This window comes from Caretta caretta, chromosome 5 (genome assembly GCF_965140235.1).
Source record: "Caretta caretta isolate rCarCar2 chromosome 5, rCarCar1.hap1, whole genome shotgun sequence".
Classification (NCBI taxonomy): Eukaryota; Metazoa; Chordata; order Testudines; family Cheloniidae; genus Caretta; species Caretta caretta.
The window spans coordinates 127,262,277-127,406,455 of NC_134210.1; the positions used below are offsets into that span (position 1 = coordinate 127,262,277).

The 144,179-nt window shown below is 45.2% G+C and overlaps 1 protein-coding gene and 1 non-coding gene across 2 annotated transcripts; both read right to left on the reverse strand.

The window, feature by feature from the left end:
• Positions 1-50,421: 50,421 nt before the first annotated feature.
• Positions 50,422-50,527, reverse strand: LOC125637477 (U6 spliceosomal RNA). The gene has a single exon (XR_007356957.1). It is a non-coding gene; the product is annotated as a U6 spliceosomal RNA (small nuclear RNA).
• Positions 50,528-56,921: 6,394 nt separating this feature from the next.
• LOC125636610 (cysteine-rich protein 1) lies at positions 56,922-112,147 on the reverse strand. Its single transcript, XM_048850005.2, has 4 exons — positions 111,205-112,147; positions 81,217-81,311; positions 62,927-62,981; positions 56,922-58,238 (listed from the first exon to the last, which is right to left on the reverse strand). Exons 1-4 carry the CDS (start codon positions 111,245-111,247, stop codon positions 58,156-58,158), a joined length of 276 nt encoding a protein of 91 aa, XP_048705962.1. The 5' UTR covers positions 111,248-112,147; the 3' UTR covers positions 56,922-58,155.
• Positions 112,148-144,179: the final 32,032 nt, after the last annotated feature.

The window sequence follows — 144,179 nt, forward strand, 5'->3', positions numbered from 1 at the left end:
TAATCCCCAGAGAGGCCAGGAGGAGGTGCCAGGCTAGAGGTGAGTGGTGTGCCCCCCATGACAGAGTGGAAAAAGGAAAAGCAAGTATAATGAAAAAGTAGGGGGGAGGGTTGAATAACTATCATTCTATTGCATTTTGGGTGGAGGGGAGGAAAACACTGAACTTTTGAAAATATCAAAAATTTTTGAAATATATTTTCTGAAAAACATTAAAAAGCAAAAACCTTTGCTCCATTTCAAGCCCTGGGAAATGGAAACAATTGCAACCTTTGGAAGTTTTTCATAGAATAGTTTTTCCCTATTCCAGCCATCTCCACTCACACAAGGACGATAAACTCTGAAGGTCTTTCCTACAAGCAGTTGTGTTAAATCCATACAAATGACCTTTCACTCACATTCCCAGCAAACTACTACCACTTTTCCTCTTTAACAGCACACCTTTTGTGCCATGCGTCGATCCTCATTGATCCTACATGCCCAAGGGAGGAGCAGCTGGATCAGCCACGATATCAATGTCTATAGGGATAAATGAAGATGATGGTGCAGAAGGATTCTTTTCACGTTAGCCAGACTAAGGACAAAATCCCTGCACAGAGTAGACCTTTATCTCTAGTGAGTGGCCCTCTAATGAGACATGCTGAGTTCCTTCCATGCACAGAGCTTCCGCTGATAATAGCGAGAAGGCCGTGCATGTAGAGAAAGCAAAATATCTGCGAGCAAGCAGGTTGCGGCATGGGGCAGTCTAGCATCTACTAGCCAATGACAGCTCTCTCTTCTTGGATGCCATTGGTCACTCCTGGATTCTGTAAGAGGCGCCGGGATTGGTGGGCAGCCTGTAGAAGCCACCCATAAAAGTGATGGACCTCTGTAAGAGGGTGGTCTTCCCCTTTAAGGGTGAAGAGGGCTTAGGCCATTCAGTTCAGTTAGCCGTGCGCCACATAGCAGAGCAGAAGATGCTTCGATAGTGTTTAATTTTGTTTGTTGTTTGGAGCTCTCCTGAGGGGCCCCAGGGAGAAGCCCTGGGACCTGCTAGTCTGTGAAGGAAGAGAACTTGCCCAAATCCCACTTTCTGAGTTGGAAGGATTTTGCTGTTGGCCCAGGATTGCTGGGCAACGGGACTTTGTAGAGGCTAGCTGGTAGAAGCCATCTTGGGGCCTGACCAGTTACAGCAGGGCTTGAATATGCCAGAAGGGGTGGAACTCACTAACATGGGATGGCCAGAGGGCCAAGTTGCTTCTATACAAAGAATTGACTGAAGATCATAAAAAAGGGAAATTGAGGCAGAGTGCCACAGGGGACACTATGGGATGGGGTGTAGTGTGACTGCCTCTGTCAGTCTGAGCTTTTCTAGCTGAGCTCCTATATGCCACTGGAGTGGGTCTGTGCAGCTTTCCATAAATTATGTAACATCTTTTTGGTGGGTTTTTTCCAGACCCACCCACCCCTTGTGACACTGAAACAAACACACCCACCTGCCCCCAAGACAATACATAATTTCTGGACAGCCCTGGAGAGGCGATGGCAGCCTGCTTCGACACGAGCCCAGCACATGCAGAACTGTCCAGGCAGTAGGGCTCAGTGGCACTCGAAAGGTGTCGTATTGGTGAAGCAGTCAGCAAGTCTACTGCGCGGATTTCCCTGCCTCAGAGAGACCCTGCAGGTCCCTGATTTAGGAGTATGGGAAATGAGATCAGTGGCCTGGAGAGCCTCTTTTCGCTGACAGTGGCCAGGACCAGCTTCTTCAAGGAAGAACAATCTTATCCATTTCACGTTTCCCCCTGGCTCTTCACATTCCCTTACATGCATTTACACAGCAATGGGTGAGTGTAAGCAGGTCTAAGGGAGTGTAATGGGCCAGAGCATGGCCCCTTCCATGAGTTTTGTTCCTTTCCAGCAGCACAAAGCAGTCAGAAAACCAGCTAACCTTCTTGTGTGGTGATTCCCCAACTGGTGTAGAGCTGCCAGAGCTATGCCCCACAAGTCCCAAAACAGGGACATGTCGGGGATCTGGACAGGAAGGAGGTGTGGCTGGAATGTCGCTGCTTTCTGGCAATCTCTAGCTGCCAGAACAGCCCACTGGAATTGTTGGCAGCTGGGAACACACTAGAGCAGCCCTGAAGCTACTCTAAGTTGTGCCAGAGTCTAAACATCCACTTGGCTGGCCCCAAAAACAGATAAAAGTGGTGTAAAGCCACCTTTACCCTCCCTGTGGATCCTGCACCCTCCCCAAGGATTGGGCTCACTGAGTGTAATTTACATCACTTTACAGATGAACTCTGAATTTGGCCCACAGTCTGAAGTATGAGACTGAACAGGAAAAAAGAAACACCATGGTATGGAAAAGTCAGAGCTGGAAGGAGAGAAAATTAATGGGTTAAAGTGATGGAGGAAGATACAAACCATGAAAGATAACTTTTAGGTTACCAACTTTTATCTAATTTATGCTCCTGTATTTCAGAGCAGTTCCCTGGCACTCAGCCTATAGCTAACAGATGTCCTGTATCAGCCTATATCCCTGGCAGCCTGTATAAGTTTGGAGATGAGGGATGGGATGGTTATTTTGAGCATTTGTGTTAATATTGCTGACAGCCCTGGATTCTATAGTTAAATAACTGCCCTTATGGAAAAGAGGACTTCATAGGGATGGAATTGGTAGAATGCTTGTGAAATTTAACAGGGTTTCTATAGAAGTTGCTCTAAAAACCTCTACAATCTTAATACAAAATGGAAACATTTTTCCAGGTGTTTTGACTCATGCCATGGGATTCTAAAACAGGGATGTGATTTTTTTTTTTTAAATCTGTTTTCTATATGATAGTTCAAAAACCTTAAGCAAGGTAGCTTTTAATGATAGAAAGTCAGAAAAGTTCCAACTGGAAATAAGGCACAAATTTTTACCAGCAAGGGCTGTTACCCAGTGGAACGGATTGATGTGGCGGGGATCAACTGGAGTCTTTGTTTCCTTCCAGACTTCATTTACTCTAGTTCAACCGCAAGTTGTTGGGCTAGCTGGCGGAATTACTGGGTGAGCGTCTCCGGCCTGCGTTGCACAGGTCAGACAAGATCAGAGGTAGTCGATTATTTTTTGTCAAGGTCCAGATTTCTTGGTCAAGGTCCGGACTCCAGAGAAACATTTTTTGCATGACAAGTGCCACCTGGTCAATGAACACATACAATGGTTTGTAATATACCCAGAGCCTATTGCAGGGGTAGTCAATAAGTGGATTGTCAGCCAAATCCAGACTGCCAGAGGCTTTTGACCAGACCACGAAACTCTGGGGGTCCGTGGGCAATTAGTGTGGGTGGAGCTAGTGCGGGCAGAGGAATGACTGGCTGCGTGCTGGCGGGCTTGGGGGAGCTGGTGCCTGGGCTGAAAAGTAACTCTGAGGGGGAGAGAGGTACCTCCCGACCCTCCCGAAATGGAGCCCCAACCCTGTGGGGCTGACAGTAGGAGCCCCGGCAGATGCCCTGGCACGCCTCCCACGGGGCTGAAATCCCAAGTCCCGGCATGCTTCCCGTGGTCTGCTGAAAAGCCTCTCATGGTCCGGATTTGGACTGTGGGCCGCCTATTGACTACTCCTGGCTAAGATGGTCTTACTGGTCCATACTAGTCTTACAGTCTATGAATCTGTTACCATCAAGCTTTTCTATCAAGCTCTCTAAAACCTTTCCGTCAGGGTGGGAAATAAGACCAGCACATGCAGTCTTTGGGTGTCTCTAAAGCCCTGAGTTAGTTGGAAATTTCTCTGGCAAAAATACTCCATGGTTGGCAACTCTCCCCAAGCCCCCCAAACGGCTGGGCTGCACTTTCCCTGCAGCAGAGAAGCCTGCCCCAAATGAGTCAGTTGGGTTTTTAGAGAGGCCAGGGACAATCTGGCTAGCTTGCCACAAACCTGTGGGGCCAGCTCTGAGCAAAGGAGGGGCAGAGGTCACAGGAGAGTCAGGATATCTCTACACTATAGTCAATATGGTGCTGCTGCTATAGTACCGTAGTGTAGACCCTTCCTACGTTGCCGAAAGAGGTTTTTCTTTCAGTGTAGTCAATTCACCTCTCCGAGAGGCAATAGCTAGGTCTACAGAAGTACCCCCCCATCAGCTTAGCTGTGTGGGGGTTAGAGGTTGACCGAACTACATTTCTCAGAGCACAACATTCTTCCCAGCCGATGTAGCCAGGTCATTCTGATTCTTACACATAGACCAGGCCTCTGCAAGTGTGTGTGTGGGAGGGGGCAGGGGGAAGAGGGTAGCAGCCAGCAAGGGAAGGCACACAAACAAAGGCATGAAACTGCACGGCTGAGTCACTCCCCCGCTCCTGTGCAGGCTGCCGAGCCCCTGTTGAAAGCTGCTGCCTGTAGGGGCCGCTCTGCTCCCATGCTGAGTAGGCAGAAGGTCTCTGGCTGCCTTCAATACTGTCCTCCTGGTCCTTCAGTAAAAGGCATAAACCTGCAAACCCTGACTCCCACAAACAGTGTGACTTCAGTGGCAGTGAGGGCTGCCCACACCAGACGGAAGCTGATAATTCATCCTACAGCAGAAGCACCCTTGCTTAGACTATGCCTGTTTAGACCAGATCAGCCCCTATGGAAAAATCCTATGCTAATGAATAGGGAATGATAACTGCTCTGTAGAATTCTTAAAATATCCGATGGAAATTAATAGAGAATGCTATCTCTGCGATAAAATTCTAGTGGGTGGCTTAGCACCTCTTTTAAAAAGATAGCCATGGTCTGTCCAGTGGAACAGGTTTGTAAAGTAATTTCCAAAGAATCCTATGTAACTTCTATAGGCAATCGGGGTTTCAACCCTGCTGGATTTTACAGGATTTTTCCTTAAGGATTTTTTTTTTTTTTTGTAATGCACCTAAAAAAAAATCTCCTCCCCCTCTTTTTTAGAGAAACGTAAAACTTCTTGACATTTAATTATTCTGCAGTAAAATTATTGTGACGTGCCAAGAAATATGTGACATTAAAGCTGTCCCCAGCTTTGGCATCATTTTGTGGCATCATTTTAGGCTGAGCGTTATTGATAGAAAAGGTCACGCTTCCTTTGCTCATGTCTCCAGGCTCCAGTGTTTTGCTTTCGTTGCTGAAGCGATGTCAGATAAATAGGTATAACAGTTTGCCAATAGTAAGCCAACCTTTTGCAGTGACTCTTGGGTGCCCAGGAAAATGTTTTCTTCCTTTGACTCCTTGTAAATCTCCTTCCTCTGACTCACTGTAAATCAACAGATAGAGGAATGATGAATCCATCCTGGCTGGTTTAATGGTGCTTGAGAACTGGAAATACCTTGGCATCTTTATCAATAGTGATATCAGTAGCCAAAGGAATACAAGCCTTTCTGTGTGTTATTGACAGAGTTCTGAACTGCATTGGGAATGGTATCCCTAATACCACAGTCAGAGAACGTGGGTGTATTTCAATGCTACTTTGGTATCTGGACCTAGAGCTCTAAACTGTTTCCCAAGATGATGTGCCGCTGCTACAGGGCTCTTACACTTCTCCCTCTCCAAAAAAGTAGTCTGCAAAGGGTGGTGTTGTTCTCCAGATCCCTTCCTTCATTAATCCTCCTGGGGTGGGGGGAATACATATTTAATTACAGCTAGTCAAATGAGGGACAATTTATTAGGAAACTCTAGCCCTGTTTTTGGTTGCAATTCTGCAAATTGCCCAGGAGAGGAAAGACTTTTATCAAGTTGTTTGTTAATTGAAAGTGTTCAACAAATAGTTAATGAAAGTAAATGGTTGCTAATTGCCTGTACCAAATAGCCATTTGGTTAGTCAAAACTTGACATGTGCTGTTGGAGGTGAGTAATTGGCTACGTACGTCCAGTGGTATGATTTTCTCATCTCTAACCTTTCTAACCGGCTTCCACCCACAACGAGTTTGCATTCCATTTTACCACTTGATTGAACAAATCTTGGACAGGCCTAGAATCTGCTTTTGCCAGCATTGGTATAAAGGAAACTTTGCTCATGTGAATCTTCATGGAAAATGTAGGGTGTGCACATGGCAGAATCAAAACCTGACTCAGAATTGATACATATGTGGATGAATTTTCTCTTTGCAATATTCACAACTCTATAATCATATTACTTTATGTGAGAGGTGACCTATAGGTGTGACCATGGGGCGAGGCGCCCACAATTGCTGAGTTCTAATCCTGCCTCTACCTTCACTCGCTGTGTGGCATTCAGAAAGTCATATAAAACCTCAGTCTTCCCATCTGTAAACTGGGTGTGTCCCAGAGTGGACTGGGATCTTTAAGTGGGAACTAGGCCAACACATCTGTGCCTCATTAACAGCCCCTTCATGGGGCCTGTTGGAGGGGGGCCAGTCTCTATAAAGAGCCAGAGGGGAATGGGAAACAGACAGTGGAGGGTATGACACAGTGAAGGTGCACAGAGTTGGAAGTCTCCAGTAGAACTGGGGGAAAAGACTCTTGCAAGGCACGGCTGGGAGTGGCCTGCCAAAAGCCAGGGAGGACTGCAGGCAGGAAGGCTTGGGAGTGGTCCAGAAGAAAGGAGGTGTTGGAGCCTCTCCTGGAGGAAGAAGAGGAGTCCTGGGACTATGTGTTTTTTAATTACAAATAAATTGGATCCAGAAGGGGAATGGTGGAGTTTAAGGAGTCCTTAAGAGGGGAAACAGAGGCAGGGCTATTGCAGAGCGACCCAAGGCCATGGGGGAGGGGGGTGTCAGGAGGCAGTGTACTCGGATACGTGATGTAACAATACTTATTTACCTGATGCACAGGGAATGTTGTTAGTATTCAGAACTATGCCCTAGCTTTGTAATTCATAACTGATTGATTAAAGGATTAGAAATCATGCCTTACAGTGATAGACCCAAGGAGCCCAGTCTGTTTAGCTTAACAAAGAGAAGGTTAAGGGGTGACTTGATTATAGCATGGGAAACAAATACCTAATAACTGTTCTTCAATCTAGCAAAGAAAGCTATAATGTGATCCAATGGCTGAAAGTTGAAGATAGACCAAGTCAGACTGGAAATAAGGTGTACATTTTTAATCACTGGAACGATTTACCAAGGATCATGGTGGATTCTCCATCACTGACCATTTTAAAATCAAGATTGCCTGTTTTCCTACAAGGTCTGCTCTAGGAGTTATTTGGGAGTAGTTCTCTGGCCTGGGTTATACAGGATGTCAGACTAGATGATCACAATGGTCCCGTCTGGCTTTAGAATCTATGAATGATGGGTGCAGCCCCTTGAAAATGTAAATCACCTTGTAGGATCTAAGAACTCTAAAAGAAAACCACTGATGTCTCCACTGCTTAAAATCCTAGTGGAAAGGCTCAGGAACGGACTGCTGACGACAAATTCTGACTTCTGTATTAAATAAACCTACCCAGACAATGTCCTTCCTGTTGCTGTGTAATAGGCATCTCTTGGAGGAAGAACAGACCTTTCTGGGAGCCAGCACTAGACTGAAGGCCTGTACTAACTCCCCACAGAGTTCTTCTACACTTTCTACAGTCTGCATCCGATGAAGTGAACTGTAGCTCACGAAAGCTCATGCTCAAATAAATTGGTTAGTCTCTAAGGTGCCACAAGTCCTCCTTTTCTTTTTCCCCACAGAACAGGTGCCGCTGTGCATGCTTCCTCTCGGGGCCCTGCACACGTGTTTCACCCCTTGCCCAGAGGGAGCAGCACAGAGCAAGAGGATAATTCCTTCTTCACATGCATTAGGAGCCTGATTTCAAACCCTGAGGAGCTAGTGTCCCAGTTACAGGGCTTGCTTCACCTGTGTCCCCTGCCTCGTCTCTCTTTGTACACCCAACTTAGGTCTTGGGCCTCTTGCCCTTACCTGTCTCAGGGTAAGGGAATCGTGCAATTCGTCCACTCTTAGACTAGGATCTGGCTGCAATCCCCTGTGTCTGCCAGCTGCTTAGCTCCCTGCAAGTCCAGCTGGATACCTGTTTCTTCCCATTGGGAGCCCATGACCAGTGATATAGCAACCAAAAGGAGCAGTCTCAAATCAAGCATTGTGACTAGAGTACTGGACTGAACCCCAGGAGACTGGGTTTATGTTCCTGGCCAGTCACTTCCCCTCTCTGTGCCTCAGTTTCACCATCAGTAAAATGGCGATAACAGTAGTGACCTCCATTGAGGTGCTTGCAGATCTGGGGATGGAAAATGCTGTATTAGAGCTAGCTGGTATTATCTGCAGGTGGAACAAAGCATTCAAGAACAAATTACATTAAAACACCAAACCAGCTACACATGTGTCTTACCATCACACAGTAGCAACTTAGGCCTAGCTTCTCCAGACCTCTCCAGTGAGGCCCTGTAGCTGGTTCCATTCTGCCTGTTCCTGCCCTCCACAAAAGACTTTCCTTTTAAATCAGCAATCTTTGTTACTCAGCTGAGAGGTGACCATTTTGAGCCATCTCTTTCTCCCGGCCTGATCAACCCCTGGGGACAAATACTAAACAAAAATACGGAAAACTTCATCCCAATAACCAGGCCAACATACAGTAGTAACATATCCAATGAAGTGAGCTGTAGCTCACAAAAGCTTATGCTCAAATAAATTTGTTCGTCTCTAAGGTGCCACAAGTCCTCCTTTTCTTTTTGCGGATACAGACTAACACAGCTGCTACTCTGAACCCCATTTTATTACAGGACTCTCCATATGTCTCATAGATTGTCAATGTGGGTAGATCTCTCTGCGAAAATTCTCTGAAAAATTAGAGCCTCAGCTTAACCTCTGGTCTTGTGAAAACAAAAATTGTGACCCCAAATAATTGTACCTGCCAAGAATTGAGGGTAACTCACTGCCATCCACTTGTAATGGGTTATACCATTGCTGTCCCATGTGGCACAAGGCTGCCAACTACCTATACAATTTGTTGTGGGAAGCAATGTTTGTTGTAGGTTGTGATGTGGTGTAAATCTCACACTGGAATGGAAAGGGTTAAGAGGAGCTGGCAAGCTCAATTGGTGCACCCAGATGTACCTGGAAGATGGGCCGGGAACAATTTAGGATGAGACCCAGCTGGGGCGGAGCTGGGTGAGTGTTATAAAGGATAGGTGTGATGGGTGTACTAGGCTCACAGGCCCCTTGCTGGGGGCTTCAGAGTCCTACCACGTCTCACCCCAGCAAAGTGCACATGAGGTGAGTCCTCCAGGCTGCCTAGAGTGGCTGAAGAGCAGCAGCCAATCAGAGAGGCTGCAGGGAGCAGCCAATCAGGGTCCAGCAGGCTCCTGTAAAAGGAGCTGCAAAGGTTCAGTTGCTGGCTGGAGCTGGGGCAGGCCTGCAGGTGAGGTGGCTAAAGCCTTGAGAGAGGGAGTTTAAGAAGGCCCAGGGAAGGGGCCACGTTCATGGAACTTTGATACCCTGGAAGCAGAATGAACTGAGCTAAAGGACTGACTCAGCTGGAGCAGTTGGTGAAGGGTCTCTAGGGAGAAAGCTCCATTCCAGGGCATGGACAGTGGCAAAGCTAGCCCAGAAATGAGGGCTGAGAATTGAGCCCAGGGAGAGCTACAGAAGAGGATGCACTATAAGGTGGGTAGAAAGTTGGCTAGATTGTCGGGCTCAACGGGTAGTGATCAATGGCTCCATGTCTAGTTGGCAACCAGTGTCAAGTGGAGTGCCCCAGGGGTCGGTCCTGGGGCTGGTTTTGTTCAATATCTTCATAAATGATCTGGAGGATGGTGTGGATTGCACTCTCAGCAAATTTGCGGATGATACTAAACTGGGAGGAGTGGTAGAAATGCTGGAGGGCAGGGATAGGATACAGAGGGACCTAGACAAATTGGAGGATTGGGCCAAAAGAAATCTGATGAGGTTCAATAAGGATAAGTGCAGGGTCCTGCACTTAGGACGGAAGAACCCAATGCACAGCTACAGACTAGGGACCGAATGGCTAGGCAGCAGTTCTGCGGAAAAGGACCTAGGGGTGACAGTGGACAAGAAGCTGGATATGAGTCCGCAGTGTGCCCTTGTTGCCAAGAAGGCCAATGGCATTTTGGGATGTATAAGTAGGGGCATAGCGAGCAGATCGAGGGACGTGATCGTCCCCCTCTATTTGACATTGGTGAGGCCTCATCTGGAGTACTGTGTCCAGTTTTGGGTCCCACACTACAAGAAGGATGTGGATAAATTGGAGAGAGTCCAGCAAAGGGCAACAAAAATGATTAGGGGTCTGGAACACATGCCTTATGAGGAGAGGCTGAGGGAACTGGGATTGTTTAGTCTGCAGAAGAGAAGAATGAGGGGGGATTTGATAGCTGCTTTCAACTACCTGAGAGGTGGTTCCAGAGAGGATGGTTCTAGACTATTCTCAGTGGTAGAAGAGGACAGGACAAGGAGTAATGGTCTCAAGTTGCAGTGGGGGAGGTTTAGGTTGGATATTAGGAAAAACTTTTTCACTAGGAGGGTGGTGAAACACTGGAATGCGCTACCTAGGGAGGTGGTAGAATCTCCTTCCTTAGAAGTTTTTAAGGTCAGGCTTGACAAAGCCCTGGCTGGGATGGTTTAGTTGGGGATTGGTCCTGCTTTGAGCAGGGGGTTGGACTAGATGACCTCCTGAGGTCCCTTCCAACCCTGAGATTCTATGATTCTATACCAACAAGGGCAGCACTGGCATAGGCCCTGTTGGACTTGTACCCTGGAAGGGGTTTGTGGTGTTTCACATGCAGACTCTGTGTGACTTGGCCAGAGGGCTGAGTCACTGAAGACCTACTGCAAATTGAGAAGAATGCAACCCGTGCACACTCGACCACGGGTCACTCATGAGAGGTGAGTAGACCTCCTTACACAGGGCTTCTGAGCAGATTGAGGCCCTGAATCCTTTCCTCAGAAGTAGCTCTGGTGGAAGGTCAGGAGAGACAAACATGGAACAGTCACCAGGATGCAGCAAGCTCCAGTGTGGAGACCTGCCAAAAGGGCAGGGCTTGGATTTGTAAGGAGTGAGCCCTGGGAGGGTGCAACTGACGAATGGAGCAGGTGAAACTGAAGAGGGATGTAAGATCAAACCTGAGGAGAGCAGAAATTGATTTTTTTTCAGTAGATATTTATTGGGGACTTCTAGGAGAGAGCCCTGTGGACCCTAGCTCTGAAAGAAGGGTGAAGACAGAGGGGCCTGGGAAGATAGAGGGGTCCTGGAGCCTGAGAAGAATGCAGATACATAGTGGATCTAGGAAGGAGCTGTGGAAGAGATCTGCTGACAGGCTGAGGTAGGAAGAAGCCCAAGGAGATAGCAGGCTGTGCATCTGAATAAACAGAACTTGCCTCCTCATTGCCCAGTCCATGGGCTAGAACCCAGAGGAGAGGGAGGGCCTGGACACCCCTACTAGTCATGGGGGCAGGGACGTGACATGAAATCCCCTGGCATAAATGGATAAGGACTCTTGAAAGCCCTGGGATGAGAAGGTGCAAGGACCACAGTGCCCAGAGTTGGAGCTAAAAATGTGATGTAACAACATTGGACTTATGTGTGTTGGACTCTCTGCTGCCCCAAAAGGAGGCCCTATAAGTAGCCAGGCTGGAAGTTCAAGTCATGAGAAGAAGCAGGCTACTGCAGGGCTAGAGCAGCTGTGGGCACGGGGTGCCAGCAGAAGAGAGCCTACTATGCCGCAGCCAACCATGCACCAGCATTGAGTCTGCTCTCCTCCATGGGTATTTGCATGAGGTGTGAAACTGCCCACAAAGTGAGGAACCAGGTGTAGGCCTCTGTGAAAATCGTGCCTTTGGGATGTTGACGTGCCGCGAATTGCTCTTGCGATCACAGGGACAGGTAAATGTCGAGTTTTTAAGAGATGGTCTCTAATTCTGTAGACATTTCTCATCCTCAGGCTCTCAAGACCTTTTGATATATTTCCCTCAATTATATATACCTGGGTATTATAACTGTGGGGAGGGATAGCTCAGTGGTTTGAGCATTGGCCTGCTAAAGCCAGGGTTGTGAGTTCAATCCTTGAGGGGGCCATTTAGGGATCTGGGGCAAAAATTGGGGATTGGCCCAGCTTTGAGCAGTGGGGTTGGACTAGATGACTTCCTGAGATCCCTTCCAACCTTGATATTCTATGAACTGGAAAAAAAACCCAAAAGGTAAACATCAATAGATAGACAAGCTTTTGTCCTGTTGCATTTTACACAAATCATGTAATCAGAGATTCTATGTCTGAGACAAAACTGAGCTTAATGGAACGATGGGGCAGAGTTAAGGCTGCTTTGGTGCTAGGCGCTGTGAATTCCTCTCTTTACTGGTTGCTGACTGAGCTGGGGGTAAGTTTGGTGTCAGAACTGGCTCAGCTTGTGATTTCCATGTGGGTGCATTTACCCATTTGAATAATGGCACATCATCTCCTCTAGCACCCTGCCCTGTAATGAAAAAAGTGCAGGTCTCTGTCTTTCTCTCCGGTGGGTGGGTGACATAAGATGTTTGAGTCTGCTACTACTCCCAGCTTATGGGCTTTTTCTGTCAGCTCAGGTGACCGAGGTTCCTGCTTTAGCTTTGTAGGTCCAAGGTTCAACTTCCATAGGCAACCCACCAGAGTTTAGGTTTCCTCTTGGACCTATGTGGGAGTAGCAGAGAGGAGGCTAAAGCTATGCATATGCTGAATACCACAAGGGAGCAAGGAAGGAGAACACAGGAACTAGCAGCTCATAATCATGGGTGAAAACTCGATGACTACTCAAACCAGAGTCTCCCCTCAGTGGGGAGAGACTGTTGTCATCCACCACTGTTGGGGGGGATGGTGGTGAGAAAACATCTGTGCACCAATGCTTAGGGCACATCACAGTGTTAGTGTTGATTGTTGAATGTCTTACGTTCATAAATCCTCATGATTGCCAAAGAAGGGGCTCTAGGAACTCCCAGACATGGAGCTGCTCTCTGAGAGCTGGGGCCAGGATTTATTGAGCACAGCTGAGACTAGGGTTGCAGTGGTCCTATTTGCAGCTTCCTCTTCCTGGGGCTGATTCTGTGCTAGCCCTGGAGTACTTTGGAGCAGCCCTGGTGTAATGGCCTACAGGCCATTCCACCCTTTGGGGATTGCTAGAGTGCAGTAGTACTCCTGTCCCATCCCGCTCTAGCCTTCTGGTGACATGCTCTCTGTACTGGGAGCTGCAGGGGCAGATGGCGCAGAAGTTGGCTACTCTGTGCTTGGGACGACTCAGCTGGGGAGAGGCATCTGCTTTCTGGCAGTTTTGGTCTGTCTGGGTGGGGCAAAGGGGCTGGACTCGAGCAGGGGAGCTAGGCCCAAGCAGTTGGGCACTGGTACAGGGAACTTTGTAACATGCAGTGTTACGTTTCAACAACTGAGAAGGCTTTTAAAATATCACCATGTCCCAGAGACGCGTTCCCGGATGCCAGCAAGCCAGGCTGAGGGCGGTGCAGTCCCTCAGGCACTGCCATGCAGTTGCTCACCCTGGGAGCCTCACTTGTGGCTTAGCAACATCTCGCAAGCAGCAGCAGGTTGTGCACGTGACCTCACGTAGGGACTGCTTTGGCGCTCTTGCGAAGTACAGCTAGATGCTGTCTAAGAAATGAAACAAAAACTAATGATGGCGGGCACCTAACGTCTCAGGAGTTCCAGCAACATACTCCAAAAACCACACCACCCACGTGCTCTCAGGATGTGGCCGTTTCCTAAGGGCAGGGTTTGCAGAAGTACTCCAGACTGCCTGGCAATGCTCCCATTGAAATCAACAGCAAATTCCCATGGACTTCAATGGGAGCAGTTCGGGCAATGCTGAGAGATTCTAAAAAGCCCACCCTAAGTGTCCTCTGGTCTTGGGTGGAGGTTCAGCAGCTCATCAGGCTTGTCAGCAGAGACTAAAATTAGAATCTAACTCCACAGAACTATGTGATGGTGGAGACCTAGTGGACAGAGAACTAGACTGTGACTCAGACCAAGGTTCTAGGCCCAGCTCTGCTGCTTTGCCAGGTGACCTTGGGCAAGTACTTCTTTCTTTGTGCCTCATCTGTAAAATGGGCATAATGACGGCGATCTCCTTTGTGAAGCGTTTTGAAGTCTATGGAAGAAAAGTGCTATATAACAGCTAGGTGTTATCAGTACAGGATATGCTTCAACTGCTGGGAGTATTATGGAGCTGAGTATGTTGTTCTTCACTTCCTGTCCTAAACTATTAAGTGCTTGACTTTTCTTCCCTAATAACACTCATTTAATTGACCAGATTTTGAATGTAATATCACACTATATAACAAGCGAAAATATACTAGCTTATAAATATAACACATTAAGAGAATGTTAAGTTTGCATGTGCAATCTTAACTCTGCCCTCTAGTGAGTATATGGTACAATACAGGATTTAGTTACATGATCCTTGTTGTTTTTGTGGATACAGACTAACACGGCTACCCCCGATACTTAATAATTAAGGGCCCAGTCCTTCAAAGGGATACGCCGGGATAGACTCATACACTTGTATGGCTCCTTTGCAGGATCAGGAAGTGTGGCCCTGATCCTGTAGTTGGCTCCATAGATCTGTCTTCACTTAGTTAACCCAGACTTTTATGCCAGTGTTGCCCCAACCTCACTTCTGTCCACACGCACAACCTTCTCACCCATGTGTGGTCGTGTTTTACACCCAGGCTAGCTGGACTGTCTGGGACTGTAGGGTAAAGCAGAGTGAGGCTGTCATGTGGCGGGTAACTCGCTCACTTTGTTGTGAGGATGCAGGCGAAATCACTTCAGTGCTGCTAGTCTTCCAATGCCTTCCCACAATTCCCCTCCCCCCCCCCATTTGCCCAGAAAGACCGACAATTCACTGGGGCAGAATCCTAGAGTAGCACAAAGAACTATGGGATATGCCCCAGAAATCCTATTGACACACACAGGCAGTGAGGCCATGTTAACTGAGATAGAGCTTTCCAGTGTGGCTGCTCACACTCAAGCTAGGCTAAGGCCTGGGTTAATCAGTCACACCAGTTTACTCTGCAGTGAAGACATACCCCATGTGGCCAAATCCTTGCTCCTGTGGGTATCTCCACTGAGGTCAAGGGGTTTCCACACAGTCAGGGATCTCCCTGGCATTGCAGGATTGGGGCCTTAGTTAGCAGCCATGTACTGTGTAATTTAAGTGCAGTTAAGGGGATGGGTAGTTAACTAAGCTTCCTTAGGTGCCATTCAGAGGCTGACTTGTTAACTACAAACTGTCCTAGATGCACACTCAGGTGGTATACATGCCAGCAAATTTCCATTATCACTCTGTTTCTTTACTTAATCTGTAGCATGTTGTGCAAGAACTGTTTAATTCGCGTTTAAAATGTCATTAAGCGTATTGTCTGGCATTCACATACACACTTCTGCAAGACATATCTGTGTATAGAGACACAATCCGATTCTACTATCTGAAAAATAGTTTGTGATCATGAAATTACAGATCCTTTTGTAATACGTATGCACAAGAGGGCTCAGCTAAAGGGTGAATCCACCTTTCCAGAAAAATTCAACCTAAGGCATAAATTGACAATGGCAAATTTCAGCCTGACAATGTTATAAGGATTATAATGGAAAGTGTTAGGCAACCTCAATACTAGGCATTACTATGCACTTGGGATGGGATTTCAAAAGCGCACAAGAGCATCAGGCACCCAGTTCCCAATGAAAGTTTGGGTGGCTAACTCCCCTAGGCAATTTAAAAATCCCACCTTCTACCCATAATAGGGATTTTCGTGGCTGTCTTTAGAAACACCTTTCCTTTTAGTTATGTCCCACAGCTCTGAATGATGCCTGAACTACCAATTTACTGATACTTCCCAGCAGGAGGCCCAGTGATGCAGATGGAGATGCAGGGAAAGCAGCTCCTATTCTGGAATGCTAAACCATCTTGTACAGTTCCACCACTGCATGTAAAATACCTTCTTTATGCTGCCCTTAGCATATCTGCGAGATCTTATAGTGAACGCATCTAGTGTGTATCTTGCTCAGAGGGAAGGTCTGTAGCTAGTCCATCTCTGGTACAGGAGCATGGTATGGTGTCGGAAGTAAAGTAGTGCCGGAGGAAAACAAACAGAAGGAACAAAGCAACAAAGGTTGCAGGATCTCATCAACACGCCACCCTTCAATGCCTCAGAAAACTTTGCACTGACAAACCTTCACAGTGAACAGACTGGAAGCAATATTTTCCAAGATTTCACTTGGCAAACAAGCTCCACAAGGAAACTGGAGATATACAGGTGTCCTCTTTAATTTATGCTATGGGGAAGCAGGCAGAGCATATCTTTAAAACGTTTGACTTGACTGAAGACTGGCACAAAGATGACTAGGAAAGGGTTCTGGCTATGTTGGATGCATACTTTAAACCGCATTTCTCTGATATATGAAAGAGCACGTTTTCACCAGAGAATTTAAGAACCAATGGGGAAGAGTTGAATGTTTTATAAGAGCTCTTTATACATTGGCTGAAAACTGTTTATTTTTGGGGGGAGGGGAGTAATGCAGAACATGAAAACATCAGAGACAGGCTGGTTACTGGGTTAACAGGCAGCTACAACTAAATACAGACTTAAGCCTAGCCGCAGCTATATAGCAATGCAGTCTGAACTCGTCAAACAGCAGAACAAAAAACAGGAGCAACTTGAAAAACCTGAAATTAGCTTAAAAGCTATAAACAGACACTTCGGTGTTAAAGGTCATTATCATAAAACCTCTGAAGCAAGGAGAGAGAACTTCCAGCCTGTATACAGAAGGTGTGGAAAAAGTCTCATCCCAAGAGACGATGCATGTCTAGCCAGAGGTGCAAGGTGTAAAAATGCACAAAACACAATCATTTTGTAGCTGTTTGCTACACCAAAGCAGTCAGGGAGTTGATTCATATTACAGACAATCAAGAGTCATTGTTTCTGGGATCTGTCACTTGTGATGAAACAGAACCTGCGTGGAGAGTGAAGTTGAATATTTATGGCAAGACTACTGACTTTAAAATTGACTCAGGAGCAGACATTGCAGTCATTTCAGAAGGAACTTACAATCCCCTTCAAACCCTCCAAGAGCTGAAGTCCCGTGACACAGTTCTGTCTAGCCCTGGAGGTATTCTGAACTGCATGGGCCAGTTCACTACAGAAACAGCGTACACTCTGAAACATAGCTTTTGTCTTTCTATGTAATCAAAGGACCACAGACCAATAGCCTTCTCAGCTGCAGCATAGCAGCCATCATGAGCCTAATGAGAGAGGTGGAAGAACTCAATGGAATATTTGGTGGTAGTGGACTTTTGAAAGGAGATCCAGTACAAATAACCTTGAGAGAATGCTGAGCCAGACAGTGTACATACACCTTGCAAAATTCCTATTGCATTACTCCATAAAGTGAAAACTGAGTTAAAGGGAATGGAATAGATTGGCATGGAATCTCTGCGACAACAGCATCGTGTGCCCCAGGGGTACCAGGTATAAAGAAAAATGGAAAAGCATGAATCTCTGTGGATCTTAAGACTTCATGAAGCAGTTGAGAGGAAAATCTATCCTCCCAATGCTGGATGACTTCTATCCCAAAGTGGAAAGAGCCATGAACAGGCCACCCAGATCTTGCTGCTGTCTGGCCACCACCCTGACATAAAGAATAAAGTATCTGCATGTGAACAGTGCAGAACTAATAGACCAACACAAAGAACCTTTATCACCTCTACCAGACAGACCTTGGAAGAGACTAGCTGCAGATTTATGTAAATTCAGAGGGTGTCATTACCTGGTCATAGTGGACTATTTTTCCAGGTTTATAGAAATAATGTACTTGAAAGACACAACATAGTATTGTGACATCAAGAAACTGAAGTGCACGTTTGCTGATTTTGGAATTCTGGAAGAACTAGTGACAGACAATGGACCACAATTCACTGCTGCAGAATTTGTCATTCTGAAGGAAATATGATTTTGATCATATTACTAGCAGCTGACATTACCCACAAACAAAGGGAGAGGCTGAGAGCTGTACAGACAGCCAAGAAAATCCTACAGCAGAAAGCTCTTCTGAGCTACAGATCAACATCAATAGCAGCTTCTGGATATTGTCTAGTACAACTCCAAGTGGGAAGACAACTCAGATTCTTTTCCAAATTTGGAATAGTAGTTCCATCTCTAAAGTAGCCAGACATGAAGAGTTGTCAAGTCTGATTAAAAGGCAAAAGGAGCTTATGAACACCCTTTTTTTTAAATAGCTGACACTCCAAGAACTGCTAAGTCTAGAACCAGGTGACTGTCTGTGTCAAATTGGATGGAGAAGGGTGGATCAGATCATATGTGATTGAGACCAATAGTAGAGAGGTCAACAGATGATTGACCTCTACAATTTGTTCCTCAGACAGGGAAAAATCAACAGAACAAGCTCTCCAGATGGCAGATTCAGAACAAGAAGAAGAAGAAAACTTAAGGATTCCAGACCGACCACAGCAAGTCATTGGAACTAATTGACAGCCAGATGATCAAGTTGTTATGCATTCGGGACATGTGATTAGAAAACCCGTATGATTCAGATGCACTCAACAAACTGAGTGTAAATTTTGTAAATTGTAAGAATGTAGAAACTAAAGGGGAGATGTAATTGAATGTTAAACTGTACTATGCTGTTCCGCCACTATGTGGTGCTGTGTATAAAATACCTTATTTAATCTTAGCCATACCTGGGAGAGCATTAAAGGATCTTATCGTGAACACGTCCAGCGTGTATCTCACTTAAAAAGAAGCTCTGTAGCCAGTCCATATCTGGTACAGGAGCATGACAGCTCCCTTGAATTCATGATAAAGCATAAGACATTCAAAGCAGCTGTAAGGCCAGTTATTCTAGTAAGTACTCTTCACGTAGGTTAACTTAACCATGAGCCATACTCAGGACCAACAGGCTGTGGAGATGGCAGCTTCCAGGTCAATCTGGTCCCTTTTTTTTTTTTTTTTTAAATATTATGTTTGAGTCCTTTTAACCAAAATCCCAAAGATGAATGACTCTTCCAGCTATTTAGATGTTGTGTTTAGAATTCTGGTCGCCCAGCACTGCACTGTGCCCTCATGGCTGCATTATGCCCAGAGCCACAGTGCTGAGCAAGGGGCAGTGCCAACTGCCCCCCCCCCGCCCCAGGAGTAGCCCAAAGAAGCCGTGTGACTGACATCCCCTGCTTCCTGCAGTGATTTACTGCTCTACCACGGCAATAGATGACTACACTCTCCCCTAGTTGAGGTGGAGCCAAGGCACAGTCACTTGTCCACTCCCCTCTTTCAGGGAGGTTATGGGGCTGCAAGGAGGTTTTAGACTCACTCTCACCCCCTGCCTTGCAAGGGGGACATAGACCAAGTCACAGTCTAGCCCCTAATGTTTTCAGAATTGTTTGATTCTTCTTGTATCCACTGTGATTCCTTCCAAAGGGAGAAAAAAGTTTGGGAATGTATATTTTGGGCTAGCTACTGAATAAAATACTTTTTTTTCTCCCTTTCAGCGTCATGATTCCTAATGTAAGCCTCCTACCTTCTAAAGCAAGGTCAATCATTTCTTTTAAGATGCTGAGATCCATGACTTAGTGAAAAAAATTTCTGCCTAAAGGGCTGGAAAGATGACAGACACCCAGATGTTGGCCTGTGGGCTTTTCAAATGCAAATTCACTATGTGCTAAGAGAATAACTTCAAACAAAAGTGAGGTACAAGTCAGGGTTGTCTACTGAGAATACATATGTTTCTTGCGAAAGAGCTGAGAAAGCAACATTAGCTAGAACTGATTGTGTCTTGACTGGTTAATTGAAGTTCAAGTTGAACATAATAGATCCCAGAAGCATCTGTTCTGGGGGCAAGACACACACGTACTCTCGGTATTGGCCTAAAATTACAAATCTCCTGCAGGCCATTTCCAAGGTTCGTTGTAGGCCTGAAAAGAATCAGGATTGTTTTTGTTTTTTTTCCCCCCATTTGGAGAGGGATTCCCTAAACGAGCCAGGTTTCTAACTCTGTCAGAAATTTGGGACTGCAGAGCAGTGCTCTGACCATGAACATAAATAGAGGGTTTTTTGTTTTTTGTTTTTTTATGGCTCCTTGGGATTGGAATTTCTGTAGTACTGCACTTTCAACTAACAGCTGTAACATTAGTATTTTTAAAAAGACCGGACATTGCTAAAGCTCTTTGTTTAAACAAACTGCATGGGTGGGTAAACTGCAGGCTTCAGTGCACCACAGAACCTCAGCCCTGACCGGGGCAGACGATACTCTCTGGGGAAAACAAAGTAATAAAGACTTGGTGCTCATTCAGGACTCTGGAGTTCAAATCAGAAATATATATTGTGACAGAGTTGGGCCAGATGGCTACAGGAGAGTGATAGAAGGCAAATATATTAGCCCCAGGTTAAGTAGGTCCCTTTTCCCTGGGTAAGGTGACAGGGAAGGTTCCAGAACAATCAGGAACTTTCTGGAAATAATTAAGGCAGACAGGCTGATTAGAACACCTGCAGCCAATCAAGAAGCTGCTAGAATCAATTAGGACAGGCTAATCAGGGCACCTGGGTTTAAAAACGAGCTCGCTTCAGTTTGTGATGCACGTTCAAGGAGCTGGGAGCAAGAGGGGCAAGAAACTGAGAGGGAGAAGGCGTACTACTGGAAGACTGAGAAGTACAAGCATTATCAGACATCAGGAGGAAGGTCCTGTGGTGAGAATAAAGGTGTTGGGAGGAGGCCATGGGGAAGTAGCCTAGGGAATTGTAGCTGTCACACAGCTGTTATGGAGCCACTGTAGACAGCTGCAATCCACAGGGCCCCGGGCTGGAACCCGGAGTAGAGGGTGGGCCTGGGTTCCCCCACATCCAGGGACCAAAGCCCTGAGGTAAGTGGGAAAGTGGGATACCGGGAGGAAGCACAGGCAGGAGTGTCTGTGAGGGGAGGGCTCCTGCCTCATACTGAGAATGAGGGGCGATCAGCAGGTTATCTCAAGTGCTTATATACGAAGGCACAAAGCCTTGGAAACAAGCAGGGAGAACTGGAGGTCCTGGTGATGTCAAGGAATTATGACGTGATTGGAATAACAGAGACTTGGTGGGATAACTCACATGACTGGAGTACTGTCATGGATGGTTATAAACTGTTCAGGAAGGACAGGCAGGGCAGAAAAGGTGGGGGAGTAGCACTGTATGTAAGGGAGCAGTATGATTGCTCAGAGCTCCGGTACGAAACTGCAGAAAAACCTGAGTGTCTCTGGATTAAGTTTAGAAGTGTGAGCAACAAGAGTGATGTAGTGGTGAGAGTCTGCTATAGACCACCGGACCAGGGCTATGAGGTGGATGAGGCTTTCTTCTGGCAGCTCGCAGAAGCTACTAGATCGCATGCCCTGGTTCTCATGGGTGACTTTAATTTTCCTGATATCTGCTGGGAGAGCAGTACAGCGGTGCATAGACAATCCAGGAAGTTTTTGGAAAGCGTAGGGGACAATTTCCTGGTGCAAGTGCTAGAGGAGCCAACTAGGGGGAGAGCTTTTCTTGACCTGCTGCTCACAAACCGGGAAGAATTAGTAGGGGAAGCAAAAGTGGATGGGAATCTGGGAGGCAGTGACCATGAGTTGGTTGAGTTCAGGATCCTGACACAGGGAAGAAAGGTAAGCAGCAGGATACGGAGCCTGGACTTCAGGAAAGCAGACTTTGACTCCCTCAGGGAATGGATGGGTAGGATCCCCTGGGGGACTAACATGAAGGGGAAAGGAGTCCAGGAGAGCTGGCTGTATTTCAAGGAATCCCTGTTGAGGTTACAGGGACAAACCATCCCGATGTGTCGAAAGAATAGTAAATATGGCAGGCGACCAGCTTGGCTTAACGGTGAAATCCTAGCGGATCTTAAACATAAAAAAGAAGCTTACAAGAAGTGAAAGGTTGGACATATGACCAGGGAAGAGTATAAAAATATTGCTTGGGCATGTAGGAATGAAATCAGGAGGGCCAAATCACACCTGGAGCTGCAGCTAGCAAGAGATGTCAAGAGTAACAAGAAGGGTTTCTTCAGGTATGTTGGCAACAAGAAGAAAGCCAAGGAAAGTGTGGGCCCCTTACTGAATGAGGGAGGCAACCTAGTGACAGAGGATGTGGAAAAAGCTAATGTACTCAATACTTTTTTTGCCTCTGTCTTCACGAACAAGGTCAGCTCCCAGACTGCTGCGCTGGGCATCACAACATGGGGAATAGATGGCCAGCCCTCTATGGAGAAAGAGGTGGTTAGGGACTATTTAGAAAAGCTGGACGTGCACAAGTCCATGGGGCCGGACGAGTTGCATCTGAGAGTGCTAAAGGAATTGGCGGCTGTGATTGCAGAGCCATTGGCCATTATCTTTGAAAACTCGTGGCGAACGGGGGAAGTCCCGGATGACTGGAAAAAGGCTAATGTAGTGCCAATCTTTAACAAAGGGAAGAAGGAGGATCCTGGGAACTATAGGCCAGTCAGCCTCATCTCAGTCCCCAGAAAAATCATGGAGCAGGTCCTCAAAGAATCAGTCCTGAAGCACTTAGAGGAGAGGAAAGTGATCAGGAACAGTCAGCATGGATTCACTAAGGGAAGGTCATGCCTGACTAATCTAATTGCCTTCTATGATGAGATTACTGGTTCTGTGGATGAAGGGAAAGCAGTGGATGTATTGTTTCTTGACTTTAGGAAAGCTTTTGACACGGTCTCCCACAGTATTCTTGTCAGCAAGTTAAAGAAGTATGGGCTGGATGAATGCACTATAAGGTGGGTAGAAAGTTGGCTAGATTGTCGGGCTCAACGGGTAGTGATCAATGGCTCCATATCTAGTTGGCAGCCGGTGTCAAGTGGAGTGCCCCAGGGGTCGGTCCTGGGGCCGGTTTTGTTCAATATCTTCATAAATGATCTGGAGGATGGTGTGGATTGCACCCTCAGCAAATTTTCGGATGATACTAAACTGGGAGGAGTGGTAGATACGCTGGAAGGCAGGGGTAGGATACAGAGGGACCTAGACAAATTGGAGGATTGGGCCAAAAGCAATCTGATGAGGTTCAATAAGGATAAGTGCAGGGTCCTGCACTTAGGACAGAAGAACCCAATGCACAGCTACAGACTAGGGACCGAATGGCTAGGCAGCAGTTCTGCGGAAAAGGACCTAGGGGTGACAGTGGACGAGAAGCTGGATATGAGTCAGCAGTGTGCCCTTGTTGCCAAGAAGGCCAATGGCATTTTGGGATGTATAAGTAGGGGCATAGCGAGCAGATCGAGGGACGTGATCGTCCCCCTCTATTCGACATTGGTGAGGCCTCATCTGGAGTACTGTGTCCAGTTTTGGGCCCCACACTACAAGAAGGATGTGGATAAATTGGAGAGAGTCCAGCGAAGGGCAACAAAAATGATTAGGGGTCTGGAACACATGACTTATGAGGAGAGGCTGAGGGACCTGGGATTGTTTAGTCTGCAGAAGAGAAGAATGAGGGGGGATTTGATAGCTGCTTTCAACTACCTGAGAGGTGGTTCCAGAGAGGATGGTTCTAGACTATTCTCAGTGGTAGAAGAGGACAGGACAAGGAGTAATGGTCTCAAGTTGCAGTGGGGGAGGTTTAGGTTGGATATTAGGAAAAACTTTTTCACTAGGAAGGTGGTGAAACACTGGAATGCGTTACCTAGGGAGGTGGTAGAATCTCCTTCCTTAGAAGTTTTTAAGGTCAGGCTTGACAAAGCCCTGGCTGGGATGATTTAATTGGGGATTGGTCCTGCTTTGAGCAGGGGGTTGGACTAGATGACCTCCTGAGGTCCCTTCCAACCCTGATATTCTATGATTCTATGATCCCTCCAACTCCCTACTTGATACTGGAGGGGTTGACCCGGACTGTGGGTTCCACCAGAGGGGAAGGTCTCTGGCCTGTTCCCCGATCCACTAGGTGGATCAGCAGAGACTGCGGGGATTGTTCTTCTTCCTTTTCCTCATGCTGGCCAGTGATGAGGCTAATTGAGTGAACGACAGATTTGAGCCACGAAAGTGGCCAAACTGAGGGCTGCCAGGAACCTCTGAAGCGAGCAAATCCGCCAATAAGCGCAGGACCCACCAAGGCAGAGGAGGAACTTTGTCACAATATGTAGTGGCTTCTGTAACACCAAGAGAAAAAGCTACGCCAAGATCAATCGGGCTGCGTGTGACCTTAAGAAAGATCTCATTTTTCAGGGCTGACAAAGCAAGGCTGAAATCTACTTTACAGCCCATGGTGATGCTATTACATGTGCGTGCTTATGTCTCTGCCAAATGCAAGGCAATATACCACTGTATTTTGTATAGCATCTTTCAGACCCACTGCATCCTGAAATGCTATACAGATTTGAATAGTGTAATTGCAAATAATATTTAGAGGCATGAATAAGGGAGAAAAAATGTTTACAGATGACACTTCAAGGTGTGTGTGTGTGAGGGGGCTGCTAAGATGCAAATGGAGGAAGGCTGTTCTAGAGGGCAGGAGTTTTAGGGAGGGCTCTTACACTACCATTGCAAGATTGTGCAAAGAGGCAGAGACGAAGTTGTTGCTGGAATGGCTAAGGGAAGGAGAGCAGAGTGACAGAACCGAGGAGGTAGGCTGGAGAAAGTCTGTCAAAAGTTAGAGGGTGATTTGGAGCAGAAACCAGAAATCAGTGGGGTAGCCCCAGCTGGGGCTACTGAGGCTGAATGGATTAGGTTCATCTCACATTTTCAATCAGAAAAATGTGAATAATTGGGGCTCATTTAAGAACAACTTACTTAAATGCCCCCAAAGCCACAATCCTACAATTTGAGCAAGAAGGCAGCTGTAAAATATTTATATATAACAAATGGAAGAAAGGAGCAGTTGATAGTAACAAATATAAATCAGAAGGTAGGAAAATTGATAAGAGAAGCCAAAGGCCACAAGGAGAACTCTATGGCCATCAAAGTGAATGACAATATAAAGGAGGTTAATAAAAATATATTAGGAACAAAAAGAAGACTGACAATGGTATTGGGTCACTACAAGATGGAAATGGTAGAATTCTCAATGTAGAAAAGGCAGAAGTGTTCAATAAATATTTCTGTTCTGTATTCGGGGGGAAAAACAGATGATATAGTCTCATCATATGGTAATAACTCTTTCTATTTGTTAGTCTCTAAGGTGCCACAAGTACTCCTTTTCTTCTATTCCACTGGTATCTCTGGAGGAGGTTAAACAGAAGCTACTAAAGTAAGACACTTTTAAATCCGGGATAGATAACTTGCATCTAAGAGATGTAAAAGATCTGTGCGATGGGGCACCTGCCACACAGCTCTAAGGCAGTGCTGGACAACCTGCAGGCCACATGCGGCCCATCAGGGTAATCCACTGACGGGCCGTGAGACAGCTTGTTTACGTTGACTGTCAGCAGGCATGGCCGCCCACAGCTCCCAGTGGCCACGGTTCACCGTTCCTGGCCAATGGAAGCTGCGGGAAGCAGTGGCCAGTACGACCCTGCAACCCACACCACTTCCCGCAGCTTCCATTGGCTGGGAACGGCGAACCATGGCCCCTGGGAGCTGTGGGCGGCCATGCCTGCGCCACTTCCCGCAGCTCCCATTGGCTGGGAACGACTAACTGCAGCCACTGGGAGCTGCAAGCGGCCATGCCTACAGATGATCAGTGTAAACAAGCTGTCTTGCAGCCCACCAGCGGATTACCCCGACGGGCCACAGGTTGCCCACCACTGCTTTAAGGAGTTAATAGAGCCGTAGGGAGGCTGTGGAGGAGGCAGCCAATCAGGGCTAGGCAGACCCATATAAGAAGGGCTGCAGGGCAGAGCAGGTTGAGTTGCTCCCTGGAGCTCGAGGAGGGAGGATTGGCTGCCTTGCAGGAGGAAGAACACGAGCACCTTGGGCAGAAGTAGGGGAGTGAGAGCAAGCTCCTGGCTGAATAAGATGGGCAGGCTGAAGCCCTGAGATAAGGGCAGAGAAGGTTCTAGGGCCGCGGAAAAGCGGCCCAGGGAAGTAGACTAAGGAATCGGAGGGGATGCAGCAAATGTCGCAGGGGACAGAGCAACTTCCCTTTCCGTGCCTCAGTTTCCTTATCTCTGAAACAGGGATAATGATACTGACCTCCTCTGCAACCTGCTTTGAGATCTCTGAATAAAATATCTCATGGAGAGATGGTGGTTGGCATGGCCATGTATGTATTTTCATGTCCATTTTGTGTGTGTGAGAGAGAGAGAGTCATTTTAAAGTACCACCTTTAGGGGTGTAGGAAAACAGGGAAGTCGTGAGTCACCCTAATGAAGGACACACAAATTCATACATCTCTCAAAGGATGGTGATTTCTATTTAGTAAAACCGAACAATTATTTTTAGTATTAGTGGCATGGAAACATTTCCTAATACTATTCGTTTGCACGGATGCTCTGTATATGGCTTTTTATGTGGAATGCTATGCAGTGGCATATGCTAACGTGTGACAAAGCAAGCATATGTCCAATATAAATTATACATGGCATCCTGAGAACAGGTATGGCTTGCTGTGAAGGCCGACCCTTTGGGTGTCATCCCTCTGCTCATAAATCTGCGGGGAAATAATAAGCATAGAATGTCTTTGTGCTGTGTGTGTGCTTAATGTAAAGATACTTTAACGCGGTTTGCATCGCAAGGCTGCAAAAGGCAGGTTGTGTATAATAATGAAGGCACCTACAAGGGGAATATGAATGCAAATAGGAATGACCTTTCACTTCAAAGGGATTTGCTCTTGACACACTTAGTCACTAGTGATTCTTAATGCACACTGAAGGGCATTCTGTGGCCCCAATCCTGCAGTAAACTCGGTGCACTTGGACCCCTGCCCCCAGGTGGAGCATATTTCGGGATCAGACCCTTTAGGGTGTGCAGAGTTAACTTGCTGATTGGCACCCACATCTGAGAACCTGGGATGGCCAAGCCCTGGTGTGAGTAGTCCTACTGCAAAGTCCTACTGGAGTTATTGTGTCTTCACTGGTGCTGCCCTCCCCCAGGTCTGTCACTGGGGTTCTCAGGGGCATACCCCATGGCTCTTACGTGCCACAGTAACCTGAGCTGTTCTGTGATTCTTTCTTTGCCAGTGAAGTGTATGAAAATTTGTCTTTCTGGGCACACGGGGGATTGTGGGAAGATATTGGAGAACTATCAGCACTTGAGTGGTTTAGCCTGCATCCTCACTGCAAAGCAGATGGGTTACCAGCCCTAGTGAAAGCAGAAGCTAGGCCTTAGTCTACAGCTCCAGATGGGCCAGCTGGAGCCTGCATTTAAGGCACCACTACACTCAGGTGAGAAGGTTTTATGTGTGGATGGGAGGGGGTTAGGGACAAGAGTCCAGGTTATCTCTGCAGAGAAGACTGACCTAACGTTGCAGGCCACATGCAGTGTCTTTTGGAAGATCTGTCCAACATTTTTCAAACCTGCATTTTTGTTGTCGAAATATTTTCTTTACAAATTTTGCCAAAACTCTCAATTTTTTGAAAATCTTTCATTTTTGGTGACTTTTTTTGGGGAAAATTGCATCAACATTTCTCTAGAGGGTTTTTAAAAAACAAACGTTAATAAGCATTTTGAGAACATGTTCCATTTAATTTTGGGGGGGAGGAGGGGAACCAAAATGCATCCATTTCAAATCCTGCTAAATGAAAACGACTGAGACATTTTAGCTCTGTTCCCTAGTAGTATCATCATTGCAAGGTTGGTCCTTAAAGAGCCAGGCCACATAGAATGTTCTCGTGATAGGATCAGAAATAGCCTCCATGGACCCACTCTGGAATCAGACCCTAAAGTCCACCCCCCATAAGGTGTATCTACACAGAACGCTAAGGCTGGGCTCTGACCCAAGATTGAACCCAAGCCCCCTTTCCATCCACACACAAATCATTCTGACTCAGGTCTGGGGCCCTAGGACCGTGCTAGGCAGGTGGGTCAGAGCCTGAGTCCCACTGAGATTCTGGTCTAAGCCCTGTCATTTTGCAGTAAGGACACCGATCAAGCTGCAGACCAGAGTCAGTATGAACACATTAGCACAGGTGAGACCTGGGTCCAGCAATTGCAAACCCAGGTTTACAATGCAGTGTGGATGTTCAAGCACTGGCTTGGAAATACCAAGTCCATGAGGCTGAGTCCCACAGACCCAGGCTTAGTGTGGGGTGGAGATGTACCCATAGAATGCTCCACAGTGATACGATCGCTGCAGGATTGCTTCTTTTGTCATTGCACAGGGCACATTACAACCACAACATTAGGCTTGTATTCAACAGTCTATGCTCTTTTCTCAAAATCTATTGTTGGAGCACGGGGGAAGCCTGACTCCTGCATGCCCACAATGAAGATCGGCCGTATCTCCTTAGTCATTCAGTTACTCTCTGCTTCTGCATTTCCCTGACCCTTCCCGCAGGAGTGTTACATTTCTGTCTTGCTATATTGATGTGGTGATCTGAACAGTGGTTTCAACAAGGGGAGGAAATTAGTCGGCATATGTGCCAAGAATGACTGAATGTTTCAGGACACAAAACCTGAACCAGCCCAGTGAAATCCAATTTCCACCCTTCCCCCCGCCATCTCTCCCCCTCCATTTGTTCTTGCACAGAACAGTGCTCTTCATCTCACTGTGGCAGTCAGCAGTTGGTATCTCCTAGCCGGCATGGTGCTGCCAAGTTTCTTTCATTTGCATGCAGATGTGGCTGACTAAGAGAATCAAGCCCTGGATCTTGTCTGTCTATGAGGCCTTGCCAGCATGAAGCTAGAAAGGCAGCCCTGATCAAAGAGCAATCTGAGCCTGATGAATTAGTCTCTGGTCTCACTCCATGAATTTGAATACAGACGGTCACTTTTTTTCCCATCAAGGCAAGGAGGTTATTTGCATATTCTTTCCTCATCAGTCTTCTGCTGCTCAGGGAGCAGAGAGCTTCTCTTGATAGAATATAAAAATTCCATGCTGGTTTTTCATATGTAAAACAAATTGTATTTCAGCCATCTTCTCTATGTACCCATAGAATAAAAATATACTAGGCAGCGTCTGAATCTCAGCTGTTTTTCCATGGCCTATTGTTGCATGATTCCTGACAGAGCCCATTGTTAAAGCAGAAATCCATCATGTCTCCTTTATATTTTTCAACACGGGATAGAGTTTTCTTTGAGTGTGATGCTTTCCTGCCAGTCCTCGCATCCCCCAGACAAAGCACAGCATTCAGGAGACATCAAGGCTCTGATGCCAACCCACATAAACAATACACCTCCCATTTTGGGGCTATAACGCTCAGAGGTGAGGTCCTCGCATTCAGTTTCCAGGCCAAAAAAGTGTCATTTTTTGCCACTCAATAGTGAGCCCTCTGGCAAAGTAGGGAGTTAGGATGACTGGGTCTGAAGGGAGTCTGCTCTGTCCTTGACAAGAAAGATGGTGGAAGCAGTGTGTCTAAGGGAAGGGGATATGCAGATTCACTAGGAACTGAGAGTTCACTCTAGGCACAGTCACCCTGATTCATTAGGGCAAAACTCAATCTGTAATAGGGGTTAGGCAGAAACTTGTGCTGAGGGAAAGTTATTCCATAGCTGCCTCTGAAGTAGCTGATATCAATGCATGTCAGACTGGCTACTGGACTAGATGGACCAGTGATCTGGTCCAGTCTGGCATCACCTCTGCCATGGGAATTTGAAAAGCCTTCTTCGAGGGCTTCTCCGTATGTGTATGTGAGAAGAGGATTGGGGGTGGGGAGTAATGGAGGGATCTAAGGACTTTGTAAAGGGTATCTCAAGAGAAAAGAAATTAAACAGTCTTAATGGTTGGAGGGTCATTCACAAAATATCTTATGGGAGCTATTTTAAAAAAAAATCCCATTTTCACACTCTGACTTTGGTGCAGATATGTTTGTTGACATTCCCTCTGCCAACTAATTCCTCTGGTTTGTGTTTGTTTTCTTTGCTCAGTGATGGATTGCAACTCTCATCACTCCATGTAAATTAATCTCATATAGCCAGCAGATTCCCTGTAGGCCCGGTTAATATACACCAACAAAGACAGTTTTTCAAAAGGAGGTCATGGGGGGGAAATAATAAAGATCACTGCCAGTCTCACGGTGTGGGCGAGCCTGTTTGTTTGCCTCTTTGAGCTCTTGGACATTCCTACTACAACTATCGTAAATGGCAATAACTTTAAACTAAAGTATGATGCACTTAGAACTGAATCAGGTGGGATCAACCCAGAAGAGCTTCCTTGTAGGAAACATACATGTTTTCCACTGCGTAACTGCAAAGCAATCACTGATTACTCTTGATACTTTGCCTTACTCTGCAATCACCCCTATTTCTTTCATTTAAGAGGCAATGTTTTGTGCAGTGATTAGGGGCCCCAAACCAGCGAACAGGAGACTTAAGGCTTCTCCACAAGGTGTGGTAACGTGCCCTATCGGGGTGGGATTTCTCAAGCATACCAATGCGTTACGCATAAATTGGTCTGTGTGGACCTGGGTGGTGCACACTGAAGGTTGCCTAATAAAAGCATCTACACAGGCCAGTTAAGGTGCGATATGAGTGCACATGAGATATCACACCCCGGCAGGCACATTACCACATCATATAGCCAAGCCCTTAGCTTCTGTTCTGGACTCTAACAAACTTGATGTGTGACTTGGGCAAACCACTTACACCGTCTGCCTCAAATTCCCCATCTGTTAAATGGGAATAATAATTAGAGTTGGTTTGGCGGGGGGGGGGCAGTTACTATGGAATGCTTTGACTTTTCATCTAAAACTGGAACTTCTCAGCCAAAAAACAAAAATTCTTTGGTTTTCTAAACCAAAAAACCTATTGGAAATTTTGAAGGAAAGCAGACCCTTTTTGCCAACACTTTTCTTTTAGTCAAACCCCCCATTTTCAGTCAAAAAATGTTTTGACAGGAATTTTTCGATCACCCTAAACTTCCCTTCCAAGAATGTCTTCAAGCTTGACATAAAGCTCATGTCATGAAGTGCTTAGAGGTCCTGGAATGAAAGCAAATTATGATTTATTATTAAAAGACTTCTGGCTGAGAACAGCTGAACAGAATCTTCCCCTTTTCCATATGTATTTACATGGAGTACAAACACACACAATGCTTGGAATGCTGCATATTTTCCAAGAATAATTTTCAGAAATCGCCTTCCCCCCCCCACCACATTTCTAACATGCAGTGGAACTGCATCTGGTTTCGTGTACGCTTTCTAGTACACCATCACCATGTGATGATGACACTTCATTGTACGTATGAGACCAGGAGGATTCAAGAAGTAAATGAGCTTCTATACCACACATGGAAATGTTGCCAGAGGGAAACAATTGAATGAGATTGGGTCATAACACCCTGAAGGAGAAGAGCGAAGTATCTGATCTCTGCAGCTCTTACTATTATCATCTAAGACCTATGTGCCAATCTCCGTCTCTAAAGCCAGGGGCAGAAGGACATCAACCTATTTTCTCCCTGCTATGGATGTGGACTGCAGGAGCAACGGTGATTCCAAAACACCATTCCTTCATTCTACTTACCCCCTAGGTCTCACAGTGTGGGAGGGACCCAGGTGGGGCCAGGCGGAGAGCTACTGTCCATGGCCCTGATCCTCCACCATAGAGATCCATGGGACTTTTGCCCTATGGCATTTTGCTTCTCCAATCCAAGGCTTGAATTAGGGGGAAAATAGTGATATTCTCCCAAACTATGCCCACAAACCATGGGTCACCTACTTGAGACACCAAAATAAACACAACTTGCAGTCACTTGAACAGATGTTCAAAATATCTTGTGCTCTGATGGGCTCCTTGGGCACATGTCCCTCTCAGCTGCACCCCAGGGTCCCTTTTGTTTGCTTGTGTCAGCTTTGGGGTACCTCCCAAGCACCGACCACACACAGCACCAAAATAAGATGCCAGTTGCAGTAGATGCTGAAGACCTTCATTATTTGATTCCTTTGCTCAGCGGGGAAATAGCTCCCCATTTCCATGGGAAACTTCAAATTTTCATTGAAAAACTGAACACCCAAAAACTGAAATATTTAAATTCTGAAATGCTGCTGCAGCACCTCATGGGATTTGTAGTCTGACTGGGGATCCCAGCCCATAGAAGAGAATGGGAGCATGAATTACATCTCCCATGACATCCCGAGGCCATGCGATTGCCATGATACACAACCTTCCCTCACCAAGAAGGGAGATCCGGATGCATCATGGGAGATGTAGTCCAACCAAAGGAGTTGGGTCTATAGGGTAGAACCGGGGGTGTGAGATAGTTGAACTACAACTCACATGAGGCACAGCAGCAGCACTTCAGAATAAAAAAATTAGTTTTTAATTTTTTGCTGAAACTTGAAACTTCCCATGGGGGAGAGACGTTTTCTGAATGCCTCTACTGGTTAGCTCCCTTAGGCCCCCTCAACACAGGCTAAATTGCTTGAGAGACCCCTTCACAATTTGGAGCCTCCACCCCCACCCTAAGGGGAAGTTCTGGGACCAGTGGCCAGCAGAGGGCAATTGGGTGTCAATTTGAATGGATGGCCAAAGGCTTCCACAGATTTCCCCTGGATCTATACAGAACTTGGAGAGGAATCTGCTGATTTGGGGATAAAGTTGGAGAGAGAGAACACACTGACTTTGCTGCCCTCTGTGACAGAACAGCTGGTATAAAGGACCAGATGGCCAAAGAACAGTAAGCTGTAGTGTCTTAGTGGATTCATTCCATCGCTTAATGGTTTGGGATTTTTTTTATTGAATGACAACACATTTGTCTGGCTTGACTTTCTCTTCATAACCCATGCTGTGCATAGCCCAGGTTCAATGACAATACATGTACACCTTGCAGGGTGTTACAGAGGGTATGTCTACACTTTGAGCTACTGGGGATGTGAGTGACTGAGCTAGCATGCTAAAAATAGAGTGTAGTCACCGGTGGTGGGAGGGGATAGCTACTCCAAGTATGTATCAGTCTGAGACACTAGGCATAAGCGCTGACTCCCTGGGTGCTCTGGGGCTGGAGCCCCCACGGGGAAAAATTAGTGGGTGCTCTGCACCCACTGGCAGCCAAGCTCCCCTCACCTCACCTCCGCCTCCTCCCCTGAGCGCGCCGCGTCCCCACTCCTCCACCTACCTCCCAGCACTTGCCGCCGCCAAACAGCTGTTTCGGGACCTAACAAGTTCCTGGAGGAAGCGGGGAGGAGCGGGAATGTGGTGTGCTCAGGGGAAGAGGTGGGGAAGAGGCGGGGCCAGGGTGGGGATTTGGGGAAGGAGTCGGGATGGAGCGGAGACTTTGGGGAAGGGGTTGGAATGGGAGCGGGGCGGGAGGGGGTGGGGCAGGGGTGGAGTCGGGGCAGGACTGGGGGCAGAAGGGGGTCGAGCACCCACTGGCGCCCGCAGAAGTCGGTGCCTATGACACTAGGTACATCCTCAGGGCAGCTAGCCCCTCCTACTTCTCATACCACCGTGGCTACACTGTATTTTTAGCCCACTAGCTCAATGAGAGCTAGTGAGGGTATGTCTCCTGGAGCTGGAACTCGCACCTTCCAGCATGAAGTGTAGACATACCCTGTTTATAACACACTTTGCACAGCACTATGTAAGTGCTAACGAGCTGTTGCCGGCGTTTATTACCGTTTCACTAGATTTACCTATCACAACCTACCCAGGGCTGGAGGGAGAGGTTAGGATGAATATTGCTCTTCCAAATGTGGCCAACTCTCCTGCGCAGACAGCGGCTGTTACCTCATCTGCTGTTCTAAGGTTTGTGGTGGAGCTGTGCAAAACTGTTTGACAAGACACCAAAAACACTCCAGTTCTGCTAATTACAAGTTGGTAGAATCTTCAGCAGTTTTTTAAAAATTATATTTATTTAATGCAGAAGGTGGCCTGCTTATTTTTTGATTGTGTGTAGGGGTTGGGGAGGAAAACCAAAGCTGGGCGTGACATTTTTGCACTGCATGGATCCCTGCCAAATTTGTAAGGCAGGCTTTCAACAGTGCTGTGACAACTTTGAGTTTTCGAACTTCTGGGGTTTGAAGCTTGGATCCAGAATTTTAAAGGTATTTAGGCTTTGCTCTGCTCAGTGTTGTATGGCCTAAGGGATTTAGATTCAAAAGTGACTTAGGCACTTGAGCCCAGATTCACAAAGCGATTTAGGTGCCTAACTCCCTTTGAAATTAATGGGAGTTAGGCACTTAATACCATTTTTGAGGATCTGGACCTTACGTGTCGAAATCTGATTGAAAGTCGATGGCTCTTCCCCATCTAAGTCATGTAAGCCTCGCAGTGCTGAGCGGAGCAGTGCCTAAATAAGGTTGTGGTGTTTTTCTGATTTCCTCTCTTCTGCTTCCTCGTCGTCATGAATCGCCTGTTTCTTTGGTAAGTCCTTCCCCAGTGCCCTCCCACCCCAGGCCTTCACTCCCACCCCATTCGTCAGCTAGCATGGTCAGCAGTGAAAGAGTCAATGACTCTGCTCCTCGTCACTGAGCTAGAAAAGAGTTGACCCTCCAATCAGGTGAATAGGGAGAAGGTAGTTCATCTCTCATGTCTCTGCAGACTCTGGCAGACATCGCTGTATCCGTTACATTTGGTAGGGTATTCCTGCAGCTACAAGAGAGAGAAACTGTATTTGTAAAGAAAGCTGAGATTCTACACAAGCTGCTCATGTCTTGTGGGCTGTACAATACAATTTGTGAACTGGTCCTGGCCTGCCTGTTGTGCACAATTGACACCTGTGCACTAAGCAAAGGTACGTGGTTGCAGTGAGGTTAATGCATTAAGTATCATGACCAGATAGCAAGTGTGAAAAATTGGGATGGGAGTGGGGGGTAATAGGTGCCTATATAAGAAAAAGGCCCCAAACTTGGGATTGTCCCTATAAAATGGAGACATCTGGTCACCCTAGCATTAAGCCTCATTAATGAAGGCTATATTGCAGCAGTCAGGCTGAACTGCTGAAAGTTTTACCTTTCAGGAGTGAGAATAAATATGTCCAATGCAATCTGCTCTCACAATGCAATCCGACATCTCCCCTCTCTTTCTTTCTAGCTCCCTAAATTTTTTCCCTTTCGTTTCTAAGTAAAGATCTGCATGAAGCTAGGAGGAAGTACTATGACTGTTCTCAATTTACATCCTCAAAATAAAATACATTCTTTGCTGATTGGCTCTGAACTGCAGTTAAATCATACCCTCCACAGAGGTGATTGCTGGTCATTACAGAATATTTTGAGCTCAATTCTAAATTGTCTGCAACAACTAGTAATGCTGGATCCTGTTGTTTAGAAGCCTATGGCGTTCTGTGCTGAATGAAAATGTGCTGATGCTGGAAGAAGAATTCCTGCCTTGCTGGGTAATAATTATGTCACTTATGTTAATCTTGTATTATTTATGCTTGAAGTGATTGCAGCTTTCTCTTTGACACTAATCTGCTGTTGTATCGTAGGTGCTGCTTTTGAGCATCATAGCAACGCTTTTCCTTTCTGCAACGATGGGCTATTGCAGGGGGAGGGGGGAGACGGAATTCTCACACTTTCTGGCATCGTTTATATCTCATACCCTGCCTAGGCTCCAGCAATGCACTTAAGCACATACTTAACTTTAAACCTGTGAGTAGTCCCATTGAATCCCATTTTAGCCTCAACGCTTCAGTGCTTTGCTGGTCCGTGGCCTAAAATAGCTACTAACCGCACCAAATGAGGTGCTGTACTCTATATCTGCTCAACCCCAAGTTCCAGAATGCTAAAGTCCTGCTCGGTTTATGCATTTGTTTGTGTTTGTAACTCTCTGTGCTGATTCAGTTTGGCAAATTCTGTGTTCCAAGAACACCATGCTGGAGAAATGCACTTGTTACGTACAGTTTGTAATGCAAACTCTTCTCTTTTCATCTAGTGTCTTGAGATGAGCCAGGCAGCCAACTCTGGGGATGCAGATTGTTCTGCTGCAGTAGGTACTGTGACCTTGCACAAACATACCTGACTTCATAAAACAAATGGCAACCACTAAGGAGCTGAGTTTTATTCTTGCAGGAATGGATCAATTTCCATTTGATCAGTGAGTCAGGTCTAGGTCAAAGGCTCCTCTCCCTTCCCAACAAGAGACTTTCTTGTTCATTTCTTTAGCACTGAAGATTTTCTCTTCTCTCCCCCTTCCTAACCTTTTGGCCAGGCAGGTAATAAAGATTTGTATCTACATATCAGACACACAACTCTGATTAAGGTGGCAGCCTAAATCAGATAGGCCTTCAGAAGCTGCTGAGAACAGATGCTTCTGAAAGCTCTGTGTTGAGGCTTGCCTGGTTGGAAGCAGCAAACTGCCTTTCAAGTGAACACTTCACATTCTTATCTGAATTCTCTGATGCTTGCCATGGCGCATGTTTCTTATCTTTTCATAAAAGATCTTTTCATAAATGTAAGGCCTTCTTCTAAGAGATCTAAAGGAAGCTTCATATCATAGTGGCCTCCTCCTTTCCCTAAGTTTGTGCATAATAAAGGCAGAGGAAGCCCTGTGTAATTAAGCAACCAGAGTGAGATTTATATAAATTATTGGCCCAACTGATCCTTCACTGAGGATCTGACCCTGGAATAGGGTGAATGAGGAGAAAGAGATGTGGAAATACCACCAACATCAAATTGAAGAGAGATGGGGAAACAGTGAAGAACCTTAGCTGCGGAAAGCTAATGCTATGGGAGGATCAGTAACTGTCCCTGATGAGATGGTTGGATCTGGAGGTACAGGTGAAATGACTGGTTCTTGGTTGAATGGGAATGGGTAATTACAGGGCATTGGTGGAATAGTGGACAATGTTGCAGCCAAACAGTGGCAGGGAAGGGGTGGGGAATCCACTGGTCTCTTGATGGATTTCTGAGAGGTATGCTTTCATAGAATCATAGAAGATTAGGGTTGGAAAAGACCTCAGGAGGTCATCTAGTCCAACCCCCTGCTCAAAGCAGGACCAACCCTGACTAAAACATCCCAGCCAGGACTTTGTCAAGCCTGGCCTTAAAACCCTCTAAGGATGGAGATTCCACCACCTCCCTAGGTTACCCATTCCAGTGCTTCACCACTCTCCTAGTGAAATAGTTTTCCCTAATATCCAACTTAGACCTCCCCCAGTGCAGCTTGAGACCATTGCTCCTCATTCTGTCATCTGCCACCACTGAGAATAGCCTAGCTCCATCCTCTTTGGAACCCCCCTTCAGGTAGATGAAGGCTGCTATCAAATCCTCCCTCACTCTTCTCTTCTGAAGACTAAATAAGCCCAGTTCCCTCAGCTTCTCCTCATAAGTCATGTGCCCCAGCCCCTTAATCACTTCCGTTGCCCTCTGCTGGACTCTCCAATTTGTCCACATCCTTTCTGTAGTGGGGTGTGGGGGCAAATCTGGATGCAATACTCCAGATGTGGCCTCACCAGTGCCGAATAGACGGGAATAATCACTTCCCTCGATCTGCTGGCAATGCTCCTACTAATGCAGCCCAGAATGCCGTTAGTCTTCTTGGCAACAAGGGAACACTGCTGACTCATATCCAGCTTCTCATCCACTGTAATCCCCAGATTCTTTTCTGCTGAACTCCCGCTTAGCCAGTCAGTCCCCAGCCTGCAGAAGTGCATGGGATTCTTCCATCCTAAGTGCAGGAACTCTGCACTTGTCCTTGTTGAACCTCATCAGATTTCTTTTGGACCAATCCTCCAATTTGTCTGGACCCTATCCTTACCCTCCAGGATATCTACCTCTCCCCTTAGCTTAGTGTCATTGGCAAACTTGCTGAGGGTGCAATCCATCGCATCATCCAGATCATTAATGAAGATGTTTAACAAAAAGAAAAGGAGTACTTGTGGCACCTTAGAGACAAACCAATTTATTTGAGCATAAGCTTTCGGAAGTGAGCTGTAGGTCACGAAAGCTTATGCTCAAATAAATTGGTTAGTCTCTAAGGTGCCACAAGTACCCTTTTCTTTTTGCGAATACAGACTAACACGGCTGCTACTCTGAAACATGTTTAACAAAACCAGCCCCAGGACCAACCCCAGGGGCGCTCCGCTTGATACCGGCTGCCAGCTAGACATCGAGCCGTTGATCACTATCTGTTGAGCCTGACGATCTAGCCAGCTATCTATCCACCTTATAGTCCATTCATCTAATCCATAATTCTTTAACTTGCTGGGAAGAATACTCTGGGAGACCATATCAAAAGCTTTGCTAAAGTCAAGGTATATCACGTCTATCCCTTTCCCCATATCCGCAGAGCCAATTATCTCATCATAGAAGGCAATCAGGTTGGTCAGGCATGACTTGCCCTTGGTGAATCCATGTTGACTGTTCCTGATCACCTTCCTCTCCTCCAAGTGCTTCAAAATGGATTCCTTGAGGACCTGCTCCATGATTTTTCCAGGGACTGATGTGAGACTGACCGGTCTGTATTTCCCCAGATTCTCCTCCTTCCCTTTTTTAAAGATGAGCACTATATTTGCCTTTTTCCAATGGTCTGGGACCTCTCGTGATCCCCATGAGTTTTCAGAGATAATGGCCAATGGCTCTGCAATCACATCAGCCAACTCCCTCAGCACCCTTGGATGCATTGCATCTGGCCCCATGGACTTTTGCATGTCCAGCTTTTCTAAATAGTCCTTAACCTGCTCTTTCACCACTGAGGGCTGCCCACCTCCTCCCCATACTGTGTTGCCCAGGACAGCAGTCTGGGAGCTGACCTTATCTGTGAAGACCAAGACAAAAAAAAAGTATTGAGTACTTCAGCTTTTTCCACATCATCTGTCACTAGGTTGCCTCCCACATTCAGTGAGGGTCCCACACTTTCCCTGACCACCTTCTTGTTGCTAACATACCTGTAGAAATCCTCCTTGTTCCCCTTCACAGCCCTTGCTAGGTGCAACTCCAGTTGTGCTTTGGCCTTCCTGATCGCAAAAACTTTCAAGATTTCAACTTTTGTCTCAATGCCAGATGGGAGATTTTTTTCCAAACTCTCATGTGACAGGAAAACTGCTTCCTGCCCGGTCCTGGTGACAAACAACTTGAACTTTTTCATACAGTGTCCTTCAAACTGCTCAAACCAGCATTTCCGATCTTGGGAGAAATGTTCCATAAGCACATTCTGTCACTGCCAACCCTTTGCCTCAAATAATGTTGTGAAGGAGCTAGACAAAGGAATTCAGCTTGACCACTAATCCCCTCCCAAGACCAGTTTCACCATTTCCCAGGTAGCTCGCTCACCTGTGTCCCAAGTCCAAGCTTCTGAAGATCCTATTGTCTGGCCTCCCTTCCTTGTTCCTAGATGTATACATTTACATTTAGCTGTATTAAAATGCATATTGTTTGCTTGCACCCAGATCAGTCTGTAGGGGTGACCTGTCCTCTTCAGGATTTACCATTCCCTCAATTTTTGTCATCTGCAAACCTTATCAGTGATGATTTTATGATTTCTTCCAGATCACTGGGAAAAAAGTTAAATAGTTTAGGGCCAAGCATCAATCCCTAAGGGACCCCTTGATGGCTTTCTGAGAGGTATGGATTTCGTATGGAAATATAGCTGCTCGCTCATGATTCCCCTGTTTACAGTTACCCCTATCAGTTATCCGCCTATCAGTTAGCCAGTTTTTAATCCATGTAATGTGTGCCATGTCAATTTTATATTAACACTTTGATTAAAAAACTAAATCTAGTGCTAAGTCAAATGCCATACAGAAGTCTAAGCATATTACATCAATACTATTACCTTCATCAACCAAACTTGTAATCGCATTTAAAAAAAATCAAATTAGTTTGACAGGATCTATTTTCCATAAACCCATGTTGATTTACATTAATTACATGACCCTCCTTTAGTTCTTTATTAATCAAGTTCTAAATCAGCCACTCTATTATCTTGCCTGGGATCAATATCAAGCTGACAGGACTGTAGTTTCTCGGGTCATCCCCATTTACCCTTTTTAAATATGTACAATGGTCCCTCGCTCTCCTGTGGGGAGGGAGGCCACTGTGCCTCAGTGTAGGGGCAGTAGTCTTCGGGCTTGGGCCACCCCAGCAGGATCCATCTAACAAGAGCAACCACACAACAAGAGGGCGGGCTTCTGTCCCCACCCTTGGGTGGGTGTGGGGGGTGCGCCGATGCAGTCTTTAGCCCTCAGCCCACTCAGCTGGGGCTGACACCAATTAACAGTGAAGCCCCTGCCCTTGGGCAGGACCGGGCTAGTAGCAGGCTATTGCCTATGTCTCCGGGTCGAGTCAGCCATCAAATACACACAGTTAGCCCTAGCCCTTTGGGCGGGGCAGAGCAGGGAGCAGGCTTTAGCCTAAGCATGGGGCTCAGGCAGCCAGCGAACCCATACAGTCTCGGGGTTCATGTAGGGGTGAGCGCCCACCCAGTCTCGGGGGCTCCAAAAGGGGTTGAGCACCCAGCAGGCAGTCTAGGGTGCTGACAGGCTGTTCAGGGACACAGGCCTCCTGGCCTAAGGGGGGTTTGGTGGGGCAGGGAGACGTGGGCCCACCCTACTCCACCGCGTCCCAGCCCAGGGCCCTAGCAGTGGCAGAGAGTTCCGCCACTGTGTTGGCAGGGATCCAACCGCAACATGCCGACCCAGATGCAGTCAGCCCTATAGCCAGCCAGTCGTCAGCTGCCCCTGGCTACTTCCTACCTCCCCAGGGCTTGGTACCTCCAGTATCCACCAGTCCTCGGGCTCCTCTGGTTAGACAGTCGACAGTAGTCCCAGTAACTCCTCATCCGCTGGGGGCAGGGTGTGGCAGAGTGTAGATTCAGCTCCTGGGCACCGCATCAAAGCAGAGGCATCCATCTCCTCTGCTGGCTACCGCTCACTGAGCTGCAGGGCCCTCCCTTTAAACTTCCTCTCCCACCTCGGTCCTTCTGGAGAGGGGAACGGGATGGGTTTGTCTCTGCCCACCAAGGGGAGCGTAGTGGTCCCTCGCTCTCCAGTCCAAAGGGAGGCCACTCTGCCTCACTACATACTGGAACAATACTAGCTTTCTTCTAGTCTTATGGAACCTCCTCAATGCTTCAAGACTTATTCAAAAATCAGCATTAACTGTTGAGTGAGTTCATCAGCCAACTCTTTTAAAACTCTTAGATGCAAGTTATTTGGACTGCTGATTTAAAAATTCTGACTTCAGTAGCTTCTGTTTAACATCCTCCAGAGAGACAAGTGGAATGGAAAGAGCGTTATCACCATATGAGGAGACTATATCATCTGTTTTCCCCCAAATACAGAACAGAAATATTTATTGAACACTTCTGCCTTTTCTACATTATTGAGAATTCTACCATTTCCATCTAGTAATGAACCAATACCATTGTCAGGATTCTTTTTGTTCCTAATATATTTTTAAAAACTTCCTTTATATTGTCTGTAGCTGTGCAGGCCATAGATTGCTCCTTGTGTCCTCTCAGCTTGTATTATCAGTTTTCTGCAATTACTATCAACTTCCCTGTTTCTTCCCTTTGTGTGTATATGTATATAATATATATAATCTTTTATTTTTTATAGATGCTTTCACTTCCCCTCTAAACCAGGTGGGTTGGTTTGTTTGTTTGTTTTTAACCAGTGCAGCTTCCTTCCTCTCTTGTGAGATTGTGGCTATTTGGGCATCTAGTGAGGTGTTCTTAAATGATTCCCAATTATCATTCACACTTTTCTGATTAAATTGTTTCTCCCAACTGATTTAGCTCATAATTGTTTTCAGCTCTGTAAAACTGGTCCTATTAAAGTACCAAGTATACATAATCATAGAACTGGAAGGGACCTCAAGAGGTCATCTAGTCCAAGGCAGGACTAAATATTATCTAGCCCATCCCTGACAGGTGTTTGTCCATGATATATGTTACTGCTCTGGAGTTTATTCTGCTTGCACATTATAAATGTAATCAAGTCATGATCAGTTGTACCTAATCTACCATGAATTTTTGGTTCTGTGATCAGTTCCTCTTCATCTGTAGGCCAAGATTGAATAAAGAACACGTTTTGAGTTTGGAAATTGTCCTCTACAATGTTTAGAAATTCCAAGGATGTTTTAGCATTGCCAGTGTGAGACCTCCAGCAGATGTCCCTCAAATTGAAGCCCCCAGGATCACGTAGGTTTTTTTCCTATATATCGAAAATAGTCGTGTGAGGAGATGGTCTGTGGCTAACCCCACTAATACCCTATCTCGTGCTTTATCTGTTTGGACATTGATCCATAAGCATTCAAGATCATTTTCTTCCTAGTTATCAGTGACTTGGAAACAGGCAATGACATTTTTGACATTGATTTTAACATTCCAGGCGTGTGAATCATCCCACCAGGTTTCAGTAATACCAACAAGGCTGAATTTATGCTCATGAATGAGCTATTGTAATTCCCCTTGTTTGTTACACAGGCTCCTCAAATTGGTGTCTAGGCAATTTAAAGGACACAAAGAGGAGAAATTCTTGGTTCCTTGATTGTTCTCAACATCTCGGTTTTGTTTTTGAGCTGAATGCTCATCTCTGCCCTCTTTTTACCCTCCCTTTTGCTATTAGCCCTGGTCTACACTAGGACTTTAGGTCGAATTTAGCAGCGTTAAATCGATTTAAACCTGCACCCGTCCACACAATGAAGCCCTTTATTTCGACTTAAAGGGCTCTTAAAATCGATTTCCTTACTCCACCCCTGACAAGTGGATTAGCGCTTAAATCGACGTTGCCGGCTCGAATTTGGGGTACTGTGGACACAATTCGATGGTATTGGCCTCCGGGAGCTATCCCAGAGTGCTCCATTCTGACCGCTCTGGACAGCACTCTCAACTCAGATGCACTGGCCAGGTAGACAGGAAAAGAACCGCGAACTTTTGAATCTCATTTCCTGTTTGGCCAGCGTGGCAAGCTGCAGGTGACCATGCAGAGCTCATCAGCAGAGGTGACCATGATGGAGTCCCAGAATCGCAAAAGAGCTCCAGCATGGACTGAACGGGAGGTACGGGATCTGATCGCTGTTTGGGGAGAGGAATCCGTGCTATCAGAACTCCGTTCCAGTTTTCGAAATGCCAAAACCTTTCTGAAAATCTCCCAGGGCATGAAGGACAGAGGCCATAACAGGGACCCGAAGCAGTGCCGCGTGAAACTGAAGGAGCTGAGGCAAGCCTACCAGAAAACCAGAGAGGCGAACAGCCGCTCTGGGTCAGAGCCCCAAACATGCCGCTTCTATGATGAGCTGCATGCCATTTTAGGGGGTTCAGCCACCACTACCCCAGCCGTGTTGTTTGACTCCTTCAATGGAGATGGAGGCAATACAGAAGTAGGTTTTGGGGACGAAGAAGATGATGATGAGGAGGTTGTAGATAGCTCACAGCAAGCAAGCGGAGAAACCGGTTTTCCCGACAGCCAGGAACTGTTTCTCACCCTAGACCTGGAGCCAGTACCCCCCGAACCCACCCAAGGCTGCCTCCTGGACTCAGCAGGCGGAGAAGGGACCTCTGGTGAGTGTACCTTTTAAAATGCTATACATGGTTTAAAAGCAAGCATGTGAAAGGATTACTTTGCCCTGGCATTTGCGGTTCTGCCTTTGCAAAAGGTTTCTGGGGAGGGCAGCCTTATTTCGTCCTTCATGGTAGGACACTTTACCACTCCAGGCCAGCAACACGTACTGGGGAATCACTGTAGAACAAAGCATTGCAGTGTATGTTTGCTGGCATTCAACCAAAATCACGCGGTGGGAGGAGGCAAAATGCGACCTTGTAACGAAAGCACATGTGCTATGTATGTAATGTTAACAGCAAGGTTTACCCTGAAAGAGTGTAGCCACTGTTTTATAAAATGTGTCTTTTTAAATACCGCTGTCCCTTTTTTTTTCTCCACCAGCTGCATGTGTTTCAATGATCACAGGATCTTCTCCTTCCCAGAGGCTAGTGAAGCTTAGAAAGAAAAAAAAACGCACTCGCGATGAAATGTTCTCCGAGCTCATGCTGTCCTCCCACACTGACAGAGCACAGACGAATGCGTGGAGGCAAATAATGTCAGAGTGCAGGAAAGCACAAAATGACCGGGAGGAGAGGTGGAGGGCTGAAGAGAGTAAGTGGCGGGCTGAAGAGAGTAAGTGGCGGGCTGAAGACAGGGCTGAAGCTCAAAGGTGGCGGCAGCGTGATGAGAGGAGGCAGGATTCAATGCTGAGGCTGCTGCAGGACCAAACCAGTATGCTCCAGTGTATGGTTGAGCTGCAGCAAAGGCAGCTGGAGCACAGACTGCCACTGCAGCCCCTCTGTAACCAACCGCCCTCCTCCCCAAGTTCCATAGCCTCCACACCCAGACGCCCAAGAACGCGGTGGGGAGGCCTCCGGCCAACCAGCCACTCCCCCACAGAGGATTGCCCAAAAAAAAGAAGGCTGTCATTCAATAAATTTTAAAGTTGTAAACTTTTAAAGTGCTGTGCTTAAAGTGCTGTGTGGCATTTTCCTTCCCTCCTCCACCACCCCTCCTGGGATACCTTGGTAGTCATCCCCCTATTTGTGTGATGAATGAATAACGAATGCATGACTGTGAAGCAGCAATGACTTTATTGGCTCTGCAAGCAATGATTAAAGGGAGGAGGGGAGGGTGGTTAGCTTACAGGGAAGTAGAGTGAACCAAGGGGTGGGGGGGTTCATCAAGGAGAAACAAACAGAACTTTCACACCGTAGCCTGGCCAGTCATGAAACTGTTTTTCAAAGCTTCTCTGATGCGTACCGCGCCCTCCTGTGCTCTTCTAACCGCCCTGGTGTCTGGCTGCGCGTAACCAGCAGCCAGGCGATTTGCCTCAACCTCCCACCCCGCCATAAACGTCTCCCCCTTACTCTCACAGATATTGTGGAGCACACAGCAAGCAGTAATAACAGTGGGAATATTGGTTTCGCTGAGGTCTAAGCGAGTCAATAAACTGCGCCAGCGCGCCTTTAAACGTCCAAATGCACATTCTACCACCATTCTGCACTTGCTCAGCCTGTAGTTGAACAGCTCCTGACTACTGTCCAGGCTGCCTGTGTACGGCTTCATGAGCCATGGCATTAAGGGGTAGGCTGGGTCCCCAAGGATACATATAGGCATTTCAACATCCCCAACAGTTATTTTCTGGTCTGGGAATAAAGTCCCTTCCTGCAGCTTTTGAAACAGACCAGAGTTCCTGAAGATGCGAGCATCATGCACCTTTCCCGGCCATCCCACGTTGATGTTGGTGAAATGTCCCTTGTGATCCACCAGAGCTTGCAGCACTATCGAAAAGTACCCCTTGCGGTTTATGTACTCGGCGGCTTGGTGCTCCGGTGCCAAGATAGGGATATGGGTTCCGTCTATAGCCCCACCACAGTTAGGGAATCCCATTGCAGCAAAGCCATCCACTATGACCTGCACATTTCCCAGGGTCACTACCCTTGATATCAGCAGATCTTTGATTGCGTGGGCTACTTGCATCACAGCAGCCCCCACAGTAGATTTGCCCACTCCAAATTGATTCCCAACTGACCGGTAGCTGTCTGGCGTTGCAAGCTTCCACAGGGCTATCGCCACTCGCTTCTCAACTGTGAGGGCTGCTCTCATCTTGGTATTCATGCGCTTCAGGACAGGGGAAAGCAAGTCACAAAGTTCCATGAAAGTGCCCTTACGCATGCGAAAGTTTCGTAGCCACTGGGAATCGTCCCAGACCTGCAACACTATGCGGTCCCACCAGTCTGTGCTTGTTTCCCGAGCCCAGAATCGGCGTTCCACAGCATGAACCTGCCCCATTAGCACCATGATGCATGCATTGGCAGGGCCCATGCTTTCAGAGAAATCTGTGTCCATGTCCTGATCACTCACGGGACCGCGCTGACGTCGCCTCCTCGCCCGGTATCGCGTTGCCATGTTCTGGTGCTGCATATACTGCTGAATAATGCGTGTGGTGGTTAATGTGCTCCTAATTGCCAAAGTGAGCTGAGCGGGCTCCATGCTTGCCGTGGTATGGCGTCCGCACAGAAAAAAGGCGCGGAACGATTGTCTGCCGTTGCTCTGACGGAGGGAGGGGCGACTGACGACACGGCTTACAGGGTTGGCTTCAGGGAGCTAAAATCAACAAAGGGGGTGCCTGTACATCAAGGAGTATTTCAGGCAGGACTGCACGGAGGGTTCCAATAAGAAATGGTGCACCTAAGTTATCCTTGTTATTGGAACAAGGAGGTTAGCCTGGCCTCTGATTGATACATGGCTAGATTTACCTCGCTGCACCTTCTCTGTGAGTGACTGCAGTGTGACCTAGAGGAATGAGTCCCCTAGACAGGGGAGGAGGCAAATGAGTACAAAACAAATCTGGTCTATTTCTTGTTTTGACCCACTCCATCTATCTTTTACATCTTTGGCTGGCAGCAGACGGTGCAGAAGGACTGCATGCCATCCACATCTCATGGCTGCTCGGCAGAAGATGGTACAGTACGCCTGCTAGCCATCCCCATCTCTTGCCTGCCTGGCAGAAGATGGTGCAATACGACTGCTAGCAATCCTCATCTCTTGCCTGCCTGGCAGAAGATGGTACAGTACGACTGCTAGCAGTCCGTATCGCCTGCCTGCTCACCATAAGACGGTTCAATAGGACTGACTGCAGGACTAAAGAGAATGACCTGGTCAAGTCACTCCAAATGTAGTCCCTGCGCCCATGTCTGCCCAGGCGCTCCCAGCCGACGCGGCCAGGAGCACCTCGGACACGATGAGGACGACTACCAGTCGTATTGCACCGTCTGCTGCCAGAAGGCAAGGGGTTGCTGCTACTGTGCAGCAAAGCCGTACCGCGTCTGCCAGCACCCAGGAGACATAGGGTGACGGTTACCTGAGCGGGCTCCATGCTTGCTGTGGTATGGCGTCTGCACAGGTAACTCAGGAAAAAAGGCGCGAAATGATTGTCTGCCCTTGCTTTCACGGGGGGAGGGAGGGAACGGGAGGCTGACGATATGTACCCAGAACCACCCGTGACAATGTTTTAGCCCCATCAGGCATTGGGATCTCAACCCAGAATTCCAATGGGCAGCGGAGACTGCGGGAACTGTGGGATAGCTACCCACAGTGCAACACTCCGGAAGTCGACTCTTGCCTCGGTACTGTGGAAGCGCTCCGCCGAGTTAATGCACTTAATGCACTTAGAGCATTTTCTGTGGGGACACACACACTCGAATTTATAAAACCGATTTCTAAAAAACCGACTTCTATAAATTCGACCTTATTCCGTAGTGTAGACATACCCTTAGTGTAACACCTTCTGCACTACTTTAGGCAACCCCAAGGAGATGGTCCCCCTTCTATTAAGGTGGAGGATATACAGTTCTCTTTCCCCACTGAAGAAGGATCAATGTTCCACGAAACCAAAACCCTCCACATCTTCCCTAGCCAGTGATTCACTTGCAAAATCTTCTGCCCTCTTGCTGTTGCTGGCATTGCCATTGAGCCTGTCACTGTAAACACCAATGTGAGAGGGAGGGTGTTGGTCAGCCTTTCCATGCCCATAAAGAAGCTACCTCTTTAAAGGGGCACAGTGCTATCTGCCTCCATGAAGGCAGTGTTGCCTAGAGGTTAGTGCACTAGAGTAGGACTCAGGAGAGCTAGGTTCTGTTCCTGGCTCTGCTGCTAGGTGACCATAGGCAAGTCATTCCCCCCATGCCTCAGTTTCCCCATCTGTCAAATGTGGCTAATGCTACTGACCTACTTTATATGGTGTTTTGGGATCTATGGATAAAAAGCAGATAAGAGCCAGGTATTCTTATTATCTGCCTATGGTGATCCTGCCGCAAGAAGAGTTTAAAGAAATATATGGGTGCGGGGGAAGAGGAGAAAGCAAGATCAGGTCTGTTATCCTGAGTTCTTCCAGTATCCATACCTAATTGCTGGTACAGGGGCACAAGGACAAGTGGCCAGTGGCATCAACACACAATCTGTTCTTAAACCATCTTCAGTAGTTTTGGATTCACTGGAAGCCATAGTACCATGTGAGCCAAACACTGCAGACCAGTAAGGGTTCAACATGAAAGGCCTTTCTACTCCCAAGCAGACCTACTTTAAACAAGAGGGAACTGTTCTCCACCCCACTACTAGCATGACCTACCCCTTTCACCTTGCCACTTGTGACTCTGTTTCCGTTCATAAAAACGGACCATAATTGTTTTATTTCCCTAGAAGTGCAGTCAGCCCAGAACACGCAGGATCTGAACTCAGTTTGTCTGATCAGAGAACTTGGGCCTGGATTGATCTTTACAGCTATCCTAAGCTAGGAGCTGCTTTTCATCAACAGCATTTAAGCTAAACAAGTAAGCAGGCAGACTCACATGCCTGCTGTATCTGAAAGCAGCTTCAATGAGTTCAGCTTAAAGGCAGGCATTAGATTTGCCTTCAGCGCTGTACACACCTTTACCAGCTCAGGTCAGGTGTGGATATTCTTGTCTGGTTTTCTAGCTAACTAGCCAGAGAGGAGCAGTTCCATGGCCTACCAAGCCAGGCTCATTATTCGGACAGGGGATTGTTAAATGAAACAAGCCAAAGTCAGACCAGATGGAGAAGAGAGAGAGGAAAAGAGAAATGAGGGAGAAATAACAGAATAAAAAAAGGAGGGCATAGGAGAAGTGAGGGGGAAGAGAAGGAAGAAGAATTGACCTTTGCTACCCTGTCCAGCTGTTCAGAAATCGCTTCCAAAGCATATCACTCTTTCCAATTAGTTTCCAAAGAGATTTCATCCTATAAAAATATTGACTGTGTAGGAGGAGCAGGGGTGGTTCCTTGGTTCTGATGGCCTCTGAGCTCCTGAGACAAACTGATGAATTTCCCGAATGTGAAAAATAAGCCGCGATCTCACTGCTCTAATCGCATTGGAATGGGCGCCTGCTTTGCACCGCAGAGATGTTGTCACAGTAAAAACTGTCACGTTGCAATGAAACAAGGGTGGCATCATCGTTGCTGATCTTTGCATGCAGCCGTTGCTTTTTCGATCAGGCAGCAGGTGTTATGAGCCGCACTGTGTATTCAGTGATCGGAGGGCAGTGTTTCGCCGCTGACCGTTAGCAGGGCTGTCTGTGTAGCCGACACTTTTATGCGCCCCATTACTATAGTGCCCGAGCACCTCCCAGTATCCCTGTGTGGTAGGGAGGTGCCATTATCCCTCATTGCCGGTGGGGAACTGAAGCACTGAGAGTTGGCGTAAGTCTGCCCGTCACTAGAGGTGTGTTTGCAACACGCACACTAGTTTCACTCTAGCTAATGCAGCTAAAATATCCATGAAGATGCAGCGGCACAGACGCTGGCATGGGCGAGGAACACATGTACCTGGGGTTCCAGGTGGGCTTATACATCCCATGTTGCTGTGTCTTCACAGCTAGTCTAAGCCATGCTAGCTTGATTAAAGCTAGTGCAGGTCTGTCTATCCGAGCTGTGATTGCATCTTCACACGCAGTGCCAATCTACGTACCCTGGCTTGTCCAAGGTCATAAGAAAAGTCTATGCAAGATCAGGGAACTGAATCAGGGTCTCCAGGGTCCCAGGCTAGCTCCGTAACCACCAGACTGTCCTTCCCATCCAGGCTCCGGAACTTGCACCATGTTGAGGTGTTTTGTCAGCCGGATCCTCCTCTCTTTTACACGCATTGAGAAGTACCTCATTCCACTGTGAGGGTGCTGGTCAGTGTAAAGGAATCAGAATCTGGCCCCAAGATAGCAAACCTCATCACCTCAGGGAATGGCAAAAGACTGAGCATCAAGGAATCTGGAAACCCAAAATGCAGGGTGTAAATAGAAACCTTGCTCTGGATTTTTCCATATCTGTACTGGAACTGCCTAGTGGCCACGGATGTTGTTGAATTCAATAGCCCGCCACTGGAAGTGACCTTCCCCTTCTCCTCTGAGCTCAACCCTGTGGTGCAACAGCCATGATGGCCCTGTCAGTCGCTATTACTGTCGGAGAGAACTGGGTCTTAGCCAGGTAATAATCAACAGCTGGAGCTGTACCAGGAAGTGAACAGGTGGGTGTAGTGCATTCTTGTTGGTCCACCTTTCTAAAAGGTAGGAGTCTGCATGCAGCGCTGATTGCGTGGCTTCAAGGAGGTAAAGGTCTGGGTAACAATGGGAAGGACAAAAAGATAATGGCATCGCCAGTGAGGACATTTCTGTTGTGATACCCCCGTTGAACTGCTCTTGTCTATAGAGAGTTGAAATTTTTCAGAGAGAGAGGGAAGTGGGGGGAGTGCGGTTTTCAAAAAAATTATCATTGTCCAAAACATTTTTCACCCCACAATCTCTGTCTCTGCTTCCCCTCTCACTATCTTTGCCCTTTAAATCTGGATTCAGTGGCTATAAAAAGAATGGACCCCATCAACACCTGATCCTGGGCACTCTCATAGAATCCTAGAATATCAGGGTTGGAAGGGACCTCAGGAGGTCATCTAGTACAACCCCTTGCTCAGAGCAGGACCAATCCCCAATTTTTGCCACAAATCCCTAAATGGCCCCCTCAAGGATTGAACTCACACCCCTGGGTTTAGCAGACCAATGCTCAAACCACTGAGCTATCCCTCCCCCAAATATGGAACACTTCACGAATTTGTGTGTCATCCTTGCACAGGGGCCATGCTAATCTTCTCTGTATCGTTCCAATTTTATGTAGCTGGAATAAATCCTTTCCTCTGTGGGAATGTCTAGAGTAAGGTACATGCTCTTCATGCCTAGAACCTGAATGCAGTGGAGAATCTGGGATGACCCAAGGGCTGGAAGTTGAAGCTAGGCAAATTCAGACTGGAAATAAAGCATTAGTTTTTAACAGAGAGAGTCATTAACCATTGAAACAACTTACCAAAGATTGTGGTGGATTCTCCATCCGTGACCATTTTTAAATCAAGACTGAATGTTTTTCTATTAGATCTGCTCTAGGAATTATTTGAGGGAAGTTCTCTGACCTGTGCCATACAGGAGGTCAGACTAGATGCCCACAATGGTCCCCTCTGGCCATAGAACTGAGGAATCTATTCTACATATCTAATCTTTCATGGGAAAGAATTTCTTGTAAATTCTTCCATTCTGGCTGAAATTATGAGAAAGAAACAGGCTTGAGATGTCTCTAAATTATAGACATTGTGGGCCTGACCTTCTTTGCTATGATTTTTGTTTCTCTTTATCTCTGTTGCTCTTCCGCTCTTCGCTGCCACGTGCACTGAGTTATTCCCTGGAGCATCTTGCACTTGGCTAACCCCAAAATACATTCCACCATAAAATAAATCACAGTAGTTTAATCACTCAAGTAAATTACCCACAGAAAACTATCGTGTCACCTTAATTGCATCTCTTCTGAAGAAGCAGTGTATTAGAAGGATGTTTGGAACTCCCCTCCCACAAGTTATGGTGTGTCATGATCTAGCTATTATGGTTACAGAGGCTATAGCAACGGAGCTGTAATATTTTCTTATTATGCTTGTTCCCTGATAATACTCCCATTTCCCTGAAGGCTCCGCTTTTAAACCTATTACAAGGATTTTGGAAGATGGTACGTTATTTACCTTTCTCAGCCCGTAGCTTACCACGTGCTTTTCTGCCTGTGCACGCATCCCAGGATGTTGTTGCACTACCAAACAAAGCCATGTACTGTAGGTAAAACCATTTACATAGTTTGAGGTCCACATTTTTTTTTTCAGTGAGGGAGAAGTCCTGGCTGAGTGCAGCAGACAGCCCATTGGGAAGGGAGGAGTAGGAGGAGGCTGTGAGGGGTTAGAAAGAAAGCTGGGCTGGGGTCAGAGCTTCAGCACTGTCTGAAGAGAAAAGGGGACAAGAGGTTCATCCTCCCAGATGGGGATGGAGCAATCTACTTCTTCAGGGAGCTCTGCTACAGCCTTCCTGTGTGACTTTGGGCAAGTCACTTCTCCTCTCTGTGACTCAGCTTTCCCTCCCACTCTTTATTGGTATGTCTATACTGCGTTGTAAACCTAGGCTCAGAGTCAGGTTTGAGCCCAACTGTCCCTCTGGTCCACCCAAATCTTTCTGGATCGGGTCAGCAAGCACAGAGGACGGAAGAATCTCATGCACCACTACAGACTAGGGACTGAATGACTCGGCAGCAGTTCTGCAGAAAAGGACCTAGGGGTTACAGTGAACGAGAAGCTGGATATGAGTCAACAGTGTGCCCTTGTTGCCAAGAAGGCCAATGGCATTTTGGGATGTATAAGTAGGGGCATAGCGAGCAGATCGAGGGACGTGATCATTCCCCTCTATTCGACATTGGTGAGGCCTCATCTGGAGTACTGTGTCCAGTTTTGGGCCCCACACTACAAGAAGGATGTGGAAAAATTGGAAAGAGTCCAGCGGAGGGCAACAAAAATGATTAGGGGACTGGAACACATGACTTATGAGGAGAGGCTGAGGGAACTGGGATTGTTTAGCCTGCAGAAGAGAAAAATGAGGGGGGATTTGATAGCTGCTTTCAACTACCGGAAAGGGGGTTCCAAAGAGGATGGATCTAGACTGTTCTCAGTGGCAGCTGATGACAGAACAAGGAGTAATGGTCTCAAGTTGCAGTGGGGGAGGTTTAGGTTGGATATTAGGAAAAACTTTTTCACTAGGAGGGTGGTGAAACACTGGGATGCGTTACCTAGGGAGGTGGTGGAATCTCCTTCCTTAGAGGTTTTTAAGGTCAGGCTTGACAAAGCCCTGGCTGGGATGATTTAATTGGGCATCGGTCCTGCTTTGAGCAGGAGGTTGGACTAGATGACCTCCTGAGGTCCCTTCCAACCCTGATATTCTATGTTTCTATGACCTGGGTTCTAGGAGCCACCTGCAGGCGGGGTCAGAGCTTGAGTCCACTGTTTCTCATGTCCAAGCCCTGTCATTTTGCAGTGTGGACAGTGCTCAAGCTGCAGAGCCGGCTCAGGTCTGCATAGTGCAGTAGGGATGCATTAGCACAGTTGTGAGACCTGGGTCCAGCAATTGTAAGCCCAGGTTTACAATGGAGTGAGGGTGTTCAAGTGCGGGCTTGGAAACACCGAATCCATATCCCACCGGTCTGGGTTTACAATGCAGTGTAGACGTACCCTGTCTATCTTGTGTATTAAGTCTTAGTCAGTATAGTACTTAAGCATGTGATAGAGTTACACTGAATTAAGAATGCTTTCCCGAGTCAGGGCCTTAGATTGTAAGCTGTCTGGGGTAGAGGCCATCTCTAATTCTGTGTTATGCAGTGGCCAGCAAAATGGACTCCTGATCTCACTTGGGTCCTCTCTGTGCTAACGGAACATAAACAACTGATGCTGGTCCAGTGTCCTTGCTAAGTGCCTTATAGAAATGTAGGGCTGGAAGGGACCTCAGAAGGTCATCAAGTCCAGCCTCTTGTGCTGAGGCAGGACCAAGTAACCCTAGGCCATCCCTGAGAGGGGTTTGTCCAACCTGTTCTTAAAAACCTCCAGTGACAGGGATTCCACAACCTCCCTTGGTAACCCGGCCCAGTGCTTAATTATAGCTAACTATGGCCTGGTTCTGAGGGCCTCCTTCATGGACCTCCGTACCGTCAACTCTCCTTTGAGTTGTTGGGAGTTGAATGAGCTTATTCTTTCCCAGGATCTGGCCGTATATTAGCACTTCTACATAGATCAGTTAAAAAAATCATCTGAAGGAGTAAATATCTGTGTTAAAAGGTAACTCCCTTACGCAGGGGGAGGACTGAGAGTGAAGTCTCCTTAAAAGATGATGTAGGATGCCCATAGTTAACATATCAGCCTGGATTTATTTATTTTTATCCTTGATAAAACATTTAATGTTGCTTAATTCTGCCCCAAGCACTAAGCTGGCTTCCCAGAGAAGAGACCTGTCATCTGAGCTTTTGATGGCTAAAGTTCCTCAGACAGCTGTGTTCAAAATCTCACTTCAGAGGACGGTTTTGTTTGTGGTTTTTTTTTCCTTTTTCTTTTTTTTTCCTTTCAATATACTCCACAGACATCTCAGTTCAAAACCTACATAGGAAATTCCCTGGAGGATCTTGCTGTAATTTGTGGAATTCAGATTCCTCCTAGTGATTTTTTTGTATTGCCTTTTAAACACTTGTGATAAATAGTTTTTCATGTTCAGAGGGCTACAGTGTCAAAGCCATCAAGGTAATCTCACTGCCCTGTGCAGGAGCTGGCATACTTTAGCAGCACTTCCTTTCACACAGCTAACTATCCAAACAGCATCTATCGGCTCAAGACGAGCCCGGCAGCCTCATTATAACTTTTATTGTTGTTGTTGTTGTTAACCACTCAGGAGCCATGAGAGATCAGGACTCCGCATCCTATTCCTGGCTCTGCCACCGGTCTGTTGGGTAACCTTGAGTAAGTCGCTGCCCTGCCTTGTGCCTCAGTTTCCCCTCTATAAAAGGGCGATAATGACTGACCTCCTTTGTAAAGTGCTTTGAGATCTACTGACAAAAAGTGCTATGGAAGAGCTAGGTATTCTTGTTAACAGTATTTCCAACCCCAAGCACTCAGAAATCATGTGTCAGGTCCATCCAAAATTATGAGATTAATTTAACAATCATGAGCTGCTTTTAAAAAAAAATACATTTTGAGGTTCTTTTTATTTACTTTCTGGTTTCTGAGCCTTTAGTGGGCACGAAGGTCACATTTTCAAGCTTTCCACTGCAACCATGAGGGCTGGAAACTTACTTTTTCTCTTGCATGAAAACTGAGATTCTCATGGAATCACGTGACTCCAGCTGCTGGGGACTTAAGAAAAACAGCAAATATTGCAATAAAATCCCACTTTACCCTGATCCTGCAATTGGGCCTGTGTGCGTAGGTGCCTTTGCCTGCATGGTGAAATCAATGACGTTCCAGGGAGGAACAAGGGGCCACCTGCTTTGAATCACATTCAACATCAGAGCCATGGAGCATTAAGTAATTGATAGTGCGTTGCTGGACTGTTGAACCTATGCTGAGCCACACTGACTTTAGCAGAGCTCCATGCACATGCTGCGACCTGCCTATATGCTGGGGGCCTTAATGTGTAAATATGAGTGAGTTCTAATCATGTAACTGAAAAAGATACCCTAACTGATCACATGAAGGATTGTTTGGTGGTACTGAAGAGAAGACCTAAGGCTCTGGGTACATGCTAACACAGTTATATTCTATGGAACTGGTATTGCGGTAGAATAACCAAACACGAGACATACATACCCGTGTTGATTTGGCACATCTGTACTTGAAAACAAGATCACAGAAAGGCCTTTAAGTACCATACCAAAGAGAAGTTAAGAGCTTCTGTGTATCAGTCCATAAAGCGAGGTTTATCGTGATAAATCAATGCTACTCATTGCCATTGCTGTGCAGTGTTCGTTTTTCTGAGCAGATCCAAAAGTCAAGTGCATTCTAAAGGGATGTGAAGCTGCGGCTTCTCCAAAATCAATGTTTCAACTATTGCTGTCAAGGGGCAGGCATGTGTCCTAGCACAATGCAAAAGCTGGTGGTGAAGGTGGTCCCTGAAAAGTAGAAATACATCTCAGGTGCAGAGTTAATTAGAAAATGGGGCGGGGTCCTCATGGAAAATTTGTACTGTTTGTCGAAAAACCCTTTTGGCTGAAAAGTTTTGGGGTTTCAGGTTTTTAACAAGAAAGCCACATTTCCCCCAGAAAGCAGATACTTTCTGCCGAAATGTTCATTTTGTCAAAACCCCAATTTTCCATCAAAACCCAGGTTTTGGGGAAAAAAATTAAATAGAAATGTTTTGGTTTTCTGTTTGCTTTTCATAATAATAATTAATAATAGAAACACATTGTGGATAATTTAGGGGGAGAAATAAATTCATTTCCCATGAAAAATAATTGGCATTTTGGATCAGCTGTACAATTTAGCCTTTGGTGCTAGGCGATCACACCCAGAGGCTTTGGTGTCCCAGTGACTTATTTTAGATGTTTTTTCTTGATTTTTGTAAAACACAAAAAATTGGCTACAACCAGTGTACACATCAGCAACGGCTTATCCCAGCGGTTGTGGGTCGGGACCCCAGAGTTGGCTGCAACCCCATTTTAATGGGGTTGCCAGGGCTGGCTTAAACTTGCTGGGGCCTAGGGCCAAAGTCCAAGCCCGAGGGCTTCAGCCCTGGGGGGCGGGAGCAAGATTACAGGCCCCCTGCCTGGGGCTGAAGCCCTTGGGCTTTGGTCCCTCCAGCCTAGGGCAGTGGGGCTTTGGCTTTGGTCCCCCTACCAACCTGGGTGGTGGGGCTTGGGCAGGCTCAGGCTTCGGTTCCCCCCTCCTGGGATCCTGTAGTAATTTTTGTTGTCAGAAGGGGGTTGTGGTGCAATGAAGTTTGAGAACCCTTGGCCTATCCTGTGATGTGATTTGCAGGAGGACATAATGTTATCTAGATTTTTAAATGACCACCCTAGTATCTAAGCACCTCACAACCTTTAATACAGCATCCCTGTGATGTACATGCAGAGAATTGAGGTGCTGAGAGATTAAGGGCTTTGCTCAAGGTTACACAGTAAAGCAGTATCAGAAACAGGAGCTGAGCTGAACTCTTCCTGAATTCTATTACAGTGCCTTAACCACAAGGCCATCCATTGTCCAGGTTGTTTTTGCCTCTTGTATCCTGTACCTAAATGAGGTGCAGTTAACTGCTCTAGTTACTCCTATCTGCACAAAGTAGACTGAAGCCACTTACAAGGAAAAGTTATCTAATTCTGGAACGCAGGTTAATTGCATCAGAGTTGCTAAAAATATCATCCTCTTGGTGTTTACCATTTGCATGTACCAGTAGCTAAGTTCAAAAACGATACCAGGCAACTGCCAACTGGATTGTATGATTTTCAGAGGGAAAAGTTATGTGAACTTGTTGCATAAAATATTAAACTGAAAAAGGTGAGAATGATTCATAATAGTGAAAGAAACTCTGAAAATTTGGAATGCAGATTGAAGCAGAAATGGAGAAGTCCATTTCACATACTGAAATGATACCACCACTTATTCACAGTGACATCTATGGCAAAAATACAGTAATTAGGAGTTTTCAAGCTCACTTTGACTCATTGGAATCCTAAGCACACATTAAAAATCCATCATCTATTTTACAAGGAGTAGAGATTTAATAAGCAAGGCATTCATAGATTTAATAAGCAAGGCATTTCAGTACAAGAACATCACATCACATCTTCCATTCTGCTGGAGTTTCTTTCCATTAATTAATTTTAGTCTGCTTTTGTATAAAAATGCCGATGAATTGGTATTTCTTTGAGTAGGGTGTGGGTGTGTGTATATGATGTGAAATTCCTTCAGGTCTGATCATTCAGTACAATGGAAGAATGTGGAGAAATTGAGGGGGGTGTAAAGACCCACAAAACTCCAGTTATATGAATTAGCAAAATTAATTCAGAAATAGACAAAATTACAAGCTATCTGAACAATACTTGTTGGGGAAAACAAATTATCAGTAATAGAGGAGCCTAGACTCTGACCATGGACATCAATGGCCCTACTCTCGTGCTTAAAGTTTAGGGAACTGAGTCAGGACCCCGGTTGTAATAGGAATTTAGGGTGACCACTGGAGGCATCCGTGATTGGGCAAATGCAGAGACATACATGTGTCTTTACAGGACTTAAATACTATCACTGGGCTACTGTTCCATCCATTCCAACTCACGTACACATGAAGACAAATTGCACCATGATAGAGATGACCATTTCAGTAGAGTAACCAAGGCATGTGCTGACATTCCCAACAGCTGCCAGTCAAAGACAGATTCAGGGAAGAAAGCTGGGGAAATATTGATAGTAATGGGTTCCAAGCTTCCAGCTTTTTGCCCTACTGGAAAAGATGAGGTGGAAAGATTTGTACATCTGAGCTGTCCAACCAGGGAACAATTGGAGACACCTATTGATCATTGCTGAGAAAGTTTCCACCTGGAAGTCCATTATACTGGTAAAGAGATAATTATTTACAGATTTCAGTGTCAATTCAGGTAACAGATGAGTAAACCAACAATTTCTAAGCTGTTAGAAAATCAAGTCGATGCTATGAATATGTCCCCTTCACACAAACATGAATATATCCCATTAAAATTCATTGTAGCTCATTAAAATTCATTTATCACAGCACAATTTTAATCTGCAGTAGGAGGGATTTCAGTTTAGAAGCATGTTCTCTTATGACTTGTCTGGATTATCAGTCATTCTCAGAAGCAACATTCTTCTTCAGGTGCATTTTTCTTAGTCTGTGGGTAAAAATACAATGCCTTCTTGCTACTTTATCACAGTCCAGTAATGAGTCTCCAAGTTTTGAATATTAAACGCAGGGCCATCTAGGAGCTGTTCTGGTTTCCCACTGGAACTTTGGAAGAGGAAGCTGCCCCAAGAGATGAGCGAGACGTTGGCCATCTTGTTCCTTTAAAATAACAAAACAAAAATACCAAGAGGACAAATGAATAAGAAAGACCACAGAGAGGAACAAAAGGAAATGTTAAATTTCAGGGGGGATGGGTAATTAAAAACAGAAACGTATTGTAAAACCTAATCTTGCAGTGTTGTCATCTTTGAAAACCTCATCAAAGATTCCACTTGCTATTAGGAACTGGAGGAAATTATGCCTACTCTCAAAGCACTGTAGAAGCTTTGGCAAGCTGTTCAATTAAAAACTGAACTCTCATGAACTTCTCGGTCTCAGGAGAAACCAAACTAAACATGAGCTCTGATAACATCCTCTTCAACATGGAAGCTCGGTATCTTAATTATTGGGTCCATTTTGGCATAGAACAGCACTGTGGAATACCTCTTATGTAGGGAATTTAGTCTGATGTCATAAACAACTTTTGCAGCGTCAATCAGGAGGAACAGTATCTGTGGTTAAAAAAAAGGAATCCACTAATATTTCTGTGTATAAAAGCACTGGTTTGGGTTAACAGTCATTCCTGATGTCATGTTGTTGCACTAAGGAATGGGTGTTGGTGAAAACATTCACGAATCCTGAAATTTGTGATGAATTTAGCATGAATGATCTTTTTTTCACAACAGAAGTTGACTATTCATTGTTCTCCTGCTTAAAATGGTTCAGTCATCCAACCAGATACCAGAAACATTACCATGTGACTGAGATGAGCCACCACACAACACAAATAATACACAGAGACTGTCCAAAGTGATCAGTTCACAAACAACACGTAGTCTGAAAATGTTTTGTGTAAACTCTTCTATGAATAACCATATAAAGAACGGTTTAAAAGGGGCTTAGGCCTTTTCTACACCTACAAGTTGTACTGTTTTGAATCCGCCAGTATAATTAAAGTAGTACAACCCCCTAGCGGGGATGTCATTGTGCTGTTCTAAATGTGCTTATAGTAGTACAATTAATTCCCATGCAGGAAGCGGAATAAAATATGCTGGTATGAGGCACCTTTGGACCATTATAACAACATCCGCAACAGGGGCTGAAGTGATATTGGTAAAAAAAATAAATAAAAAATCACTCTCTTAACCGGCATAATCATGTTGGTACAAAACCTGTGGGTAGGCCAAGCATAGGCCCATAAAGAACAGTTCAGTGTACACTGTAAGCTCTTCAAGGCAGGGAGCATCTACTGCTCTGTTTGTACAGCACCTAGCACAATGGGACCCCACTCTTGGGTGGCCTTTAGGCACTGCTGTAATAAATGTGGTTATTAATAAGAATAATTGGTTGTACAACCAATGGGTGAATTTGTTTCTCGTGGCAAACAGATCTATCCCAATCTACAAAACTTTGGCTATTCTTGTCCTGTGTCCTTTTTGAGACAGGCCTGGCAGCCATGCAGTAGTTTTGTGATATGTGAAACACCTCCAGATTCATTTTGACTTGAGGCTTCCACTTCTGGACATGAAAGGCTAGTGCACTACCCAGCCTGCCATCGACATTCTCTGAACATAATGCAATTTTACAATTTCTTTTTGGATCAGAGGTCGAATGCAAACCTTGGGCTTGATTCTCATTTCACCAGTCTACATGCACTCGCATGGAAAGGAGGCTCTGTCCTGGGGTTTAGGAAATGTGGATCAGTTCCTGCCTTTATTTCAGATATCCTTTGTGACCTTAGGCAAATCACTCAGTTTCTTGGTGCCTCAACTGGGCTTCCACAAAGTATCCTTTTCTCTCACCCGTTGTCTGTCTTGTCTATTTAGACTGTAAGCTCTTGTCTTTTACTGTGTGTATGTGGAGCACCTCGCACTAGGAGGCTGTGATGTTGGCTAGGGCCTCCATGCCCTGCTGTGAATAATAATAATAAATAACTGACTTCATGGAATTTGCTCCTGGTTTACACTGGTGTAAATGTAATCAGAATCAGAACCTCTGCTGCTTCTTTGCAGGGGAAGGCTGGCCTTGTTGTTAAGCTTGTTGCCTAGGTCCCTTGAGTCCTGGGTTCAGTTTTTGCTCTCCCACAGGCTTCCAGTGTGACCTTAGACAAGTCACTTCATTTCTCTGTGCCTCAGTTCTGCATCTGTGTAATAACAATTCCCTCCCTCACGGAGTGGTGCTGAGATAGTAGCGAGGAGCCCAGACACTCTGTCTAGCAGGGCAATATGGAAAGAGCTGGGAGAAACATTTCGGGCAAATAGAAATTTTGCCAAAAAATGCATTGGGGGCAGGGCGTGTCTCCAAAACTGTTTGCGAACTTGGATCAGCTTTGCCTAATCATTTCCGCCAAAAACACCCAGAAACCATTTTTTCCTAAAAAGAACATTTTGTTTAGACCTTTTTCATTTCAAAATGGCATTTCGTTTTCACATTTGGCCAGTTTAAATAAAAAAGATGAAAACCACCTCAAAAGAGCCACATCGAAACACAACACTAAAAATAAGCATCACCGTCATCATAGTTTCAAATTGACTAAAATGGTGTGGTTGTTTCAAAACAAAATTTTTATTTTTTAGAGGTTTTTCAATTTGATAAAAATTTGAGGGAAAGTGATTTTGTTTCAAATCGAACTGGATTTTGAGGGAGGATTTTCTGGCTTGGCCCCTGAACCAAAAAATCCATTATTCACTTAGCTCTGAACATGAATGCCTATGCTGGAGCTGGATTTCAGAACCTGTCCTATGTCCTGGGTAGGAAACTCTGCTATGATCAGGATCTGACTTTGAGTGCTAGCTGGGAATGGAGCTTTGGCCATGCACAGGTCCACACCTCTGAAAGGCATTCTCCTCTTTTAAATGCAAAACAGTCTGCACAAAATTCATGGTGCTTCATCAGATGGACATCAGGGCGAAAGTAACAGGAAAAGCTCCAATCATTTTTCTTAGATAACTGTCACCTTGTATAATTCTTCCTAGCATGGGAGTGAAGGCCTCACACACCAGTGGGAATGGAAACCCATGTGCATTATAAACTGTTCCTCTGGAGTTGGACTAGACCTCACTGACTGAGGAGCAGGCACGGACATTTTGAGGTAGAATGAGTAGCTCCTTCGGGCTCATCTCTCTCCTCTCTTTCACCGATGCTACATGAGAATGAAAGGAGCTTTGGACTCTATCCAAGTGGATGCAAATCAAGCCAGTCTGCAGTTTCTTGATGAGTTTGTTTGCTTGAGTGTTTGTTTGAGTGTCAGCTACGTCTAGGTTGACCAGATGTCCCAATTTTATAAGGACAGTCCCGATATTTGGGGCTTTTTCCTATATAGGTGCCTATTACCCCACACGCCCCGTCCCGATTTTTCACACTTGCTATCTGGTCACCCTAGCTACATCCCATTGTTTTGTGAATATCCCCGACATCAGCCAGGGAAGACGGAAGTGAGGGTAAAACAGCAATAATAATAATAAGGATGCCCTTAGCATTTATTACATATAATACTTGCCTGATCCTTCTCTTGCTGTAGGTCAGGAGTAACTACACGGCAGCACAATGCAGTTATGACACTGTAAAACTGGTGCGAGACGCAAATCCAGTGCCATGTGTTAGAAATGCAGTTCAATCATTAACTAATTGCAGATTGAGTCCTCCCGACACTGGAATAGGGTTTCTTCAGGTGAGTAAGGGTTTGCAGGACTGGGCCCTCTGTGAGTGAGGGATTATTACCCCCATTATAAAGATGGGGAAACTGAGGCAGAGAGATGAAGTGATTTTTCCCAAGGCCACACATATTTATTATTATGTGTATTATGGTAGCAACTAAAGGCCAGTGCCCTGTTGTCCTAAGTGCCATACAAACATATAACAAGGAGACAGTCTCTAGCTGGAGAGCAAAGATTAAAACTCACAAACGCCTAAGACCTAACTTTCCACTCATTCCTTCAGGCCATGCTACTTCCAACAGCCCCCTCTGTTGTGTTCTTTCTTCATGCCCTAGAAACATTTGCTAAGAATATGTGTCTCAGAAAGGCATAATGAAACTGGAAGATGTCAATGCAACATTAAATATTATTAAGGATACGATTCTGTCATGGAGGTCATGGATTCTGTGACTTTCTGGAACCTCCATGATTTCTTCTGGAGTAGCTTTCAGCCCTGGAGCTGCCAGAGCAGCAGCTGCTGGAGCAGCTGATTGGTGACCAGCCCCAGGGCCGCCAAACAGCTGACTGGCAGCCAGCCCTGGGCCACCGGAGCAGTGGCTGAGGTTGGGTTAGCCCCCTGGAGCTGGAGCAGCTGCAAGCCCCTGGCAGAGCTCTGTTTGTCTTCCCCCCACAGGGTATTTTCAGTCAAAGTCAGGGACAGGTTGCGGGCTAGGGTGAATTTTTGTTTATTGCCCGTGACCTGTCCCTGATTTTGACTAAAAATACTGTGACAGAATCTTAACCTTAAATATTATTGATTGCATTTTCAAAGGGGCTTCAATCCAATATCTAAATTTGCACTTGCAAATTTGCCTGCATAAATTATTTGCACTTCAGCTTGGGATTTCTGTGCACAAATGAGGTTGTTGACTGTCTAACTCTTATTTGCTCCCACAAATGTTATTTATTTGGGAAAATTCATTCTTGTTCCATGCACAAATGACTGTTCCTGGAAAACAGAGGGCACAGATTTAGAGGCTGCTTTTAAAAATCAGTCCGTTGAATTACAGGATTACAGTGAAGGGTGATCTAATGAGTAAGCAAGGATGTTACCTCTTGGTCCAAAGTGCTGCAGGTAGCAGTGATTGCAGTAGGGTTTGTCATCATACTGTGAAAGAAGAACAGCAAGGTTTAGTGACAACTAAGGACTAGTTCTAGGGACTAGGTTTTTCCTACACACTGTAAACCCCTGAAGCACCACTTGTGATAATATCTTGTATATTGTTTCAGAGTCTTCCTTCCAGTTTGTCTCTGAGTATTCACAGTGTAGGTGTGGATTTATAAAGCCCTGCATGGCTTAGCACTTCTGCACTAAGAAACCATCGTTCATTCCTTGTTTTACTTCCTGTCACAGATGTGGTCAGGCTCCCCTATTGGCCGCCCACTAGCTTAAGAACATAAGAACGGTCATACTGGGCCAGACCAATGAACCGTCTAGGCCAGTATCCTGTCTTCCAACGGTGGCTAATGCCAGGTGTCCCAGAGGGAATGAACAGAACAGGCAATCATCAAGTGATCCATCCCGTCACCCATTCCCAGTGTCTGGCAAACAGCTTGCTGTGAGGAATCCAGCTGCTGGAGCCCTGGATGTTTTAAGCTTCCCTGGGCCTCTGTAGGCTGCCATATTGGTTCCTCTCTTGGTCTTTCTCGCAAATTCATTGGATGCTGACTCTGTCTCTTACCTTGTCATGGAAATGGAGCCCCTCAGCCCACCTGCCTTAGACCCCAAGGTCCAGCACTGACCCCTAAGGTACCCCAGTAGCTTAAACACTGCCTCTCCCAGAACTCCCCCCAAAGGTCTGAGCCTGCTGCGTTACAGTTTAACTCCCTCAGGAGGCGTGTGGTAGGTGTTGCACCCAGACACTATGCACAAAATTCCAACACATTATTGCTCTTTAGTTAATCACATAAACACACAGACACATACAAAAATAATAAACTCTACACACATTTCCCTTCTCCGGCTTATTCTTCCTTTGGGAGTCCTGGGGGACCACCTATGTTCTGGTAGGTAAGAAGGCAGGCAGCATTCCCCATTCTCCCCCGCCCACCTCATCCGGGTCCTACTGCAGCTTCTCTCATCTTTACCTCACGGCAAATGGCCAAAGAGAGAGCAAATAGAACAGCTTATGCCCTTTATACTCTCCTTTGTCTCCTCTGTCAGGTGACTCCCTGGTCAGCCTCAACAGGTGACCCCAGAGCCTGTTGTTTAGAGCGATTCCATTTTAATGGCTGAGCACTCAAGTCAACAACCCTCTCGTTATCCCTTGACCACCAGGAATTCTAGTCCAACACGGAGGTAGCAGGACCACCAAGAAGGTAAAGAGCCCCACATCCAAATGGAGCCTGCAGCCTAGCAAAGAGAGTTCATACAGGGAGTTCATAATCCCACACAGAACTCATAAACTGTACAGACCGATTCCCCCACCCGTCACACATCCACACTTGAGATCTACTGGGATGTTCAAGCTTAGAACCCCCACGTTTAATGGTGGGGGAGAGAATGGTGGCAGGATGTTTCCATTTAAGGACTCTCAGCTCTAGAATTCACTTTGCTCTTTGGTGTTGTCAGATGTTGGCTGCGAGTTCCCTCTGTGTGCTGCACCAGATAGCTGAGGCAGCAGACCTCAATCATACTGCCCAAGAAAACCACAGACCCATTTCAATAGCGAAGGCGCCCAGCCAGGTTTATTGCTGACAAAGCACGGTCCTAGCTCCCCAGATCAACGTCTACGTTACACTAGCACATGTGTGCCCGTGACAGTGGACCACCTCAGTCAGTGGCAGGACTTTCCACTGCCCCGCTAGGCTGACTAGATACACTCCCTCTGAGACGCCTCTTTATACACCAGTACAAACAAGTGACATATCGCCCCTCTGATGTGGTTAGCTACTGCCCCCTGACGTGGGTTGTTCCACCCATTACCTTGTACCTGTTGGTTTGATCAAAACATCTCTAATCCATCACACTGTCATCCTGACCTTATCACTAATAGGGGGTCAGTGTATCCTTGTATCATCTTCGGGGAGTGTGTTTGTACCATACTTGGTATCGGAGTGTTCTGCTACCACCTTTCTGGAATGTGTCCTGTGCCCAGCACTTCTCAGGAATGTGTGTGGTTTTTGCAATACCAGCCCTATTCTTGCCAGGTTCTGTGAGCCTGCTCACAGCCTGTCTCTTGCTAACTTTGCTTTATATTAGCAAGGCTTGACCACTACTTTAGTTCAGGCCTCTGATACAAGGCCTCATGTCTCAGGCTCTCTGTCTACTACACTTGGGTCAGAGACCTTTCAGTCATGGTGTAAGAATCAGCTGTTTATCTGGGCCTTCATAGAGGAGGCAGACTGAGCAGGTAAGGCATGATTATTTGTATTTGTGGAAGGGTGTTGATTTGGGCATCTATTTGGGTTATTTATGTCTCTATTGGAATGTAACAGTAAAATATACCTAGAGACTGTGACAGGTGCTTGTGGCAGGGGGCAAGGGGCACTACTTGATCACTTGCAAACAAATTGCAGTTTCTTTTTTCGTCCCTTTCCACAGGTGTTCAGGGGAGGATAAGGAGGCAGGGCTCAAGACTGCAGGCCACTCAGCTATTCCTGTGACATGGTGGGAGGATACATGTAGTGGGAATGTTATCACCTATTTAGGCAGGACAGAGTGGGCAGCAGATACGATTACCTGCTTTAGAGTTGCCATCAGTTCAAAGCACAGGACCTGGAGGGCTTCTGGATCAGTGTTCTCACTGATGAGCCACAAGGTGGGAGATAGGTGGGAGTTTGTTACAGACATTGAGAGCAGGATAAGCAGCTCTTTAAACATCTATTTGCAATGTACAGAAAGAATAAACGTTGTCATTGGGGAGATCAGTCGGGGGGACATATGCAGGAAGTTTGAAGCTGCCACTATTTAAACGTCCTTTGAGTTTCTTAAAACTATAGATGATGATTTCTAAGTGTATTATATCCAAGTAGGAGTACTTCTATATTAGACCTTATTCTGACAGATAAAGAAGAATTGATCATGTAGCTAAGAATTAGTGGTTGCCTGAGAGCAAGTACTCATGACCTAATTACATTTGTTATGTTCAAAGAGGATATAGTCCTGACCATTAATATATATACTTGGCATTTTAACAGGGCAATTTTTCTGATGCTGGAAACAATTACGATCAAAATTGATTGGAAGAAAAAAAATTTAAAAATGGATAACTGGGAGTGTTTAAGAAAGCTTTACTAAATATCTAAATAAACCACAATCCTGCAACCCTAAAAGAAGTCTTATTCACATAAAATATCATCCTGGTTAAGAAAGGAAGTGAAATCAGCTGTAAAAAATAAAGTACAATATATAACAAATTGAAAAAGAGGGAAGTTGTAATGACTATAAATTAGCAGTTATGAAATTCAGACAATTGATAATGGAAGCTAAAGGTATCAGTGAAAAAGGTATGGACATAAATTGAAAACAAAGGAATTTCTAGAAATAACAGAGGTTCTTTACTAGACAGATATGGTAAAATTGTCAATAATTCTGGAGAAAAAGCAGAAGTGTTGAATAATTTTTGTTCTGCATTTGGAAAGAAGCTGTATGATGTAGCCACATGTTAGAGGAATATTGAAATACTTTTTGTTCCAACAATAACTAGGGAAGTTGTTATAAAGTAACTCCTAAAGTTAAACATCTTTAAATCTGCAGGATCAGATAACTGGCACCCGTGAGTTTTAAAAGAATTGGCTGGCAGATGCTCTGAACCATTGATGTTGCTTTTTAAAATATCTTGGAATACTGGGGAAAAAATAATGTTGTGCCAATATTTTAAAAGGATAAACAGGATGACCTATGTAACTATAGGCCAGTTAGCTTGACATTGAATCATGGAATATGGAATCATGGGCAAACTCAGACTGGAAATAAGGCATAATTTTAAGTGAGAGTAATTAGCCATTGTTACAATTTACCAACATTTTTATCAATGATCTGGAAAACAACATAAAATCATGAGTGATAAAGTTTGCAGATGACATCAAAATTGGGGGAATGGTAAATAACGAAGAGGATAGGTCTCTGATACAGAATTGCCTGGGAAGCTGGGCACAAGCAAACAATATGCCTTTTAATATGGCTAAATGTAAATGTATATACATGGGGAAAAAAGAACGTAGGCCATACTTACATGACGGGGGACTCTATCTTGGGGTGCAGTGACTCTGAAAAGATTTGGTGGTCGTGGTGGACAAGCACCTGAATATGAGCTCCTAGTGCAACACTGTGGCCGAAAGAGCTAATATGATTCTTGGCTGCATAAACAAGGGATTCTCAAGTAGGAGCAGAGAAATTATTTTCCCCCTTGTATTTGGCACTCTTGCAATCTCTGCTGGAACATTGTGTCCAGTTCTGGACCTTTGATGACCAGAACCTGGGAGTGGAAGACAGGGGTGGATCACTCCATAATTGCTCTTTTCTTTACATTCCCCCTGACGCTTAGATACAGGCCACCATGGGAGATATAATAATTGGCAAGATGGACCATGATCTGACCTAGTATGGCAGATCTTATGTTCCAGCATGATCCAACGGCTGGAAGTTGAAGCTAGGCAAATAAGGTGTACATTTTTAACAGTCAGGGTAATTAACCACTGGAACAACTTACCAAGGATCATGATGGATTATCCATCACTGGCAATTTTTAAACCAAGATGGGATGTTTTTCTAAAAGATCTGCTCTAGGAATTATTTTGGGGTAGTTTTGTGGCCTGTATTATACAGCAGGTCAGACTAGAGGATCACAGGGTCCCTTCTGGCTTTGAAATCTGTGAATCTATGAAAAAAGACGTTGACAAATTGGAAAGGGTTTGGATAAGAGCTACAAGAATGATTCGAGGTCTGGAAAACCTGCCTTACAATGAGTAACTAAAGAAGTTCAGTCTATTCAATTTATCCTAGACAAGTTTAAGAGCTGGCTTGATGGTGATCTACAAATACTTAAATGGGAAAGGCATTTCTAACTGCAGATGGCTCTAGAGGAAAAAGATTACATAATGTCTGGAAGCTAGAAATAAGGTGCAAATTTTTAACAGTGAGTAGATTTAAGCATGGAAACAGCTCTCCTAAGGTTGTAGTGGATTCTCTATCACTTAAGGTCAGTAAATCAAAATTGGATGTCTTTTTCTGAAACATATGATGTTGTGCAGCCAGCAGTCTTGAGCTTCATGCAGGGATCACAGGCCTGTGCCATGCAGGAGATCAGACTTGATTATCATTAATGGACCCTTTTGGCCTTAAAAGGCATGAATCTTAGAAAGATTGCTATTTCCCTCTCTCTGGATGCCTGCTGAATCTCTCCACCTGCTTACAGAGAGAGTTAACTCAATGTAAATATGTAATTATCTGTATCTTACAGCTTTCATTCAGTTTTGCCAAACAAATTATATGTAGGTAAGTTTCACACTATCCACTGAGGAATTGTAGTCACCTTTGCAATGAGATGTGACAAATGTCTCATGAAAACAGCAACACACAGAACAGTTCAGGACAGAAAGTGAAGACTACCTTATCCAACCAAAACTGCAGAGGGAATCTAAGGAGTTAGACTATAATTACCCATCTTTGAATTTGGACATGACATCAGAATTAATTTCCCTACTCCTGTTTTAAAGTCCCATGGCACCTTTGATGACCATAAGTGGTACCAATCCTTTTTTTTTTTTTTGAGTCTCATCTGAAAGACAGCACCTCATTCAGACCCAAGGGTGCTACCTGCTGTCCCACTGATAACACTTCCTGCAACACTTAGCTGCCCCATCCAAGGCCTGAGCTGGGCCAATGCTACTTAGCTGTCAGAGGTAATGGATTTACAGCACCAGGTTGTATAGCCACAAATATTTCTTCACTGGTCGTGCAATAGATAGCAGGCCAGCTGAGGCAGTCTAGTGGTAATGGGGAAGAAGCTGTGATTTTCACTATTGTGTTAGAAACCTGGATTGGGAGCAGGCACCACTCAGAGTAGGGGAGACATAAAGACTCTCACAAATTACACTTTAACAGGTAGGAGGGATATATTATAATTCACTTAAACAGATACTGTCAGGTTTAAAATCCTTATTAAAGAAAACCCAAAGACTGTTCGTGTGTTACCAATGTTTCTTTGTTATTCAAATGGAAAGAATGTTTTCACCACAGGTGCCAGCTTCCTCCTTGTCTCAGGGGTGCTAAACCCCTGTGCCACCCCAGACCCCACCCACACCCCACCCCTTCCCCCAAGCCCACACCTCTGCTCCTCCTCTTCCTGCCTCTGCTTTGCCCCGCCCCGCCTCTTCCCACCCAGTGCCGCCCCCGCCCCTGAGCATGCCCCATCCCCACTCCTCTCACTCCTCTCCAGCGCCTCCTCCACGGCATGGAACAGCTGATCATGGCGGCCAGAAGGCGCTGGGAGGGAGGGGGAGGAGTTGATCAGCAGGGCCACCGGCAGGCAGGAGGTTCTGTGTGGGGACAAGGAGGAGGAGCTGACTGCCAGTGGATGCTAACCACCCACTAAATTTTTCAGTGGGTGCTCCAGGACTTACGGTTTTCACCATGAATCTCTTTATTTACATTTCTGTGTAACCTGTGAAACTAGACTCTAGAGAGAGACAAGGTGGATGAGGTAATATCTTTTGTTGGTGAGAGAGACAAGCTTTTGAGCCCACACAGAGCTCCTCTTCAGGTCTGGGAAAGGTACGCAGCGTGTCACAGCTAAATACAAGGGAGACCAGGTAGTTAAGCATAAGGAGTTAACACATATTGCGAGAAACAATTCTAAATGAAGTGGGCAATTGCTGCAGTCATAGGAATAATATGCCAACCTCTTCATGGGCCACCTGGAGGAAGAATTTCTAGAAAAATGCTGCATGAAATCAATGATACACCTGAGATACATCAATGTCTCCACAAATGACCAAATCTCCCTCCTAGAGTGCCCCCCCAACTTCAACAACCACCAGCCATCCATCAAACTCTCTCAAGAACATTCCCACACCCGCCTCACCTTCCTGAAAAACACGATCAGCTTCAACAATGGAGCCCTAGAACCAGATATAAGGAAATCCACAAATCATCACACTTACCTCCACAAGTTCAGCATCGACCCCAAATACACCAAGAAATTTGTTATCTCTAGCCAGGCCCTCAGATACCATAGAATATGCTCCGAGGAGAATATTCGGGATACACATCTTAACACACCTAAAACTGCTTTCACCAAAAAAGGACTCTTCACCAGAGAAGTAGATTGCATCATGGAATGGGCCACCCTAATTCCCTGAGATAATCTGCTTCAATACAGAACAAAAAAACACCCCAATGACCCCAAACCCCTAAGTGTCACATACTAACCCACACTGGAAGCCATGCATGGTATCATCAAACCATTACAACCCATACTTGATGGGGACCACATCCTGAAAGAAATCTTTCCCGTCTTCCATCTTCTGGCCTTCCAACCCCCAGCTCCCAAACTTGCCAAACTCCTCATCAGAAGCAAACTCCACACAGACCAGGATACACCAACTGGAAGCGGCACCAGACCCTGCCAGAACAACAGATTCAAAACCTGAAGCCATATCTCCATTGCTATGATGATCAGTAACCCCTACAACACACCTTTCAAGAACCATGGGTCCTACACATGCCTATCACAAACATGGTGTACCTCATCCAGTGCATCAAATGTCCCAACAACCATTATGTGGATGAAATCAGACAGACAATCACTACGCTTTCGAATGAACTCACACAGCAAAATTGTAAAAGACAAAACCATCCAATCACCCATGGGTGAACACTTTTCACAAAGTGATCACTTTATATCTGACCTCTCAGTCTTTGTCCTCAAAGGAAACCTGCATAACACCTTTAAATGATGAGCATAGGACTTACTGCGGTACAACTAAGTCATTCAGGGGTGTGAAAAATCCTCACTCCTGACTAACATACTTATAACAACCCTAACTCCCCTGTATAGACAGTGCTATGTCGGTGGGAGAGCTTCTTCCACCGACATAGCTCCCTCCTCTCACAGAGGTGGAGTTAGTAAGAGCTCTCTCCCATCAGCTTAGAGAGTCTTCATCAGATGTGCTACAGGGATGCAGCTGCATCGGTACAGCTGTGCCAATATACCTTTCTAGTGTAGACCTGCCCTAACTCTCCCTTGTCCTATGACTGCGGATGTGTTAATTTCCTATTCGATTTTGAAAGGTTTCTTGCAACAGGTGTTAACTCCTTATGCTTAACAAATTGTTCCACCTTTTATTGAGCTGTGACACTCTGATTACCCTTCCCAGACCTGAAGAAGAGCTCTGTAGAGCTCAAAAGCTTGTCTCTCTCTCACCAACAGAAGTTATTCCAGTAAAAGATGTTACCTCATCTGCCTTGTCTCTCTGATATCCTGGGACCAACATGATGATAACAACACTGCAAACTAGATCCTAGTCCGTTTCCCTTGCTTTATTGCACTTCTCTTAGGTGCATGACGCTTCAGTGTTCGGATTGCAAACAGTACATGGGAAATTTTTAAATGCAAAAAATGTGTTGCATTGAGTGGTTTTTAAAAAAAAAATATTTAATGAGAACAGGTAGACAATGTTTTTTATAATTTTCAATCAGAATCTAACTGTTGAGCCTAAACTTTCTGCTAATGGAAGATTATTTCAGTTTATGAATTAGACGTATGGAGTTAGTCCTTGCTAACTACTCCACTTTGTAGGAGAGACACTTCTCATTTCCTTTTATTAGAGATTTTTCAGTTTGCTTCCCTGCCTCCCAAAAACTGCACTGAGGCCAAAGCATTTCAGTGCGGGCTGAAGGCATGTATTATTCCTCCCCCAAATGTTCCTGTTAATGGTATTTAAGTGCTGGCATTGATATGGGTGTACTCAGACAGAGTAAAACACAGAGCTGCTACAGGTGAGTTCGGGGTGAAAGCAGATAAACTGACTGAAGGGCTGGGAAGGGGAGTGGCATAGAGGGAACTCAGCAAGAGGGTTGTTTTTGTTATGGTCTGACAAAAAAACGCAAGCAAAGTTTAACATTTAAAATAAAAGCGGCAAAGAGTCCTGTTGCACCTTATAGACTAACAGACGTATTGGAGCATGAGCTTTCGTGAGTGCATGCGACGAAGTGGATATTGACCCACGAAAGCTCATGCTCCAGTACGTCTGTTAGTCTATAAGGTGCCCACAGGACTCTTTGCTGCTTTTACAGATCCAGACTAACACGGCTACCCCTCTGATATTTAAAATAAAGTATCATGAGCATTGCTTTGTGCCATAGATCTCTTTTAGCTTCTCATTTCAGCTCAATATTAGCTGATTGCAGTGGACAGATCTGATGATAGTGCAGGTACCTGCCATCCCGACCTCTGGCAAGCCAGCCCACCTCTAACTTTCCTTTATCAATGTGGCTCTCTACTTTGGGAGATGGAAAAAAATCCCAAACCCCAGAGGAATTAAAGTTGTTGGGACCTTATCTAAAGTGATCGAAGTGGATGGAAAGACTGACTTTGAATCCATCCCTGACTTAAGGCAAAATCCTATTTGTCTCACTTATCCTGTGTGTAATCCCATTGACTGCAATGGGACAAGTGCCATCGGCAAGACGTGGAGCATTAGACCTTGAGAATTCAGCGTTTGGATCCTGTGTCAACATCTTCCTGAGATCCAGCTATCTTTGAGCTGCCCATGTACCCCAGAATTTAATTCCCCACCTCCCATCATTTCCACTTCAATCATTTCAAGGGTACACCTTTGTAATCACCCACCCACATGCAGAACTCCCAAGCGTCAACGGTTGTGTACATTGTCTTCTTCGGTTATTCTTATTTGTAAAACAGGAGCACCCGTGGACATGAGCTGAAATCAGAGCCCTGTAGCGACAGGAGCTGTACACATGCTCAGTCCCTGCCCAAAAACGCTTACATTCTAAACAGGCCAGGCAGACAAAGGAAGTACAGTATCTGCACCCCCATTTTAGAGGTGGGGAGCTCAGGCCCAGGGAGATTGACTGACACCTCTGAGATCACACAAGAGATCTCCAGTAGAACTGGAATTGTTCTATCCTGGGGTACATAAACTCCAGGCTGAAATCTAGGCTGTTAACTAGCACGGGGTACAGGTTATTACTGAGATATAGCAACACAGGGATGCCTGCATAGTGGTGGTACAGCAAACCTGCATTCTGATTGGCTGAGCCAACTCCACTCCTGTAAAACAATAGACAGACATATACTCATAAGAAAAGGATAAGGATTGCCCTCCAACCAGCTAGTCACAGTATGTGTCTCAGCAGCCCATGGAAATGGAACCCAGAGCAGAGAGGGCAAGTCCTGCTTAAAATGGGTTCAGGAATAATGTGTGCGCTCGATTCAAACAAGCAGCATCTAGAGCTTTGCGAGCCATGGCATCTGGATGTGGACAGTGTGCTTTTAAGACCTGGACCATTTTGCATGGAGTTCAAAAGCAGGCTGGCCAGCTGGAAGCAGCTGCAGCTGGAGTTGGTTGGAGACTGCACCTAGGAATGAGTTAGGGTTGGATGGAGCTTGTAACTAATGGTCCTTCTCATTGGGCTGACGTGATCCATTTTCTCATTATGTGCTTCTTATCCGGTTAAAGTCGCGGGGCCAGAGCCTCCGCTGGTGCAAGCTGCTGTGGCTCTGTTGAAGTTACTGGTGCTACACTGATGTACGGGAGCCAAGGGTCTGATTCTAGCCCCTTGTGGTTCGCTTGAATGGCATGCTTGGCTTGTTGGATTTGAGGAGACATAGCAGGCCAGTATTTTTGTTCTGTGTTTGTACAGTGCCTTGCACATTGGGGTCCCGATCCATGGCTGGGGCCTAGATGCTACCACAGCATGGATAATTAATAATAGTATAATATTGTGGGTTGGGCTATACCTCATTTAACCTGTTGGGTGTGGCTGCCACCCCTCATTTCAGATATTTGTAAGAGACAGTTAAGCAGCTCCTGCCTAAAACAAAGGCATATACAAGTCTGCCCAGGAATTAGAACTGTGTGGGCTGAGCATTGTTTGTGGGTGAGGATATGTGTGGGAGGGGAGAATCAGGAGAGAGAAAGACAGCACCACAGAAGCAGAAGGAGCAGGAAGACAGTAAGAGAAGGCTGGTAATGTGGTTCTGAGAGAGAGCTAGTAGAAAGCTTTTTAGGCAGAGTGCTGGCTGGAAAGGAAGGCTTGGAACAGCAAGCAAGGAAACTGGCTCCTGCTATTTGATTCCTGCAGTGTTCAGGCAAACAGGACTTTACACGTAATCTTTGTAAATAAACAGGATTGCATCAAAGACAATACCTGGCTCTGTCACCAGTTTCTCCCCCTAACTGGAACAACCTGTGACACCCCATATTTAGCTAATTGCTCAGGTCAAAGGGAATAACAGGAACAAAACCCAGCTGGCGGGGGGTTAGTTTAAACATCACTACCTAGTATTTCCCTTCAGTTCCTGACAGTGAACTGAAATTAAAACGAATGGCTGGATTTTCTTCTGTTCACCCCATACTGACACCTAGCAAATATGGAGAAAGGAAACACCCAGTGTTTCAGGGAACTTCCTTAGCAAACAAATCCCAAGAGCCTGGGGGGTCTTTATGATCAGTGCTGCTGAGATTTCCCACCTTTAGGAGCATTAGGTCTTGTCATGAGCTCAAAGGATACTGTACAATATTTCTGCCTGGCATTTTCCATTCTTCCCACGCTGTGTGGGGGGCTTTGGGGGCACTCAGAGTATGTCACCGACCAGACATTTTGAATCTCGCTCATTATCTATTGCTGAAAAACCCCTCTAATGCCCCACACACACACACACACTTGTGAACTCCGAGACTCGCCTTTCCCCAGCGCTTTAATTAACTAGTGATAAATAACACCACTGCCGCGAATGCTGCACTACAGCCAGGTGATTAAATGGCTGGGTCTGAAAAAACTCAACTTCTCCTTTTAAGCAAATTCATACTGTATTAGAGGGAGTACGGGGAATGCTGGTTACATGATGAAATCAACTGAGCCAGAGGCCAACATTTGCCAGGAAATACTGACTGTCGGGATAAGCAGTCACTTTAAATCAATCCACTAGTAAAAGGAGCTTCCCACAGACGCTGTGGGGATGGGATGCGCATATTCAGGGAAGCAGCTTCGCTTCCAGAATAGGTGGGTGTCTGCTATTTCTGGTCTAATCCTGGCTATGAGGCTAGCGAGTTAAACAGCCAGTCTCTCCCTCTGGAGACCTGGATTCAAAGCTGATTTACAGCAGATCCATGAGTCAGAGCTTTCGGAAATGAAAAGGGACCTTCTCAGATTGCCTAATTAAAGCCCCTGCTTCCAGGTTAGAGATGTCTAGTGACTGTGCCATAGCAAGCTACCTTATTCGACACTTCGTTTCGCTGGCTGACTGACTTTAACATCAGTTACTTCTGCTATCTCCCTTTATCCTTTTAACTTCAGCACCTTGCTCCTTAGTTTAATCCCAGTGTCCCCTAAGAACAGTTACTTGTGTTCTTCTGTATTGAGCTGCCTTTAGGAATGTGCCGGTACCTCACTGCCTTTTTAAGTATCATAGAATCATAGAATATCAGGGTTGGAAGGGACCTCAGGAGGTCATCTAGTCCAACCCCCTACTCAAAGCAGGACCGATCCCCTATTAAATCATCCCATCCAGAGCTTTGTCAAGCCTGACCTTAAAAACCTCAAAGGAAGGAGATTCCACCACCTCCCTAGGTAACGCATTCCAGTGTTTCACAACCCTCCTAGTGAAAAAGTTTTTCCTAATATCCAACCTAAACCTCCCCCACTGCAACTTGAGACCATTACTCCTTGTTCTGTCATCAGCTCCCACTGAGAACAGTCTAGATCCATCCTCTTTGGAACCCCCTTTCAGGTAGTTGAAAGCAACTATCAAATCCCCCCTCATTCTTCTCTTCCGCAGACTAAACAATCCCAGTTCCCTCAGCCTCTCCTCGTAAGTCATGCGTTCCAGTCCCCTAATCATTTTTGTTGCCCTCCGCTGGACTCTTTCCAATTTTTCCACATCCTTCTTGTAGTGGGGGGCCCAAAACTGGACACAGTACTCCAGATGAGGCCTCACCAATGTCAAATAGAGGGGAACGATCATGTCCCTCGATCTGCTGGCAATGCCCCTACCTATACATCCCAAAATGCCATTGGCCTTCTTGGCAACAAGGGCACACTGTTGACTCATATCTAGCTTCTCGTCCACTGTCACCCCTAGGTCCTTTTCTGCAGAACTGCTGCCTAGCCATTCGATCCCTAGTCTGTAGCGGTGCATGGGATTCTTCCGTCCTAAGTGCAGAACTCTGCACTTGTCCTTGTTGAACCTCATCAGATTTCTTTTGGCCCAATCCTCTAATTTGTCTAGGTCCCTCTGTATCCTATCCCTACCCTCCAGCGTATCTACCTCTCCTCCCAGTTTAGTGTCATCTGCAAACTAGCTGAGGGTGCAATCCACACTATCCTGCAGATCATTTATGAAGATATTGAACAAAACCGGCCCCAGGACCGACCCTTGGGGCACTCCACTTGATACTGGCTGCCAACTAGACATGGAGCCATTGCTCACTACCCGTTGAGCCCGACAATCTAGCCAACTTTCAATCCACCTTATGGTCCATTCATCCAGCCGATACTTCTTTAACTTGCTGGCAAGAATACTGTGGGAGACCGTTTCAAAAGCTTTGCTAAAGTCAAGGAACAACACGTCCACCGCTTTTCCCTCATCCACAGAGCCAGTTATCTCATCATAGAAGGCAATTAGATTAGTCAGGCATGACTTGCCCTTGGTGAATCCATGCTGATTGTTCCTGATCACTTTCCTCTCCTCTAAGTGCTTCAGAATTGATTCCTTGAGGACCTGCTGCATGATTTTTCCAGGGACTGAAGTGAGGCTGACTGGCATGTAGTTCCCAGGATCCTCCTTCTTCCCTTTTTTAAAGATGGGCACTACATTAGCCTTTTTCCAGTCGTCCGGGACTTCCCCCAATCGCCATGAGTTTTCAAAGATAATGGCCAATGGCTCTGCAATCACATCCGCCAATTCCTTTAGCACTCTCGGATGCAGCGCGTCCAGCCCCATGTACTTGTGCTCGTCCAGCTTTTCTAAATAGTCCCGAACCACTTCTTTCTCCACAGAGGGCTGGTCACCTCCTCTCCATGCTGTGCTGCCCAGTGCAGTAGTCTGGGAGCTGACCTTGTTCGTGAAGACAGAGGCAAAAAAAGCATTGAGTACATTAGCTTTTTCCACCTCCTCTGTCACTAGGTTGCCTCCCTCATTCAGTAAGGGGCCCACACTTTCCTTGACTTTCTTCTTGTTGCTAACATACCTGAAGAAACCCTTCTTGTTACTCTTAACATCTCTTGCTAGCTGCAACTCCAGGTGTGATTTGGCCTTCCTAATTTCACTCCTGCATGCCCAAGCAATATTTTTATACTCTTCCCTAGTCATTTGTCCAATCTTCCACTTCTTGTAAGCTTCTTTTTTGTGTTTAAGATCAGCAAGTATTTCACTGTGAAGCCAGGCTGGTCACCTGCCATATTTACTATTCTTTCGACACATCGGGATGGTTTGTCCCTGTAACCTCAATAAGGATTCTTTAAAATACAGCCAGTTCTCCTGGACTCCTTTCCCCCTCATGTTATTCTCCCAGGGGATCTTGCCCCTCAGTTCCCTGAGGGAGTCAAAGTCTGCTTTTCTGAAGTCCAGGGTTCATATTCTGCTGCTCTCCTTTCTTTCCTGTGTCAGAATCCTGAACTCGACCATCTTATGATCACTGCCTCCCAGGTTCCCATACACCTTTCGCTTCCCCTACTAATTCTTCCTGGTTTGTGAGCAGCAAGTCAAGAAGAGCTCTGCCCCTAGTTGGTTCCTCCAGCACTTGCACCAGGAAATTGTCCCCTACACTTTCCAAAAACTTCCTGGATTGTCTGTGCACCGCTGTATTGCTCTTTCAGCAGATATCAGGGTGATTGAAGTCTCCCATGAGAACCAGGGCCTGCGATCTCGTAACTTCCGTGAGTTGCCGGAAGAAAGCCTCATCCACCTCATTCCTCTGGTCCGGTGGTCTGTAGCAGACTCCCACCACGACATCACCCTTGTTGCTCACACTTCTAAACTTAATCCAGAGACACTCAGCTTTTTCTGCAGTTTCATACTTGAGCTCTGAGCAGTCATACTGCTCTCTTACATACAGTGCAAATCCCCCACCTTTTCTGCCCTGCCTGTCCTTCCTGAACAGTTTATATCCATCCATGACAGTACTCCAGTCATGTGAGTTATCCCACCAAGTCTCTGTTACTCCAATCACATCATAATTCCTTGACTGTGCCAGGACTTCCAGTTGTCCCTGCTTGTTTCCCAGGCTTCTTGCATTTGTGTATAGGCACTTGAGATAACTCGCTGATCATCCCTCTTTCTCAGTATCAGACAGGAGCCCTGCCCTCTTGCACGCTCCTGCTCGTGCTTCCTCCCAGTATCCCACTTCCCCACTTACTTCAGGGCTTTGGTCTCTTTCCCCCGGTGAACCTAGTTTAAAGCCCTCCTCACTAGGTTAGCCAGCCTGCTTGCGAAGATGCTCTTCCCTCTCTTCGTTAGGTGGAGCCCGTCTCTGCCTAGCACTCCTCCTTCTTGGAACACCATCCCATGGTCAAAGAATCGAAAGCCTTCTCTCCGACACCACCTGCGTAGCCATTTGTTGACTTCCATGATTCCACGAGTAGTTTTTAGGTTAAACAAACCAGTTCCTTCCATCTCTCCTAGTAGAGACTCAAGACTCATTTTCGTTGCTCTTCTTTGAACCCTCTCTTTTTTGGTATCTTTTTTGAAGCTCGGACAGAACTACACAGAGAGAATTCCAGATGAAAAGAAGATAGGTAACTTATCCTTAGAGCTGGTCAAAAGTCAGAATTTCCCTCCATGGCAAATTCCAACATTTTGACATTTCCTTTCATTGAGAAATGTTCACATTTCCTGTGAAACAATTTTTTTTGGGGGGGGGACTTGTTTGGGGCCAATCAAAACATTTTGTTTCAATAAAATCTAATCCACAAGGGGTCCAGGACCATGGCCCGAGGCTCTTAGGCTGATTTTGGCATTTTAAAAAGTGCATAATATACAGGTGCCAGAACAGCTGAGTGAGGAGTAGGTCTGGGCTCAGCCAATTGTTACTGTCCTCGAGAAGGGGGAAAGCAGGCTGGGGATTGTTCTTCATTAGGCTGTTTTAGGGGAGGGGTGACGTACATATCACCTTAGACACAAGAAGTTCACATGAGACAGACACAGAACAGGCTCCCACCAGCTTCCCACTTCTGCCTAGTCAGCAAGCAGAATTTGGCTCTGATCACATGTTAAGGGGAATGCACTGGCTGAGCTGCCCAGGTTACTGTGTGTTAGTGACAACATCGTCCCAATGCCTTCCCCTTACCCAGACCATCACCACAGCCCTTTGGGTAAGAACCTGAAAGATCTCTTGGCCTTTCTGATTCATGAACTTGCAGAAAGCGAGGAAGGGCTGTGCCAAGCCAGGCAGGTCTGTGGCAGCATGCACCGCCATCTTTGTTTGTCTCAGTGATTGGAGATTTAAAGAGTGTGGCAGTAGGGCTGATTCTGATTTTAGAGAAGAGGAGCATATGGTTGGGCATGTTGCAGAATCAGAAACTGCATGCAGATTCATGACAGCTCTTGGGTGTCTTGTATAAATCAGATCCTGTATGCAGAATCTGTCACGGGGCAGTACTGCAGGCAAAGAAAGAGCAGCTCTCTCTGGCTACCCTGAGATATCATCCACCGCGGATGTGGGCAGGTGCATGCAGGCATGGGCAGGCTGTGCTGCATGCCCACAGAGACTCACTCCTGCACACCCCTGCCTGAACTGGGTCTTGGAAGCAGGGACACATTAAGGCATAGGCAGCCTGGGGCTCCAGCTCCTGGAATCATGTGATGACATCTGAATCCTAGTATTAATTTAAAAATTTTTTCTAGCCCTGATGGATAGTAAGAAGAGCTTGAAACTGTGGCCTGAGACTGCAGAGAGCCTGAGACAATTGCTCTGAGAGAGGAAACTGCCCCGGTAATCTCAAAGGATTATTTATTTTGAAATCCACTGCTCTTGGGACCCCTGCTGATCCCCCTCTACTCGAGAAGTGGCGGTATCTTTGAAAATACGGCCCCAGCTGTCTAAATCCCTTTTGAAAGAGGGACTTAGGCTCTGAAATCATTTAGTGGCTAGCTCCACTTGGCCAGCCAACCAGTTACAAAGCTCCTTTCCATTTCTCCCCACCTCCCGCATTTGAGGAACACCTCAACCCTCTCCAAAAACCCATCCCATCGATTTTGCAGCATCCCTAAAGTGTCATTGACTTTGGGTTAGACTAGGAAAATCTTCCCAAGAGTTCACTCCCTGATGCTCAGGGGCAGTCTTCAAAAGCAGGGCTCTCAGCTCTATTGCTTGAGGTACGTCAAACCACAGCTGTGCCGCGCTCCCCTCCCCTGGTGGTACTCACAGGCTGCCCCTTCAGATCCGAGTCTGTGTAGACCTGGGCAGGAAATGGTTTTCCCATCCCAGGAAAATTTTTACCTCCTGAATTGTGATGAAAATCGTGATCTCAAATTTTCCCACCTGTCAAGCCCCCAATTTTTTTTTTATAATTCATCTCATTCAAAACATTTCATTTAAAGTTTGATTTTTTAAAATTGTTGTTAGCATAAATTTCTAACTAAAAAGTGTTTCTGAACTGGAATTTTTCATTCTGAAAATGTCGACACGAGTCGTGTGGACAATTTCAAAATTTCTTTTCTCCAACCAATTTTTCAAGATGAGCAAGTCATCGAAACTGGCCCTTGCCTGTGAACAGTTTTGGGTTGGACAAATTGGTATTTTCTGATGAAAAAACATTTCGCTGAAAAATTCCTGCCAGGCTCTACTAGTGTGTATGGTACCATGTGCAACCTAGCTCAACACACTCACCCCCATCCACCTCCCCACACCGGCGTGTGACAGACACACGATAGTATGTCTTTATCGCTGTGGCAAGCTGGATATTTTTAGTAAATGGTGGTGCTACCCTGGTGCTGTAATAGTTCTAATCTGTCTGCTGTTCTCAGTGCATGTCCACTTTCTACCAGCCTTTATCTCCCCAGCTATCACACTGAAAAAACTTCTAAGCGGATTGCATGCAGCCTTCATTGCATCCCAGTGCGAACCAGCCCTTTGAAATGGGATCAGGAGACGGATTATTGTGGTCATGCAGTAACTCATTGAGGCAGGCAGATAAGAGACAGTTCGTTTCCTACCTCTGCGTGCTGGCCGGGGCTGAGCTGCCGTTTGCACTGGTAACACTTCAGACAAAGGGGATGATAGTCTTTGCCTAGAGAACGCTTCCTCTCAGCTGTTAAGAGAAGAAAAAGGTATGAGTAATTATACTCCAAGCACCTCATTAATAGTGGAACATATGTGAAATGGGTCTTTGATCCGTGGAATTACTTGCCAAGGAAGAGGGAAGAGTGAGACTCTTTTTCTCAAATCAAAGCCGTGGTAGAATCTTTAATACAGGGACAATTTGGCTTTTTCCTGTGAGTTGGTTTCAACAGCACTGCTGTGGCTCTGTCTTTTTGAAGTTTACTCTTTCTAAACTTTACACATTGGAAATTTCACACCTAACCAGGACGAAAATTGCCTTTCTTCTTCACTTCAATCAAATGTAGGGTTTGGGAGGGTTTTTTTTTTTTTTTCATCTTTGGCAGGATTTCTGTCCCAGGTCACACATTGTTTAGTGTAGATGCTTTCTTGGTTTGTGTTTGAGCTGAGAATAAAAAGGCATGCAGGGAGACACATTATGCAGTCAGCTTGGGTACCTAGTTGTCTTATTATTATTTAGAATTTTACTCTGAGGCAATTATGTATTTCAATCTTGTGTCATAAAATTGCTAAAGGGAGAGAGCAGTGCTTATTAAGTCCCCATGCAGAATATGATCAAACACAGAGATAACACCTGACAGCTCAGGATCAGGCTGAATGCATGGCTTGATGCAAACATTCTTGTGGGAGTGGATCAAGAAAATCAGGACAACCCTATAGCCACATATTGCATTTCAGGAAACATACAAACGTGTTTTATTTATCTTCCCTGTGGAGCTGTCAGACAATTATTGGGCATTTATTTCCCTGGTATATTTTCCCTGTAGAGGGGCTTTGATCCTGGTACATTATAGTCATCTGTATAAGGCCACAAGGAACGCCAGCCAATAGTAATAATAAATATCTCACATTTGGAAGGCACCTTTTTATCCCTACAGATCTCACTGGGCTACGTAAACTGTGTTTCTCCCCATTTCTGAAATTCTCCCCACTCCATTAATTTAGCCAGCTCTGGGGAGGAATATAGTGTCTGTTTAACAGCACACAGCAACCTTACACAATGGTTACAGGAAGAAGACTGAAACGGCAGTGGGAAGTTAGATGGGCAGAATATTTGAGTTGGATTTAAATCGGGACACCAGGGTTAACATCTCTACCCCTGTGAAAAGGGCAATAGGAGCTTTACTCATCACAAGCACTGAGGGTTTCCATTTAAGAGATCGCTCAGTGAGTGGTTTCTCTAGCAACACAGTGGGGAGCTAGTTCAGTACTGATCCAGTGCCCGATTTTCAACTTGACAGCACTTTCTGCATAGTCAGTTTCCCCTGGTGTGTACTGTATGTGTGTGTTTCGCACCCCAAGAGGGGGAATGTGATTCTAAACCCACAAACGTTAGCAGGGAATTTGGGGGCAAGACCTAGAACAACTTGTACATCTTTTTTTAAAAAATGGCTGGATTTCAAGTTACTGGTGTCCCTTTAATGTCACAGGATAGATTTTGTCCTCTCTTACAGAGTGATACTAGTGACTCCTGTGAAGTCCAGGAGGAAAATTGCAGCTTTGGATCCAAATTCCCTTTAGCTCTGGAAAAGGTTGGACTCTGATCCAAACCCCATGGCTCAGGCATGTTGGGCCGAAGCTGGAATCTGGATGGGACCAGAGTGGTAGCTTGAATTTGGTGAAATGTGGGTTCTAGATAGGAACCTGGTGACATGGGCCCATATCCAGCCAAAACCTGGAATAACTCTATTCCAGGGCCGCTGAATGCTGGCTAGGGAGCTTTATGGACCAACACAGAGGGGCAGAATTTCTGCGGAGCAGTAAGAATGCCCCAGCACATCCCCATTCCTCTGGCATGTCCCCACCGCTTTCCTCGGGCATGCCCCTGCTCAACCCTGGATCACCCCATGCAGCAGGGCTCCTGCAGAGGCCACACAGTGCTGGTAATGATGAACTGGGCCCCTAGAGTTTAACTGATCCAAGTAGGGCTTGGAATTATTCAAACTCTCACAAGTGCAGGTGCTAACCTGGAGTCCTGACTAAGGCCAGGATGAAGTTTGGCACCAGTCATTTAAGAATGTAACCTGAAACAGGGCTGCAGCCAGATGACAACAGAGGCCATGAGTGGTGCCCAGTCATTACATTGATCCCATTGGCAGCCCCTTAAAGCTCCTTCCTGGATGGTGCTAAATTAAGCCTGGGATGGGTTACATGTAATCCCTGCATTTTCTAGCCTGACCAGTTTTTATTTCTGATTCCCATTGGGTTGGTGCACTGAGAGGGGAGAAGGAACAATCTTCACGCAAACAATCTCCTCGCACGTTGCTCTTCTCCACTGGTCACATGTCAAATTGGTCACATTGGTGATGTGTCCACTCAAGAGGATTAGTGCAGATCAGGGCTTAGCAAGAGGGCCCCCGCCTGTCTCTCTCTCACTTCAATCCCTGGGCAAGCCCCAGGTGAGCTCCACCAGCACAGTTTATTTCAGTCATTCTGGCTCTCGCGTCTCCTGAGCACTGGCATTGGAGGTGGCTGTGACGGGCGCAGAAACCCGCCCGTTCCAATATGGGAAGGGCGGATTCCTAACCCTGCAGATTTGCCCATGACAACCACATGGGCAGTAGCAGGTATATCAGTTCTGAAGCACTTCTGATTTCCCTTGTAGTAATATCCCACGGACACCTTCGTAATACCCTGCAGTTACCGTACCCCTAGTACCGTAATTAATAAAGTATCATGGGTCCCAATCCCCACTTTAACTACTTCCCATTAAAGCAGAAGCTACAGGATTCATCAGGCTCAAATTGCATGGTGCCTAAATTAAGAGCCACTGTTAAGAAAGTGCATTGTAAGTCATTGCAAGCCAACAAACGCACTCCGCCAGCAGTGGCTATCTTTGGAGAGGGATGGACAGGGGCATACGTGTTTGAACTAGTGTACTACCAACAAAGGGAGGTGGTGTTGGCTAATGGATAGCATGCCGGACTGGGACTCAGCAGACCAGGCTTCTATTCCCGGTAACTTTTGACAAGTTGCATCATTCCTCTATGCCTCAGTTTCCTCATCTGTATAATGGGGACAATGATACTGACCTCTTTTGTAAAGCGTTTTGAGATCTCCTGATGAAAAATGTTATAAAGACCTCAGTAGTAATAGTATTAATTAGCACAGACCTCTCTGCAAACAGGCAGATTCTGAGCAACCACTTCTAGCGAAGTACAAATGCACACATGACCATGGGGGAATGGAAAGGATCCCCCTCCCCACTTCGTGTTGTGCTGGTTGAAGCAGCTTTCATAAATCAGATCGTACATCTCGGGTTGGTTGGTAGAAGAGATCCTAAAGTAGGATTTTTAGATGTATCCCAGAAGGGACGAGCAAGATGAGATGACCCTTCAGACTCCTCTTTATTTTAAACATTCATATTGTGGCTAACGCATGTCATCCCTTCAGCCGCTGAATCCCATTTACTGGCCTGAATGCTCCATTTGCTGACTTTGCTGTCACATCTGACTTTTTCAGAACAGTGGAACAGAATCCTGTCACTTTGCAGCACAAGGACACGCTGCAGGAAGGCAAAGCCTTACCTGACACAAACCCCAGGAGAAAAGAGGTGCATGCATTATGCCATAATAATATGTTCGACAAACCTCCACTGAGTCAAATGCCCTCAATTGTTATCTCGCCAGCTATTGCCGGCCAAAGAAGTGGAAGAGTATTTGGCCAAATGTGAAATAAACAGATGTTTCTTGACAAAATATTTAAAAATTAATCAGTATTTCAGTGGGATGGCCATTAAAGCCAAGCTGTCATGGAAGTTAAGGGCTTCAAGGGTACAGACAAAACCTCCCCTGCACCTTTCTTTGGACTATGCAGTGGAATTTGAGCAGGTCTTTTCATGCCACGTTCCCGCACTTCCCCCACATAAAATGCATACGTTTTTGCCCCAAAGCAGCAGGAAAAATTCAAGCCTGCCTACCAACATCCAATTAACTTCACAAGGGTGTCTCCTCCAGGGCAACCACTGAGATCTTCTGTGATGACACCAGGCAAAAGTGGTAAACCGCACCACGACATTTTTTTAGGTTCCATTGTGCACAGCTATAATTATGCAATTGTCTGTGAGTGCTTACAGTGAAACTACGGATGCGAACTACAGAAGCGTAAGTTTTTACTACAGTGGATCAGGTCCAGGGTGGATAAAAATGTATTATTTTTTTAACAAATCAAAAAAATCCTATTTTTTTATTTAAATTGGATTTTTGAGGAAAAAAACTATCTAAAGATAGTTTTAATTAAGATGCATTATAGCTCAAAGATATCGCATCATGGAATAGGGATTATAAATTCTAATTCTGTAGTATAAGACAGTATATTCATGTAATGGTTAAGAAAAGTTTTGTAAATGAGTTCCAATAGTTCATGGATTAGGGCCCCAAATTTATGGGGTTCCAGGGGCTACTGTATAGATTGTTTAGGTTAATCTTTCTATCTACCAAATGAGATTCAGTGCTCAATCTAGAAGATACCATCAGAGATGCTTAGTTTTGCAGTTCTCAAACTGGATTTGTGTCTCCAGAGATAACATGCTTGTTAACAGCAAAAATGTTTTAAAATAAATAAATAATATATAGAGATGAGAAATAACAGACCTCAACTCTATTGTCCCTCTGCAAATGTGTGTACACAGAGTCAATCCCTTATCTCTCTCTAAAAGTGCAGAGTTTCAAAAAGTTCAATGATAGAAGATTGTTGGAGGCAGAATAGATCTGGACAAGGAGAAGAAGTTTGAAGATAAATTTGAGAAGGGAGGGACAGGCAGTAGAAACAAAAATGAAACTGTTTGAGCAGCATATTCCAGAAGTCTTGAGGTCTTTCTGAGTGTAGCCTTCATTGATTTGAGTTCTACCATACCATTCTCTCACTAGAAGGGAAAACCTATAATGGCAGCAGGCCGTAAACGAGACCCAGTTTGGGAATATTTTAATGAAGTTCCTCTACCTGTGGGTAAGACAGGCACGGCTGCAAAATGCAAACAGTGCAACAAAGAAATGCAAGGCCTGGTTGCCCGAATGAAACAACATCTTGAGAAGTGTTTCTTCTTAAGAGGAAGCTGCGTTGAAGATGGTGAAAGGAACAGGTCTGAACATGCAGGCTCTTCAGGTTGGTAAACTTTTTTATTTCATACTTCTTTCTTAAGGACTGCCTGTCCTCCTTCTGGACTATTCTTGAATTCTCATGTTTGAGCAAAAAATATAGTTGTTACTCTATGGTACTATCAATTTTAGATGCAGTCGTGAAAAAAAATAAATCGCGGAAATAGGCAGATCTTCCTTGTACAATTTCACCTTTAAAGTAGTACTGAGTGTCAGTGAATGCAGTGAGTAATACTAAATGAGCAGTATGGTAATAAAATTAAATAACTGCATTGACATATTTTGTTTAGGGGAATCCATACTCAACATACAGGATTCTGAAGACTATCCAGCTTCAAGATCACCATCATTTTCTATAGTTTCAGAGTTTTCTGCCAATGATAGTGTTTCAGTCACATCATCTATGTCACATAGCCACAGTATATCACCTGTAGCAAAAAGAAAAAAAAATCTCCATCATCCAGAAACAACCATAGATAAGTTTGTGATAAGAACCAGCAGATTACAAAAAGAGGTAATTGATGAAAAAATTGCCCGGTTGGTTTATGCAACAAACTCTCCTTTCTGTATGATTGAGAACCCACATTAAATTAACATGGTTCAGTCATTAAGACCAGGATACAGTCCACCCAACAGAGCAGATGTCACAGGCAAATTTCTGGATAAAGTGTATGAAAGAGAAATTGAACAGTGTGCAAAAGGTCTACAGGGTGAAATTGTTAACCTGAGTCTTGATGGGTGGAGCAATGTTCACAATGATCCTGTTGTATGTGCTTGTGTGATAACAGAAGAAGGGAATGTCTTCCTTACAGAAACAATTGATACACCAGGAAATGCACACACAGCAGAATACTTACAAGAAGTAGCAGTAAAAGCTATAACCAACTGAAAAAGATTTCAAATGTCTAGTATGCAGCTTGGTCACAGACAATGCTGCAAATATATCCAAGATGAGAAGAAATTATTTAGAAAGAAAGTGACGAGAGTCCCAAGCTAATAACATACGGTTGCAGTGCTCATTTGATGCACCTCCTAGCCAAAGACTTCAGTGTTCCATAAATAAAGGCTAATGTTGTTGAAATTGCAAAATACTTCCATAACAACCACTTTGCAGCAGCTGCTCTGAAAAAAGTGGGAGGAACCAAGCTAACTCTCCCACAAGACGTGCGATGGATCTCAGTAGTGGACAGTTTTGAGCTCTATATCAAGAACTCGCCTAATCTGATGACAGTTTGTGAACAAAATCCTGAACAAATAGATGGCCCTGTCACAGCCAAAGTTCTCAACATTGGACTTAAGAGAAATGTTGAACACATACTGAGTACCCTGAAGCCTATTTCTGTAGCCTTGAACAAAATGCAGGGAAATAGCTGTTTTATTGCTGATGCTGCTGAAATATAGAAGGGACTGAGTGAGATCGTAAAAAGAGGAATATGCAATGACAGAGTTAAACTATAAGCACCATCTCCAGCTCATTTTCTTGCAAATATTCTCAGTACTTGGTACCAGGGTCAAACCTTAACTGTTGAAGAAGAGGAGTTGGCTATGACATGGACATCCAGCAATCATCCCTTCATAATGCCAACTATAATAAACTTTAGAGCTAAGGGTGAACCGTTCAAGAAATATATGTTTGCTGATGATGTTTTAAAGAAAGTCACACCAGTGAACTGGTGGAAGTTACTTAAGCACTTTGATTCAAAGACTATTGAAGTGATAAACTCACTTTTAACAACAGTAGCTTCTTCCGCCGTGTAGAAAGAACATTTTCTTCCTTTAGACTAATTCATTCCAAATTGAGAAATTGTTTGGGACCTGAAAAAGCAGGAAAGCTTGTTTTCCTTTTCCAGATTATGAACAAACAGGAAAATGAAGGTGAAGATGACTGAGTTAGCTGCAGAAGCCGATAGTTTAAGTTTCTCATGTTGACTTGGCTGACGTCGTCAATTTAATTTTTGTTTTTAAAAAATATATATTTCATTTCACTATTTTAGTTAAAAACAATTTTAACAAAAACAAACTTGAATGTTTAACTAAATTCAAAAATTCATATGCTAGTTTTGTTAAAATATTCTATGTTTGCTGCTGAAGAAAAAAATCCAGAATACGTAATGTTGTTGTTGTTGTTTTAGTTAAATAAAACAATTTAAATGTCTGTCTGGTGATGTTCTCCTCCTAATACAGCATGGCAAGAAAATCCCCCAAATATTAATGATTAGCCTGTTGAATTGGAGACAGTTCACCTCCCAATGACTTCATAAATATCTGCTTCAATTACCTTTGGTAAATGAAATAACCAAACAATCCTTCATTTTCTGATATAGCTGTAAAACTAATCTGAAAAGTTTTCAAAATAAATCACTTTAAAAATGGATAGTGTGTACCTTCTAAAAATGAAACCTACATCTATCTCTGAGTTGTGAAGAATATGTATTAAGGTTATAACAACCAACAATAATGCACTTTTATGTAGAAAACCATGATTAAATCGAGTCTTCCTGACTAGTGATTTAAATCATGATTTAAATCAATTTGATTTAAATCAAATCCATCCTGATCAGGTCATTGGTGGAATGGTGCACTGAGAGGAGGAATGGTCCTCTGCTTAACACACTAGCCGAGGAGTTGGTAGTCCTGTGTTCACTGCTCTGGCACAGACTTCCTGGGTAACCTTAGGCAAGTCACTTAGCCTCTGTGTGTTTTGTTTCCCCATGTGTAAAACTGGGATAATAACATTTCTTGCCCTTCCTGGGGTGTTGGGAAGATAACTACATTAAAGATTGTGAAGCGCTTTGAGATCCACTGATGAAAAGCACCATATAAGAGCTAGGTGTTATTACTGAGTCTAATAGAATGAGTGGGCAAACACATTAAGCATACGATTCGATTAGCCAGATCATAACACAGCAAGCTATTAGACCAGGCTGAACAATGTTGAAATTTCAATTAAATATTTCACTGAAATTTTGATGAGGAAATAGGAAAAAATTCTCACTATATTTCCAGCCTATTTTTCAACTGTCTCTATTTACTATAAATATTGCTGACCCTGAAATTATCCATCCCTTTTAAAAGGCCACGACTTATTTGACAGAGCTGTGTGACTGACACTAAATAATTTTGTCGCCTTTATTTCTGTGTACATATTTTCTGCGAACGGATCATGAAATGCTCCCAAATTTCTTCAGTAAATAATTCTCAGTCTGCAGATGGTTCTCAATAAACTATTCACCAGTGTTTTGGTTAGTTATGTAAGCGATGTAACATTGTTTCCAGCCCCTGATTTGACAGCGCATTTAGCGAATAATACTATGTGAATGGGGAATTTTCATTGAATTCACTCTCTCAGTTTTGCTCTCAATGAGTGTTTGAGCAGCCACACTTCACATTCGATGTTCACAAGCATTCTCACTGGCTGAGCTCAAATGCACACATGTTAATGGAAAGGGAACATAAAAAGGTCATGAATACATGAAAGCCACATGTAATTTGGAATTCAAATAAGGATGCATTGCATCTTCCCCATCTGCCCTTCTCCCAATATTTGCTTAGCTCTAGTGTTTGACTCCGTTATCCATTGCACTGTATAGTATTTGAGAGGAACAGTATCAGAATTTTACAGCTTAATGCACCTCCTGACAGCTGTGAAATGTACTGCTTTGAGCTCTTCATTCCTCTGCAGTTTGAGTCACTTGCCATCTCCTCTGCTTAGAGCAATTTATGGGAGAGCCTAAATGTGGAAAAGCCAGTCAAAGCACAGAGCATGGGAAAGACTGACTACATAAGGCATTCAGAATCTGGTAGTTTGCTCTGTAGATGAAAACGGCCCATGAATGTAATTGGATAGAGAGTCGGGAACGATGTGACTATAATAACTTTCTTGTTTCACACTCCTCTATTAGAACCTTCTGGTCTCCTTTGATGTGCATAAAAAAGGGGAGGCCAAGTCTAATATCAAGAAATGGGATCCTCATGGGACAATGGTAAAAATGCCAGAAAGAGGGATTCTAGAAATGAACAAGGATCTCTATGAGAATAAGGAAACCAGTATTATCCCTAAAGCTTCCATGTCTCTCTGCTGCACTGTAGAAATTCTTCCCCATGCCTGCAATAGCTTCCTGCAATAGACTTAAAGAAACAGTACCTGTATCCTCACAGGAACCAAAATAATTAACAGGAAAATAGATTTCTCATAGAGTTACTACAGTCCACACACACCGTGGCTCATAATTGTACCTTGCATACAGCTTCTGAAGCTTAGCAGGACACCATGAAAATTAGGTCATTTCTCAGCTCTTTAAGAAGATAGATTATTATTTGCTGCTAATTGAGACACATAATAAAAACCATTCTGAGAATCTATATTTGCTTCCAGAGTTTTAAGTAGAGCTAGCTGGAAATGTTTTGTGGAACGATTTTTTTTTCTTTTTTTCTTTTTCTTTTTTTTTGCCAAAAATGACTTTTTGACCACTTTTATTTATTCATTCATTTATTGGTTTGGTGGAAATTTTTTATTTTGGTTAAACATTTCAGGTGTTTCGATGAAAAACGAATCCAAAACCTGAACGTTTTTCAGCAAAATATTTCTGGTTTTGATTTGGATTTCAGTGAAGATTTTCCATTTTTGGGTTTGGAAAAATGGGTTTGACTGTTTGTTGCTTTTGGTGTTGGTTTTTCATTAAAAACAATTGAAATGCTTTCATGGGAAATGGGTTGGGGGATGTGGGGGAGAATGGACATTTTCTCTACATTTTGTGCAAAAACTAAATGGCATTTTCCATCCAGGTCAAGTTGTAACATTCTTCGGTGAGATTTGTTAACAGCGTCAGCTTCATGTTCTTAAACAGCCTAGTTTAAATGAGCTGTCACCCTCACCCTCCATTTTCCAGAGACCAATCCCTTGCTAGGCAAGGCTGCCTTTTAACACTCGGCCTCCATGTTTCAGCCCAACATGTATGTAACCATAGCCAAGACTGAGTCACTGCAACCTTTCTGCTTGCTGGCTGAAACGTTCACTTCAGGGTAGGGTTAAAGCTTGGGGCTGTTAACTTCAGTGAGGCTAGACTGTGGACTATCTGAGCTTCTCTACACAGGAGAAAGTGACTGGAAGGGCTATTCTACAATAACTATTCCGCTCTAGTTAGTCCAGAATAAGTCCCCATGTGGACTCTTTATCCCAGAATAAAAGTGACCATGGAGGCAAAGTAATTATTCTGGAATAGCATCACTTTGATTCTGGAACAGAGTGCCACACAGACTTAAAAAGACCAGGCCATGTGCAGAGGTCAAGAATTGTTTCAAAAATGCTCAGTGTTGTAGGGGTGGGGTTTTTTGCATATTATTGGACATAATTCATTACAAAGAAACGACGGTTTAGAAAAAATGACGAACTTGCTATAGCAAGGTATCTGCATTGCCCGGTAAATACACGGCACTGCTATAGTGTAGTATGTACTGTACAATACACATACGTAATGCCCTGCCGTAGTACAGCATATGCCTTGCACTATAAATACGGGCCTACGTAGCATAGTACGTACATTGCTTCAGCGCAGTATATGCATGGTGCAGAATGGTACATTGCTTCAGCGCAATACCGTGGCAATCGCGAAGCACTGCACTGGAATGCGATCAAGTGACTTGCATTGATTTTAATGGGATCCATGTGGCTAAAATTCCACACAATGAATTGCAAATGTTTACCTCCATCTTTTTCTGGCACTTGTCAATATACAGCAGTTTACCCTGTAATCCATTAAATCTCAGTTTCTGTTTGACTCTTGATGGCTAAGGTCCCAATAATTAATGTTTGCAATGTGCAGAAAGCTATAATCATTTCAAGAACGACTGTGTTTATTCCGTATTACTGCTAGCCGATAGTATACAAGCAGCCTGATTTCACTTCCACTTATGTAAATCAGGACTAACTCTACTGAAGGTGATAGGGTTACAGATCAGAACTGGCCTAGTGTATGTACACTGGTTTTGTTAATGGCTGATACTTTATTCTAATATACAGCCCACTTGGAGATATGCAGACCTCTTTTAGTGACCGAACTCTGCTGCCATCCTGACCCTTTGCCAGGAAAGCCCTGATGTTGTAGCAGGACGTCCACTAAGACCGATGGACGGTTTAAGCACATGTCCATTCTTTTCTTAAATGGGTGCACTGTATGCGACATTTATTGTTATGATTTGTATTGCGGTAATGCCTAGCAGCCCAGCCCTGGCCCCACTGTGCTAGGTGCTGTGCAAACACGGAGCAAAAAGACAGTGCCTGCTCCAAGCAGTTTGCCCCTCTGTTGTCTCATTCTCATATTGTACAGCCAGGCTGATGGGGGGGGCGGGCACAAGGAAGCAATGAGACACCATTAGTCATGTACCAATCCTCTGCCATGGTAGGTTGTTGCACATTATGGTAACCCGCTTGGAGAAGAAGCCTCTGTAATATCTGCTCTGCTGTGTTCATCCATCTCAGCAACCTCTCATTTCATCAGCCCTCTTGGTCCCTCGGACAGCCTGCTAGGCCAAGGCCGTGCTAGAGGAGAAATAGCATTGATGTGGGACTGGATTAGCCTTACAGTGGAAATGAGATACCTAGTTACAAAGAAAGAGACCTAGTGGCTAGAGCTTTACACTAGGACTGAGGAGACCTGGGTTCTGTTCCTGGCTCCGTCACTAGCCTGTTGTGTGACCATGGGCAAGTTGTGTCAGCTGACTGTGCTTCAGTATACGCATCTGTGAAACGGATATAACAACACTGACCTCCTTTGTAAAGCTCTCCCTAAGAGCTAGGTCTTATTTTTACCAGCTAACCTGCTAGGTGACCTTAGGCAAGTCACTTCTCTCTCTGTGCTTCTGTTTCCCGTTGTCTGTCTTTTCCATGTGGACCATAGGCTCTTCAAGGCAGAGACTGTCTCTTACTGTGTGTCTGTACAGCCCCTAGCACGTTCGGGCCCATAGCCACAACAGTACAAATAATAATCCCGTTTGGTAAACAGGGGCATTGTTTTCCTGCTGTCATTTTTGAGATACTCTCTGCACTCCCAGGGGGCTTTGTATTTAGGGAAGGTGATAGAAGACTCAGAGAACAGCAGGACAGAGCAGAATTCAACTTGGAGCTAGAGAATCTGGTTTCCTGGAGGGTGTCATAGAATCATAGAATCATAGAATATAAGGGTTGGAAGGGACCCCAGAAGGTCATCTAGTCCAACCCCCTGCTCGAAGCAGGACCAATTCCCAGTTAAATCATCCCAGCCAGGGCTTTGTCAAGCCTGACCTTAAAAACCTCTAAGGAAGGAGATTCTACCACCTCCCTAGGTAACGCATTCCAGTGTTTCACCACCCTCTTAGTGAAAAAGTTTTTCCTAATATCCAATCTAAACCTCCCCCACTGCAGCTTGAGACCATTACTCCTCGTTCTGTCATCTGCTACCATTGAGAACAGTCTAGAGCCATCCTCTTTGGAACCCCCTTTCAGGTAGTTGAAAGCAGCTATCAAATCCCCCCTCATTCTTCTCTTCTTCAGGCTAAACAATCCCAGCTCCCTCAGCCTCTCCTCATAAGTCATGTGTTCCAGACCCCTAATCATTTTTGTTGCCCTTCGCTGGACTCTCTCCAATTTATCCACATCCTTCTTGTAGTGTGGGGCCCAAAACTGGACACAGTACTCCAGATGAGGCCTCACCAATGTCGAATAGAGGGGAACGATCACGTCCCTCGATCTGCTCGCTATGCCCCTACTTATACATCCCAAAATGCCATTGGCCTTCTTGGCAACAAGGGCACACTGCTGACTCATATCCAGCTTCTCGTCCACTGTCACCCCTAGGTCCTTTTCCGCAGAACTGCTGCCTAGCCATTCGGTCCCTAGTCTGTAGCTGTGCATTGGGTTCTTCCGTCCTAAGTGCAGGACCCTGCACTTATCCTTATTGAACCTCATCAGATTTCTTTTGGCCCAATCCTCCAATTTGTCTAGGTCCTTCTGTATCCTATCCCTCCCCTCCAGCGTATCTACCACTCCTCCCAGTTTAGTATCATCCGCAAATTTGCTGAGAGTGCAATCCACACCATCCTCCAGATCATTTATGAAGATATTGAACAAAACCGGCCCCAGGACTGACCCTTGGGGCACTCCACTTGATACCGGCTGCCAACTAGACATGGAGCCATTGATCACTACCCGTTGAGCCCGACAATCTAGCCAGCTTTCTACCCACCTTATAGTGCATTCTTCCAGCCCATATTTCCTTAACTTGCTGACAAGAATACTGTGGGAGACCGTGTCAAAAGCTTTGCTAAAGTCAAGAAACAATACATCCACTGCTTTCCCTTCATCCACAGAACCAGTAACAGATGTCCTAGGTCATCAAGTGAAGGTACAGGGGTTTGCTAAGACGCAGATCAAGGAGTGGGCCTATGTGACTTATACAAATCAGAGTAATAAGGAAACCAGTTCCTTCAAGAGCTACATTGTGAAGAAGATGAACCTCAGTTATACAGCTAAAGTCGATAGTTATGTGCCAAACTGCAAATGCAGTTTGCTTCCCTACACAGCAACTTACAGCATGGCAGGCTTGAGACGCCAAACTATTGAGCCCCTATATTGTGAGGGGATATGGGACCTGTTTCTTTAAATCCATAGGCGGAAGCCAGTCAGGAGCAGGTTAAGGAAATTCTGCAGTGAAATGCAGAATGACAGAGTGGCTTTAGCGATCACACTTATTCCTTAGTGCAAAAAGTTCCTTGTTCAGTGTTAGAAAAAAAGTGATTTTCTTTGAGTCTTTACTCCTGTCACATGACCATGCAAAGACTGAAAATTGCATTTTCAGCTAAACCCTATTGTCCAATGAAAAATCTTTTCAACCAAAAATGTTCAACCAGCCCAATGGATGAGATTCTTTAACTGAGTCCCTGACCTTAGTCAATGCCTTTATATAGCTACGTCATTATGGAGCATGAAGCCATCTGCAATGGCCTCCTTGCTTTCCTGCAAACCAAGTTACTGAGGGATTTAGCTGATTTTGACAACATTTGGAACCAAAAGACACAGCAAGCGGGTGAGAAGGAATTTCGACCCTGCTAATGGGACATCTACCTTTAGAATCCACTGAAACTCTAAAGGATGAGTTTTTTTAACTCCTGTGGAAGAGCAAGGATTTCAACATCTACCTTTAGAATCCACTGAAAGCTGAGGAGTCTGCCAGGTGTATGACAGAGCAGAATTTGAAGCAGGAGGATGAGTGCTCACTGCAACACCCAAGAACTACACTCACCTCGCTACTCTGCTGCACACTCCCTTTTGTCAGGGACGCCCAACTGAGCCCAGCTGACTCAGCTAATGAACCTGGCCCCCCGATTGGCTGAAGATACCAGCAGGAACATTCTTAAACCCTGTAGCAGGGCTATCTACTTAATACTGTTATGTGCTCCTAGCTATGTATCTGGTCTGCTTTCCTTCTGAAAGTCTGGCTCTGATTCTTAGCTTCTGGCTCTGCTATGCTCCCTAGACTTGGTAATTTGGCTCTTGATCTGGGCTCTGGCCACTAGGCCAACCTCCCACCCTGACCATTAGGTAGTACTGTCCCACATCCAGTCTCTTACAGCTTGGCCAAGTCACTTAGTCTCTCTGTGCCTTGATTTTACATTTGTAAAGTGGGCATAATAGCTCTGCCCTGCCTCACAGGGGTGTTGTAAAAATAAATGCACAAATATAGGCGATGTGTTCACGTTATACAGTGATGGAAGCCCTATAAGAACCTAGATCAATAGAGTGCCCCAAACCCTCCCCACTGAAATAAATGGTGTGATGTTGATTTACACCGGCTGAGGGTCTGGTGCTGTGAGGTTGGATTACTGCTGACTTGAGCACAATTAGAAGCATTGGTGGCCACACAGTGAAAAGCTCCATGTGCTATCACCAGGCATCGTGCTTCCCCATTTTTTTCCTTTTGCGGTTACTTGCTGATTGATAATGAAGCTGTTTAATGCTGATAGCAAAACTCCATCAGTGGCTCTGTCCCATCCCCTTGCTTCCAGTATGATGCAGTGGGACTTATTAAATGCACAATGCATCACACACTTAGGGGAAAAAAACCCTTCCCTTCATTTGCTAAATTGCAAGGCATGCTGCAGCCGTGCTCAGCAAGGAACATTCCCCTCGCCCTAGGGAAAAGGCTGCTCAGAACAACCTGCGCGTGTGGGTGCCCTTGGTGAGGTGAAGCATTAGTATGTCAGCGCAGCTCTCAGCAGGAGCTCATTTGCATGAGGAGTCTGTAGAGGGCTCCTCTCCCTATCGAATGAAATCCAGCAGCGAGGGTAACACAACGAAAATGAATAGACTCTGAACTTTAGAGCTTCCTGCTCTAACATTAGTGTTCTCCACAGAAAGGCCTAGCGGGTGGTGTGGGATCCCAAAGGTACTTGGTCACTCACGCTCTTTAGGGCACGTGTTTTCTCCCTCCTGTGTTTTTCTGCTCCACTTAGCAACTTCCGCCATCAGATCCCTGCTGTCTGAGGAAGCAGGGAAAGCTGCTTCATGCAAAGTCAAGGACGGGCCAGCAAACCGTGTCACTGAGCACACATAGGGTACGACGTAGCCAGGCGCAGGTCACTTAGGCGGTCAAAGGGCATTGTTTCTGCAGGAGCAAGGGGCTAGCCGTGGTGGGAATAGGTGAAAGGGCCGGCTCAGTACACAGATGCCTTGTGCCGAGTCTGTCAGGTGCTTTTTTGGTCTCGGCTTTAGCCCAGATGGGCCAGATTCTGGTCCCTGTACCTATGTTGAATAGCACTTGGTCCGTTCCTTTCAACAGCAGGGTACTGTACTTCTCATCTGGAGTAAAGGGAAGGGCGTCTGGCTTTCTGAATGTGATCCCCCAGCTAATGACTGCAATGTGGGGTGAGTTAGCCAAAGTTCTCATTCCCAGCATAGCTGGGGTGGTGTCTTAGCCAGTCTGTTAGCCAGGATGCATGAGAACGGGTGTTTAGAATGTGCTTCCAGTCATAAAGTGATCCCCAGCCACGGAGGAAAGCAATCCCCCCTTATCTTCCTCATGTCCACTTCTATTGCTGTTCTCTCTCACCATGTAAATCAGCCTGGAGTCCGTTAAACAGCTTACCTGTCATGCCCCGACTGACCCACGGCAACTAGAAATGCCAGCAGCAAAGCCTGATTCCACATTGCTTTGCTATGAAAAGCAGTATCAAACTCTACCAGATCAGGATGGTGGTGTTTTCACACCTTCTTTGCACAGACCTAAATGACTGCCCAAGGCAGCAGGTGGGGCGGGAGGGGAGTAGGAGCGTATTTTACATCCAGTACTGGTAACCAGTGCATAAATGATCAAGAGTGACAGGAGAAGCTACACCAGAAAGCTCTCTGCTGCTCCAGAATAAATGTCCACTGTACCCAGCAATAGCCATCACTCTTCGTGAATGCAACAACCATGAGTTCTATGTGTGCGCATCAGAAAATGAATGGCCCTTCTCCATGAGAGAGAGCAATTCAGCATCTATGTCCACTCCACCCGCTGCTCTGCACTGGCCGCAGCCCCTTTATGCTGTGCGGCAGTTACCGGCGCACTCCGCTCCCTGCTCTGCACTGGCCGCAGCAGTGGGTGAGAGGGGGTTGCCAGTAGGAATGGCACTGGGAGCAGTGCAGAGATAGGGGGCCTCAGCCCAGACAGAGCAGGCTGCTGACTCATCCAGAGCTGGGCATTCCTTATTAGCCAGGAGACCAAGAGATGAGGGCAGAGTTTCTTGCCAAAATCATTAACAGGCTTGGTCGCTGGCCCTGTCCGTTTAGTGCTGATCTGCCTCATCAGCCGATCGGCCAGGCTAAAGTATTGCAGAGCCTATTTTTTAAGGCTGTGCTGAGGTTTCTGCTTAAAGTTTTGTTTTGCCATTTCTATCTCAGGTACTTAGCAGAGCTCATCACCACCACAGTGAGCCCTTCCTCCAGCCCCCGGGGAGGCAGGGCAGTGCTGTGCTTGTTATTCCCAATGTACAGATGGGGAACTGAGGTACAGAGAGGTTAAGTAACTTACCCAAGGTCATCCAGAAAATCTGGAGCAGAGCAGAGAACTGAGTCCCAGCTAGCACCCTAACCACAGGGCCAGTCATCCTCCTCCTCTTCCTCATTTGCTCCCACTTTAACTTGTATTTCTTAGCCTGTGTTAATCAGTTTCTTCTTTGTGAATCAACTGCATGGGCCAGATCCCCAGCCTGTGTCAGTCACTGGCACCAGCTGAGAATTTAGCCCACAACTCCTATGTAGCTCTTCAGCATGTCTTTAGCTCTGCTGTTATTTTCTTTGCCTGTGCTTAGAGATGAAAGGCATTCTGGCATAAAGTTAATTCTTAAGTCCTTGAGAAGGCTTCAGCACTTGGAGGAGTGTTTCCTTAAAAGATTTCAAGGACGTGGTCCAACCCCCGCCCACTTTGACAAACAATCAAGTACAAAATTGTATCCTACTTCTCTGTATTTCTTAACCACATTTATACTATTAGGAATATGTGTTGTTTGTTCCTTGAGAATTAATCACTCCTGTTGCTTATTCCTAAAGCTGCGAATCTTTCACAGAAGTCACGGATTCATGGAAGTCATGGACAGGTCACTGGCCGTGACTTTTTGGTTACTGCCTGTGACCTGTTCATGACTTTTACTAAAAATACCCGTGACTAAATCGTAGCCTTACTTATTCCCCACCGGAAGTCATAGCAATTCTTTGAGATAACATCACTGGCTGCTATGGAAATGGATGTGATGTCGCAAACAGAAGACTAGGATACCATGTAAGAAATAGCTGTTGACATCTGAAGGATTAAATCCTGGGCTAAGTTCAGCTCTGGCGTAAATGGGTGCCTTAACTTCCATGGGTAGGCCACCTGCTTACACCAGGGCTGAATATGGCCCATGAATTTAACGCAAATAATCTTTATTATTAAAAGGAGGGGAGAAGAGGGGTTTCTAGCAACAGATGACAAAAAGAAGGGGAATGGACCATTTCTGTCGCCAACAAGTTCAACGTCCTTCTTCTAAAAATAAACCCCATCTAAAGACTCACGTTGAATTATAATAGCATCAAGTACCTGGCCACCACCAGGGAGGGAAGTAAATTCTTACCCAATTCTTACTCAGTTTAGATTGCATGGTTCATTCCTGGTACATGAGCTGCTTTGAGGCCCTTCAGTTTGGTGTGCAGGGATATAAGGGTAGCTGGGTTTTGAGGATGTTTGCCATTCCCTGTTAAATTCTGCACCCTTGCCCCTCCTCTTTCTCAGGCATCAGTTTGAAGGCACAATGTGGGTAATATTCCCTCAAGTTAATGTTCCAGCTACATGCTTATTCATTGCCTGCTGATGCTTATTTTCTGCACAGACAGTGAGATTCGTAGCACCACCGGCTCTGCTGTGTTTAACAGTAGCCCCACTCTGTCACCTTCTGAGGAGACCAGGGTGTTCAACCAAAGCCGGTGGCCCAGGTTAATTTTCACCATCTCTGTCCTCCTCAGTGAGATGAATTATAGACATGGAGCCTAGCTAATCAACCTGCTTTCTCGGCTGTCTCGGAGAATCCGCTGTATCTGAATGTGTGGCCAGCTACTTGATGCCAGCTGGTTGATGAAACAAATTGACACTGGTTAATTAGTACAATTAGTTAATTAGTTAATTAGTACTAATTAGTTAATTAGTACACCTAGTACAAGGTATTAGGGTGAGCAGTTTCTCGGCTGTACTGACATGGTTGTATGCCATGTGGTTGTAGCCATGTTGGTCCCAGGATACTAGAGAGACAAGGTGAGGGAGGTAATATCTTTTATTGGACCAACTTCTGTCCCATAGAAGAGATCACCTCACCCACCTTGTCTTACTGATTTGAGTTGTCGCTCCCATTGATGTCAATGGGGGATCATTGCCCAGGATTAGCTAAGCAGACGGTTTCCTTGCTGTACGTTTGTGCCACCCCACATCACAGGGGGAAGAGGGATAACAGCTGCAAAATTTGGTTATTTGGGTTAGTCAAGTCCCGAGAGGGCTGTAAGTAGCTTCAGAGGGACTCAGTCACGCTAGGAGAATGGGCAACACAATGGCAGGTGAAGTTCCATGCTCATAAATGCAAAGTAACGTGCACTGGAAGGAAAAAATTAAACTACTCACACACCGTACAGGGTTCTAAATTAACTGTATCTACTCAGGAAAGGGACCTGGGCATCTTAACAGACAGCTCTGGTCAACGGTCAAAGAAGCAAACAATGTTAGGATGCGTAAAGAACAGGATTGAGAATTATCTGGCAATATACTAATGCCTGTATATTAATCAATGGTGCAGCCTCACCTGGATAGTGTGTGCACAACTGGTCACCCCGTGACCTCGGACAAGTCATTTCATCTCTGGGCTACCCCATCCGTAACATGAAATAATAGTCCTTCCTTTTCTCCCACCCTTTGTCTGACCTGCTCATTTAGGCCTTGGCTACTCAGGGATTTGCCAGAGGTGTAGATGCACCACCCTGGGCACGACTTACACTAGTGCAATATGATTGGTAGCAGTGCGGTTTATCTTAGTCGGAAACCTTAGACTGTCAGCTCTGTGAGGCATTGACCACGACTTATTACATGGCTGTGCAGAACCTAGCACTACGGAAATCCATAAAACTCTGCTGGTGTGTCTAGCCATTGCTGTAACATGAATATTAAATAATGTAGATAAAGTGCTTGCAGCATCCTCTCCATATATTGTAAGCTCTCTGGGGCAGGGACTGTCTCTTTTCTAGTTTCTGTAGGGGACCTGGCACACTTAAACCTTCTTAGTTATAGCATCTGGTACAGAGACGTGTTTGGGGTCCATGCCAGTGTTATACACACCTGCCTCACCAGGGCTGCCTAGCTTGTGCTTGTGCTATTGTCAGACTTTCTATGTCTGGATGTGGAATAGGTTGAGAATAGAGACAAGAACCTCAACAGTCAGATGTTTGTTTTGCAAAGCCAGGGATGATTCCATCGTTCTGAGCATAGGGTCAGGTAAAAGCTTCTGGCTTTGGCTCATCTTTAGTAAAAACACAAATCAGGTGGTGTTTATAAAAATGACTTATCGCCTCAAGTACCCTGTGAACTCAGCTAAGAAACCTGAGCTTGGAAAGAAGTAATGTTTCAGCACATCTACAATGTCTGCACCCCTTCCATCATACTTTCCATGATTCTTCTTTAGTCTCCTCATTACACACACAATAGCCGTGTGGATCAGTCATAAGCAACAGGGCAAGGCTGCGTGTTCTTATACAACGGCATCTCTGCCTCTCCCTGTCACTGTTGTGGATCAGTGTCCACTTCGGGGCTACTATCCGTGTGTGTTTTGTAAACTGAAATGAAAGGCTGCCTCCTTCACTGCTGTAAATTGGCAGAGCTCCATGGACTTCAAAGTCAGTTTAAGTTTGAACTGCAAATGTATCGTCCCCCTGAGTTTGATTAGATAACGTCAGGGAATCCAGAAGCTTCTTAAATGCCACATAATGGAAAAATGAATCTGTATAATGTTGGTTCTCAGTCAGTTCACCACCAGGGACAACAGTTATTCAGAGAGACATAGTGGGGGTGAGGTGATATCTTTTATTGGGCCAACTTCTGTTGGTAAGCGAGACAAGCTTTCGAGCCACACAGAGCTTTTCTTCTTCTACACTGCCTAGTTCCTCAGACACTAAGGTACCAACGAGATGATGGACCTTATTTATAAGGTCAATAAGGTAACAGTAAATACTAGTATGAGACAAGGCTTGGCTATGGGTCACATTGTCTGGCTCTTAATAATAATAATCAGTTATATAACACCTCCTCCTCAAGCAATCTGGTTCACCCACTGAGCTACCAACACCACTTACAGGGGGATTTTTGCCATTGCACTTTAGCTGAGGTTTCTGCAGAAGGGAATTGCCTGAGTGCAGCATGGGATCCCCTGAGTCCAAGGGAGCAGGAGTTGTGTACATTTTGAACATCAACAAATTACACTAAGTAAATGCACTGAGTGCATCACTGATTTCTCCCCTTAAACTGAGGAGGGCTGGCTGGAAAACAAGAATTCCATTTTGCAAAACATTATGAGGTTCTGAAATTTGTTTGCATTCTTTATCAGAACGAACCCAAGACCTCTTGAAAATTTTCATGAAAGACAACATGAGAGAGACAGACCCCAGTTTTGTTTGAAGTATTTTGGCATTTGAATTTACACAAAAAATAAAAATTTTGCATGGACAACTTAGAAAAACTTTTAAAAAAAAAATTTAAACCTCTTCTAGGTACCAGCTTTTGATGTGCAGTTAGGAGCCAGTGGTCCATCTGAGTTGGCCAGGACTCAACTAAAGGTTCGCAGAAGAGGAAAGGAAGAGATCCTCCCCCCACACACCTGATCTGGCAGAGGATGTGAGGAGATCAGTGTAGCTGGCATATCCAGATGCCAGGGAGGACTCGCATGCTATATGAGCAGTGGGCCAATTTATTGAAGCGCAGCTGGACAGGGACTTGCAAATCAAAATCAGCGAATTGATACCAAGGACAGGTTGTGAGGCAGTGGAATTTGCTAAAAAACTGGAGTTCATCCATTCATCAGCCCAGCAAGAGAAATAACAGCTGCTAGTGAGGAAGGTGTAAGCTGATCACCCTCAGCCCAGTAAGTACAAAACTGTGTCTAAGATGCATGATGTGAAAGGGGATTCCGATGATTCTCACAAGAACCCCACTTGCCCATGCCCCGGGGCTCCAGCTCTAGGAAGACAGGGGGAGATAGATGTAGGAGACTTTGGCAGTGCTTTGTCATCTGAGGATCCCTGTACACTGGGGAGACCTTGCTGTGACGGATCAGCACAGAGCTGCCCCCTCACAAGGAGCATCTGGCCCCTAATGTTCTAGCCACATGCCCAAACGCCTCACGAGTCATCCAGTCCTTCAAGCTGGTTGGCCTGTGGGACACTAAATTCACCACATCTGGAATCATATGCTCAGTTCTTCCTTAGTCCTTTATTAAAGCCAGTTAGCCAAAGTCCGGGTGTTGTGGGGTGGGGGGAGAGGGTCCATTAAGAGGAGAAATCAGTGAAACCAGTCAGATGTATTCTTGACGTAATCTTGTTTGTTTGCAAAACAGGTGCACGCAGTCTGTTTTCCCCCTAAGCACAATAGAAACAAACAGCGGGCAGTTTCCTGGCTCAAAAATCCCCATGGCTGCTCTTCCAGCAAGTTCTGTGCTCAAGAAGTCCTGCACCTCTGCGTCCTCTCCGGGTCATGCTCACCGCTCCTTCACTTGGCTGGCTGCCTCCAGCACACACCACATGCAGTCCATCTCCTCGCCCCTGCGTTAGCCCGTTGGTCCGCACGCACAGCACCTTGGCCCTCAGGCCCAGCTCTGCTGCAGCCTTTGCCTGTGGCAGACCCTCCATTATTGGCAGCTGTTTTGACTACAGAAGGGGGTTGGATTGTTTATTCTGTCGGGCCTGAAAGAGTGCTTCACACCCATTGGTTTTCACAAGGGCTGTGATTCTTTCGATCAGTCCCTGGCTGGCAGCTGTTAGCACCTTTCAGTGGGAGCCAACAGGAGCGCTGGCTCCACAGACACTGGCAAAAGCTGCAGGGCGTGGCCTACAGAAAGCAAGTATAGCCAGTTTTCCATTGCACAAATGCAATTGTCACCTCAAGCCATGGCCCATGCTTGCAGGTGTGGGTTTGGTCTGTAGATCTTCTGTGTGCTGGTTTTTGAGTGAGCTGCTCCATCTCGTCATGCACTCTGACAAAGCTAGGACTGGTATTTTCTGCCTGTGGCAGAAAGGCTTCTCTCTGATAGCTCTTCACTTCTTTTTTTTCCCCACCCAGCATCTCAGATTTCATCAGCCTTTGTGCACGGTGGCTTGCTAAAGAGTGTAATAACCCTGACGCAAGTGCAGAGTGAACTTGGTACAAATCCATTTCACCTTGCTCAGGCACAGCTTCAATCACATCCTGCCTCCTCCTGACGCACAGACCTGACAGTGGAGATATCCTTTGTGAAGGGAGGTTACAAAAATAATTGCTCAGGAAGAAGACAAAAGAATAGTCAGGGAGGGTGCAGTTTAAAAAGGTCATGTAATGAAAGAATCTATTCAGAGCTGCTCATTAGCAGAGCCACTGGTGACCCTGAGTTACTTCCTCCCTTATCAGGCTAATGTGACCTAGATACAGTTCTGGTGATGCAAACATTCCCCTGACTTGGATCATATAGGGCCCAAATCTTGCCACCACGGATGTCAATAGTAAAATACCCATTGAAATCAGTGCAAGTGATAGGAGCAGGTCAGCTATACTTGCATAGTGGCCACAAACATTATCTGTCCTGTGATCCCCTGGCAGGTGCCTGTCCTTCACCGAGTTGCTGGGCTGGCAGGGCTGTTTACATCAGTGATGTTAGTCATGTGTGCCCTCTCACCGTGCATTGGTAATGCTGATAATGCCTGTCCTCTAACCATGCTGGCAGCATCTGAAATCCAAATGAAGGTCACATAGAACAGGTCCCCTGAAGTCAAGGAGAAGATATCAAATTGGAGCTTAATGACCGATCTCCTCAGCCCAGACCAGGACTAGGGAGCACAGGGGCTGTTCATTTAGGCCCCTATTCAGGAAGGTACTTAAGCACATGCCTAACTCTAAGCAGGTGAGCAGTCCCAGTGACTATCAATGGGTCTATTCATGTACTCACAGTTAAGCATGTGCTAAAGTGTTTTGCTCAATCTGTGAGCTAGAGAGCCAGCGGGAACTCCAGGGTGTCTCTGTAGGCCAGCAGCAGCCTGAATAAAGAAACACTCTTACAGTCACTGTAGGCAAGTCCTGTTTCTTCTTTACAGGAGGAGCATTATGCAGACCACAGAAGCCTTTGAGTCATAACACCTGACAAACTAACCTGATTTGCATTGGAAATGTAGATCAGAGACAGGTCAAATACAGAAGCCAAATGAGCAGTTGGCCAGAGTGCAATGGCAAAGCTCTCTCTTTTTTTCTTTTCTTTTTTTTTCATTTTGCTTGAAATTTTTCTTCAAAAAATTTCAAGTTTTAATCAAAAACCCCAAAACCAAAAATGATTTGTTTTGGGGTTTTCACTGAAAATCTCAACAATTTTTTTAAAAAATTCATGAAAATTCTTTTCATTGAGCAAATACTTTCCATAAAAAAAACAAAATACGTTTCAACAAGAGAAGCTTTGACCAGCTCTAGTGAGATTGGAATCAGTCCCTGAGAACAAAAATAGAGACCACTCCTGCACCAATATTGAAAATAAGGGCAAAAGTAACCTTGATTTCATAGATTCCAGGCCAGAAGGGACCACTGTGATCATCTAGTCTGGCCTCCTGTGTAACACAGGCCAAAATAAATCCTAGAGCAAGTCTTTTAGAGAGAGAGCCAATCTTGATTTAAAAATGTTCAGGGATGGAGAATCCACCTCAACCCTTGGTAAGTTGTTCCAGTGGTTAATCGCTCTCACTGTTAAAATGTACACCTTATTTCCAGTCTGAACTTGTTTGAGCTTCAGTGGAGCAGGATGGGCTCTGGGAATGGAGATAGCATGAAAACTGCTTTTTTGCAGTATTCTGACATAGCTGCGTCTGTTGGCTGTGGTCTCTATCCCAGTGTAAAGAGGGACAGTATACAAGACCTTCAGTCATTTAGAACCTGCTCCAACAGATCACGGCGCATGGAAAATGCCAGTCTCTGTGGATCTGAACATTATGTTCATGCTAAAATAGATCTGTTTATCTCTACAGCAGTATATGACACTAAGCCTTAGGGTCGGTCTACAAACAAAGTTGCACCTGTTTAACTAAAGGTGTGGGGTGAAATCCTGGCCCCACTGAAATCAATGGGAGTTTGACTTCAGTGAGGCCAGGATTTCACCCACGATGTTTAAACTGATTTAGTTAACTGATGAAAAAGGCTGTGTGGACACACTTAAATCAATTTTAAACCGGGACAATATTGGTTGTGCTTCTGTTGGTAAATGTACAGGTGCAAGCTAAGCTAATATAACCAGCTTTAAATTGATCTGTGTCTATACACGGGTTTTCATCCATTTAAATCAGAGGTCCCAAAACTGGGGGACATCCCCCCTGCGGGGCGCAAAGGAACATTAGGGAGTGCATGGCTGGGGCCCAGGCAAGCCCCTACAGGGGACAGGGCAACCCAGCTCCATTCCTAGCTCCAGCTGCTGGCCCTACTCCTGGGGCCTCGACTGCTGGCCTCGTCCTCCAGCCGAGGCTCCGCTCCCGGTCCCGCCCCGCACCCAGCTGTGGCCCCAGTGTCCTTACCAGTTCCCCAGTACCTGTGTCCACATCCCCCCTTCTTGGGGCTGCGGCCCCACACCTGGCCCTGGCTTGGGGGGGGAGGGCGTGGACAGAGGTTGGGGGGCATGAGGTAAAATTTTGGGGAACCACTGATTTAAATAAATCATTTTATAGCTGCTTTTGAGTTAAACTGGTGCAATTTGTGTGTTCAGACGCAATTATTATCACTAATTATTACTAAAAATAAAAATGCATAATAGAATTGCAATATGATCTGTTGTTTTTCAAAAATAAATATTTCAAACAGCCATTTCAAAATATCAAATGATATCAGTTCACAAACAGAACTGTACCAAATTTTTATTCTTAAATTAACCCATTTTTTTGGCTGAAAGTTATGTTCCTTGAAAAAATCTCATGCAAATCATTTCTTTAAAACTCCATAATTTGTCCAATTTGCATCATATTTATAACCAAAAAAAGCATCTAGACAAACAATCTCTTTATAAAGTTTAAGCCTCATGTGATTTTAAATGATTGAATTATCAACCCATGAAACTCAGGGATTACAGTGGATACAGAGGGTGAACGATGCTGGTAGGTAAGGTTATAATGAAGCACACACTATTGTAACCACTTAAGCAGATACATTAGCTGCTAACAAAGAAGAGCGTCTATAAAATCATGCAGTTCCTGTGCACCAAACTCTGACGTTTTAAATAATCCATCAAAACATTTTTTAAAAAAGGAAAATAATGAAGCTGTTGAAATAAGACCTGTTTTATGTAGCAAGCCACAACATTTCCAATAATGCAGTGAGTGACACATTCTTAAGCAAGTAACAGAGGAATTAATTTGCTACAATGAAAGTGTTCCATTGCCTAAGAGGGCTTGTATAAATTTTGCATAATGTTTGGAAGATATATATCCCCCATAATAAACTTCCTTCAATTAGAATGAATTAGCTCAAGGTCATTTCCTATTAATGTGAGTACTAAAAATCAAGGAAATCACTAGTTATGGCATTCACCTCCCCCGCAACCTCTCTCCAGATGTCTTCCCGCCAAAACTAATACCCAAATGCATTCACCTCCACAGCAAACTCCCTCTTATATCCACTACACAACTGCCCACAGTTACACATTCAATTCCTCAAAGTCGCACTCAACTTTACTTCTGGCGGGGCAGAGTTAAGGTTGTTTGGTGCCTGAATTGTGCATTCCCATGCTTTAAAATGTTTGGTTTCTCTTTAATTTAACCTTAACCCTGAATTTCCCAAGTTTTTAATAATGTCTTTTAATATGATTTACAACATTCTTGTAAGATTTTTTCCCCCTGAAATCACTGAGATGTTCTCCCATCTTTAACTCCAGCTCCTGAAGGGTGGGGAGTATATAGATATATATATTGTGACAGGGTCGGGCCAGATGGCTACAGGAGAGTGATAGAAGGCAGATATATTAGTCCCATGTTAAGTAGGTCCCTTTCCCCTGGGTAAGGTGACAGGGAAGGTTCCAGAACAATCAGGAACTTTCTGGAAACAATTAAGGCAGACACGCTGATTAGAACACTGCAGCCAATCAAGAAGCTGCTAGAATCAATTAAGGCAGGCTAATCAGGGCACCTGGGTTTAAAAAGGAGCTCACTTCAGTTTGTGGTGTGCGTGTGAGGAGCTGGGAGCAAGAGGCGCAAGAAGCTGAGAGTGAGAACGCGTACTACTGGAAGTGTGAGAAGTACAAGCATTATCAGACATCAGGAGAAAGGTCCTGTGGTGAGAATAAAAAAGGTGTTGGGAGGAGGCCATGGGGAAGTAGCCCAGGGAGTTGTAGCTGTCACACAGCTGTTATGGAGCCACTGTAGACAGCTGCAATCCACAGGGCCCCGGGCTGGAACCCAGAGTAGAGGGCGGGCCCAGGTTCCCCCACATCCCTCCATCCCTGTAACTCCCTACTCGATACCGGAGGAGTTGACCTGGACTGTGGGTTCCACCAGAGGGGAAGGTCTCTGGCCTGTTCCCCGATCTATTAGGTGGATCAGCAGAGACTGCGGGGATTGTTCTTCTTCCTTTCCCCATGCTGGCTACTGATAAGGCTAACTGAGTGAATGGCAGATTTGAGCCACGAAAGTGGCCAAACTGGGGGCTGCCGTGAACCTCTGAGGCAAGCAAATCCGCCAATAAGCGCAGGACCCACCAAGGCAGAGGAGGAACTTTGTCACAATGTATCATATCAAATATGAGCACACATGCATAGGCCCACATGCTCTCTTCACGGTTAATAGAAACCTCAGGAAAGTGCATTTTTCCAGGCAAACTTTTCATGATGTGTGTCTATGAAGAAACAATGCAATGACAGCAATGGGCTGGATTGTCCCCTTCCTGGATTTCTCCACTATAAAGCACAGGAAATTCTGATTGCCCATTCATGGAATCTCTGCTTTTATTATTTAATAGTGGGGGGTAATGGGATTTGTCCCCTAGTCAACCACTGCAGAATTGACAGAGGACTTGACCCAAGGAAGCCACACAGTAGCCGAGGTCAGTGCTATCTGAATGGAGACCATTTGCATCCGTTCTGCCTCCTGAATCTAAGGCCCCATAGCCACGCAATTTGCTCTCCAATGCGCACATCATCCCCCAGGCAACTGCTTCATTCAGGCCCACTCGGGGGCGGTTTCAGAGAGCAGGAGGGGACAGCGCGTGAGTTAATACTGATAAGGCCACCGTGAACAGGTTATGGTGCTCCCACGGGGTAGACCAGAGTGGATGTTCCTACAACAAGCACTTATTTCCCCCCGTTCTGCCTCCTCTAGTCCTTGCTTTGGCCCATCCCAACCAGTGGAACGGATCCCCTTGGAGCACCCAGGGGCTTCCACGAGGTGATGAGAGGAGGGCAATGTTGTGCAGGTAGCAAGCTCCTTTCTGGGCCCTGTCACCACCTGGATCCACTCATTTCTCTGCCGCTGCCCACACAGGGGTAATGCGGCTCATGGTGCAGAATTACCCTTTGGTCACAGATGGGACCTTTTGGCTAAGGATCGGAATCTTAATGAGACGCAGCAATGAGGACCTCACCCTGCTATGCAGACCTTTTCTGGGCATCTTGGGTAATTTTAACCCCAGGAAACAGAAGTGGGAACAGTGGGGAGACAAAGGGCAAATGGAAGAAGCTGCTGCTGGCTTTTACTGGACTAACCTAAAATGGAACAAGATGGATTCTTCCAAATGCCAACCTCTTCCTGGAAAGCCAAGTGAATCTTCATCAAAACCCCCTTCTCTTTCAAGTGCTCCCTCATGTCCTATAAGCATGGATTTGTGAGCACCCCATCAATATACTCCCCCCTACCCTTCGTAGTATTCAAGTACTGAGCTCCTGATAACCCTATCCCATAGCCCAACACATGGCATGCACGGTCCTCAGAGTAGCTGGTGATTTAAAAATAAAAAGCCAAAATTCATCCTATAAATCACTTGAAACAACTGCTAACTTAAAAAGTGAGCAAACCTTTTCCATGTATCTTTTTGCACTGTAGACCCATTCTTGTTTCTCTATCACTTTGTACACTGTAGCAGTCCTATTTCATATGAAGTCAAGCAGTATTATAAGGGCCTACTGCACCATTGCAAATATGATCTGAAAAACTATAAATCACTTCTAGGTTCCGAAAGATATTTTGTAGCTTTATCCTATCTTATCAGTTCATTAATAAAAGCAGTTAACGCATTCATAGTACTTTTTGAAACATGTTGAGTAAACTTTTCCTGTCCATTGCCAAAATATTTCATAGCAAATTTGGAAGGAAATTCATATTAATCCTGTTTAATTTTGGAGGACTGATCTTGAGGTTTTCTATCCAGATATCCACATAATTCAGAACTGATTATATTTATACATAGAGAGACAATGTATTAAAGAGGTTGCTTGTTGAGGTAATGTTTTATTACACCAACTCCTGTTGCTCAAAGAGACAAGCTTTTGAGCTTTACAGAGCAGCATCAACTTAAAAATCATACTTCTGTCTGAAAATGCTTTTCCTTCAGTTATTAAAAGTATCACCCAAGACTGAAAGAAATTAGAGAAAAAGTGTTTCTCTCTATTTTTGTTCAGTTTATTCACTTTGTGCAATCGCCAGCACTTCTCATAGTGCCGCTGCCCTGGTATAGTCAGAGTGAGTCAGCTTCTCCGGTTTGTGGGGGTCTTTCACACAACAACAGGGGAAGAAAAATATTTTTAAAAACAGAAAAATGTGATTTTTTTTAAGCACAAAAACTGGAACAGGGAATGAGAAGCAGGTGCAATCACTGAAATGACTTTTAACTGGCTGTCTGAAACTGATTAGATATCTAGCGGATGAAGTGCCATGATGAACGGAGGGTCACTAACTGCAAATGTAAGAAAAGTAGAACAGAAAGTGCCTGGCTTCATTTACCATTTAAAGAAACATAAAAAAAAGGGCTCTTGCTTCCAATGGAAGAAACTTACCAAAGTAAACGGGCTTTCCGCATATGGGACAATATGAAATCATCTTCAGGGCTCCTCGGCACAGCACACAGCATTGAACAGGGCTCGTATAAAAAGCCTTCTTTTCAGCTAAAGCAACAGGAAAACCATGGCCAACAGCAAGACAATGACGTGTTCTGCTTTTGAAGCAGGATATTGTGGTTATAGGTAAATGAGAGCACTGTAGTGTAAGAAGCTGAGTTCAGGGGCTTTATTACATGAAGAATTAATTTATCTTTTTGAACCAAAAATGTAGACTTTAAGAAACACTTCTTCTCTATCACCAGAGGAGAAACACTGGAACCAGTTTAACTTCACCTCGTGTGCAGCACTCATGATATCTGGTGCAGATGCTGCTTATACAAGTCTCTTTTGCAAATCTTTTCTCCCAAGTTTCAGAGCCTGAGCTCTGATGTGAGCAGGAATGTTTACCCTGCTATTTTTAGCGCCATATCACAAGCCTATGTCAGTTGACCTGGGTTTTGAGACTCGCTGCCGGATAGGTTTTTCGCCATGTAGACATACCCTCATTGGCAGAGCTGAAACTCCAGCCCTCCAGTCCAGTGTTCGTCTCTCTGGAGTGGGAGGCATCTCTTCCTTTTGCAGCTTCGAAACACAAGTACAGATTTCCCCCCAAAACTAGTTTTGGGTCTAACTTAGGCTACGACTACACTTGAAGAGTTTTTGCGCTGTCAGTTTCAACGGTGATAGTGAACCCATGAAAGAAAGCGCTGGCGTCAGATCGTGTTTACAGTTGCAGCATTTCCATCACCCATGAGAGCAGCGCACTGAGGGCAGCTATCCCACAGTGCAGCTCTTGCCATTTAGACGATCGGTCTTGTGGGAAGGGTGTGATCGCGGGGCATCCTGGGTCCCTGCACAGCCTCCTCTCCACAAATGCTGATCGGCTCCAGTAGCTCAGCATCGCTCCAAGCGGGGGATCGTTTGCTCCACGGAGCAGCATTGTCACCAGGCCAGATGATAAGTGAGCACTTGCTAAGAAAACAGGAAGGGGAGTTTCAAAGTTCCTGGGGCTTTACACCAGAAGGGGCAAACGTCTGTTTACCTGGTGTCAGAGCAGCAGAACTGCTGACCAGAGTGGTCACTGTGGGATATCCTGCATAGGCTAAAAGCTCTGTAAACAGGAAGAATGTGTCTTCACTTGCACATCCCTACAAAAGCATCACCAGTAAGATCTGTACACCTCTCGTGGAGGTGGTTTTCTTTTTGTGGTGAAACTTCTGAGTTTTACCACAAAAAATCATTGGCAAATGTAGATGCTCCCATGGTTTTTGTGCAAAAAAGGGACTTTTTCTGCTTTAAATGGTAAGTGTAGGCATGCCCTAAATGTAGATTATTACGCCTGGTGCCTGTGTGAACCCCTGATGCACCTTGAACAAACACTATCAATCCAAATCGAAATACTAGCCCTGCAACATACAGCAAGACTGTGTACCCAGGCAGCACACACGAGACACTGAATTCCCCAATGGCCCCCAACAACCCCTCTACCAACAGCCCTCTGAAAGAAGATGTGTTTGTGTGGTGCGGCAGGGGGACTGATCGATCTGGGCTGAACCGGGCCACCATGTTCCAGCTCCATAGGGCTCCTACAGAGAACGCCCTGGCAGTAAAATTGAATAGTGTCCAGAGGACTGTGCTGCATTGGTCTGATCCAGGTTATTGGGCTCAATACAGGAAGAACTGGGTGGGGTTTAGTGGCCTATGATGTATCAGGAGTCAGACTAGATGATCGGGTGGTCTCTTCTGGCCTTATACTCTATGACTATAAGAAACATGATCCAGCGGTGAGGGCACTAGCCCAGGACTTGGGTTCAAATCCCTGCTCTGCCACAGATTGACCATGGGCAAGTCACTGAGTCGTGCTGTGCCTCAGTTTCCCCTCTAGCCAATGGGATAACTGCACTGCCCTGCCTCACAGGGTGAGGGTGAGTATGTTAAAGATTGTGAGCTCCTCAGATACTATGTTATGCGGGGGTCAGAGAAGTATCTGAAAAAGACAAAATCCATGGGAAGTGAAATTCAGGGGAACTTTAGCCAAAGAATTGTTCCCAGTTTTGTCCAGCTGTAATTTAACTTCTAAACAGGCATCTGTCAGCATCTCAACCTCAGGCGCTGTGAAGTATCTTAAAGCAGTGTGGCAAACTGCACTCACAGTGTTTGTGAGACAGGAAAACGTGACAGGAAGTGGGTGCTCACCCTGCTTCTGACCATTGTTAGCTCACAACTTAACTCTTATGGCAGCATTTGCATGGCGGTTGTCACTCACTCTGAGCGGTACCTCACCCAGGCAGCATATACCAACCAGCCGGCAGGGCAGTCCCATTAAACAGACCTTCCCAGCAAGTCTCAGTCCCGGAAACAAAATAGAAACAGGAGCATCCAGCAAAGTTCTGTGTCAGAACAATGGTTAGAAGTTTACCCAGCTCTTGATACTGCTAATAGAGACACCTCACACACTCATTTTACACAAACATTGCCCTGGTGTAAATGCTACCACATTAGGGCTCTAACACAGTGCACCCAATTTGCATCGGCACAAATGACATTACTGACCCAAGCAGAGAAACAATCCCAAAGCCTCGTACAATAGTTTAGAAAAGAAATAAGGACGGTGGTAAAAAGTTCAAACATTAGTTGCAGCTATGCTTTTATCCTACGGCCGCCAGTGAATCCCATCCTGTCTGATGGCCCTCCAGCAGAGTGATTTTTAAGAGAGATTGCCAACTTTTAAAAAAAAATTATCTTTCAGTCGGATGCACAACGTAACACCCAAGATTGTTATATTGGAAAAAGAATAGCCTGCACCAAAACAATCTCTATTCTGGATCACGCACTGCACATCTGGCAGCATTTTGTGTACAGCTAGTTTCACCATCTCTCCTTTGCAGTCAGTTCGTTCCTCTTTTTTGCTTGTGAGAGTGTTTCAGACAGCAGCAGAGGAGAGAACAGCATTACATATTAACATATGACGGGGAAACCACAAAATGTGGCAAGGCAGCGAGGGGCAGGTGCAATCGCTGAAACCGCTTTAAACTAATTTATTTAAAACTGACTAGATTTCAAGCTGCCTGTGCCCCTTTAAGCTGTCCCTCAAGGCCCAGTCTACACTAAAAACTTTTGGCAGTATAGTAATGTCCGTTAGGATGGTGGGTTTGCTTGTAACATTTTTATACTGGCAAAAGCACCACTCAGGGAGCTGGTATAAGTCATACCGGCAAAAGCCAGTATAAGCTGCATCTACATTAAGAGTGTTTGCTAATATGGCTATATACTGTACCCCTTTTCTAGTGTAAACAAGGCCTTGCTCACTAGTCAGTCCTTAGCAGTGCAAATTTCTGGAGCCGAGTGAATAGCAGGGGGGGAAAAAAGTCTGCAAATAGTCGTTAAAAATTCTAAAGGGAATTTTGATCCAACCATATATTCAACCCTTTTGTATTCCCTTTCCATAAATATTCGAGTGCTCAAACTCGACTACCATGACTACTTGCTAAACCAAAATGTTTACCTTCAGTGCATGAATATATGCTGAAAGTACATTTTGAATTCTATATTCAGTTGTAATAACCACATTTTGCTCTGTATTGGTTATTTACATAAGTCATATGGTGCTGTTTCTTTATTTTGATTGGATGTCTTGGGTAACTCAACAACATGGTACATTCTACCAATGAAAACATCGAACATATAGTTCTAGCTTCCTGCAGTGTCCATTTAATTCCATAAATTACTGCTAAATAAGTTCCAGAAGTTAATTGTGTATGTGACAGTGTAAATTACATATTTGGTGGTAATCTTTGCAGTCTGAATGAACTGTAGACTAAGAACTGTTCCCCAAATTAGTTTATATATAATTTCAAGTAGCAACAAATGTGAGAATTTCACAGTCTCTTCATGGAAAATTCATAAGCAGAAAAAAATTGATTTCCAAGAAAAATACTAAATGGCTGATTCTGTACTGAAGGTTTTGTCTTAAGAGGAACCATTTGTAATGAAATCTCTTAACAGAATGAGGAAGAACAAGGGCCTTGTCTATATTCAAAGTTGCACCAGTTTAAATAAAGATCTAATTTTAAAATGGTTTAGTTAAACTAGTGCAAAACCCTGTGTGGGCACTCTAAATTCAATTTAAAAGTGGTTTATATATGGATTTTGGTTAAAACAATATTTCAATTTAGTTTAATTCAATTCCTTATTGCATTCAGTTATATCGATTTAATCCAACTTTAAATTGAATTAAGAGTGTCTACACAAGGAGAGTCAACAAACTAATTTAGTTAAATGAGTGAAACTTTGAATTTGCTTTGGTTTAAATCCAAAGTAACTCCACTGACTGGTTAGAAAATGAAATAGCAATTTGAGAAAATTTTTATAAATCTTTAATTCATTTTCATTTGAAATGGCACAAAATGTTGAGAGCCTGAAATTTTCTGTGAAACAATTTAGTCAGAGTTCAAGCTGGTTGGAAAAGGGATTTTCCATCTTGTGACAAATTTTGAAAGTTTAAAACTTTTTCCTCCCAAATATGGACAAAAAGCCAAAATTTTGAAATTTTTCACAATATGAAATTCTGAAAAAAATGTATTCTTCAAGTGCTTGCTCATGTCAGTTCCAAGTAGGAGTGCACAGTCATCTGAAGGTTTTTCCTTTAGTGGTACCCATCAGGTCAGCTGTGGAGCCTCCTGGAGTCGCGCCTTCATGGCGGTGTATATAGGTCCCGGCTGACCCACCGCCTCTTCAGTTCCTTCTTACCACTAGTGGCGGTCATTGGAACAGCTCTTCTCTTGCTATGGCAAGCAATCCCCTACCGGACTCTTTCTAGTCATATCTGTAAATAGTTTAAAACTTAGTATTAGTTAGTTCGATTAGTTCTTAGTTAGTTAGATAAGTTTCAGTTGGGGGTTCCCCCCACCACGTTTCCCCTCTCGGGGACCGGGGCTTGACTCAGTCTCAAGGGTTTAAGCCATGCGGGTCCTGTCTGAAGCCTATGCCAAAGGGAGGGAAGTGCAGCTCCTGTTTAAAGTGTTTGAGGGAAGCCCATCAGACCAAGAAGTGCAAAATCTGTAGAGGCTTCTGCCCAAGGACTAAGAAGGAGAGGGACTTGAGGCTGAAACTACTCCTCATGGAGTCAGCCTTTCATCCCCGGCTGGCACAGGCCTCGTCCCTCACGCCCAGCACTTCAGTGTGGTGCGCGCCAGCCTTAGTAAGAGAGGCCACAGCACTGAGAAAGGACTCGGGCTCCAGGGACCCTCGACACCGCCACTCCATGGCACCAAAGACCTCCTCCAGGGCAAGTGCCCTGCACCGCTCGCATTCGCCGGTGCAGCACAAAAGAAAGAATACCGACAGAGGTCGCCCTCCCACTAGAGCAGTGGAATGAGGAGGCACCAGTGGGGTGTGTCCCATGCTGGGACACCCTGCTCCAGCTCCGACTCAGCCAGCACCATCGACTCTGGCCTCACAGGGAGGTCTGTCGAGTCTGGTTCTAATGCGGGAGTCTCGGGAGGAGGACTTAGAGCTTCCCTCCACGCCGGATGACTCTGAGGTGGCTAGGGACCGCCTAGCAATGATGGCGCAGTCCCCCACACAGGCACCACAAAGAAGCACTGTGTCCTCTAGGGGCAAGCCGGCGATGATGAAGCACCGCTTGTCCTCACCTCCGCACCACTCCCTGGCGCTGTCTCGCTCCACACGGCCTTGGTCGCCCAGGTCAGAGTCCTCATTGGACTCGGAGGCAGGGTTGTACACCTCTAGGCAAAGCCGGCTCCGCTCGCGGCACCACTCCAGACAAGATGGAGGGCAGCCATTGCCGCTGATGTCGTAGCCACCGCAGTGGACCCAGGCCTGCTACCAAGCCCAAGGGCTGGGGTCCAGATCCTAGTCAGTGATTCTGGAGGCATGGGACCCTCCATCATCTGTAGCCTGGGAACCTCCGTGGGGACAAGAGATGGAAGGGCCATCTACTATACCGTTTCCCGCTCTTCTGGCTTGTAAACAAGGTCCTGCAGAAGGGAGGTAGCATAGGTGCCGACTTCATAGATGCTCCAGCCCTGGAGCACCCATGGAGAAAAATTAGCGGGTGCTCAGCACGCACTGTCAGCCAAGCTCCCCCTGTCCCCCCAGTGCCTCTCCTCTGGCGGCGGCCCCACTAATCACTCCTCCCACTCTCTCCCAGTGCCTCCTGCCCACTGCGAAACAGGTTGGCTCCGGGAGGGAGAGGGAGGAGCAGGGACACAGCACACTCAGAGGAAGAGGTGGGAAAGAGGTGGGGCGGGGTCTTGGGGGAAGGGGTGGAGTGGGGGTAGGGTCTGGGGGGGGTCGAGCACCCCCAGGTAGAGGGGAAGTTGGCGCCTATGGGAGGTAGAATCAATTATCTTAACAGCACCAGCGTGGCCTTGCCAGCATTGGTTCACCACGCTTCTAGACCTGTCTGTGAACACACAGATAACCCTGCCCCTAGTCCTGGACTTGATCACGCAGGACCACGGCCACCTCCAGCATCCCAATGTCCAGTCTCTCCACCTCACGGCATGGAAACTCCATGGCTAAATCCCTCAGAGCTCACATGCTCAGACGCTGTTAGAGAGGTCCTCCTTAGCATCAGGAAGCCCTCCACTAGGGCCATCCATCTGGCCAAGTGGAAAAGATTCTCCATTTCGACATTACAAAAACACCCTCCACCTTTACAGACATCAGTTCCTTTTATCCTGGACTATTTGCTGCACCTAAAACAGCAAAGGTCTGTCAGCATCATCAATAGAAGTGCACCTGGCGGCTATCTCGTACTATGCCCTTACAGCAGGGCAGAGACGATGGGGCTTTTGGCAGAGCGGTGCTACAATCAGCGATTCCATGAACTCTGAACACACCTCCTAGGTAAGGCTTGGGAGTCACCTACTAGAAATCGACATGAGCAAGCACTCGAAGAAGAAAAACAGTTACCGCCTTCTCGTAACTGTTGTTCTTCGAGATGTGTTGCTCATGTCCATTCCAAGACCCGCCTGCCTCCCCCTGTCAGAGTATTCCAGCAAGAAGGAACTGAAGAGGTGGCGGGTCGGCAGGGACCTATATACACCGCTATGAAGGTGCGACTCCAGGGGCTCCACAGCCGACCCGACCGGTACCACTAGGGGAAAAACCTTCAGACAACTGAGCACGCAGTGCATGCACTCCTACTTGGAATCAACATGAGCAACACGGTCCCGAGAGGTAGGTAACCGTTTTATTCTGGGTAAATTTGAAACAGTTTGGTTTGATAAATTCAAAACGTGTCATTTGGTTTCTGACCATTTTACATTTTTTAATTTTTTTATATAAAAATGTAAATTTCAAAATAAAAACTTGAAACTTTTTGTTCTGAAAGTGTCAAAACAGGATGTTTCAGCATTTCCAATTTTTTAAAAGGAATTTCATTGAAATGGACAGATTTTGCAAAAAAGAAAATGGTTTAGTTGAAGTATCATTTTCCAGTGGAAAATTGTTTTTACAAAAAATTTCCAAGCAGCTGTACTGAGAATGTTTAGAGTCAAAAACCTGTCAGAATAGAAAATGTGTTCCTTTCCATTTGAAATGAAGAAGAATTATGAATTTTTTAATGGCTAAAAATATTTAATTTTGGTGGGAGAACCTCACTTTCTCATTCTTCCCCCTTTTTCCAGTGGAAGAAATTTTAAAAAGTTAGAGAACATTTTAGTTTGAAGAAATCCGAATGTTCTCACAAAGCATTCATCATTTTTCAAAGCCCAGAGTTTTGCTGAAATATGGTTTGGAGTTTGGCTTCAGAGGATGAGGTAACAATATTAGGAGCAGTGTCCATTTTCTGTAGTTTCCAGAGATTTCAATGAGAGGCACAGGGATGAAAATGGTAGCTGGTGGCAAAACTAAAGAACATTCCAAGAAAAAAGACATTTGTCTCCTGGTCCATATTTTACTTTCTAAACTTCGCTAGTGAAACAGTTTAGCTAAATTCATACTGGAGATGGTTTTAAGCAAGTGATTGTTTTTTGTGGAGTGTTTTGAAGACAAGGAACATCCTTTCATCCTGTCACAGTCACTTGAGCTGTGTGCATGTAAGAGCCAGCAGAGCTCCGTTTGAACGCAGCTGGTCTGTGGCTGGCCAGAGAGAACAGAAATCCTCCTGCCTCCAAACCATTTCTAGCTTTGCCTACAAAGAAGCAAAACCTCAGGGCCTCGGATAAAAGAGGAAGGTGACATTTTAACAGGTAAATATTTTGTTAGAAAAAGTGCTGAATGTATTTTGGCAGCCCACAGCTCCTCCACTCCTGGGATGCTGGCTTGATTGATGTGCACAGCTGAGACGAAAGGCTAAAACAGCCTATTGCTTTAGAGTTTCCAGGCTGTTGCCTGGAAACATCACCTTTGTTGTTTCTCCTTCCTGGCAGCCCTTAGCTCTAGGAATCCAGAGCTATTTACCTGGCACATGGCTCAGAGGAGACCCTGTGGGCCTGGTAAGTGGTCCCCCTTATCGTTAGCAGGCCACAGCTCCAGTGCTCCCTGGTTCCTGAGCAGGTACATGGCTAAGCTGAGAAACTAATGTTCTGCAGAGCAGATTCTCCCTCCCATAAACCAATGGCTCTAATTTTTACCAAGCTACTACTACCTAATAACATAATGGGCTTCTGAGAACCAGAGGTAATATGGAGGCAGATGCTGGTCGGCCGCAGCAGGCAGTCAGCTAGCAGCAGAGCATAGGGGTCTGTAGCTATCATGTGCCAAGACTTCTCTCGCTCTTCCTTTTGTTATGCTGATATATGAGAAGAAGAAGAATGGTAATCCTAAATAATTACATCTTGTCTGGCCTCTTGTTCAAAGAGCCCCCATGCTCTCTGGACAGTAAGGGCCAAATCTGTGGCAGGTGTAAATCAGTGTAGCTCTGCTGACTTCAGTGGAGTTGCCCTGATTTGCACCAGCCGAGAATCTGGCCCTTTGTATGCCTCACAACATCCATCTGAGGTTGCTCTGAAATACAGAGCAACATCAACAGGATCATGCCCTGGCACTTGGCATTTCCAGGCGATTCAGCTGCAGCAGCACCATCTTCAAAAGGAAGCAAACAGAATGACCTGATTGTAACGTATCGGACTAGGGTAGTATCCCTTGAAGTCGTTTGTGAGCCCTGTTGTGGTGCTCATTGTGTTCTAGGTTTTGGAAGCTGACAGAAGCCAGTCAGAGCCCTGTGTATGTGTAGCTAGGCCTTTCATGGTAGTGTATGTTTACTAAACACTGTTATTTGGGACCCAACTGTGCTTGAGTGTTTTTTGCCACCTTGTTTTATTGTGTAAAGAGGAAAAAACACAATACAGATGCACAAAGGATACAATCCAGAGCCTGGGACAGCAGCTAAGTCTGAGCAAATGGGCTTTGCTTTATGTGACTGTAGGATGGAGACCTCAGCTCCTATTGACCAGGCTGCAACTTCTAGTACAAGCCCTTCCAACCTGCTTCTCCACCTCAGCAGCACCATGGCCCACATGGGATTTTGGCTCCGTAGATGGGAGCACAGTCCTGGGGACACTGAACAGAGATTCTTCTTGGTGCAAAGAGATTACACAGGTCCCTCCGAGGTGGATTTCGGAGGTTGCCCAAGATTAGGTAGGATGGCTCAGGATTTAGCTCTTGTTGTTATAGTGTGTGGGGCGGTGGGAAAGGTCTAGCAGTACAGTTTTGAGTGTCTATGTTCGTGCCAGTCCTTGAATCCTTGGTTCCCCTCCCCAGCTGCGGTGTGGCGGTAAACGGAGCAGAGGAATTCATTCAAGGCATGATGTTCAAAAGTGGCCTATTTCTAGGTGCCTGAATTTAGACACCTATGGTTAAATTCTGGCCCTAGTGAAGTCAATGGGAGTTTTGCAGTAGACTTCAAAGAGGCCAGGATTTCACCCCAGGGCATGATTCTCAGAGCTACTAAGCATGCATAACTACATCTGAAGTCAATGCGGGGAAAGGGGTGGGGGTGGGGGAAGCAGGTATGTAGATTAGTGTGCAAATTAGCTGCCTTTTTCTGCAAGAGGGTGAATTCCATGTCTCGTGCTTCAGAGTCAGACATGATATAATATGCAATATTCTTGCTAAGCAGTCTATTGCACTTTCTATCAGTCTGCTCTTCCAGATGTCAATTTGAGCAAACAGGCTGGCAATAATCAGTTTCCCTTTTAAAATGAAAAAGCCTGCTGGCAAAATGAAACATTTCCCTTTTTAAAACAAAGAGAGGGAGGGGGGAAAAGGCAACAACAACAAAAGAAACCAAAGAAACCAAATAAAAAGCCAGCTAGACCCAACAAAACTTTCAAAACCCATGCTGGGACACAAACAATTTATGCCCCTTTTAAAACAATATTAATTTTTAAAAATGGACTCTGGCCAATTACTAACAATCCCTTGTGAAATTCAAAGCCACGCTGGCACGCTATAAAAATTCCACACTAGACCAAAAATTTCGCAGGCACCAAAGCGACATTTCTTGTTTTGAGGGAAAGGAAAAGACATTCTTTTTAAAGGCAAGTTTCTGGGCTGAAGGAATCAGAGATAAAAACACTTTGCAAAATCCAGCTGCAATTTGCGAACCTTTGTAGAGACAGAGCATTTTAAAACAGTTCCAAAAATTTGATTTTTAAAATGTTTAAAACGGTTTAATTTAAACAAAGGAAGGTACATACCCAAAAGACCCCTGAGGCATTTAGACTGTAAACTCTACACCCGGCCCATCTTTTTGTTGTGTTTGTACAACACTAGCCATTGCAGGGTCCTGGTCCCTGACTAGGGCTAAAGCTGCAACGGTTTCACTTAAATCATTATTTTAAATTGGGATTTAGTTAAAGTGGTGCAAAACACTTTTTAATCTGGCTTCTGTACTTCTCTGGCCCCCATCACCATTGGAGCCGAGTACCTTGTTGTCTTTAATGCATTTATCTTCCCAACTTCCCTGTGAGGTAGGGCTGGGCTGTTGTCCCTATTTTACAGATGGGGAACCTAGGCACAGAGAGATTAAGTGAGTTGTCCATGGTTACCAGGTAGACTGTGGTAGAGCCTGGAACTGAGCCCAGGTCCCCTAAATCCCAGGCAAGTGCCCTTCCCATTGCACCATCCATCCTCTCCTGTTAAGGCAAGGTAACTTAATTCAGCAAGAAATTGACTTAAGATGAATCAGTATCAGCTAGGGTGAATGGATTTAAGACAGTGCTTTCCAACCAATTTAACTGCATTGGTTTTAAAGTACCCCTTTAGTCAAACTTGTGCACCTTGCTGCACAGACAAGGCTCCTTGTTTTCCTTCTCACTGGCGCATTCCCATCTGAGAATTGTTACCTGACTCTTCAGAGCTATTGTCTCTAGGTAGTCTACCGTTTTTGGGATGCTGCTGTTCAGACAGCAGGGGAGCTCAAATGGCTCATGGCGTCTTTGAAGGGCTCTTAAGCAGGTTCTGTGGGTCACAGGCTGGTTTCCCTGTTCTTACAGAGACTCAGATTTAAAGAGACAGGCTCATATTCCCCTGCCCCAGCCTGCACTATATAAAACTGGCAACATTTATATTAGATATTGTCCTCCCAAGGCCGATCAGAGTTGACCTTCACCCTCTGGTGGGCCAAGTCTGACAATTGCAGGAAAATCTCCTACCATCACCCCAGATGGCTCCATCAGTGCTAGGAATGGGTGAGAGCTTTAGAGCAGACCAGCTGACAGCATTTGTATCATAGAATCCTGCTTCCAGCACAACGTCATGACAAAAACATGGGCAACTGGGCTACATGAGCATCCAGTGTCAGCACTAATGGAGCCTTTTCCAATGCTGCAGCAATGGCAGGGATGCTCCCTAAAATGGTCTGTGGAGATAAGCTATTGTGTCAGACTCTCTGCAGACTCAGGCAGCAGAGCAGCCGTTACACAGGGGTCACAGTCCAAAAGATGTTTTGGCAGTTAAGGGTTAGAATCTGAGACTGAGATGAGGGGAGTTAGGCCACAAACTCCAAGTAATTTCAATGGAAATTGTGCCTCTAAATCTCCTAGATAGCTTTGGAAACCTCAGTCTTTGTGTTTCGTAAAAATCACAGCTTGGATCCTGCAGATTCCTACTGCACTAAGAAGAGGTAGCCACTTCCCCAGCCTCAGCATAAAAGCAGTGACCATTCTACAGCTGATATTTTCTCTACTGAAACACACCCCTCATGTTATGCAGAATCTCTACTCTGTTGTATAACTAGATAGTCCATTTTAATCAAATGCACATCAATACTGTCAAGTGCTTGGGACAGAATGGAAATCCAGTAGTTGGAGCAGCACGCAGAGTGCCTGACCTAGCCCAGCTCCATGGCACAAAGAGGCTGATAATTTCATCTCCAACTCTAATTCTGTCTTCATCACTTCATTAGGATCTGGATACCAAGACAGTTGGACTGCAGTGCCATAAATATTCAGGCCCTTTTATACATAGCAGCTCTTTGTTTCTGTCTGCACCTGCTTCATTATTCCATTTCATTATCTCCAGTTTTAATGCAAACCCACTGTTGCCTTTCTAATTACCAGTATATGCTTGCTTATATCTTGGATGCTCAAACTTGAGTATGGTAGCCTGTTAGATCCTAAACCAAATGAAGTCAATGGAAGTCTTCCCATTGACTTCAGTGGGCTTTGGATCAGGCCGTTTGTCCCTTTTGGGTCCCAACCAGCTATGATGGAACTGTCATGCAGAGCTGGGTGAGTACCTGATTTTTTGGTTTTCTGACAATTTGCCCCAACCTCCTCCCCAAAGAAAAAGAAAACAATTGTTTTAGGCTAAACCAAAAATGAACATTTTTTTTTTGAAATTTTCTGCAAATCAAAAAGATTTGTGTCAGATAGAATGAAACATTTTAAGGATTTTTAAATTATTTTAAACAATTTAAATAAAAATATAGCAAATTCTGAAACAAAGTTGTTTTGAATTGAAAAAATCAATATGTTTTGTTTTGAACGTGTAGAAACAAAATGTTTTGTTTTGGGGGGAATTTATTTTAGGGTGTTTTTAACCAAAGCAATTTGGTGAAATCAACCTGAATTCAGTAAACGTTTTGGTGCCATTGAATCTCTTTTTTTGCTGAAAAAAAGTTGTGTTTGAAAAGTTTTGCCCAGCTCTGCCTTTATTCATAGTCCAGAAGGACCACTGTCATCATCTAATCTGATCTAGCAAAGTCCACAGAACTTCCCTCACAATAATTCCTTTTAGAAAAACATTCAATCCTGATTTAAAATGGTCAGTGGTGGAGAATCCATCACGGCCCTTGGTAAATTGTTCCAATGATTAATTACGCTCACCGTTAAAAATGTGTGCTGTATTTATAGTCTCAATTTGTTTAGCTTTAACTTCCAGGCACTAGATCATGTTATACCGTTCTCTACTAGTCTGATGAGTCCATTATTAAATATTTGTTCTTCCTGTAGGTGCTCTGTAGTTAAGTCACCCCTTAACCTTCTCTTTGTTAAGCTAAATAGATTGAGCTCCTGGAGTCTCTCGCTATAAGGCCTGTTTTCTAATCCTTTAATCATGCTCATGGCTCTTCTCTGAACCCACTCCAATTTATCAACATCCTTCTTGACTTGTGGACACCAGAACTAGACACAGTATTCCAGTAGTGATCACACCAGTGCCAAATACAGAGGTGTAAAACAACCTCTCTAGCCCTACTTGAGATTCCCCTGTTTATGCATCCCAAGATCGTATTAGCTCTTACAGCCCCAGCTTCACACTGGGAGATCATGTTCAGCTCCATGACTGGAGAACCGCCATTGAGGGCTATAGCTAGTTCTGGAGTGATAGGTATGGGGGGAAAGGAAGAGGCACCACACCGTATGTCACACTTGCTCTAGGGTCCAAGAGGAAGTGAGCGGCAAACCTACTGAGAGTCTCTGGGTGAGTGTCGCAGAGTATACAAACCCCGTCCCCCTTTCGAGGCGGGCTTACAGTCTCCCTGACAGCCTCTAGGCAGAAAGCAGCCAGAGTCACTTTCAGCAGCCCTTACGTTCAGGGTAGCCTAGTGACCTGAATCAATTCTAGCAACCCTTGCGTACAGGGCAGTGCAGTCTAGTGACTAGCGTCAATATTGCAGCCCCAGGCTGCGGGGCAGTGAGGCAAAAAGTCCAGCAGCTGGGGAGGAGGAAGGCCCCTGGTGACAGCCTGGGTAGGGAGGCCCAGGTCCACCTGACTCCACCAGGCCTCAGCTCAAGGCCCTGACAATGGTGGAGTGGTCCACCACTGGGTCAGCAGGGACTCCCACTGAAACATGCTGACCTCACTCAGTGTGAGGTACCAGTCGCACACCCTCCCTGGGTCACTTCCTACCTCATTTCCAGACATCAAAGTCCATTGAGCAGCGGGGTTCCCAGACTCTTCAGCTTCTGTGGCTCCGTTGGCCGCAGCTCTCCAGTCTGGCTCTCACGGTCTCAAGTTCCCGCAGGCAAAGGCTATGCTGGCTCTTCAGCTGGAGCCTCCACCCAAGGTCCTTCCCCTCCAGCGGTCAGCCTAGAATGAGCTGGGCTGCTCCCTTTTATACTGAGGCAGTAGTTGGAGCATGCCCAGCATGGTCTGAGGGGCGGGACTTCCGCCACCCATACTGTGGGATTAAATCCCTTGTCCAGTGCAGGGGATGGTGGGGGTTCACTGCTCAAAGGAGAAGATGAGCTGGTAATGGAAGATGATAGGACGACAAAGCTGCTCAATGCTTACTTTGCTTCAGTCTTCTCACAAAAAATAACATGTGACCGGATGACTAGTGAAGTTACCTTAGACAATAAAGGGGAAGGGATGCAGACTGGGATAAGTAAAGAACATGTCAGAGATGTTCCGACCAATCTGAGTGAATTCAAGTTAGCAGGGTGGGATGCTATTCACCCCAGGATGCTGAAGGACTTAACTGAAGAAATCTCAGAGCCACTGGCAATAATACTTGCAAACTCATGGATGACATAAGAACTTCCGGAAGACTGGAGAAGGACTAATGTGGTGCCCATCTTTAAAAAGGGGGAAAAGGAGGAGCCGGAGAACTATAGACCAGTCAGCCTGACCCTGATACCTGGGAAGCTACTAGAGCAATGGATAAAATATTCAATTTGCAAATACCTGGAGGACAAAGGGGTGACCACTAATAGCCGGCATGGAGTTACTAAGAACAAATACTAAGATGCCAAACCAGCTTGATTTCCTCCTTTGACGGGGTAACTGGTTTGGTGGATAGGGAGAATGCAGTGGACGTAATATATCTGGACTTTAGCCAGGCTTTTGACACAGTCTCACATGACATTCTGATAAATAAGCTGGAGAAATACGGGCTTGGCGGAACTACCATTAAGTGGACAAATAATTGTTTAAACAACTGGAAACAAAGAGTAACTATTAATGGAATGATGGAAGGAGGTCTCAAATGGGGTTCCTCAGGGCTGTGTTCTGGGTCCGGTATTATTAAGTATCTTTATTAATGACCGGGATACAGGACTAGAGAGCATAGTATCAAATTTGCAGATGAGACAAAGCTGTGGGGCGGTTGCCAATACAGTGGAGGGTAGAGTTAAATTCAAAGGGATCTTGGAGAACTGGGCTATAGGCAACAAAATAAAATTCAGCAAAGACAAATGTGAGGTGCTACACTTAGGGAAGAAAAACCAAATGCACAAATGCAGAATGCAGGATACCTGGCTTAGCAGCAGCACCGCTGAGAAGGATCTGCGAGTTGTGGTGGATCACAACCTCAACATGAGTCAGCAATGGGATGCTGTTGCAAAAAAGGCAAATGCTACTTCAGGTTGCATTAACAGAGGCATAGCATGCAAGTCACGGGAAGAGATAGTACCACCCTACTGAGAATTGAGTAGTGTGTCCAATTTTGGTCACCGCTGTTTAGAAAGAATGTTGACAAACTGGAAAGGATCCAGAGGCAAGTGACAAAGATGATCAAAGGGATGGAATGCAAGCCATATGAGCAAAGACTGAAGGAACTGGGTATGTTTAGTTTGGAAAAGAGGAGATTACGAGGGGACGTGACAGTGGTCTTTGAATACTTGAAAGGCTGCTGTAAAGAAGATGGAGAAAAGTTGTTTTCTCTTGCCACAGATGGCAGGATAAGAGGTGATGGGTTCAAACTACACCATAGCAGATTTAGATTAAATCTCTGGAAAAACTTCCTAACTGTAAGCACAGTAGGACAATTGAACAGACTGCCTAGGGAGGTCATGGAAGCTCCTTCACTGGACGTTTTCAAAAGTAGGCTGGGTAGCCATCTGTTTTGGATGGTTTAGAGACAACAAACCCTGCATCTTGGCAAGGGGTTAGACTAGATGACCCTTGCAGTCCCTTCTATGCCCATGGTCTATGATTCTCCACCCCCACAATCAAAATCTTTTTCAGAGTCACTGCTTACCAGGATAGAGCCCCTCGTCCTATAAGTCTGGCCTACATTCTTTGTTCTCAGATGGATACATTTAGCCATATTAAAATGTATATTATGTGCTTGCACCCAGTTTTCCATGTGACATAGATCATTTTATCAATGATGATTTTGTTTTCTTCCAGGTCATTGATAAAAATGTTAAATTGCATAGGGCCAAGAACCAATCCCTATGGAATCCCTCTAGAAACATACCTGCTTACTGATGATTTCCTGCTTACAATTACATTTCAAGACCTATCAGTCAGCCAATTTTTAATGTAGTTAATGTGTGCCATGTTAATTCTATATCTTTCTAGTTTTTTTAATCAAAAGTTCATGCGGTACCAAGTCGAATGCCTTACAGAAGTCTATTATGTCAAAACTATTTGCTTTATCAACCAAATCTCATAAAATCTGGATCTATTTTCCATATACACAGGTTGATTTGCATTAATTACATTACCCTCCTTTAGTTCTTTATTAATCGAATCCCATATCAGTTGATTCATTATCTTGCCCAGGATCTATGTCAGGTTGACAGGCATATAATTACTAGGGTCATCCCCGTTTGTCCTTTTAAAAATTGGCACAGCTTTAGCTTTCTTCCAGTCTTCTGGAACCTCTGCAGTGCTCCAAGATTTATTGAAAATCACCAGCAAGCAAATCCAGCAAGCTCCTCTGCCACCTCCTTTAAAACTCTTCTATGCAAGTTATCTGAAACTGCAAATTTAAAAATGTCTAACTTTAGTAGCTTATTTTTAACATCCTCCAGAGACACTAGTGGAATGGAAAGGGTGTTATCACCATATGATGAGAATACATCAAGAACAGAAATAATTATTGAACACTTCTGCCTTTTCCTCACTGTTTTGAATAATTCTACTACTTCCATCTAGTAATGGACTAATACCACTGACAGGATTATTTTTGTTCTTGATATATTTAAAAAATTCCTTCTCATTCTCCTTAACGCTGCTGGCCATAGAGGTCTCCTTATGTCCCTTGGCTTCATAGAATCATAGAATCACAGAATATCAGGGTTGGAAGGGACCTTAGGAGGTCATCTAGTCCAACCCCCTGCTCAAAGCAGGACCAATCAATTCCCTTATCAATTTCTTACAATTCCTAACTTCTAATGTATATTTATTACTATCAACTTCCCGTTTCTTCCATTTGCTATATATTATTTTTTAAATTATTTTTGGCAGCTGCCTTCACTTTCCATCTAAACCAGGGTTTTTTTTTAACCAGCACAGCCATTTACCTCATTTGTGGGATTGTGGCTTTTGGGGCATCTAGTAAGGTGTTCTTAAATCATTCCCAATTATCACTGACATTTTTCTGATTAAATTCTTCCTCCCAGCTGATTTGGCTCAATATTTCTACTTTCTTCTAAAAGGGACAATGACAAATAGTGGACTGATGGGAAACCAGAATAGCCTGTGTCTACACCTTTCAAAAGGACGTTCTATTGCTTGAAGTGAAACAGAAAACCTGGTCTAAGATGTCAAAAAAAAATCTGTCTCTTCTTCTGCCTTAGTAGAGAAAAATTGAACTAGCTGTTTCTTGGGCAGCTCCACTGTTATGAGACAACAGTATAGCTGGTTGAAATGTTTTGAATTAAAAGCATTTTAGTTGGGAAATGGTTTTTTTACAAAATCAAAAATTTTCCTTGAAAATGTATTTTAAATTTTTCACATTTTTAAAAAATTAATATCTTTTTAAAATATTTATCATTGATCACTTTTATTTTGTCCTTCTTTTCCTTTTTTCTCAATCCTTCCCCGCCCCCCCCCCCGTCATTTTCAAAAATAAAGGTTTCTTTTTTTCTGAAAACAAATAAAGGTGGATCAGAAAGAGAGGGGGGTAGAAAAGAAAGAAACAGTGAAAAAAGATGTTGGAAAACATTTTTTAAAAAAAATCCCAAACACTGATTTAACAAACAGGCCTAGGGTTATTTTAAATCCTGCCAATTGACAGTTTTTTACTAGACTGTTTTATTTTTTGATCTGCTCTAGATGAGACTGAAGTTTTCACTGTGGACAAAGATGTTCCCAACCATCTAGAGCAGCCCACTGTCTTTGGGAGGGAATTACCAATAAGGCTCAATCATCACAATTTTGGGGATCATTAAAAAATGGCCGCTATGATCTCTCTAAGGCTCCAGTCCAGCAACTGGTAGCACACAGACAGAATGCTGAGCCCATGTGGAGAATTACTGAAATCAACATTTTCAAGATCATGACCCAAGTGTTTTGCCTTTTGCTGCGGGGCTATGCCTTCTTTTGGCTTTGTACAACACCTAAGACACTGTGGGTGCTACCAGAAAAAAAATATATTCTGTTATTTTTCAAAAAAATGCTGTAATCCTAAATTTATGGGGGCAGGAAGGTTGTCTTTTTGCCTATACAGTGCTGGGCATATCTACAGTATGTAGCTATGTGTAAAATAAATAAGAGTAATTAAATCCGTCTTCCCTCCTCCCCCATACACACCAGACACCGACTATAAACAGTACAAGAACAGGCTATAGGTAGTGTTTGCTAGGAATTACAGTGCACTTTAGGAATCTACGGCAGTTTAGACTAATCCTAAGAACTAATGCTTCCATAAGATACACATTTATCTCACTGTCTTATTGACCCTACAGGTGATATCTTGCTATGTTTTGCCTTTCCTAGAATGTACTGTCTTGGTAAGCTGATATCGGTGCACTAAGATATGTTCTTCCTTTTTCATGTAAACCATTCGCAGATCATTTTTCAGTGCACAGATCTCTGGAGATCAACATCCCCTTAAAATTAAAGCCTCTTAAATTCTTTCTTTTAACAAAGTGTTTAGCCTAGGGGCTCCCACTTACCGTGAGTATCTTATTTCAGAATTGGATATGAGTGACATCTTTTTAAGTGACCATTTAAACATGTACAACCATCTCTTTATTCCAACTTCCTACTAACTCCAGGGGTCTGATTCCCCTGCTATTTAATCTTCTAGGGGCTATGCCCTTATTATACAGTGGGCTGTCCCTTTAAGGGCCAGGCAGTCTGGGGCCAGCCAGTGCTGTTCAGAAGCAAAGCCCCTTTAAGAACAGCTGTTTAGGCCGGAGTGGGGGGAATCAGACCCCGCTGGGAAGGGGTCGGGGATTCCTAGGAAGCCTGAGCTGAGCTGGAGGTGGAGAGCTAGAGGAAGCAGGCTGGCTCCGAGGCAGATGTCTGGGAAGGAGGACTGGGGAATTCACTTTATTTTGTGTTACTTTGTGAGGTGTTTGTTTAAATAGTAAATGAATTGCTGAGGAAAAGGGCCTGATCCAGCCTCTGGGTAGGGCGTCAAGCCTTCCTGGGCCAGCACGATAGGCTGGCAGCCTACAAACGATTTCTCTGCTCCTTTCAGGGAGATTGCTTGGTGGCTGCAGGGGGTGAATCATGGACTATAGGCACCCTGCTTTGGTGAAAAGGTTATTCTCTTTTGATCTAAAGTGCATCCAGATGTCACAATTAGTGGGGTCTTTCAGATGCCAATAAATACCATAACCAATGTCGCAATGATGACAGTGGTGGTGATACTTGCCGGATGGCCTTATCAGTGCTGGGGGGACGGGACATGCAGTTACCATTGCAAATGCGGTTCTTCAGGAGTCTTTCCTCTGCTCAGTCACGCTTGAGGGATGTGCTGCAGGAATCTTCTGGAAAGCAGAGCCCTTTACGGCTGCTCAAGCATCTTCTCCTGGCATTGAGTTTCCAGAGCTGAGGTTATAAAAGGGTCATGTGTCCCCAACTGCCTCAGTTCCTCCCACTCACCCGCAGAGCGCTGTGACAGCAGAGCTGTGAGGAAGAGAGGAAGGCGGGCAGGGAGCGGCTGCATGCGCGCTCAGTGAACCACCATTACAAGCGATGCAAATTGACTCTTCACGGTGATTTCTGTATATTCCAACTTGTGGGACACGGGGATGCAAAAGGTGGGCTGAGGAGTTCCAGTGAAATACAGGCAGCAGAAGTGCCTTCCCAGAGCAATCATTGGCTCTAGATGTCAAATTGAGAGAGTAGCTCTCCTTAAATGTGTGGACAGAACGCCAGGTAGCTGCCTGCAGGTTCCAAGCATGGGACCATTATATTGGCAGGCCGTCTAAGCCACCTTAGGCCCTGGTGGAGTGCATCCTATATTCACCCTCACTAGACACAATAGTTGTAATCTAATCCACTTGCCCACGTGGTAACAGACAACAGGACAGCTGTGGATTGCCTGAGAGGTGCTCACTCCCAACAGCACTGGCTCTGTAAGTTTGCGGTCTAACATATCAAGTGCATCCATAATATTTCAGAGCTGGCAAACAGTCCTGCACTGGCAGGGGGATGGACTTCATGATCTAACAGGCCTCTACCAACTCTTACTTCTGTGATTCCGGGGAACCAGAGGCTGGGAGTTGCCAGTGCACGCAGCACTGGTGCAAAGAGCAGCAGTTGTCTAGCAAATGAAATTGAAGGGTTAGAAGAATCAGGTCTCCTGAAGGAATCTTGGAACCCACCCACCTCATCCTTTCCTCAAAGGCGTTATTCACATGGCAACTGATTTCCGTTGGGCTAATGAAACAGCAGCAGCAGTCAGGTGACCCAGAACCATTGGCCAAAGGCTTTTTTTCACTAATAAATAGCCACTGGCAGTCTCCTTGTCCTTGACCACAGAATGATCTAAGTGCATGAACATGTAACTTTCCAACAGCACTAAGAAGACAAAGTAGGTACTAATTATTTAGTGCAAGGAATAAGTCCACTGGGAATGTTGGTCGCTCTGTGGAAGCTGCTATTATCAGGCCTTGGTCCTACCCCTCCTTATTTTATCATAAGAATATTTTTTATGCCTCAACTTCTGTCTGATCTCATGGGGAGAGGGGGAGTATATATGTGTGTGTCTATATCTTTTTTAAGGAATAGCAATATTAAGAGTTGGTAGCATTTAAGTCCAGGAATGACATAACGTTGAAGTTAGCAATAGAGAATACACAGTTAGTACATCTAGAGCAACAGCTCTTAGACTTTTTCATCATTTGGACTAGGTCTTAGTTGAGATCTTGGCCTGAGTTCACCTCCCCACCAGTTCGTGACCATAGGATTTCTCTATTGTTTTCATTCCTTGTATCCTAACCCCCAGATTGCATCACCTCTCTGGTCATTTTCAAGTGATCATGTAGATGCTTTTGGCATATAAATTAGCATTATTTGTACTGTGCTGGGGCCGAGAAGCTCCAGTTGTAGACCAGGTCCCCATTGTGCTAGGTGCCGTACAAAACCACACAGCAAAAAGACAGGACCTGCTCCAAAAGTCTTACTGTCTAAGCAAATATAAAGCCATCCTTTTGTCTCTTCTTCACTTTCTCCCTCTCCTGTACATGTTGTGTCGGCTGTGGGAATTACCAGTTGTCAGTTATACTCAATAGATTAGAATTGCCAGCATCTGTAGCAGCTTTGATCTGCTTTGTTTCCAGTAGCTGTTGCATTTCTTAACATAACAGTATTCTTCCAAGTCTTCTTTTGTTTGGGAACAAACTCCACCTTCTGCCTTATTTTGTTCCGCTCTGTTATTTGTGTCAGGCAACACCTTGCTGGAGGCTCTTCTAAATAAACCTACTAGCTTTGAATCCAGAAAATAGGTACCCTCCTGCTTAAGTGAAGAGCTCCAACTGCAGACTCTCCTCGCAGAAGCTATCACAATGTGTGTAGGACCCAAATCCTCCTTTCAGCACCAACAATTAGCCTCCAGCTAATCTTCTCTTCCTTCTTTAGTACCAGAAGGAACTCCAGGAAGACCACCTGCATTTCCCCAGTCTCCACTTCTCTTCTTCAGGTGCCAACATGGTTCTGAATCATAGAATCATAGAATCATAGAATATAAGGGTTGGAAGGGACCCCAGAAGGTCATCTAGTCCAACCCCCTGCTCGAAGCAGGACCAATTCCCAGTTAAATCATCCCAGCCAGGGCTTTGTCAAGCCTGACCTTAAAAACCTCTAAGGAAGGAGATTCTACCACCTCCCTAGGTAACGCATTCCAGTGTTTCACCACCCTCTTAGTGAAAAAGTTTTTCCTAATATCCAATCTAAACCTCCCCCACTGCAGCTTGAGACCATTACTCCTCGTTCTGTCATCTGCTACCATTGAGAACAGTCTAGAGCCATCCTCTTTGGAACCCCCTTTCAGGTAGTTGAAAGCAGCTATCAAATCCCCCCTCATTCTTCTCTTCTGCAGGCTAAACAATCCCAGCTCCCTCAGCCTCTCCTCATAACTCATGTGTTCCAGACCCCTAATCATTTTTGTTGCCCTTCGCTGGACTCTCTCCAATTTATCCACATCCTTCTTGAAGTGTGGGGCCCAAAACTGGACACAGTACTCCAGATGAGGCCTCACCAATACTGTGGGAGACCGTGTCAAAAGCTTTGCTAAAGTCAAGAAACAATACATCCACTGCTTTCCCTTCATCCACAGAATCAGATCAGTTCTTCCTCCTCCTCTTCTCAGGTGCACCCAGGCTTAACGTGGGCTGCGTCGCCTGAGGTCACAGACCCAGCTCAGAGAGAGGGCTTTGTGAGGGGTCAGTGTGGGTGAGACTGGCAGTGATTGAGCCATGCTGCTATAGACCATGCAAGGAAGAAAAGGACCCCAAATCAATGGAGAACTTGCTCTCCAAAAGCTCTGAGATAACAACTGACTTCTCCAGTCTCAGGAAGCCACCTCCACCCATCTGGGAGATCTCGGAGATACAAGCCTCTCCGGACAACACTTTTTCTCTGGATGCAAGTGTAGAAGATCTCTGAAACCAGATACCCCATCTCTGGAGAAATCTGTACATGGTCTATAGCTTTTCTTCCTTGCATGTCTACAGCAGCATGCCCTCCTCCCGCTGCACTTAGGGCTTGGCTCCATGGGGTTCCTCTGGAAAGTCAAGCCAAACTAAGCTAACAGGGGAGTACGCCACTTGCCTTCTGAACAAGAGTGTCCACACAGGGGTATAATGCGCTTTAACTAATGCACTTTAAATTCACACCTTTAGTTAATTTGGCTTATTTTTCCTGAGTGTCACCATGGAGATAGGTCTTCCCTCTTCTCCCCTCCACCCCACCCCACCCCACCCAACACACAGGGTCATTCTGAATCAGGGCCTTATTTGACTATTTTTCATTTAGTTTTTGCCTTCTCTTCCTGGTTAATATTGCTCTGTTTGGATGATGATTATCTCCCTTCTCAGCACTGGGCTCACTCACATTCTGTGCTGTTGTATTGTACCACGCATCTTCTGGACATTAATTGGGTTCAGTAAGACAGGTTTGGGTCCCTCCCCCACTCCAGTACACACTTGAATCAAACACAAGTTATTGGTCTCAATACAGGAGTAACTGGATGCACTTCCGTGGTCTGTGTTATACAGGAGTTCAGACTAGATAATCTAACAGTCCCTTCTGGGATTAACAGCTGTGAATTTATGAATTTTATTATGTTCTTCAGTATGCATAACTTTGTATAGTATTTCATATGATTTTATTTATACTTAACATTTTACTGCCTTCGATAGTTTGTCCCCTGCAATGGCAGTTCAGAAAATAACCAGACTTTCTAATGCACTTTAACAATACAAAATGTTTGCACGTGGGAAAAAAATGAAATGTGTCTTTATTTTTCTTTAACCAAGTTCAGTTCCCCTATAGCCAACAGAGCTATAAATAAAAGTAGCTTTCAGGAGACAATTTACTCTAGCTGTATGAAAAGTTTTACCCACAGTGTGAAGCCAGTGAACGTTCTTGTTGACAGAAAGGTTAAATATGTCAGTCCTGCTTATCTGACTTGGTTTCCTTTGTTTTCTTTACTGAGGGATCAAAAGCAGCAGAACTCAGCCTAACAAAAGGGGCAGTGTAAAGAAAGGTCTTTCCAGTGATGTCTCAGGAGGAAGAAAGGAAAGAAACACCAAAGCAGCAGCTTGGTGAAGCAGTGAAATAGCTTTACTCCCCTACCATGTTGATTTCATCAGGGTTTTCTTTTAAAACCTAGGGTCAGGTCCCCAGCAGGTGGAAATGGGCACCACCATGGGCAAGTTTCTGATTTCATTTATCCTGGTACTGTGATTCTGTCTACTTCCGCGGAGTTATTCCCCCCTGACCCTGGTTTAAATGAGGGCAGATGGAGCCAAAGAGGACTGCATAACGGGAAGACTTTAAAAAGAACCTGGGAGAACCTCCTGATCCTGCTGAAGGTGAACATCAGGAGAAAAGAGAGGACGCAACCAGGCTCTTGAACTCCTCTGTTATGCACAGATAGAGGCTAATGTGATGTGTCTGTGGGCAACTGACAAGCAGGAAATACCTGGATCTGATAGATACGAATTGTTTACAAATAGTTCACCAACCTCCTACAGTTAGTGCTGGCCTTTACAGATTGAAACCATGGAATGCACTCTCTTAAGACAGTTCCTTCTTTCTGACGACTCACCTCTCAACCGTGAGAACAGGACAGGAGCATACAGGTTAAAAGAGGGTGTAAGAACTCACGGCAAGCCTAAACAGATAAAAGAAGCCTGCAAAAGCCATTCAAATAACACATACTCACTTGGCAACTGAGCCCACCTCCTTGTACTAATCTAAGTACTAGCTGGGTCTCTAGCCCTACTGCTGGGTGAGTGTGTAGGGAAGGACTGTCTCTTAGACCCAGCAAACTCGCAAACAACGCAGCAGGATTTCTGCCCTAAATACACATTGCTGTAGGAGCCCTAGGTGGTAATAAAGCAAGTGAGAGTGGATCTATGTGAGTCTCTGTTTGCGGCTGATGGGGAAGGCAGTCCCTGCAACAAACCAATGTGCAAACTGAAAAACAAAAACCTAAGCTGGAGAAAGCAGACTCAATGCATTAGAGAAGGCATGTCACCCACTAAGGGCGATCTCTTGTATCTTAAAATGGTTAGCTTGTAGCAGGAAGATCTGCAGCCATCAGGGTGATGCCACTGGATTGGTGCAAAAGATACTCAAAAGGACTTTTTCTCCTTAAATTCTCTCTGTGTGTCTTAGTGCTCCCCTATCTATCTGTATCCACCTGTTGTCTCTTGTCTTACACTTAAATTATACTTATACTGTCTTTTTGTCCTGTGTCCCTACAGTGCCTAGCGCAAGAGTGCTGGTCCATGACTAGGGCTTTCTGTGCTACAGCAATAACAATGGGTCTAATGAGTCTGTGTGGCCCAGTGAATAGGGCAATAGACTGTGCAACGGTCTTCTGTTTTCAGCTCTGCCCTGCTTCGCATGTCACTGCCCCTGTTCCCCCGCCCCCGGCCCTGTGTCTGTGTTGTCACAGCCCCTAACACAATGGGGTCCTGCTCTTGGAGGGGTTCGCTAGGTACAACTGCGTGTTGTGCTGCATGGATCTCCCCAGGTGATCAGAGGCCTCGCTCAATAGACCTACCTCTCTGGATAAAATAGCACGAGTGAGTCAGCAACATGAGCCTGTCGAGGCCAGCCCCACTGGACGCTGGGGGGCTGTGAGGGCCTGAATGGCCCTTGGAGTAAATTAGAGCAGTCCCTGCAGAAGTAAGCTCCCATGGAGCCCCACAGAACCCCCCATAGCACTCAGTGTTCAAGGTATGCCCACTCCATGCCCTGCCTCCAGTATGACCCCTACCACTGGGCTGCCGGGGGCAGTGGGGTTTGGGTATGGCCACTTATATCCGCCCTGTCGGGCTCCTGCACTGGGAGAATTCTCCCACAGTCACTTGCTGCTCCTTAACAGCTCCTGAACGCTGCTGTTTCTAGTCTTCATGGTTGCAGAGAAAAAATTGAAAATGTGACCCGAGTGCACCCTCCAAGCTCAGAAACCAGAAGGCAAAGCAAAAGCACCCAATGTTTATTATTCTTGTAAAGCCTTATGATCTTTAAGCCAATTTCATTATTGTTTGTGGGGAGAAGGGACTTGACTCCTGAATTTTGGACACATGCTGTTGGCCATAGTGCAGCTGTGACTTTGTAACCTGGGGCGTCAGTTCATAGCGTTGTGATGTGCAAGACCTGTGGGTGGTCCCTGTTAGCCTTCACTCAACCTAATTAAATAATTGACCTTGGCTACTTTGCTTAGGAAACACAGAGAAAGCATTTGGCCAGGCAAAGCAGAATCTCTTGGCTGTTCAGAGTGCATCATCCTGTAAAAAGCCTTCTCTAAGAACCCTGATGCCGGAGACTTTGATTTTGGTGGCAGGGAGCTGGGCAAGGCTGCCTCATCTCCATTATTATTTTCTATCCATCCCGAAACACTTGCTGTCAGGATTTACACTGAACAATAATGTGAGGTTTCTCGGCCTGGAGCAGACCAAAGCTCAAACTGAGCCCATTCATAGAATCATAGAATCATAGAATATCAGGGTTGGAAGGGACCCCAGAAGGTCATCTAGTCCAACCCCCTGCTCAAAGCAGGACCAATTCCCAGTTAAATCATCCCAGCCAGGGCTTTGTCAAGCCTGACCTTAAAAACCTCTAAGGAAGGAGATTCTACCACCTCCCTAGGTAACGCATTCCAGTGTTTCACCACCCTCTTAGTGAAAAAGTTTTTCCTAATATCCAATCTAAACCTCCCCCACTGCAACTTGAGACCATTACTCCTCGTTCTGTCATCTGCTACCATTGAGAACAGTCTAGAGCCATCCTCTTTGGAACCCCCTTTCAGGTAGTTGAAAGCAGCTATCAAATCCCCCCTCATTCTTCTCTTCTGCAGGCTAAACAATCCCAGCTCCCTCAGCCTCTCCTCATAACTCATGTGTTCCAGACCCCTAATCATTTTTGTTGCCCTTCGCTGGACTCTCTCCAATTTATCCACATCCTTCTTGAAGTGTGGGGCCCAAAACTGGACACAGTACTCCAGATGAGGTCTCACCAATGTCGAATAGAGGGGAACGATCACGTCCCTCGATCTGCTCGCTATGCCCCTACTTATACATCCCAAAATGCCATTGGCCTTCTTGGCAACAAGGGCACACTGCTGACTCATATCCAGCTTCTCGTCCACTGTCACCCCTAGGTCCTTTTCCGCAGAACTGCTGCCTAGCCATTCGGTCCCTAGTCTGTAGCTGTGCATTGGGTTCTTCCGTCCTAAGTGCAGGACCCTGCACTTATCCTTATTGAACCTCATCAGATTTCTTTTGGCCCAATCCTCCAATTTGTCTAGGTCTTTCTGTATCCTATCCCTCCCCTCCAGCGTATCTACCACTCCTCCCAGTTTAGTATCATCCGCAAATTTGCTGAGAGTGCAATCCACACCATCCTCCAGATCATTTATGAAGATATTGAACAAAACCGGCCCCAGGACCGACCCTTGGGGTACTCCACTTGATACCGGCTGCCAACTAGATATGGAGCCATTGATCACTACCCGTTGAGCCCGACAATCTAGCCAGCTTTCTACCCACCTTGTAGTGCATTCATCCAGCCCATACTTCCTTAACTTGCTGACAAGAATACTGTGGGAGACCGTGTCAAAAGCTTTGCTAAAGTCAAGAAACAATACATCCACTGCTTTCCCTTCATCCACAGAACCAGTAATCTCATCATAAAAGGCGATTAGATTAGTCAGGCATGACCTTCCCTTGGTGAATCCATGCTGGCTGTTCCTGATCACTTTCCTCTCATGCAAGTGCTTCAGGATTGATTCTTTGAGGACCTGCTCCATGATTTTTCCAGGGACTGAGGTGAGGCTGACTGGCCTGTAGTTCCCAGGATCCTCCTTCTTCCCTTTTTTAAAGATTCCTGCTTATCAATGAAAGCTTTGCCACTAGCTTCAATGAAAACAGGATCAGGCCGCGTAGGGAGACAGTGGGCCAAATTCTGCATTACATGCAACCCTCCCAGTGAGCCACCTGCCTCCTTCCCAGTTCAGGGCCCAATCCTGCAAGCCTTCACTCACTGACCATTCCTTATTCCTGGAACCAGCCTCACTGTCGGTGTGAGCTAATAATGGACAGAGAGGTACCTATCAGATGGCAGCATGATCTAGGCTAGGAGACTCTAGGCTCTATTCCTGGCGCTTAATAATTGTCAGTAAGAACAATTTGGGTTTGTGGAATCCAGCTGACAGAATGGACAGGGGCACGAGATAGTACAGTTTTCAAGCATCCTAAATGAAGCGATATCTTACTGTATTAAAAGTGACCCATGAAGGGGGAAAAAATTGGCCTGTTTTTTTTTTTTTTTACTGATGTATAAAGAACCAAATTATTTTTGTCTGGGTGCTTTTCCTGCTTCGAATTCTCAGAACTGGCAAACCTGTTGCTCTCGGAATTTGCTCAGGTTCTCCAAAGCTATATGCTATTAATGCACACGCCTGAATTGGGGTGGGAATGTTGGAAAGGCTTCTTTTCTCCAAAATGTTAATTACACATTGAAGTTCAGTAGGCATCCAAACTAAATTAAAAAATAAAGAGTTACAGAATCCCTTTCTCACCCACTTGCTTCACTTGCACACTCTTGACTTGGGTGATGTCCCTAGCTGTCTGGGCATCATAGAATCTTCCAGGGAAGACAAGAAATGGATTTCTAATGCAGGAAAAAATATTGGAGGGGGGGAAGGGAATCCCTTTCAGGCCTTTATACATCATAAATCAAAAAGGGGCACAAGTCTGATTTTTAAGAAGTACCTTTGGCACATCCTGAAGTGTCATTATTACTATTAAGAATAAATTAATTAAACAAAGGAAAAAAATTATTGCAGATGTTTTGCATCTCATCGGGATTTTAAAGGCTATGACTTGCTATCACTATGACTTGGACTTTTGTAAACACCATTTTATATTCAAAAATAAACTTGGCATTAATTATTTGAGAAATTAGGTGGGGGGGGGTTCTAGCTGCATTAACAATAGACTTTACAAAGTACAAGTATTTAACTAAAAAGAAAAGGAGGACTTGTGGCAACTTAGAGACTAACCAATTTATTTGAGCATGAGCTTTCGTGAGCTACAGCTCACTTCATCGATGAAGTGAGCTGTAGCTCACGAAAGCTCATGCTCAAATAAATTGGTTAGTCTCTAAGGTGCCACAAGTCCTCCTTTTCTTTTTGCGAATACAGACTAACACGGCTGTTACTCTGAAACCTGTCATTATGCAAAGTATTTAACTGTTTCTGTTGATGAGAAAAACACATCAACCAGCTCCAAATTTGACACATTGATTCCTTGAGGAAACTGATCATGTGATCACTATCTAAAGGCACTGAGCTAACTCCAAAAGCAGCCACTGTTCTGCTAAGGCTTCTAAAACAATTGCCAATAACGCTTCTGTTCTTCTTTGAGGAGCACTGCAGTGTACAATACAGGAACTGGCTCTCTCACTTACTTTACAACCTTCTCAACCTCAAAGAGTGGAAATATTTAAGGTCAGCTGAAACATACATTAAAATAAAAGGCCTCACTCTCGTTTTGTGAAAAAAAAATCAGGGTATCTGGGGAGGAATGTAAATCCTAAGAGCCCTCTATTTGCACAGCAAAAATGGAAAAGTGCTCCTTCTGTTACTGAAGGCAAGGAGAGCCCTGATGCATCAATTTTTGTAGAGCTGGAGAGAGGCAGCCTTAGATTATTTTTGCAATATTAAAATAGCCACCTCATTTACACATACACCCACTGATGCATGAGGCTGTCATGGCATTGCCGAGTAATGTTGCAAGCTGATAGGAGAAAAGGCACTAACCATGTGGCAAGCGAATGGCAGGGACAATAATCAGAGGTGGCCACTTTATGTTAACCCACTTTATGTCAACCCACATGCCTCACTCCCCCAATACAAAACTGCTAAACTGGTTTTTAAGGTCAGGCTTGACAAAGCCCTGGCTGGGATGATTTAACTGGGAATTGGTCCTGCTTCGAGCAGGGGGTTGGACTAGATGACCTTCTGGGGTCCCTTCCAACCCTTATAGTCTATGATTCTATGATTCTATGATTCTATGCTAGTCTCCTTATTGTTGCTGCTGTCAGTTAGCCCTTGCATCCCAGTTCTACAAGACGCAGTCTGTTTTGTTCTCCCCATTATCAGATGTTGATTTATCTCTCACCTTTGCACAGTTGTAAACACTGGGGAAATTTGCTCCATGGTGTGGGTTTAAGACTGAAGCTAAGAGTAAGAAAAAGATCTGTGTTTGTTTACTTAGATGCTCTAAGGCAGGGGTCTCCAAACTTTGAGATGAGGGCCATATTAGATTTTTGAAGGGGCTTCACGGGCCGAAGCGACTGTGAAAGAAATTAAATATATGCAAATATATGCAAAATTGTTAAAAAAAACAACACTACTCTACTCAGTTGGTTGGCACTGTTTGGTTCTGTTAGTGCTGTAGTTAAAATTTAACCATTATGAAATTGTTAATTTCCATCTTCTTTGCTCCATTTATTGGAGATGTAATTAAGTATCTGGCTTGTATTTTTACTCTAAGGCAGGGGCCCGTGCCTGCTCAGCTGCAGAAGCAACTCTCCCCTAAGTTGGCTCCCCTTCTGGGGGGACACTGGCTCCCGGGAGCCCTCACCCCACTGCACAGCTCAGCTATGCTGCCACCCCGCGTGAGCTGCTGCCGGCGGCCCCTCTCCCTGCCTGCTCGGCGCGCCTACTCAGCTGTTTGCTTCTCCCCAGCTGGTTGGAGGGCCGGACAAATGGAAGCCACGGGCCGGATCCGGCCCGCGGGCCGTAGTTTGGAGACCCCTGCTCTAAGGTGCTCCTGTCCACGTGCTCCAGGCATGCCTGGCATAATGTCAATTTACATCCTGAGTGCTGCAGGACAATACAACGTAACCCACTACCAGCGAGCCAGACAAAGAGGCCTTGTCTTCACTGCCAAATAAAGCTGTGCTTTTTACCTTGAGGTAAGTAATGCGCACAAATTATCCGCAGGTAGAAACACTGTGAAGACCAGGAACTTTAGTTTTGCTGAGAGGTAAACTCATTCAAGCCAAGGCCAGGCAGGGATGTTGGGCTGCCCTTGGCAAATTTAACTATGGTTTGACTAAAGTGCCTGGTCTTTGCTGTGTTTTCACCTCAGGATAGCGCATGTGTCTGAGGTAAAACACAACACCCTTCTTGGCAGTAAAGCCACGGCCTTAGACACTCAAATCCCCCTCCCCTCCCTTACAACCTCTCCCCGCCAAAAAAGTGTCTGGGGGGAAGGTTGAGCTTTGTAGCATGCCCTCAGGGGCATCCATCTGCGGCTATTTCTGAGCAAGGTAAGGGGCGAATTCCAACATGGGGCCAAGCAGGCCCTTCTCATGTATGCCAACTGCATTCCAGCTCAAGCACCCAGCTGGTCTAATGTGTGGTGGAACAGCACGGAGAGAGAGGCCTGTCTCAGGTAGGCAGGTTCAAAGCCACCTAAGGTTTTAATGGTCCAACCCAGCACTTTAGACTCCATCCAGAAGCCCCGGGGGAGCCAGTGCAGATCCCAGAGCCCTGGTCTCTTACACTCACGGTGAGACACCCCACTTACCATGCATCCAGTCTACACTGGCTTCAGTTTTCACTCTCCACACTAATGGCCCATTGACTTCAATTGAAAGCTTCCCACTGAGTTCAGAGCCCTAAATAATTGTCCTCAGATAGCATTTCCTCCTGCTACAACAGAAGAGACTGTGGAGGGTCCTGGCAGGACCATGAACAACCTGGGAATTCAGCAACAAGCCAAAAAAAATGCCTTTGATTCTTTGCTAGGAGTTGAGCAAAATGCTACATCACTTTATTTCACAGAGTACATATAACCATGGAACTATTATTTAATTGAATTGCAAATACCATGTATAGTAATTGCTTGTCCCTGTAATTTATTTTACAATTATAATTTACATTACTAAGGAAACCAAAGATTATTTACCATGTTTCTTGCATTGTTCAGATCTCATAATGCTCTACTTTAGAAGACAGTAATAATCACACAATGAATGATCCTGAGAATGCATGGTAATTACCATGTACTTACATGGTTAGTACCAAATAATATAATTCCAAACAGATCTATTTATCAGTGCTGTGAAATGCATGGATCTCACTGTGGGTAAAATATGTAGCATTAAAGAAGTTTAAGGAGCCTGATCCAAAGCCCACTGAAGTCAATAATTCTCACACTTCTAACTGGATAACTAGGAACATATATCTAACTTAGATTCAATAATTGTTCTACAAAGGTTTATTGAAATATTATCTAGTCTCTGTATTCTTAATGTGCACAATTGCTCTACTGTCTGATAGGTACACACACAAATACACCCCTTATCCTAAGATCTTATAACAACATTCATGGCACTTGGTGAAATGCAGCTGAATTTATATTACTGTACTTTAACAGGAAAATTGTTCAATTAAAAAAAAAATAAGAATCTTTCTAAAATTTGTTTTTTTCTTCTGGAAAAAACACTTTTGACCCATTATAAAGTTCCTGATTTTCTCATTGTTAGAAACACACAGACTGTTCGAATTCGTATTCCTATAACAGAGGAGGATGATGATTACAAAGGGGACATGAGATGCTGACTGCAGGGAGAAGATAGAA

Bases quoted from the DNA above. Each gene is read 5' to 3' on its own strand.
- LOC125636610 (XM_048850005.2), bottom strand. From the start codon at position 111,247: ATGATTTCATATTGTCCCATATGCGGAAAGCCCGTTTACTTTG. The intron at 81,312-111,204 runs GTAAGTTTCTTC...TTCTCTTAACAG, and splicing joins CGGAAAGCCCGTTTACTTTG to CTGAGAGGAAGCGTTCTCTA. The intron at 58,239-62,926 runs GTAACATCCTTG...GTTATTTTAAAG, and splicing joins GCAGCACTTTGGACCAAGAG to GAACAAGATGGCCAACGTCT.